General features: G+C 42.8%; 5 protein-coding genes and 1 long non-coding RNA gene across 6 annotated transcripts; 4 read left to right on the top strand and 2 right to left on the bottom strand.

Annotated features, from left to right (window-relative positions):
- The first annotated feature begins 10,355 nt into the window (after window positions 1–10,355).
- LOC309372596 (uncharacterized protein C6orf132) lies at window positions 10,356–48,598 on the top strand. The gene is made up of 5 exons (XM_081916301.1): window positions 10,356–10,658; window positions 26,505–26,620; window positions 39,957–40,032; window positions 43,548–46,554; window positions 47,640–48,598. Exons 1-5 carry the CDS (start codon window positions 10,511–10,513, stop codon window positions 47,743–47,745), a joined length of 3,453 nt encoding a protein of 1,150 aa, XP_081772427.1. The 5' UTR covers window positions 10,356–10,510; the 3' UTR covers window positions 47,746–48,598.
- Window positions 48,599–48,842: 244 nt separating this feature from the next.
- On the top strand, window positions 48,843–51,110 carry LOC309372680. The gene is made up of 2 exons (XR_014169606.1): window positions 48,843–50,220; window positions 50,600–51,110. It is a non-coding gene; the product is annotated as an uncharacterized lncRNA (long non-coding RNA).
- A 7,147-nt stretch (window positions 51,111–58,257) lies between these two features.
- WDR77 (WD repeat domain 77) lies at window positions 58,258–66,032 on the bottom strand. Its single transcript, XM_081916250.1, has 10 exons — window positions 65,805–66,032; window positions 64,621–64,806; window positions 63,668–63,809; window positions 63,534–63,583; window positions 62,256–62,326; window positions 61,947–62,001; window positions 61,181–61,252; window positions 60,980–61,088; window positions 60,672–60,740; window positions 58,258–59,630 (listed from the first exon to the last, which is right to left on the bottom strand). Exons 1-10 carry the CDS (start codon window positions 65,941–65,943, stop codon window positions 59,471–59,473), a joined length of 1,053 nt encoding a protein of 350 aa, XP_081772376.1. The 5' UTR covers window positions 65,944–66,032; the 3' UTR covers window positions 58,258–59,470.
- A 1,074-nt stretch (window positions 66,033–67,106) lies between these two features.
- Window positions 67,107–75,251, top strand: ATP5PB (ATP synthase peripheral stalk-membrane subunit b). Its single transcript, XM_081916454.1, has 7 exons — window positions 67,107–67,257; window positions 67,347–67,392; window positions 70,020–70,165; window positions 70,866–71,029; window positions 72,196–72,321; window positions 74,208–74,387; window positions 75,118–75,251. The coding sequence occupies exons 1-7, from the start codon at window positions 67,227–67,229 to the stop codon at window positions 75,187–75,189; spliced, it is 765 nt and encodes a 254-aa protein (XP_081772580.1). The 5' UTR covers window positions 67,107–67,226; the 3' UTR covers window positions 75,190–75,251.
- Window positions 75,252–76,318: 1,067 nt separating this feature from the next.
- Window positions 76,319–83,433, bottom strand: LOC309372647 (adenosine receptor A3-like). Its single transcript, XM_081916449.1, has 3 exons — window positions 82,948–83,433; window positions 77,054–79,236; window positions 76,319–76,811 (listed from the first exon to the last, which is right to left on the bottom strand). Exons 1-2 carry the CDS (start codon window positions 83,274–83,276, stop codon window positions 78,636–78,638), a joined length of 930 nt encoding a protein of 309 aa, XP_081772575.1. The 5' UTR covers window positions 83,277–83,433; the 3' UTR covers window positions 76,319–76,811; window positions 77,054–78,635.
- An 8,160-nt stretch (window positions 83,434–91,593) lies between these two features.
- On the top strand, window positions 91,594–93,365 carry ADORA3 (adenosine A3 receptor). Its single transcript, XM_081916447.1, has 2 exons — window positions 91,594–92,225; window positions 92,441–93,365. Exons 1-2 carry the CDS (start codon window positions 91,897–91,899, stop codon window positions 93,063–93,065), a joined length of 954 nt encoding a protein of 317 aa, XP_081772573.1. The 5' UTR covers window positions 91,594–91,896; the 3' UTR covers window positions 93,066–93,365.
- The last annotated feature ends 28,531 nt before the right edge of the window (window positions 93,366–121,896 follow it).

Genomic DNA, 121,896 nt, shown 5'->3' with positions numbered 1-121,896 from the left:
TCTCCACTGAGCCTCATTCCGAAAGGAAACATGAACCCTGGGCAAGCAGCTGGAACTCCTGCAATCTCACACTGCTTGGTGTGCAATACTATTTTTCGTTAACCCAAATTTGGCTGACTTTTGGTTGTGTCAGGCACAACCGAAGAGTTGGTTAGATTTGGCTTGAACAAAGTTTCCATCAGGGGTTAATGTCAATTTGAAACCAGGTAATATGTATTGGGCCTGTGCAGTCGGTGTTGGAGACCTTTGGAGATCTGTATCAGAATGGTATGTTTTAAAATGAGAAAATTACCTACTTCAATTTACCTTAGTTCAAACCTGAGTGGTTTTATTTATCCATTAGATTTATATCCCACCCTTCATCCAAGGATCTCAGTGTTAAACGCCTGGCTTTATCCTCACATCAACCCCATGAAGTAGGTTAGTTTAAGAAAGAGTTACTTGCCCCAGGTTCACCTGTGAATTTCACCCAGTGAGTACCCACGCTTCCCATGGCCCTACAGGCTCATGCAGTTTGGTGAAGCATTATGTCCCATTGTTAATGTCTAAAAGGAAAAGTACACTGGCATTCCAGCATGTTTGGAAACTGCACCATCTGATATGGAAGCTCTGTTTCTAAACCCATGTGTGGAAAGGGATATAAAAATACTTTCTGTGTGTGCTCAGATGAACAGTTATCAAAATCACCTCTTCATGAGTTTGGGGGCTGAGCCTTAGCTTAAAAACAAAGCAACATGATCTAAGCACTGGAAAGTCCTGGCTAATATTATTAAATCTTTTTGGAAACTGCTGACCATGGTCATATATTGTTATATGTATCTTGCTTCTTAGTTGTAAGTTGCCTTGGTTCAAAGGTTCATCCCTGCAGGGCAGGGTTGAACCTGGTTGCACAAATATATACATGTACCAAGCTGGCCTCCATGGATGAGATGCAAATAACCACAAAGCATCACATTTGATATATTTGTCTGCACACTTCTGGAATGTTCACCAGATATTTAAATACAGAGGGAGCGAGAAGACCTAAAAAAAAACACAAACCAATAGAAGCTAAATTGAGTTCATTTATCTTTGGGGGTGTCCCAGTCTTAACATAATCAAACATGCTGAAATCTACAATGTGCTTTTAAGGGCATGTTACAAAGCAGATTTCATGTACCTGGCTGCGTTTGCCCAGCTGGAATGTGGCAAAATATCACTTGAACATGCAAGTTGTGTCACTCACGATATGCCCATGCACCAAGCGCTGGAAGCAAGAAGGGCTGACTGCATAGTGTATGCCATGGTGGAAAATTGGTGGGGGACCATTGTAGGTGAAAGCTTCTACTGGATCTGGGCTCTGAGCATTGGTGGGATTTGGAAGCAATTTATGAGTGCTTAAGTCCTTTTCATAAGTGCCAGGCACAAACACATCCCCTACTCAGAGATCTAGCTGGCGGAGATGGTAGTATAGTACTACTACTGTGATTCCCATGCAGTGAGCCAATATCATTTGAGAGCTGAAAATAGTGCAGTTCTCTTTATATAGTTCTCTTTAAATAAATAGTGATGTTACTTATTAACTATGTTTCGTCATTTCAGATAGATAGCATAATCACATAACATAGCTACAGTATGCAAGGCACATGCACAGACACATGGAAATAATATAATAAAAGTGATTCTTACCAGGTCAGTTTCTTTCTCTTTGTTTAACTTTTTTACTTTCTTTTTTAATTGCAGACAGTACATTAAAACAAACAAATATAAAACGATCAAAGCATTTCAAAGATCACGATGAAAGAGAAAAAGTGCAAGTGAATCATGCGTCTTCATTACACATTTTGGAAAAAATGTATCTACAAATGCCAAATATATAGCATATTTTACAATAGCAGATTTGCAAAGTTAACAACAACCACCTTTAAACCTTAGAGAGAGCCGGTGATGTGATACCTAAATGAAAAATTTATCTCTGATTATGTTGCCTCTGACTACTCTGCAATGTTGTGTTAGTTGGTCTGCAAGCATAACCTTTCAAAACATATCATACCAGTTTTGCATAGTTAACAAATGATCACTTCTCCGTAAGAATGCAATCTCTGTCCAGGCTGCTACCAGGAAATCGGGTCCTCCCTTAAAGAGGGCACGTATTGTGGTGAGACCTGAAAACTGACACCCTGTGTTGTGGGTGGGTATGATTGGTCAGCCACAACACCCGATTGGTAGGTCCCTAGTAGCTGGGTGCAATCTGGCCAATGGGATGCAGTCCAAATGGTTCGAGGGACCTATTAATGCCCATGCACGTGACCCAGAGCTTCCTCTTTCGGCATGTGCATTTGGAACACCCGCCCACCTCTCCCTACTTTTAGGGCTTTGCGCTTGACCTTGCTATGCCTCTGTGTGTCGTCTGTCGTTGGGACGGGCATGGCAGGAATTTTCCCCACTTGGCTGACTGGCTGTTGCCATTTGGGTTTCATCTGCCACGTATTAAATTGTCACAACTTGTAAGGTTGCGGATAGGCTCTGGTTCAGGTGATAGGGGTGGGAGAATGCTCTCGCCATCCCTATGCGAAGGCTATTTCGTTAAAGGAATCCAGGGCCTCGATGGTTTGGTCAACCCCTGAGAGGGGGTTGTGTCCGTGCCTGAGTCCAGGGAGACATTTGGGTGGCAGAGATAGCCTGTTCCTGGCTTTCCACTTATCCAGGTGCTCACCCTTGGCTGACCTATGCTGGAACCCTGGGTCAGCACCACCTGCAACGGTTCAGGGAGCTAGTTGAACCAGAGCCTCTTGAATCAATAAAGTTGTGGCCTAAATTCTGCCACAAACCAAAACCAAAATTTGAGTCAAGTGTGAATTTATTTAGGGGGGAGGTTTCTGGATCTGAACATGCAAATAGTTTATTAATGGCTTAAAGAAAATATATCCATTTGCTCCTCAAAATAACAATAGCAAGGCCAGACCTGGGTCTTTAACCACTGTACTCTTCAGAATTGTAGAAATCATGTGGAACAAAACATCCCCTAAACTTGCTTACAGCCTGACATTCCCACCATAAGTGAATAGAAGTCCCATTAGCAGAGCACCCCCACCAAGAACAAGAGGAAATCAAGCCACAAATACAATGTCAGCACACTGGCTAATTTAAGTGCAAATATTCAGAAACCTCCAGTTTCTGAAAGCACCTGCAAAGATACCCACTTAAGGTATGTCCTATTTAAGGATGTTTGTAGGTTTCATGTTAGCAAAGACTAGTTATCCCGGGTCCAAACACCAGTACAGTGGTATCTCGGGTTAAGTACTTACCTCGTTCCGGAGGTCTGTTCTTAACCTGAAACTGTTCTTAATCTGAAACACCACTTTAGCTAATGGGGCCTCCTGTTGCCGCCACGCCGCCAGAGCCCGATTTCTGTTCTTATCCTGAAACAAAGTTCTTAACCTAAAGCATTATTTCTGGGTTAGCGGAGTGTGTAACCTGAAGCGTATGTAACCTGAAGCGTATGTAACCCAAGGTACAACTGAATTTCAGACTCTTCGACTGCAGATGAATAGTATGTGTTCTTCCACTATTCCCACAAAGCATTTGTACAATAATTTCCCCATTGTGACTTTTGAACAATGGTCAAAATGTGTCATGTAAATGGACTGCTGGGCCCTATGTGATTGTGTGTAAATATATAACTATAGTTCATTGTATCACCTGATTTAGATTAACAAGAAAGGGCCCACAATTATGCTCACCTGGAAGTATAAGTCATTAATGCGGAAGTGGTAAAAATTAACTTCTATTGATTTGAATGTCGTCGCAATGTTCATGCATGGTTGACTGCAGAGAAAAATGGCCACAAATCATATGCTGAGGAGTACCAAGATGATATTGTACATAAACAGTGTACTAAGAAGTTTAGAAAACCAGTATACATATAAAGGGTTTTCCAAGGAAAACAAAGATAAAAGACATTCATATTCTACAACTTCCTAGCACAGCCAAAAATGGGATGGAAAGAGAAATGGCTTTTTGTTTGTTTGGGTGCTTGCATGCAGAACGGTCCCCTCTCCAAACTTGGGGGTTCTTATTTGGTGCACCCAAGACAGGCAAGCCGGAGAAAGCACACACCAAACATTTGGGTTCTGTGCATGTTGGAATGACAGAATCTTGCTTTGGAAGTGCAGCCTACAGTATATAGGAAAGCCCATTGGTGGCCACTAAGTATGATGGTTGCATATTACTTTCAGTATCTTTTCCCTCCCCACTTTATTGTATGATGTATTGATCTACACTTTGGATGGAAGTGGATAGTTGAAGATGTTTAGTTATTTTATTGCTGGGTTTTACGGATCTGTATTACAGATGAGTTGAGAGACATTTTTGTCTAAAAAGTGGCCCAAAAGTCAAATGAAAAGTCAAAGAAAAGTCACAAAGGCACCTCTGCCAGCCACATCTTATTTTTAATGGGATAATCTTATCATAACTGAAAGGAACCATAGTTAGATCTTTTGGAAAATGCAAACAGAGCTAAGACTGGCTGGGCTGGCATCCATTCTTTGGATGATTAATGAGCAAATGATATTCACTTGTATTTGGTATGAAAATTGGTTCAGGGGATCAATTGGAAAATTACAACTTTATGTTTATTGCTAGTTTGGGCTGGCTGTAACCCAGGGGCTTTCTACAATGACACACTCATTGCTCAGTGAAACCAAATAACGCACACTGTCTCTGGGCATGTACAGAATTCCAGATGAACTGAGCTACTCTGTAACAATTCTCATTTTAAATACTCTTTCAGATGGAAGGGTTTGCAAGTGCAGCGAGATTCTGTGACACAGCAGCTATGGTGAACAGTCAACCAAAACAGTGCCACCCCCATAAGGTTAATTTTCACCTTTCCCCCTTTACTTTCCTGTTTTGGTAGCATAGCTACAGTGGAAGCTGCCATCTGAAAGCACCCTGATTTGCTTATCAGTTTTCCTTGGCATGCGGGAGGATCAACCAGGGACAGTGTGGGTGCTTGCAAAAGGCCCACAACAGACTCTCCCCGAAACCTTCCTGATGAAAGCCTTGCAGATTATGATCAGCTGAACTGAACTGAATTTCCGAAATGATGGAGAGAGCTTAACCACAAGCCCAGGTCCAGATGTCACACTAAGCCAAAACTTGGTTTAGCTCAGCATGGTTTGGGAGTAAAAATAACCAAGGAGAAGGAAAGCAGCAACAGTGATTGCTGACACTGTCCACTTGCTTCCAGTAAGACATAGTTTGGCTTAGTATGTCATGTGAACCAGGCCTCTCTCTCTCTTTCATCTTTGTCTTATTTGCTCAAATGTGCAAATATTTGCTTAGAACTCTCATAAATATCAGTGGAATTTGCTTCCAAATAACTGATACGGATCACTGCCTGAGGTACCCAGATGTACCCTGTGGTGCCCTCTTGTTATTTCCTCAGTCTTGCTGGAAGGTTGTGATCAGCTTGTAGCAGGTGATAAAATGTGTCATGAACTTTCTGTGTTGGATCAGACCAGGACTGATTTGAGATAGTGTGAACGTGCTGTAAAACAATGGGTGGGGAGAAGGTGGATTGAGATCTGCTGTTGGAACTTCAGGAGTTTCTGTTTCCCAGGAAGTCCTGAGTTCAAATCTATTTTTGACACAGCCACAAACACATTTAAGAAGCATTAGATAAGACCAGTGCCTCATTTATGTATAAGCTAAACAAGCTATAGCTTAGGGCCCCACTCTCTTGAGGACCCCCCAAAAATATACTTCTTCTTAATTATATTTCAGTTCAACAATTACTTTGATAAAATAAGTATTCTGTTATGTGCAAATGGCTTTAGATACCTATTAGGTCCATAAATTACCATATAGCATATATTCAACATAAAAAACAGTGACAACTTGTTATTGACAAAGGACAACTGGAGACATAAAGGGCTCCATTACCTTCAGGAGCTTAGGGCCTCATCAAACCTAAATCCAGCCCTGGATAAGACACCATTCTCCCTGCCACTGACACTCATCTGTAACTTGGGGATAATGATTCGAGACTACCTTACAGGGCTGTTGTAAGGATTACTGTGATAATGTATGGGAAAGCCTGCAGCATGCAGTAGAAATGTTAGTGGTATTAGTGTTGCATTGAGGTTGTTTTTTTAAAATAATTTTTATTGGTTTTTTTTAAAAAACAATATCTGTAATCATTACATTACATTCGAATTTCAATTTCCCCCTTCCCCACTGACTTCCCTCAACTTCCATCCCTGGTTTATTACATCTCATGTTACATTCTGTTGTTTATATATACTTCTATATTGTCCTACTATTAGCTTTCTTATTTTTTATAAGTAAAATTGCAAATGTTTATTTAAGTCCTACCAATGACTCTATATTTTTTTGTTGTTTCTGCAAATACGATGTAAAAGGTTCCCATTCTTTTTCAAAATCACTATTGTCTTTTTCACACAGTTTATCTGTTAACTTTGCCAACTCTGCATAGTTCATCAACTTCTCTTGCCATTGTTCCTTTGATGGTATATCTCCAGTCTTCCAGTTCTGTGCTATCAGAATTCTTGCCGCTGTCATTGCATACATAAATAATGTCTGTTTTTCTTTAGGCAGTTGACCTAAAATTCCTATCAAAAAAGCTTCTGGTTTTTTAATAAATGTCATTTAAAATATTTTTTTTCAATTAATTATATATCATTTCCCAAAAGATTTGAATATTTTTACACTTCCACCACATATGGTAAAAGGTACCTTCCCCTTCTTTATATCTCCAACAATTCCTTTGTTCTGTTTTATACATTCTTGCCAATTTTGTTGGTGTAACATACCACCTGTACATCATCTTCATATAATTCTCTTTTAACAATATACAATCCATAAACTTCAAGTCCACTTTCCAAAGTTTTGTCCAAACATCAATTGTATATTATGCCCAATATCCTGTGCCCATTTAATCATTACTGATTTAACTTCCTCATCTTTAATTTCTCATTCCAGAAGTATGCCATATGCCTTTTTAACAGTTTAGAGTTATCATCTATAACAGGGGTCTGCAACCTTTAAGACAAAAAGAGCCACTTGGACCCGTTTCCGAAGGAAAAAAAAACTGGGAGCTGCAAAACTCGTCATTATAAAAATAACTTTTTTATCACTTTTTTATTATTTCTTTGTTTGACCCCTCAGAATTACTCCTCCTCATAGAAATAAACATTAAATTAACAAGTTACCTTTTTTTGTGTGTGTGTTCTTCACTCCCCTTCAAAACAGTGACCAGCGTACATGCCCCCTTTCAATGCAGTGACCAGCGTACATGCCCCTTACAATGTAGCGGGCGGGAAGGTGATGTCGGGACGGTGCGTGACTAATGCATGCACTGCCCCCATGCGACGTCACAGCCAGTACAGCGCCCGCCACAGTGGGGAGTGTCGGGGCGCACAATGCGACTCCTCCCCTCGCTAGTATCCGCCCCGGAGCCGCGGCAAAGGTGTAAAAGAGCCACATGCGGCTCCGGAGCCGCGGGTTGCTGACCCCTGATCTATAACATCCCTTTTAAATCTGGAAACTGTATAGGCAAAACATTTTTTATTGTCCTCTTTAAAAATTTCATTCAATTGCCTATGGTGCAACCAACTCTGTAGATATTCCTTTATTTTGTCATGCTCTTTCAATTTTAATTTTCCTTCCTGTTCAATTAATAGTTCTCTATATGTTGGCCATATTCCTTTCTTTGAGGACATTTTGAGTGACAATGCTTCAACAGGTGATATCCACCACGGAGATTTAGGTTCCAGTAACTCTTTATATTTTTCCCAGACCTTTAATAGGGACCTTCTTATTATGTGATTGTGGAATCTTTTATGTACCTTGCTGAAATTGCACTTGCTGGCCAATAGCCTACCAATGGAGCGCTATCTGTCCACCCCTGGATTAAGAGACAGAAATATAGTGTTAAAGTTAGCAGTGGCGTAGCGTGGGTTGTCAGCACCCGGGGCAAAGCAAGTAATTTGCACCCCCTAACCCGTGGATTTGCGCCCCCTAACCCTAACCCCCAGATTTTGTGCCCGGTGCGGCCGGCCCCCACTGTACCCCCCACGCTACGCCACTGAAAGTTAGGGGGTTCTTATGGTAAAAGCTGCCTCATTGCCATAATATTTTCTTCAGTCTGTATTCCTTCACGAGCTTGTGGATTGTTGGGTTTCTCAAATTTACAAAAAGTGAATCGGAATTTTGAAATAATAAGGAAGAAAAAGCCTTTTGCTTGTTCTAAATGCGATGAGTTCAAATGTGAAAAGATTCCCACATGTATTCTCATCTTTTTAATTTGGCCCAGTTGACACAATTAATAACATCTGGTACCTGAGGTGGAACTGTGGAAAAGATGTTAACATGTTTAGCTGAACTCGTCAGTAGAATTTTTTAGAACAGGGCCAAAATTTATCCAAATATTTTTTTCTGAGGAAAACTTTATTTTTCTCACTCTCAACTCTTATAAAAAAAAGGTTGCTTTGCCAAACATTTCCTGAATATTCATTACCATTTTTTTGTGGTGGTCACAATTCCTCACCACCATCACAATGTCCTGGAATGATCCCAGGTCCAGCTCACTGTGAAGAGAACATAACGGTGGCCAGGCTGCCAGTGCAGTTACCACAACAGCAGCAAAACAAACCTTAGAAAAAAGGAGGAAAGAAACTGTGCTACTGCCACCACAAAGATCAAACGTCACCCACAAAGAAAGTGGAAAATTCCTCCTCCTCTGACAGAATATTTGGTGAAGTGATTCCCACCATCGCACACAATTTTGACACTGGCAAATGAGGTGGAGAATTTCAGGACAGCCTTTCCACTCTGCTTTATAATTTTTCTGCTGAAGTAAGTGAATATGCACAAAAATGTGAGTTTCAGGATTAAAAATTAGAGTTTGAAATTCAAATGAAGAAACTGGATTCCAAACACTGCAATGCAGATTGTGCTCTACTTCTGCTTTTTAAATGTGAATTTGCAGATTCACAGTGCTCAGTACTAACAATCTGGAGACTTTGTAGAGACATAAAAAGGTAAAGGACCCCTGACAGTTAAGTCCAGTCATGAACAACTCTGGGGTTGTGGCGCTCATCTCACTTTACTGGCCAACGGAGCCAATGTTTGTCCACAGACAGTTTTTCCGGGTCATGTGGCTAGCATGACAAAACTGCTTCTGGTGAAACCAGAGCAGTGCACAGAAACACCGTTTACCTTCCCACCGGAGTGGTACCTATTTATCTACTTGCACTTTGACATGCTTTCGAACAGCTAGGTTGGCAGAAGCTGGGACCGAGCAACGGGAGCTCACCCCATCACAGGGATTCGAAACGATCCACAAGCCCTAGACTCAGTGGTTTAGACCACTGCGCCACCCGCCATGCTTTGTAGAGACACAGAAGCTCCCAAATGGAGTGACCACACTAATACACATTTCAGAAGCCACAGGAGATCTTCTGATTTACTTCCCCCAAACACCTCCTGTTGGTTACTTGTCTCTGATGCCATAATTTAATGTACAGTAAACATGCCCTTCATAATTTCATGGGGGCACATCACAGCACACTTCCTGGGGGAGGCTCATGTAGACTGGGAAATGGCCATGTGATGAGGAAATAGCAGGTGTTGACATGTGTTAAACATGATGGAGGGGATGAAGATGAGTCTTCGTGAAGAGAGCATTTCCGTAGACCTCTTTCACCTCTCTCTTTGGGAAAGCAACCTTTTCGTTGTTCCCTCTGAAAGTCAATTTTAAAAAAGAAAAAGATATTTTGCAAGGAGAGAATTTTCCTAGTCTTGGGGAGGTTGACCAAAGCCTTAGCTCAAGCTTCTATAGAGTTTACAAAAGGAGAAATGCAGTGACTGTGGATGAGTAGGAAGTTCTTACAGTTGTATCTTTGTTTAAAAATAATATTTATCTGACTGTAGCTATAGATCACACACACACACAGAGAGAGAGGGAGAGAGAGAGAGAGAGAGCGCTTTAGAAACGTAACTTTTTCTGAGACTTACCAAACAGGAAAGGTGATAATCCTAAATCAATATTGGTGTGGTCAGTCGGAGAATTCATGTGTTTGAGACCAATGCTTTTTATTTATTTGGCTTTGTTTCTAAAAACCTGGGAGGCATTCTGGATTTTGCTGCGTTTTGTTTTTTAAACCAGGAAACATCGTAAACCTTTCAGTCCCCGTTGGACATGGCAATGCCTTAGGGAAGACCTCTGCGAGCTCCCAGGCTTAAGAGCTGCCTTGGGTGTAACAATGGCTTATTGTAGCAGTACGGAAAGAATGTGAGCAAAGGAGCTGCTACGGGGTGTGGCCAGGTGAGAGCAGCCAGCCCTCTCTACCTGCTCAGGTGGCTTAGCTTTTAAAGAAGCTGAAAAGTTAGCTCAGCAGACGAGCACCTACTGGAGCTCTGTGTGCTGGGTGGTAGCTGAGCAAAGTGGAAATATGTTTTGCTAGAGGGAGCGTTTGTAGACACGCCGGAGAAGGCAGCAGTCAGGATGAAGAAGAATCACTCTGTGCAGGGGACTATTAGCAGGCTCTTCGGGAAAAAACATGCCAGCAACAATTCCACCACTTCCCTCTACGTCACCAACCCCCCTTGGATCTTCACTCAGGAGGTCACCACTGACAACCTGGCGAGAACTGGTCAGTATGGCTTGTCTTTCGTTTTGAGCTTTCAGGGAGAGGACTCAGAGGAGCCTGTTTGCCCTTCCACTATCCACCCCACCCCCAAATCAGGCTTCAGCTTTTAGGATGTTCAACTGTGGGGGGCTACCGGTACACTCAGAGGTGGGGTGCACAGTTTTGATGTTGCTCTGGATACTTCCATCGGGGCCTTGAGAAAGCTTTATTAATAAGCCGTGCCGTCGGAAAACAACAGCCTTTGGTAGGAATGACTGGATTAAAGAGAAACTTGTTGGAACCTGCAAAACTAAATTAGCAGCCTGTGATCCACTCTCTTTAAAAAAAACAACAACCCAAGAAGAATGTGCAGATTTCAGCAAGTCTCCTGTAGAGCAGGAATATGGGTGTAATGGAGCGTAAGACAAGTAGCAGACCCACCAGACAGTTGTAAATAAATCTCTGACATATTTTTATGTGGGAGATTAGAGTTAGCACTGACTGAAACCCAAAGGCAGCTTTTACAGGGATATCTGGTAGGTCTCTCTGGTGTTGACAGCAGCAGATGTGTTTATTTTGCATATTGTAATTGTGGAACAGCAAACTGGAGGCTCAGATGGGTGGGTGCCAACTCTGAATAGTGTCTGAACAGGCTGAGTGTCAGAAATCCCACACAAGAGCTGTTGGAACAAATGGAGGGTGTGCAGCCGAGTTCTTCATAGATGGCGCCTTTGGAGGCCACCAGTGTTGCGAAACTTGTAGCTGTGTGTGGTTCACGCTAGGCAGTGGCACTGACTTTGTCGCAGTGTCCGGGACTGTGACATTTCAGATGAAAGGGAGACCTAAGTAATAATAAGGGAAAATCAAATTCTCTGGGATGAAATGAAATGTGAAGCTTTGCCCTTTGGCTTGCTTCTAGTTCAAAGAATGAGTCACTTCTTTGCTGTGGGGGAAAAAAAGTTACACAGTGTTTAATTAATAAGTTGTGCTCCATGTCTGAGGCAGTATCAGCCAATACTGAAGCTCTTCTAGGTGCTAAAGTTAGGAATAAGCTTCTTTCTGGTATCTGATCTTATAGGACGCTTTGCAGAATCTCAGAGCTCTGTGTCCAGGAATTCCCATGTGGTGGGCAAAGACTGAATAATAATGATAATATTGCACCCTCAGGATTTATCTGTTGCTCTTCTTCCTGTTCTCAGCTGCTGTTCTTGTTTCCCGTCCATGCACGCTTCCTTTTTCTGGGCTGTGGGTGTCCTTTGGGTTACGTAATAAACATGCAGAAACCTAAATATTGTTGAATCAAGATAGGTCTTCTTACACAAGGCAATGAGAAGCTGCCATTTCAGACAGCAGATTCCAGTGGGGTGCAGCATTTTCCCAAGTTCCATCTGTGTGACAAATGTCATTCTAAAATAAGTTCTAGGATTGAGAGGGGGGTGGACCAGTTGGCCCAACAATAACTGCAAAAAACAAGAAGTGTGGTGTGGTTCTGTCTCTATTGGATCAAGAAGCCTCAGTTAGGGTATACAATGTCAATCCTGAAAGAAAGAAAACCATGTGAGTAGGTTAAAAACTGTGTACATTCAGCATTAGTTTAAAAGCAAAAGCAATGAAGTAGGAGCAATTTTGGGGAAGGGCTGCAGTTCAGTGATAGAGCATTGGCTTTGTAAGAAGAAGATCCAAAGTTCAATCTCCAGAGAGGGCTGGGAATGTCCCCTCTCTTAAATGCTGGAGAGCCACTGCCAGTCCGTGCAGACAGTATTGAGCCAGATGAATCTCACTCAGGAGAAGACACCTTCCTATGCTCCTATGACAGTTGTTTTAAATTGTTTTTAATATTGTGTTTTAAAGTTGTAACCTGCCCTGGGACCTTAGAGTGAAGGGCAGGAAACAAACAAACAAACAAAACATTGGGCCCCCTTAGTAAATGGCTTAGAAGGCATTATTTTAGCTCACTTGATTTTGGATGGTCTAAGTTCACCTTCCTCATCCTGCTGCCATTCATGTGTTTTGGACTCCAGGCAATGCAAGGCAGCATGGCCAAGGATGTGGTATAATGGGAAATGTAGTCAAAAATCTTCTGAAGGCCACCAGGTGAGGGCAGTCTGCCCTGAGAGTTATCTTTGTGTTGTCCTCCATGGCCTTGGAGAACGTGTTGGTAAGCTTGCCATATGGTCAGTTCAAATAAGAAATGTGGCTTTCTCCCACCTTCCCTGGAGTCCATCTCATGAAGAACATTGTACAAAAAATATTTGCTCCAGATGGACTGTGTGTGGACACATTCTGCAGTGGCCAACAGTCTCCCCACCACCATCCCGCCATCTCAACAGCTGCCAAAAGTTTCTACCACCCTGCCATTATGAAAATGGCTGCTAGTCACAATGGACTATATCAATGCAGTTTGATATGCAAGATTGCGTTGGGGGAATAAACTGTCAGAACCCGTTTGTATCAACCAGATGTTTGTATCAACATCCCCAAATCCAATCAGCAACATAGTCAAAGCCAAGCAGTCAACTGCTGGGATATTAACAAATGGTCCCACTCTGTGCCAACAGACTCACTCTGTGGCTTTTGAGTAACTTAACACCTTTCGCCCCCACTCTCAAACAAATCTGTGCTCTCACTCCAAGTGGTTTGAATGGTTGCCAACACCCACCCAGAGCAAGAAACCCCCACCCCTTATCCAGTCAAAACAGAGGAAAACATGCACATAAAAAGGAGGGGGGTGTCAGTGAGGATGGCTCTGGCCAGCGGCCACCTGTGATTTGCTATGGACCACTGTGGGAAAATTATGCAGAGCTGTCCCAAGTCTGCAGTGGCGTAGCGTGGGGGGTGCAGGGGGGGGGCTGGCTGCACCGGGCGCAACATCTGGGTGTTAGGGGCGCAAATCCACGGGTTAGGGGGCGCAAATTACTTGCTTTGCCCCGGGTGCTGACAACCCACGCTACGCCACTGCAAGTCTGTACTGACTTCTACTGAGATACCTTGAAGAAGCTCCCAATTTGAGGAGCACCAGTGGGTCAAGATAGCAGTGAGGTTACCCTAGGCCTGTGTTATACAACCACCTTAAATGTTTGCTGCATGCTTTTCATGCTGCATGGGCTAAAAGAGATTGAATGCTTTAATCCCCACCTTAGTTTGTGTCTGATGAGTTGCAAAGTAAACACAGGTTACCCAACCAGAGATGGGTGTGGGCTTGTGTGTGTCACTGACTCAGAGATTCCTGAATCTAGTCCCTGGCCCCGCCCTCTCTGCTACACCTCCCTTAAAGCTATGGATGCAATTGGCATAAAGAGAAAGCTACACCTCACATGAGCAATGCAGCAAATCATAGAGTTGGAAGGGTCATATAGCCCAGTGTTCTGCAACACAGGAATCTTTTGCCCAACATGGGGCTCAACTCCACAACCCTGAGATTAAGAGTGTCATGTTCTACCAACTAAGCTATACTGACACAACATAGATGTGTCTTAGAAATAGTTCCAAACAACTATATATATATAAAATTATCTGAGAGGGTCAAGTTCAGGTAGAGGATTCTATTGAACTGGATTATGCCCCTTGGGCAAATGTAACCAGAAAACTAGAAACTTATCCATTATTTCACCATTTTTTCTTTATATCCTCAACAAGCATAACTGTTTGTTACCTCCTCTCTCCAAGTAACAAATTGGGCATTGTGGATGTTTATTGCTGAGGATGCTGCTCAAATGTTCCTTTTAGGGCCCAAAACATTTACTCTTTCATTTTTAACCAGGACTGTATGGGGAAGGGCAATTTTAGAGTTTTCAGAATGACTAGAAGCACACTTGGGGGGGGGGATCAGGCATTTAGGTAATAGTGACAGTTCAGTGGCTTTGTGTGGACACTGAGTGGGGGGGGGCGAATGCAGGACTGAGGAGAACCCAATACACAATAAACAGCTGTTTGCAAACAAAATAGGAAATAGTGAAAGAGTAGATGTGAATCCCACTTTCCTAACAAGGTCGATTAGCATTTTCTACTGGTGCTGTGCAACTTCTCTGGCTGGATCACAAACCAATTCGGGCTGATTTGAGTTGACCCAAGATTTGGTCAGAGTGGATTGAAGAAGCTCTGGGTTGGATCCTTTCTGTCATGAAAAAGCTAAAGCATTGTATCAGCTTTTGCAGCTGTGAAAGGAATGGACTGATACATCTGAGCTTCAGCCACTTCCTTCTCCCCCACTCAACTACATATTTAATTGGTTGGAAAATGTGCCAGGCCCCCTATCTAGCTCAGGACCCAGATCTGGGTTGGGCCTGGACCATCCCAAATCAGATCAGGTCCCAAATAGGATCAGAGGGCCATGCACAGCCCTACCCTCTTAGTTTCAATAATTTTGAAATAATTTTGGCAATGACAGTGTGGGGTAAAAATAACTTGTTTTTTCTTGCTTCAGAGGGTAGGACTAGAATGAGTGGAATGGAAAAGAAAAGGGACTAGATTTTGGGTGCACTTCAGGAGAAACAGCACACACACACACACACACACACACACACAGAAACAGCCATGTAAAAATATGTAATAACCAGTATTTTCATTGGAGTTTCTTCCCGCTAAATAGTGCCATTTACCACTCCTATAGATACTATTGATAAAAACTCAGCCACCCTTGCAGTTATTTCCAGGTTAATGTCAGACAGATAGAATGTGATATTTTCTTTGTGCCGTGATGTTAGACTACCCAAAAAAGGGGATAGCACATGTTTGCGTAGCTGGTTGTACAATAGACCATAAAAAAGAATATGTTCTACTGTGGCCGGCGCATTCAAAGAACATCCGCAATATCTATAATTTCTGGAGATGTTTAAATATCTGATGTTGGGCTGTCCTGTGTTGCACATATTTAAGCAAAGGCTGATTGGCTATCAGTCAGGGATGCTATCGTGGCAAGATTCCTACACAGGCAAGCGGTTGGACAGGATGACTTCCAAGGTCCCTACTCTAAAAAAAATAATTCCATGATTCTAAATAAATGTGTCCTGTCCTCTGTGTTCAGGGTTTATGCATAAAACTGGAATGTGAGGAATAGTAAGTGAAATAGGGTCCTACCAAATGGTCATACTAATGAACCGAGAGCACAATGCACATTCACTTATTTATTTATATCTGAAAGAGATATGCCCACACTTTTAATGACAATCACCATTCCTAGTGAAACTATCAAAGTCATTGTGGCAGGGGGTGGGGCTAAGGATACTCAAACAGCTAGCAAAGGTGCAGGTCCTCCCTGACCCTTCAACAGACTCTATTTTCGATTTATTTTATTGAACCAGGAAATAGTAGACATGTACTGCATGTATTTACCAGTATGTGGATTGAGTCAACTGAAGACCATTTTTCCTTTTTGGGGGCTGTTTACACTCTTCTCTGAGAGCATTCACTGATCTCATGCCCCGAACCCCCTCTTTGTTTGACTTCTCCTATGATGAGATATGAAACTAAAGTGACAGCAGTTGCCCATTGTTCCTGACAGTTTTCTTTGTCAGTCTCCGGAAGGCTTTGTCGTGTTTTCCTGATTCAAGGTGGCTTAGTTTGCAAAGCCTAGTGTTAACTGAGGTTGTTTCCAGACAACCTGTTTACTTAGTGCTCATTCTGATCTGTTTATGGGGAGATTAGACAATATTGGTCGTTTATTGAGCATTAATTATGATTTGTTTACGGGGAGACTAGACAACATTGCATCAAGGAAATGTTATCGCACACTTTCCAGAGCATTTATTTTACCATCCTTTCTCTTACTGCAAAAAGGCAGGTTTCCGAGGCAAGTTTTTTGTGCAAGAGTTCCAAATCAATTTTAACCACACAACCAGAATTTGCCAGTATTTGATTGAATCCCACCTGAAAATAGGGACAATGTGGAAGTGCCCCGAGGTTGTATGGCTCTGCATTAAGTGGAACTGGACAAATGCAAGCCACAGTGATGTTCTTCTGTACTGGCTCTTGCACAGCTTATTTTTATTTCTCTGCATCTTGCACAAGAGACTTTTTACTTTAAAAACCAGCAAAAGATTCTTGTGGTATCTTTTAAAGACTAACAGCCCATTTCGGCAGTTGCAGCTCCTTGTTGATTCTGCTTTCAGTAGAGTTTGGGCCTTTTTATTTCTAAAGGGATTGTCATCATCATAGTTTATTTGTATGCCACTTTTCCATGATAAATCGTGCTCAAAGCAGCTAATAACACCAACAACATTATAATAAAGAATGCACTAACAAGTACAGTTATATGAATAACAGACTAAGGAAAACTTCTCCAATCAATCTACTATAAAATTAAACAATCCACTGATCATTCATAGTAAAGGTAAAGGTACCCCTGCCCGTACGGGCCAGTCTTGCCAGACTCTAGGGTTGTGCGCTCATCTCACTCTATAGGCCAGGAGCCAGCGCTGTCCGCAGACACTTCCGGGTCACGTGGCCAGCGTGACAAGCTGCATCTGGCGAGCCAGCGCAGCACACGGAACGCCGTTTACCTTCCCACTGGTAAGCGGTCCCTATTTATCTACTTGCACCCAGGGGTGCTTTCGAACTGCTAGGTTGGCAGTTCATCATAAGGTCTACCAATAAAAATACAAGAGCGTAATGCAGATAACAGCAAAAATAATACATCTCTGAAGCTAAATCTTGACCCCAACAATAACCCCTAAATAATACCCCTGTCGGGGTCTGCACACGCCATACATTTGGAGCACATTCCTCACCCCAAGAACCCTGGAAACTAGTTCACTCCTCCCAGGTAACTCCTAACAATTCCCGGCATCCTTAACAAACTACAGTTCCCAGGATTCTTTTTTGTAAGGGCTGCTTTAAATTTATGGTGTGTATGGAACCCAAATCTCTAAGCACCAGGAGCAACAGAGGCAGCCTTCAGTGCTGAACTTGGTCAGGGCTCTCCCTTCCTGGATCAGATGGAAAAGGTCCAACTTAAGAGCAGGGATCAGTTCTTTCAGGACTTCTAGGGAGATGGTCTTTGTATCTGGAGTCAGCCAGGACCCCAGCTTCCTGTATAAGACTGAAGCCAGTTCTGTGGTGCCCTTGTATCAAGTGGACAAACCTGCTGGAATCTGAAATTTGAGGTTGCACTAGCAGAGCAAAGATTGACAGGGACTCTTGCTTCTTTTCAGTCCCTGCAGGACTTTGGCAGTTCTTACTGCCTTGAGCAGGGATGGCGTGAGGATCTGTGGACTGTCAACGATCTTGGAGGCGTAGACCTTGGCCAAATATACCAAAACCTGGAGAAAGCCAGCTGAGTTCTGTCATGTTATTCAAGTTGGTTTTTGCAGCTGACTCACATGCTGAACAGACATGCCCATACGGGTGTCAGTATGGGTATCATAGCTTTTGGTTCACAGGAGTGCTCTGTCTCTCCAATGTTCAGCCTCCTTCTCATTCCAGGCCAGATGCTTGGCACAGGTCTTGCTCATGAGGATTTGTCCAGAGAGCTTAACGCTGTAAATGATTTAAAGGAAAGGGTGCATTTAGCCTAGCAAAGGGAATAGGGGTAGAGAGACTCCCAAAGAGTTCTTCGGAGTTCAGTTCCTCTCCAATATGGGAGTCATTTTCTTCCACCTATTTTCCTCCCCACCTCCAGTTTCAAATGCATTTTTGTCTCCTTTTTAACCCCTTGGTGGAAGACGCTGGAGGAGATTTCAAGTCAAAAAATGATGGGAGGTGAAAGGGTTAATCATATAGGGTTGCCATATTTCAAAAAGTAGAATTCCTGACACCCACAAATCCGCGTATGGCAAGCCTAGTTAAGCATTCACTACCAGCTTAGGGCTGCCATATTTCAAAAAGTGAAGATCTGGACACAAAAGTTGTTGAGCCTTTTTTGGCCAAAGTTATTCTGGCTCTGTCTGGGAAGTTCAAGACGAATGGCAACCCTATACTAACTGTTTCACAAAGTGAGTTGCATGTATTTAGTCCTTAAAACCACCTTAATTCTGTACTTATCTCTTTGTTGTTATTTTACTGGCCATTTCTTAAGTACCAGATGAGCTGAAGCAAGTGACATGTTTGCTGTGCATTCAACCCCATTTGTTTGCAGAGAGATTAAATGATTTTGGCTATTTAATGAACATTCCTTTCCTTGATTGCAGGGAGGTTGCATGATGTTGCATCAAAGCAAGTGGTATCCCACACCTTTGAGTGCATTTTCCCATTGCTTTTCTTATTACAAAAAGTCCGATCTTCTGGGAAAGTGAGTTTGTTGTGCAAGACCTCCCAATCCATTATTAATGCACAACTTGAATTTGCCAGTATGTGATTGAATAGTGGCAGTCTGGAAGCACCCTTGCTGTTTGCATAGGGACATTTTCTGCACAGGGACATTTCTGCACCAGATCATTTCTGGGCATCTTGGTTTTTTGTTTTTGAAAGGTTTGTATAGATGCAGTTTTTTCAGCAAACAACTTTTTACTAGAAGGATATAGATGCAATTCATCTCACACACCCTTAAAATCTGGATACAACGCTGCATCAAAGTTTCTTAAGGCACCTGGTCTCCAGGTGAGGGCCTTGAATGAAAGATGCGGACAGGTTGGTGGATACTGCAGCTGCCTGGTTTTCCCACGGCACCCTAAACCTGCCTTTGGCAAGCTGTTGCAACATAGGAAAGGCAGACGAGCCACCTGAATAGAGTGTGTGGGCAGAGACTACACTGCTGTATAGGTAAAGAGAGCAGCTCACAGAGAACCTTTTTGTGAGTTTGTGAAAACCTTGGAGCCTCCAGATTGCACAGGCATGAGATAAGAAACACGGGCTGTACATGGTACATATAATTCTCATGCATTATGATACAAGGCCAGTGCAATTTAGTAAGCAAAGAATGAAACTGATTTAGAAGATGTAGACTGTACAGCAGACTATTCCTAGGTAAGTGTGCAAAGGATTCTAACCATGTGGCACAATCTTATTCATGGTTACTCAGTCATAAATGCCATTCCATTCAATGGTCCTTACCCCCTAATAAGCATTTTAAGAATTTGATTAATAACATGAACATAACACTTGGGGAATATATGGGACAGGTTCTCATGTAGTGACCAACACAACAGGAATTAAACTAGTCATGTGACTGGTGCAATATTACCTCATATGTACCATTTGGTGTACCTTGGATGTGATCCAACTGCGACAAACAGACATCCAAATTATAATTTGCCACCTTTTCAGAAAAGGTTCTAAAAATGGATGGAAGAAGTGATGAGCTGCAGTTTGGAGATGCGTTGAAAACATCACGCCAACTGGTTTATTGCCAGTTACAGATAGGTAGCCGTGTTGGTCTGCCATAGTCAAAACAAAAAAAAATTCCTTCCAGTAGCACCTTAAAGACCAACTAAGTTAGTTCTTGGTATGAGCTTTCGTGTGCATGCACACTTCTTCAGATACGTATCTGAAGAAGTGTGCATGCACATGAAAGCTCATACCAAGAACTAACTTAGTTGGTCTTTAAGGTGCTACTGGAAGGAATTTTTTTTGTTTTGGTTTATTGCCATCAGCTTGGGTTGACATCCTTCTCTCATGCAGTCGATTTAGAGGAAACCTTCTTTATGAAGATGTGTTGAATCAATGTTATGATGAGGTTATTTGTAGCAGGCAGGAACCTCACCCAGACTGTTAACTTCAAGGTTAACCTGATTATCTGTTCCCTTTTTAAAGCTTAATTTGGCCATCTAGAAAGGAAGCCAGGCAAAAGAGTCATAGACTTTGGGTGTCAGTAACCTCTAATATCATGACACCCCAGACAACCAGGTATCTAAAGAATTTCAGCTTCAAGCAAGTGAGTAAGGCAAAAATAAATAGAAACAGGTATCACCTTGAGAAGCATATGCCCAGTTTTTCTTCTTGCAATAGCGAGAAATGTGTGCTGCAATTTCTACACAAATGTCCATTGCTAGGAAAAGTGGCTAGAAGCTGTCTCAGCCTTTGGTTAAACACTGTGTGTATGTATACCTTTGCTGACTTAATCCTTTCTTGGAGGAGTAGGGAACTATTATATTCATCCACACTTATGTTATCCCCGCTCTTCCTGAGTGCTTTTGCCTGGCTGTCCTTGAACAGTGATAAGGCCTCTTGTTTGTCTGCCTGGAGAAGTGTGTTTGTGTGGAAAGCTGTGACTTCTGCATGGTTGAAGTGTTTCTTGTTGTATAATCACATCTATTGTGCTTTGCCTCTCACCCAGTGCCAAATTTACATATAAGCTAAACAAGCTATAGCTTAGGGCCCCACTCTCTTGGGGGCCCCCAAAAAATTTAACGAGAAAAAAACCTGGATGTACATTTCCAAAATATAAGATAAAAAACAAATAAAATAAAACCTACACAGCAACAGTGTTTTGTGTTCTGTAGGCTCCTATGATGTAAGTAATGGGCCTCGCTTGCTAGCCCGCTCCCTAAAATATCACTGGTTTCCTCACTTCTGTATGTAGGGTGCCTACATTCTGCATGTGCAAATGGCTTTAGATACCTATTAGGTCCATAAATTACCATATATTCAACACAAAAACAGCAACAATTTGTTGTTGACCAAGGACAACTGGACATATAAAGGGTCCCATTACCTTCAGTAGCTTAGGGCCTCATCAAGCCTAAATCCGGCCCTGCTTCTTGCTCTCACCCTGTCTACTGCTGCCATGTGGCCCCAGGGAATGTGGCACTCTGGCTGATAATGAAATTATCTTTCCACTCTCCCTCTCTGTCTTTCTAAGGCTGAATCAGCAATGAAATGTAATTGATAGGGTTGGGTGTGGGCCTTTCTCTCCATGTGGCAATCCATCCTGCTTTGTGGCTGATGGTGCATATTCTGCACGTTGCACCTTCCTCTCTGCTTTACTTTAACACATTCACTTTCTCGGTAGCAAAGTGCTGCAGAGCAGCCCTTTAAGCAGAGGTGGGGTTTATAGAAGCGGAGTGTCGCTGCTGATCATACCTGTTAATTCATAATTTTCAGCCGAGAACCTTATTAAAGTAAATTACAGGTTGTGGTGCTCATTACTAGAAAGAACAGCTCAGAGAGGTGTGGTCCCAAGGCAAGCGCTTAAGGATGGAAGCTAGGAAGTCCCCAAGTTCTATTCTCAGCTCTGACACCAATTCCGTCATCAGGTTTCCTCCCCTGTCAGCTTTACAAGGGGAATAGTTACAATTAACATAATGTTTAGGAAGGATGTCTGTGCCCACAGAAGAGATCAGATACTTGAAATAGTTTCTCTTTCCAACAGGACTGGCTCCAGCGGCTATTACCATCAGGTATTTGCTAAGACTTAAGGACTCCAGAAATGCTTTTGTTTAAACATGACAGGGACCTCACAATAAACATTGCATATATACTCTGTTTCCTCCAGATTGGGGGTATACCAAAACCTTGGAGTCATGGGCATTCAAATCATCATCATAAAATTCATAACCACTTAATTGTCAGAAGCCCCAGTTTACAAAATATTAAGGAGAAAATTATAAATATTATAATTGTTATTTTTTTCAGTATGTATCCTGCCTTTCATCCCAAAGGATCACAAAAACCTTTTAATGAAACATGATTCTTTATTATTTCCTCTCTTTTTTTAAAGGCTGGATGTTTCAGTGATTTTGTAAATGCAACATGACAGCAGCAATAGCGCTGACAGTACCAAACACTGCACATTCTTTATTTTGTTGACTTCATTATTTGTTAATTCTGTGGTTTTATTTCTTTTCTATTTAGTGATCATTTGCTCATGTGGTGTTTTTGTAACCCACCTTAGGCTCATTTGGTGAAGGGCAGACTATAAATTGTTTATCTCTGTTAGGAAGTGACGTTTTGGTGGACTGCAGTTCCCATAATACAGCTGCATGCACAAAAATTAAGTAAACATCAGATCAGGAAGCTAGTCGGCGGGCAGACTAGAGGTAGCAAAGGCCCTTCCTACAAAGGAATAAAAGGAAAGTGTTTTGTGTTCAGATTGCATTTCTTAACTGGTCTTCAGCAAAAGATTCTAGGGCAACGCACAAAAAGTATTCATGCAACAGATGAATACAATTTCCAAAAAGAAGATAAAGGCAAACTAAAAATGTAAAACGGGAACAGAGAAGGTAGTTCTAACTGAAATATAATCCAGAGCCCCATTGACTTAAAATAGGACTTGCAGTGCAACTCTATACATCTCTATTCAGAATTAAGTCCTGTTAAGCTCAGTGAAGTGTATACAGAATTGCAACTTTGCTTATTTTTGAGTAGACATGTATAGGACTGTGCTCTTAATATGTTATACAGGTTTGATTAAGTTTGCCTTCACACCTACCCTGTATGGTTAGTCACTATTACTATAGTTGGAAAATGGAAACTGAGAGGGAGAATGTAGTTGACCTGAACTGTGGTTCATGAGCTATTTAAAATGATATATGTGTCTTGTTTGGAAAGGACATGGATTTAGGAAATAGCATACCATCTTGTGTCAATCAGTGATGGCTACATGAACATCTATTGCACAGCACATACTACAGAGGTGTAATTGGAAGGTCTCAAAAGTTGTGGCTACGCAGTAACATGGTCCCAAACAATGACACAAGAGACCTATATTGCCCTCAGCACCCATCATGCCTTTTCCTATGTGAAATGCTTCCATGAAATTAATGTGTAATGGTTGAAGCAGTCCTCAATGTATTCAACCACTGAATTACACTGTTAGCAGTATGTTGGGAGGATATATTATATAAGAATTTAATATATTAGATAACCAAGTAAAGGCTCCTCCACATCCCAGTGGTAATTTGCTGTCCCTTCAGAACTATTTTGGGTTGGGAATGGCAACTTGGAGCTTCAAGTGGCAACTATATTTTGTGGTGGTCCCCTGTCTTTGGAATGCTGTTTCTTAAGAGGCCAATCTTATAAGCCTTTTTTAAAGGGGGTGCAGGCTATTTGGAAGCTGTGTGGTGCATTGACTGAGTTTACTTGAAGGTTGACTTGACTTTAGCCTGCTGCCACCACTGTTATCAAGGAATTTGATGTTGCTGGCTTTAAAGTGTATTGTTCCAATGTCTTTTAATAGAAGTGCAGTTTTGAATCAATTAATCTTTCAACTTGTTTATTTGGAAGTTCTGCAGATTTTGATGGGATTTATTCCTGAATATGTGTGCGTAGCCTTAAAAAAATATAATGGATTAAAACTATACCCCAATTAATCTGGCAGCATTTAAAAAAAAGGAGTACTCTTAGTAAATATTATTGGGAAAACTTAATATTGAAAGTGGAATTTTGTGTTCACTTTCACAGATGAGGGAATCCATTCTGCTCATATGTGGCAATCATCCACAAACATAAAGTATGATTCTTGTTTTAGACGTTTTTTTACATGCAAATATTTGGAGGGAAATCAACTGATTTAATCAACTAAGTGGCTAAAACTCATACCAATCCAATTGCTTAAAATCTCATAGCTCTTTTATCTGTTTCCATATCTCTTGTGATATTAGCCAATGTCCCAGCTGGGACCCATAAGTCAGATAATAAAATGCAAAAGCAAACACCTTTCTAGCACTAACAGAGCAATAATGTGATAGTTTGATGTACCTGAATGGAGGAGCCAAGTTGTGCCCTAGGGCTGTCCCTACATTTAGGCACAGAAGAGTGACCTGCCTTGAGGACCAGATTTGGGGTAACATTAAAAGACAGCCATTTGTCAATGACTGCTACCTTGTTTATTATCTTCTTGCCACCCTCTCAGTTTTCTGCCCCAGGCACCAAAACGTTTCAACCATCTGCATTCTGCACTCTCTGAATTGTTTCCTGTTCCTGACTTTATCCCTCTCTTACCTTGCCTGCTGCCACAGTGGCATGAGGAAGAGCCACTGCAGCTATTTGTCTTGTCTAACCTGGGGCTGGTGCCCAGTGGATGATGCTCTGTTTGCCCAACGAGTGGGCTGTGCAGGAACATTTCTACTGGTAATTATGAAGGGCGCAGGTGTCACCACGTGCATAGTTTCCTAATTCTTTCCATTCCGCATTGCCGTTCTTAGGAAAGAATGAAGCAGCCAGGCAAAGAAAAACCCAACAGTTTCATGCAAAGCCTCACCCTGTACCTCCTACTGTGTACTCTATTAAATTCACTGAATGGAGAATTCACTTGTCTGAGAAGAATTCACTTCCTGTGCTTGGTGTTTGTTGCAAAGGCACCAGACAAAAGGCACTGCGGGTGCTGGCTGCAAAGCTGAAAGCAGTGATATTCTCAAGCAACACTGGGGACTTATTGTCCCTCTGTGGCCTGTGCCTGAATGATAAAGTAACCCAAGGTGCTTGTGTATTGAAAACAGACTCCCTGCCCATGGGGGTGTGCAGCAGCAGGGATGGTGTGGCTACACATTGCTTGCACTCTGGCACCACAGTCCCATCCCTTCTCCTGCCAAAGCCTGTCAGCCAAAGGCCACCATTTGAGGCCCACTGAGAGCAGAACCTGGCCCATCTGCTAAATCAGCCCTCTGCTTTATATGCTAGAACTTGAATGGGGGAAATCAATGAGAAAGTATTTTTTACCAGATTTTCAGTAGAGTCCTTGTTCTCATACTTAAAAAAGAGAAGAAGAAAAAGTGGGGTGTTCTGGAGCTTGGCTCTCAGGACTCCTTTTTCTGTCACTTTTTGTGCATACATGAGACCCAGCACAGAATATAGTAAACAAGAGTATTTTATTTCAACAGAAGGTACCTTGGTGAGAATCCTCATTCACAAAGTTGTGTGTGTATGAATGTGAATGAACCTGTGACTCTAAATATTGTTGAGCTGGAACTCCCATCATCCATGACTATTCCGCATGCTGGTTGAGGCAGATGGGAGTTGGAGTCCTACAACATCCAGAGGTCCACAGATCCCTGCACTAAGTGACCTTGAGGAAGCCACTACCTCTCATCCTAACCTCTCTCACAAGAGTTGCTCAATGAGTTAACTTAAGCTGCTTCAAGGAAAAGGTAAATGCTAACATGATACCTGAGAACAGCAACAACATATGAAAACAGCACCATTTATGAATGATAGAAGTCATACATGCATATTTAGAGATTGTGGCTACCTTCAGTAATATACATGGGTGGACTGCCAATAGTATGCAACCATTAGTCACAATTTATACCAGTGCAAGCCATTCATAGGTGACTGTTGAATTTGAACCAATATATGTTTTAGGAATGTAGTTGAGAATATGCTTTTTAAAGCGTATTTTTAAAGATGACATTTTTAAAATGTCATTTTTTATTTGCATAGCACTTTTATTACCTTACTGTATGTATTCTTGCTGGCATAGATATGCCAGCAACACATTTGCAGGCACATGTAATCTATCTATCTATTCTATGGAGAGCTCAGTTGATGGCAGCTCTAGGTTTACATTTAGTAGCAAACTCCTATTTGCTTCTGTATAGTGTGTCAAATGGCCCTTAGGTCTTCTACAAAAACCTGTGAAGAGACCCTCGGCTCCAAGGGATTCTGTAAATCTCAGGTGCTTCTGAATTGTTGTTGCCCTGGTGTGCCTGTTATTCTAACTGTCAGTTCATCTGAGATACTTGCTTTCCATGCAAGCAAACCCTGAACATCCTTGGGCATTCTGACAAACATAACAAGCAGGATCCGTTTGCAGGGGCCAAACAAAAGTGGCTCCAATATGGAGCAATACAGAAGAAATTACAGGCTTGACCAACTTAAATTGTCGTCTTGATAGCTATCTGATCCAAGATACCCATTTAAGCAGTGACTCATGGATTTTTACATAAACTCAGGGAGTTCTGCCCATTACCCTCAAGGTGATGGGGTTCGCGGCCACGCCTTCAAAACAATGTGTGGTTTGTTTGCCTTTTGTTGCTAACTTGCTTCTCTTTCTTGTTTCAGGTGAAGTGGATGGCATCTATTATGGGGATAATCGCTTTGCTTCAGTGACAGATTCTGGAACAGCAACACTTAAGCCTCGTCCAAGAGTCCGACCTTTGTTGACTTTCTTACCTCTTGTGAGTATTTGCTATGTGTAGCAGGTTGGTTTGGCTTTAGTTTGTATGGTATATATGGAACGCAGATGCCATTTTGCTTCTATAAAATGAGACACAATGTAAGACAGAGGCGGGCAGAAGGTAGTTTGGGGTCCATTGCTAGTTTGGGGGTGACTTTCAGTAGATCTTCTGATGGGGCACTTTGAGTGGTGCCCTGTGCCCCTGAGGTTTGGTCAGCAGGCCCACACTAAAATGGAGAGGGGACAGCCATGTACAACACCTTGAGCTCCTTGGCTGTGTGGTAAACATTTTTGAGTAGGATGCAGTCAGCCAGCTTACTAGGTGCTTACATGTACACTGTGGAAAAGTTACCACTTATTAAATGATTGCTGTGTCTACTTATGCTCACCAGCACACTGATCCAGTAAAAGCTGTTACTTAATGTTCTTCTTCAGATGGTAGGACATGGGCTTAAAAGGCTATCATGAGTGGAGAAATTTAAGCCACTGCAAACGACGTAGTATCCATACTTTCCCAACTTATCTCGCAAAAGAGAGAGAGAAAAAAAAACACAAATGAAAAGTAGAACTGATGGAGAACTTCCTGGTGATGGTGCCCAAGGCAGAAAAGGCTTAGATGAGGTACAGGGAACATTCTCAGCATACATTCAACTGGTTCTCAACTTGGTTGACTGGATCTGCACCTTTCATGCAAATGCAATGGAAATCATTTTGGGCCTTGTGCTTTGTATGCATGTTGAAGTTTTCCCTGTTGGTTGTGTCACAGCCTGGTAATCTTGACTTCAGTGACGCCTCAAATTAATCAAATGAATGACTAATAGAAGTGGGGTCGGGGGAGAAGGAAAAAGCATAGAAGAAGGAGGAAGTGTGAGCAGGGATGCTAATTCTGTAGCTGAAATGGCAAAATGAACATGAACACTGTAGCCCTGTTCAGGTTTTCTTATGCTGGACCTGTGGAGACAGTATGGGGCCATGAGTGCCAGTCCCACCACCCCTTCAACTTTGACGGTCTCGCATTGAGTGGGAAGGTCTGAAGAAGTATGTATGTATGTTCTGCTGAACACCATTACAATCCTCCACGACTCCATGAATACAATTTAAGAACTGTAGTCATCCCTCAATTTGAGTAATGATCATGCAGTGCATACTGTATGCTGAATGTTTCCTAAGGAGTAAGAGTGCTACTCTCTGAAGTTTACTTTTATCCAAGTGTGGAATGGAGAAACTTTATGGACTATATGGATTCTATGATTCTTCTTCAGTACAAAAAGTAAATTCAGAACTTGGCACTGGGTACAGAATTTGGTGTGCTTTCCCTTTTGAAACCCTCCCCCCAATTTTTTCTTAATTTTCATAATTTATACAGGTCTTGACATTATAGTTCCTTTATGCTGAATTCTATATTTTTAAAATATGCAAACTGCACAGCCTATGTGATTAATTGGCTGTTCCACTTCATTTGCTCTTTTTAACAATACTTTGGGGAACACAATCCCAGGGGTTCCTTGGTTTGTATTGTACTCATTTAATTTGTGTTGGGCACCAGCATTAGATTTGCTGCTTCTGGAACCATGACAACAAGAAGCAGCTGGAAATAGCATACAGTATCTTATTTCAGAGACAAATATTTAAGATAAATCAAGCAGAAATGCTGTTTGGTACTACGTTTGCTATAGTTAAGTTGGCTGTTGGAGGGAGCAGACCAACAAATGCATTTTCCTAGTGAAATTTTAGTCTCATTTCCCTCTTTAGCTAACCAACCAGACAGACGTGGGTATCAGAACGGGTTAGTTAGTGCTGGAGACCATTTAATTGTTGAGTGACTTATGCCTCTGAGACCCATTAATTCCACTTGTCTTCAAAGATCACATTAATACCACACTTTAAAGCACTATGATACTGTTTTAAACATTCATGGCTTCACCCAAAGAATTCTAGGAGCTGTAGTTTAAGGGTGTTGAGAACTGTTAGGAGGCCCCTATTCTCCTCCCAGAGCTACAATTCCCAGAGCTCCCTAGGAAGGGTGAAACCATTCTGTGAACTGTAGCTCTGTGAGAGGTGTAGGGTCTAACAACTCTCAGCACCCTTAAGAAACCACAGCTTCCAGAATTCTTTGGGGGGAACCCTGACTAATTAATTTGGTATCATAGTGCTTTAAATGCATGGTGAGAATGTGGCCTAAGATGAGACCCATTAATTCCCCTTGCCCCTCTAAGATGAGACCCGTTAACTGTTGACATTCTAAAAGCTCAGAGACAGCAAGAGAGTTTCCATCTGCTGGAAAGCCTCCTGTCCTTTTGCTCAAGCAGTCTCTTCTCCAAGTGGCGTAGCATGGGGGGTGCAGGGGGGGCGGCCGCACCGGGCGCAACATCTGGGGGTTAGGGTTAGGGGGTGCAAATCCATGAGTTAGGGGGCGCAAATTACTTGCCTTGCCCCGGGTGCTGACAACCCACGCTACGCCACTGTCTTCTCCCACCCTTCTCTTCAGTTCTGCTGACTACAGCAAGTACAAGAGAAGAGGCTGGGAAAGCACCACTTCTGCATATTATCCCGATAACACCAGGTTTTAAAACTGGTAGGCAAATAGCATGTTTATGATAAGAAAGTTTGTGCCTGTGTGGCTTTGCAGTAATAGACAGAAGGCCAAGATGGGTCAGATAATTTTGTGTGTGCATGTGTGTATCAGATTTATCAACTGTTTCCCAGCCAGAAGCTGTCGATAAAATAAAATGGGAAAAGTACCAATGATTCAGACTCGAAAAATAAGATTAAACACAAAAATACAGACTCTAAGACTGAGCAAATCTTGGAAATAGTTTTATTGTTTTCTAACTATTTCTAAGATTTGCTGAATTAATATTCCATAAATGACTAGGTAAAGGAAAACCAGCATAAACTCCTTCGGTAGTTGGCTAAATACCAAGATACTAGCTGCCTGTATAATTTCTTCTAGAGGAGATTCCCATGATTTTGGAAAAGTTCATGTCCGGGGGGAAATGTATCGTAACTAAATTGGGGTGGCTTCACATGCAGTTTTGAATTTCTTATGCTCTTTGCAGTGCTTATCTCCATGCAGAGAGGCACACATACTAAGCAGAATTCCACACCTCTTTTTCATTATGTGATTTGCCAGTGTCATCTTCAGCTGTGCTCTGCTAAAAACAAACTTGATATCCTGCATCACATATGTGCCTCTTGAAGTAGTGGGAACAGCATTTCTCTGGAACGGTTATTAAGAATTGCTCTTAATCCCGTTCAAAGGCAATCTCTACTAAGGGCTGGTGGATCCCAAATGCATGTCCATCACTTGATAACTGCAGCATGTGTGAAAGTCCTGGCAAAGATCAAACGCCCCCAAGTTGGACAGCCATAATGCTTTTCCATGAAGTCAGTTTGCACATCCAGCTGCAAGTCAAGTGGTGCATTTCGTGATATGAAGACAGGATGCCTTGAATGTTCACTTCCAGTTCCTAATGCCTACCAGACAGACATGTGTTTAGCTGGCTTCTGTTACTTCTTGTGTTTCTTTAACTGAATTGTCCATTGAATAACTGCAATACCAAGAAGTGGTGCTGACTAGAGAAAGGGCATGGGAAGGCATTATTAGAAGTCAGTGACATTGAACAGATGGCTCCAAAGGCATCATTAAGTGGGAGGGAATATCATGGCTCAGGTGTCATTTAGGAAATAAATGAATGAACTCTGAGGATGCCTCACATAATGCTGCTGAATGAAATGGAAATATTTCAGCATACATTTTGGGGTGAATTCATGCATGCATTTCACTTGGGGACTGCCCACATGTTTACACTGTTGTGGAGAGAAACCACAACTGTTTCCCTTGTCATGAAATAGATCCATGTTGCTACATCAGAACTTACACTAAAGTGTAAGGGTAAAGTGATAAAGAAATTATGAGACCCTTTTTTTTTTTGGTAGAAGAGCACTGGATTTTGAATCACATAGATTTGACTAATTGTTTTGATTGGGGGGGCAGTCCCTGAGCTTTAAACTGCATCAACACAATTCCTTTCCCGCTTCCTGCAGTCTTTAGCTAGTTGGGTGGGAAGCTTCAGGGTCACACATCAATGCAAAGGTGGGAACAACAAGAACCATTTGCTCTTTCTGGGCTTCCTGTGGAACCCTGAAAAGGTGGTATGCATCTTCCCCCAATAGTGAAATCTGCAGGCAAGTGCATATAACAAATCTTCATTTTAAAAAAGCAAAGAAAAACAGCCTGGGGATGATCCAGTTTTGCCTACAGGAGTGGCAGAGGGAAGGAGTGCTTAACTCCTGTCCTGCTGTCCATTTTTCTACCCAGAAGCTCCCTGCCCAACTATACTGCTCCCCACTACCTGGGAGGGATCTAGATCTGTTTCGATAAAGGTAGAAAAGCAAATGGGGGATTCTGAACAGGAAGATGAGTGGTAGGAAGCAGCTAAGGTTGCTGTTACTTTACTCAAATGGTTTCCCCAGGCTACTTTCCACTTTCAAAATAAAAATGCTGGGACTTCATTATGTATATTTTAATATAGTGTTGTTGTTTGCCCTTGAAGCTCAATTTATCTCACTCTGGGAAAGTTGTGAGCTGCGAATGTTTCTGACCTATTCACCCTGGTGTGGAACAAAATAGCAGCCTCCTCCCATTGGGCCCAGAGATATGGGAGTGATGAGAAACACTCCAGCAGCTCCCATGCTGCTGAGGTAACATAAAATTATCCAAGTGTGGTTGCTTGAAGGCAAAGAGGACATCATCCTCAATTAACTAGGAAGCTTATGTGCACGCCCAGCGTAATTTGAAAACACTTTTCCACCACCGTTGCCAGAAGACAAGGTGGCCAACCAAGTGTTTCGGTGACGTGGACAAGTGTGGCAGGCATGAGACTATTCATCCTGGGCAGCAGAAAAGACTAAGACTGGCTTTGCTCAGGGAAAATGACAATCCCTCCCTTTCTCCATATGCCAAACCCTGCATTTTATCATTGCAACAATCTTGTGGGATAGGTTAGGGTGAAAGAGGGTGACTGTTCTAGGGGAACTGTAGTGCAATTCTATGCATGTTTACTCAAAAGTCACTGTGTTCAGTCACTGGAAAGTGTGTTTAGGATTGCAGCTGTAGTAAATAAGCTACACAAATAAATAAGACCTGTGCCCCACTGATTTTCCTTGGAAAACCCACTCTTTAGCAATAAATTGGACCAAATCAATGGAAAACATGATTGCCATTTGTTCCAATTTGGTGCTAAAGAGCGGGTTTCTGTGAGGGAAAGTGACAATGAAAGAATGGATAAGCTGTAAGCAGATGGTGCCGTCAGGTAGTGCCACCACCTGGATTGGCTGAAAGCAAGAAGGCCGGCAAGTGAGCGCTGGCTGAGGGCAAACTGAGGTTGGTGGAGCAGTGCCCCATTCACTCTCATGGACCAGTCCGCACTGGTTTCAAGCAGATGCTATTCTTGTGAGCATGTATCTGGAACTCCACAGAGATTAAAAGGAAGAGAAAATCCCACAGAGACATTTTTGATGCATCTGTCCTCATACTCACCCTTCCAGAAAATGCTTTTCTTTACAAAGAATGGCCACGTAGCTTCATTTCATGCATTTTTATGTAATGTGCAGTTAGGCTCTTCAGCACTGGGTTAAAGGGATAAATGAGCTTAAAAAATGAAGTACGTGAGCCCAAGCCCATGTCTTCAGCCATGTATAAATCTGAAACTTTCAAAACCCCGAGCCCTTCCTTTAGACAGACATTGAGAGCTGTGCAATTCTGTCTCAGAAAGGAATGAGGGTTTGTCCAGCTGCCATGAATGTAGGTATGAGTCAATATTTGAACTGGCTTAAGAACTGTGTACATCCAGCATTGGATAGAAGCCCATCCATATTCCTTTGCTTTGAAAATAACCCCCTGTAAAACTAAAACTTCCTTGCCACGCCCTGTATTGAACTTGGCATGTGTCTCGCGCATGCCAAGTCTCTCACCTGTCTCACACATGCAGAGCGAAGCGTCCAGGAAGCTTGTTTTCATATTTTTGTGAGAAATGAATTGTGTTCTAAGCAATGTTTGCTGGAGCATGTCTTAGCCAGCATCCGTAGCTGCAGATTTGCACAGGGCCAGTCTGCTTCTCTTGGGTTCCCTTGTGCATATCACTTTGACTCATCTGTGCTCTGCTATCTCTTATGCCTGTCCCATCCCCCAGAGCCCCGACCTCTGCTCTGTAAATCAGATGAGGTGAAACCTGCTGACACATTGATTATTATTATTATTTAAATCTGCGCTCTCTCTCTTTTTTTAGAAGCAACAGCAACATCCTGCTAGTCATTTGAAAATTTACTTGTGGCTTTTCACTGTCACTTTTGTGCCCTTTTAATATTGTTTTTAATAAAGCTTGAAAATGGGACTGTTTTTATAATTTCATTTTAAACTTTTTTGCCTTTGAGCCTTTCTGTTGAAGAGTACCCTAGGTATAAATAAGTAACAAAATTAAGAATAACACCTTGCCCCACTTTCTGCAGATCCAGAGTTTCCCCTTCTACCGCTTTGCTCCAGTTGAAGGAGGAAGAGTATATGTAGGAGGAAGCAATGATATAAAAACTAAATCGGAACTTGCCAGATTCTTTTTCCAAAAAGAAATAAGAGAAGGTAGTTACTTGCATTACAATTAAGTAAGCTAAGGTGGGAAGACTGATGCAGCAATAGGCCTATGCCGTAAAACGTTTAAAAACATTAAAAACAATGGAGCTAAACCCATAAAAACTTAACTAAAAGCTGGAGGGTTTGATTAATGCTGCCATCTTGGTTCTCCTCCCAGTTACTTGCATTAAGAATCTGGAAAAAGGGGACCTCATAGGTCTGCCTAGTTCAGTATTGCCTTCCATGACTAGCAGTTCTGTGTTTCAGGGAGGGAACATTCCTAGCTCTAGCTGAGTGAGGTTTTATGCATGCAGGGCATGTGTTCTACCACTCCAGATAATTTGGTTCTTCCCCTTTAGGGTAGTGATGACCAAACAGCAGAACCAGCCAAAAAGATGGGTTTCAATGGCACCAGTGAAACTATGTGTGATCCAAGAATTGTGGCCTAGCATCCTTGAGTGCATGCCTTGGGTTGTATGCCACAGTCACATGGAACAGCAAGATGTCTTTAGGCCCATCTTGACACTTACGTTTGTGGACCACATGCTGATTTCTGTCTCATTTTCCTTTACAAAATGGCCTAAAGCAGCTGTGAATATTGCCTCTGAAACCTCATTCAGCAGGGAAAGTTACACTCTCTCAATAATAGTAAAACAAGACATCCAGTTCAAAAGACATCCCAAAGACACAGTGGAATATCACTGCCCACCAAAATGGCAGAAGGAGATGGAGCCAGGCAGGCAACATTTGGACAGGGGGAAGATTCTGCTGTCTTGGTCCATGACAGAATGGTCCCTGTCTCTTTTACACAGCCACCATACTTCCTCGGAAAGAGGGGGTGCAGAGAATGCCTCTGATGGTTCATATGTGACAATGAGGGTCTTGCCTTATCCCGGTCCAAAGTGTATTCTACTCCCGAACATCCATCACATAGCTTTTCAGTATTGCTATTAGACTTGTCCCACAGAGGATGGTTGATGCATTGAATTGCTCATGATTTACATTCTCCAAGCTTGAAAAGCTGGTTTTAAGTCGCCCTGTGTTGTGAAAGTGACCCTTGATGAGTCAGATAAATGTACGGGTAAGGCTGCTCCTGCTACTACTGCTGACTCTTTATTCCACAGCACTCTCTAAAATATGAAGGTGACAAAGGGCTTACAAGACATATCCATGAGGAAATGACCAAGTGATGAAGGAGGTGTATTTCTCAGTGGTCCCTAGAGAGCAGCTCAGTGCCAGGGATCATACTTTTCAGCTGAATTACCTAAAACCCAATTATTATTTTTTAAGCTTCTCATGGTGATCACTTGCTCTGTTGTTGCTGGGTGGCTCTTTCTTTCTTTCTTTCTTTCTTTCTTTCTTTCTTTCTTTGGCACTTCCAGACTGTTGAGATTGAGTTTCATCATGGAAGAAAGGTGGACTAAATTAATAAAACAAATAAAAAAGCACTCTATATGCAGTGAACAGCCTTCCTTGGCACAGCCCACAGTGTTTTAATGGAGCCAAGTTTAACTGTTCCCATTGCTAGATGGGGGGTGGGGACCCATCAAACAAATCTCAACCTTGGCCTGGAATAATGCTTGTTAAATATTAGCAGAATCTCTTAAGGTTAGCTTGAGAATTTGAAGTATTTGTGTGTTCAAATGTGTGTGCGTGTGCCACACTTGGAATTGTGTAATCAAGGGTCATATTTCACTGTACAATCAATAACCTTTTGTATGGGACTTCAGGTTATTTTTCAGCAAACTTTTATTTATTGTACTGTTGCAAACTTGTGGTTTGTATCATAACTTTCCTGTACTTTGGAGTGAAAAGAAGCTTAATTCCTGAGTAGCCAGAGTTTCTTTCTTTTTAAAGAGAAATCCAAGGAATATTTCAGAGCTATGGTGGTTTGGATTAAAGTGACATCCATGGTTTACAATAACAACATTAGTTCTTGCAGCATCTTAAGGACTAACAAATATATTGAAGCATAAACATTCATGGGCCAGACGCCACTTCATCAGGGGCATGTTGGTCTCTATAATGTTGGATAGAGACAATGTGATGTTCTGTGCTTAATCCAAACAGCTTTGTCATGTTTCTAGTCCTTGTGGTTGCTGAAATTAGAAATGTGGTAGAATTATACACGTGCAAAGCAACAATTCCCAAATACAGGCATAATTTTACAGCATAAAAAGGAATCCAAATAGAAGGTCCTAGTGTAATAATAGATAACAAAAGAGAAGAGACCAAAGCATGGATGCCAGCAGAATTTTTTTCAGTTCAACACTATAAACGATCATTCATAACTAGCACCACAGCATGTCTACTATTTCTGGTAGATCTGGTGACTGAACAGCGTTGAGACCTGGGTAGACCTGGCCTCTGAGAAACATGTTTTTCAGGTCTATCATCTTTCTTGTTTCTCAACAGTTAGACATGCTGTCCATCTATGAGTCTATCTGACATCCAGATGATGCCTTTCCATTCACAGCTGAAACTCTCAGTGCTTTTCCTCCTTCCCTTCAGCCCTTCCAGCCCTTAATTAATTGTCCAGTTAATACAACTGCACTACATTACCCTTTAAAAAAAAAGCACACCAGAATTTAAAATAACAATACTCGTTTACACTTCAGGGCTTTTACACACTGCTCTTCTCTCTCCTCTCCTTCAAGCAGAATGAGTATAATAACACTGGGTTACATTGCAAGGCTGGCACATTCTCTCTGACACAGCTCCACCTTCTGTAATATGGGTAAAATAATCATGGATTTTGAAGTGGTTTGCCCATCGTTGTAAGCCAGAGTTATGCTGGCATGTTATGCTGGCTCCTGCAAAGGAGCTCACACTCACCTAGCTCCTCACCAGGCTAAAAAGCACACGAGAGCAGCAGCTATGTCAAGATCTGGCTTAGTGGGCCATCTGAACCCAGGATCATCATCAAGGTCTCTTTTCTTTAACAACAACCTGCAACCATAAGACAGATTTGTGTGTTTGTGCTTGGTCATGGTTTGGCTAATCATTGTATGTATCTGTATTGGTAAAATAGGTTTTTTTTAAAAAAAATTACAAACTCAGTGATGGGAAACCTCTCTCTCTTTTTTACATTTCATTTGGCATGAAATAAGACTTAGATTAGAAATATTGTGCCTTTCCTGCTACCTTCTGCTTTGGAACAGAAACACAACCTTCCAATCACAGCTTCTTTTATCATTTTCAATTCATTATTCTTATTCTTATTAAAATCTATACCTCATCTTTTTCCTCTAAGGTGCTCAAGGTGGCAACATGGTTCTCCTTCTCCCCTTTTTATCCTTACAAAATCCCTGTAAGGTAGGACTTGAACTCTGGTCACCCAGGCCCTAGTGGCTTATGCTAACCACTACACCACATTGATTCTCTTCAATGAGGAAGCACTTCAATCCATAAGGTGCCAGCTAGAGTAAAGGGCTGGCTGATGCTTTACTTCTTAATTTCAGTGGTGCCACACTCACCACACTGAACGTGTGTGTGTGTGTGTGTGTGTGTGTGTGTGTATTAGCACTGCAGCAGCCAGCATAATAGAGATCAGCATCCCCATATCTGAAGAAGTGTGCATGCACACAAAAGCTCATACCAATAACAAACTTAGTTGGCCTCTAAGGTGCTACTGGAAGGATTTTTTTTATTTTGTTTCGACTACAGCAGACCAACACCTGTAACTAGCATCCCCATGTCGGTGTGAGATGTTCCGATTTGGTGTGTCTGACACTTGCAAACAACTTTACATGAGAATTGACTGATTGGGGCCACTGGAAAGGAAAAGGCAATTGAAACCAGAAGCAGGACTTTCTATGATGGGCGCAAGTGTCTCCAAGAGGGAAAGGCACCTGCATTCTCCAGGCACACTTCCGGCATTTTCAGCTGTGTAATTGTGCTGAACTTGGTGCACTGGAAGCTACATTACATATACAGTGGTACCTCGGGTTACATACGCTTGAGGTTACATACGCTTGAGGTTACAGACTCCGCTAACCCAGAAATAGTGCTTCAGGTTAAGAACTTTGATTTAGGATGAGAACAGAAATTGTGCTCCAGCGGCGTGGCAGCAGCAGGAGGCCCCATTAGCTAAAGTGGTGCTTCAGGTTAAGAACAGTTTCAGGTTAAGTACGGACCTCCGGAATGAATTAAATACTTAACCCGAGGTACCACTGTATGTCTTAAAAATAATGTGGGTGCTTAAAGATTTTCCAGATTATGTTTGCACCTGGAACTGCTTCATTTCTGATATGATGTTTTTAGCTGTGCCTATGTAGTAAAATGAAGACTCTTGCCTTGATCAACTCATGTTTGCAAACATTGTGGAGTATGTTGCCCCATGACTAGTAGTGGGGCAACTATAATACAGGAGTAGGGAACTCATGTCAGGGAAGTGAGTGGCGCTGTGGTCTAAACCACAGAGCCTCTTGGGCTTGCCAATCAGAAGGTCGGCAGTTCGAATCCCCGCAACGGGGTGAGCTCCCGTTGCTCGGTCCCAGCTCCTGCCAACGTAGCAGTTCAAAAGCATGCCAAAAAGTGCAAGTAGATAAATAGGTACTGCTCTGGTGGGAAGGTAAATGGCGTTTCTGTCTGCTGCTCTGGTTTTGGTGTTCCATTGCGCCAGAAGCAGCTTAGTCATGCTGGCCACCTGACCCGGAAAAACTGTCTGCGGACAAAGGCCAGCTCCCTAGGCCTGAAAAGCAAGATGAGCGTCGCAACCCCAAAGTCGTCTGCGACTGGACTTAACTGTCAGGGGTCCTTTACCTTCACCTTTACCTTTAGGGAACCCATGGTCCTCTAGATGTTGTCATACTGCAGCCCCCATCATCAGTGATTGTTGGCCATTCTGGCTGTGGGTGATGGGAGTGGGAATCCAACAACATCTGCAGGATCCCAATTTCATATGTGAATTAAACCGCTGAAGGAATGGTGTTGATGCAGGTTCATTGCACTTGGGTGGGGCAGAAACTCAGTGCTACTAAATAAATCACTGTCCCCAAAAGAAGGAAGCATGACTTCAACTCCCGACACTGACCTCCCTGTAATTTAGATGCATTAGTGTAGGCTCAGAGTAGCAGAAGCATTAAATGCCTTTTTTTGTGGAATGATGGCAATAGTGAATCACCAGTGGAGAGGCGAGTTGAGTCCAATTCCATGGGGCTGGATTCCAGCAGAATCCCTTGTTCAGTATTCTGGACTGCTAAGATGGTTTCCAGGGAAAGAGCAGAGGAAGGTGGGTGTCCAGTATAGCCCAATATTATTTTCACATTTTCACAAGCATTGCAGGTGATCAGGCTTAGCATCCTGAGCCAAGCCACATCTGCTGTGCAGGAAGGTTCACCTGACACCTTCATTATATGCCTTTAGGCACCGGGCAATAATGTTCCACTTTGGCTGGTTGACATTCAATGTCCTTTTAAAATGTGTTGGGACAGGGGTTATTGGATTGTTTTTGTTTTTATTTTAATTATATATTTTGTGTTTTTATCCTGTGAATGGCCCTGAGACCTGCAGGTATACGGCAGTAAATTTATTATTATTATTCATAGTCATAAAGAGCAGAGGGGAAAACCCAGGCCAACTGCGAACTCTGCTTTGAGCTTTGCAAGGGAGCAGCCTGCAAAGAAGGAACATGGCCAGGGGTATTTGCACTATCATGAAAACCATTTTGTAAAAGGTCCCCCTTTTGACTTGTGAACAGAGCACATCTGGGAACCAACTTAGCATATTTCAGATCAATATATGAATCTGTTCATTTTGGACTAGTGCTGGAGAACCTGTGGGTTAGGGTTAGGGTTAGGGTTAGGGTTAGGGTTAGGGTTAGGGTTAGGGTCAGGCCTGCCAACCAGGGGTCAGCAAACTTTTTCAGCAGGGGGCTGGCCCACTGTCCCTCAGACCTTGTGGGGGGCCGGAATATATTTTGAAGGGGGGGAATGAACGAATTCCTATGCCCCACAAATAACCCAGAGATGCATTTTAAATAAAAGCACATATTCTACTCATGTAAAAACACGCTGATTCCCAGACCGTCCGCTGGCCAGATTTAGAAGGCGATTGGGCCGGATCTGGCCCCTGTGCCTTAGTTTGCCTAGCCATGCCTTATAGCACACCAGTCCCAGACCTGAATTTCCTTTTTCTCTGATGGGAAACTTGAAAAGACTTCCTGAGATTAGAGCAGGGGAATTCAAAAGGCTTTGCTCCCAGCTGGGAAATTGGGAGACAGATTGCTTCCTGTACCCATGTGCTGTATGTATGTAGCTGGGCTGAGCGTGTGAGCCATATGTATGTCTGCATGAGCATATATGTACTGTGTGCCGTGAGAGGCATTCGGCCCTCTGAGGGATGTCTATCCTGCAATGTGGTCCTTCTGCTGAGAAAGTTTAGCCACCCCTCCTTCAGGTCCTTTTCTTCAGAATTTTGCCATGTTGCTTGATGCTTAGCAATACACCAATAAGCAATTTACAAATATTTGCAGTGCAAAATCAATAAATAACAAATGCCAAATAAATAACGAATTGCCAAAAGCCAGAGAACCATACATCAATGGAATTGACTCTTGTAATGCCAGGAGATGATAGATATAGATAGATTCTGGTTTGCTTTGAAACTGAAGCCTGTTGTTTGCCATGTGCTTAAATCTCTGAATGTTTCTGCCTTCCACCAATTGTTGTTTATGGTCTTTGAAGTCAGTTTTCCCAACGTTTTTCAGAATGCTCAAGAGCCTCATGGAGTGGCTGTGCCAACGCCATCAGTACCAGAAGGCTTTGAGGAAAAACCAGCTCTAGGTAAGATGACAGTTGTTAAGATGACAGTTGTTAAATCAACAACTCCTGCTTTGCACATGTACACCATTCAATTCAGCTTGTCCCAGACCTTTGTACTGATGATCTTTTGACATCACTATTGACTTCCTTGCAACGGCAGCACAATGACACACACTTTGGTACCGCACAGTCATAGGGACACAGAAGCTGGAGTCAGGTGATTGGTCCACCTACCTCAGTTTTCCCAGTAGTGATGTATGGAAGTGAGAGCTGGACCATAAAGAAGGCTGATCACCGAAGAATTGATGCTTTTGAATTATGGTGCTGGAGGAGGCTCTTGAGAGTCCCATGGACTGCAAGAAAAACAAACCTATCCATTCTGAAGGAAATCAGCCCTGAGTGCTCACTGGAAGGACAGATCCTGAAGCTGAGGCTCCAGTACTTTGGCCACCTCATGAGAAGAGAAGACTCCCTGGAAAAGACCCTGATGTTGGGAAAGATGGAGGGCACAAAGAGACGACAGAGGACGAGATGGTTGGACAGTGTTCTCGAAGCTACAAACATGAGTTTGACCAAGCTGCGGGAGGCAGTGGAAGACAGGAGTGCCTGGCGTGCTCTGGTCCATGGGGTTACGAAGAGTCGGACACGACTAAACGACTAAACAACAAACAACCTCAGTGTTATTGTCAACAAAGACTTGCAGTGACTTTGCAGGATTTCAAGCAGGGTTCTCTCTCAGCCCTACCTGGAGATGCTGGGGATTGAACCTGCAAAGCAAATGAGATACCAAAGCAATAATGAGCATTTTAATGTGGCATCCTGTTATTTTTTATAGCAGGACATTTTTAATGATCAATGAAAAACAAACCAGAAAACACTTTACATTTATTTTAAAATATTCACCATTAGTTCAGTAGTTTCTGTTAGAACATGTTCCAGCTTGAGAACATGTCTGAGAACTTCTAGAAATCTATGCTGAACCTAAGTCCGACTCAGAGTAGACTCGCTGAAAACAATGGACTTGAGTTACTCATGATGACTAACTTTTGTCCATTTGTTTCCATAGGCCTACCTGGAGTATCACTTGGTTGGATATCACCCAAAATATTTAGTGTTGCTAACAGGAAGACAGCTTGGCACCGAGTTAAGGGCAGCTATCATAAAGCTGAATCAACCTCTTCAAGAGCACGTTCAGCTAGTTTCTGCAGTCAGGCAGCCATGGCAATTATCAGACATATTTAAAAATATAAAGTTACTTCCCTGTTAATAAGTCAGTCTTGTTTGCTACAGTGCATATTCACTAGGAAACGGGAAAGTATTCGTCCTGCTTGTTTTGATTTCAGCCCAGGAAAAGGCTGCCAGTCTTGCAGGCTCCAGTATCTGTTCCTGCATTGGGAGGAACATTTCCTGGACACCAGCTATGTGGAGTGCTGAATGTAGTTTCACAGAGCAGCTATTAGAAAAAACCATTAGATTCCCATCGAGATTGCTTTGCTGGTTGTTCTAGAAAATCCAAATGTAGCTGTTACAGTGGTAGATGAATGTTTCTGTTGGGTCACCACCCAGCCTACATGAATGGTATGTTGGGGGCTGTTTAAACCAGAGCATTGACAGATAGGTGCCAGAAAAGGAGCTAACCCCTCACCTGTGCCAGTCACCCTAAAATTAAAGCAGTGATGTTTCAAATCGGAAGGTGATCCAGCACCGGCAGCAAAAGAGCTAGGAAGAAGCAGTTTCAGGAGAAAACTGGCCATTCAAATGACTCCTGTGTTTCCATAATGTGTGGTTTTGCTCTGTAGCTCTAAACTAGATGTGACTTGCTCAGTGCATATTTGCATTTACTGTGCAGGTTTTTTAAAACTGCAGATAGCACTAGCCGGGGAAGGGTACTCGAAAGCAAACAGCATATTCAGTGGAATGATCTTCCCCAAAACTGCAGCAGGGGACGATAGACTTCAACTCCCACTCCTCACCTTTTGCGGTCCCAATAATCAGCTCCCACCCCCTACAGCTGATCTTGTTTTCATTGTAAAAACCTGCTCAATTAGATGTAAATGTCCATTTAATGAACTACATCTTGTTTGGCCCTTACTCTGCCTCAGCAAAAGAAACAAGGCAGTTATCTAATCATCTGGGAGGTTGCATAGCTCAGTTGGTTACAGTGTGGTGCTTATAACACTATGGCTGCAGGTTTAACCCTCATATGGGGCAGCTGCATATTTCTGCATTGCAAGGGGTTGGACTAGATGATCCTCAGGGTCCCTTCCAACTCTATGATTCTATGATTTTTTTGATCCAGATGATTGAGCTCCCTCCAATTACCTGCATAGACCTCCTTCGCATGCACAGGAGATTCTGAACCACATGTGAGCACACATGGTTCTCTGGAATGAGACATGGATGCCATGTTACTGATAAAGTTTCCCTTTTGCATCTCCAATTTGTATCAGTTTCAGAATCTGAAAGAGTTTCTGAAAAGTGATAAAAGCTATTTAGTTAGAAAAAACTGTCAAGGACCAAAGCAGTCTTCTCAGTTTCATGGAATTCCAAAACTTATCCAGTGCCCTCCATCAGCACAAAAATTATCACTTGCATAACAGAACTCAGCCCCCGCTCCTCTCCCTGCATTAGGGGTGCCAACTTGAATAAAATATTGTGGGGGCCCAGGTAAACCCCACCCCACATAATCAATCACATGACGTAGTGTACACACACCATTTGAATGGGAATGCCCATCAACTTTGTGGGTGCTTGGCCCCCTCATATATTTTATTGTGGAGGCCAAAGCCTCCAGGGCCCCTAGGAGTTGACTCCTATACACTGCACCTTCCCCAAATTTGCTCTGAAGGGTTGGGAGGAACCCCCGCCCCCCAGGGGTGGGGGAAGGAAGATCCAGTACGCAATTGCCAATCCTTGTGCTGACAGAATGAACGCTCACTCCTCCGATTGTGAGTGCCCTTTGCAGGACCGCGCGCAGCACCCCCAAGCCACGTGAGACTTGCCAGCTGGTTGTGCTGGCCCTCCCCCCTGATGTCGCAGTTGTTGGGGGTTCCCACCAAACCCCAGTTCAAATAATCCAATCAGAGGCTTTGATAGAGGTGGGTCCAGCCAAGCGGACCGCGAGTGAGCAGGCTTCACTCTGGTCTGCTCAAGGTGAATAAAAGGGGGGCAAACAGAATGTGTTACTTAGAATGGAAGGATGGAAGGAAACCAAAAGTAGAAACTATTATGAATGGACTTGTATGACTTTATGTCTGTTTCTTCTCTTTTCAGGGAAAGGGGGCCATGTTTAGGGAAGCTTTTAATGTTTAATAGGTTATTGTATTTTAGTGTTTTATTGGAAGCCGCCCAGAGTGGCTGGGTATAATTATTATGATGATGATGATTATATGATTATTTTATTATTATTTATTATTATCCCCGCCTGCCCATCTTATTAAAGAGTTTCTCAGCATTGCCTAACAGAAAAAATGCCTTAATGTTGACTAAAATGAGAGGCCACCTTAACACCACTGTATGTGTTGTTGTCTCCCCAGGACTAGCTTCTCAGATCAATGGCAATTACAGAAAGTACAATTCGGTTCTTGATCTGAGACCCAAGGCATTTGAAGAGAACTACTTGGATGATGAATACATTCCACCACCACCACCTGTTCCCCCTCCTCCACCACCACCACCAACGGTTGACATACCACCACCTCCGATGGAAGTTCCACCTCCACCTCCCATGGAAGCTCCACCTCCACCTTCTGTGGAACCCCCACCCCCACCAATGGTGCCTCCACCCCCACCACCTCTTCCAGGAATGCCAGCGCCATCTCCTCCATCCCTGGCTCCACCTTCATTCTCATATTCCAATTTGTCTTCCCCCAGTACTCCATCCCCACCAGACTTCATTCCTCCTACTCCTCCGCCTCTGGCTTTTAGGGATGGCAAAGCCCCTCGTATGCCTCCCATTTCACCGGCGCTTCACACCCCACCATTCTCCAATGGTGTGTCCAAATGGAAATCTGAGACTGTTCTGAACCTGAGGCAGCCCGAAACCATTTCCCCCAATCCAAACCTTGCTTCTCCAAGCACTCCCACCCATAAGGTGTCACTATTGCCACAATCCAGCCCAGAGCCTCACCTTACCTTTCCGAGGTCATTAAAAGTACCTCCCCCGACTCCCGTGAGAACATCCTCTATATCCTCGGCAGAAAAAGAATCCAGTCCAAGAGATGAGCAGCTCCCCAAGTTGACTCCTCATAGCCGACCTGCCCTGCCATCTAACTTTACTGTACGAAGTGCAGCCACGGTTCACCCAGAGGGAGAAGTCGCAGGGAAAGCCGCAGTGGAAAAGCCTTCCATGTTAACCACAGAGGCTGGAAGTTCAAAACGGACATCAGATTCTAATGGCTCCTCTGCCTCCCTCCTGAAGCATGAGGCACCCCCAGGTAAAGAAACAGATTCTTCGGACTGGGCGTCCTCTGATGATGAAGACTGGAAGGAACGCAGCAACCTGGACAAGCTAAAGAATGAATTGTCTGCCCTGCTGTCCTCTTCGTGCAGAAAGGAAGACAGGCCACTAGACAGAACTGTATCTCCCAAGACTAAAGCCAACGTTACCAATAGCAACCAAGTTGTTCCAGATGAACCAAAACAAGCTAGGCCTGCCGTGACAAGCCCAAAATCACCAGCGGTTACAGAAAGCGAAAGGAAAGGAATCAGGCCTGCTAATACACCTTCCATGGGCAAAGCATCCCCCAGTGATGCTGCCTCAACACTAGACAACAAATCCACCTCTGTGCAAGCAAACAGTGTTTTGAAATTCAAAGATGAACTGGAAGCCTTGTTGTCACCAACCAAGGACGGGGGGCCACCTTTGGCTTTTGCAAACCTAAGACATACTCCAGAACCAAAGAAGCAAGTTACCCTTCAGTTTGGTGGCAGCCAGACCAATAGTGGTGAGCCTGGGCTTCCAAAACCCACAGCAAGTCCGAATACACCAAAGACGGAAGTGACAGAGAAAGAGCCTAAGATTCCTAGCACCTCTGCTGGCCACTCGGCACCTGACAACACTTGTAAACCCCCAGCCTCTCCTCTGAAACCAAAGAATGAACTCTTGGTTCCATCTGCACCTTCACCAGCCTCTTCTGGCACGGCCTCACCTCTACCAAATGCATCTCCTAACATGGATTTCTCTCTTTTCCAATACAAGATGCATAGGACGAGGTTCGGTTCCATTGACAGCCTGGCTTCTGCAAGTTCTTCCCAAACGACAGAAGACGGAACCACCAGCACAAATCATAATGAAAACCAAAGAGACTCAGCTGAGCGCAGGCCCTCAGAGACATCCACATCCTCTTGGAAGACAGAGAAAATGAATAGTGAAGTTTTGGTTCACCCTGTTACAGGAGAAAAAGTAGAGAGGGGATCCCCAATGGCTCTCCTCTTAGCTGCACAACAGAGGGCCCAAAGAGGTAGATCTTCTGCCTCTGCTTCCCGACAGAACAGCTACTTGTCAGAGAGGCCCCAGTTCAAGTTATCAGAGAAGTTGCACAGCAACAGCCAGTCAGAGACTGGGTCACCCACTATTTACTACAGTGACTCCAAGCCCAACTCTGTCACGATTGTACCAAAGTCTCCTCAAAAGGAATCCTTTGCAGCCTCTGAAAACAAGCAGCGTAATGGAGCAGGAATACCTGACAGCAGCACCTTGGGCTTGTCAGAGGGGCAGAGGGATCAGAAGCCTCAGACATTTTCCAGTGCCTCAGAACAATGTGGGAATGCGCAGAAGGTCAAGGAGATGAATGTCTCCCAGAATCTTCCCTCATCAAACAGGCATGGGACTTCCATGTTAGTTCAAGGCCTCCTAAGTCACAGCAGGCAGGAAGCTCCCTTGCACTCTCTCACAGCACCCCAAAACCATGCTAAAGACCACAACGATGAGGTGGAAGAGGGTTTTGATTATGAGATCATTCCCCCTCCTCCCGAGTTCAGCAACGATGCCGAAGAGGTCCCAGACGATTCTTCAAAAGGGGAGGAGAACCACAAAGCCCTCAATATCCCAGGTGGCAACCAGGCCTCAAATAAGCAACTTAATTCCAACCCTTCAAGTTATAACTACAGTAACAGTTATTCCCTGACATCCAAATCAATTCTGGAAAACAGCATGAGGCCCAGTGGATACAGTCACCATTACCCAGGTGGGAGCTACTCCTCCAGCTACCTCAGTTCCTATGACAACAGCCGTCCTCTGATCAAGAAGCGCCTCTATGTGACAGAGACGGATAGGTCGTATAACCGACCCACCATGTCTTCTCGCAGCATGAGCACACCCACCTCCTCCTATGGCCACAGTACAATGTCATACAACTCTCAGGCTGCGGAAGGGATGCGCCGGGCCAACTCCACTCACAGGAATGGTCCAAACAGTGCACAAGGGCGAAGGGTGTCCCTGGAATTACCTGGGAAGATGGTGACTTACAGTAATGCTGCCAGTGAAGCCATGTATAAAGGCCAGAACGGAGAGTACACTAGCAACACAGCAGCCGCTGGCAGGTATGTTCCACTTGCCATAAATGCAGGAATTGTAATGTGATCTGGGAGCTTCAAGGAAAGTGCTGCTGGCAAGGTGTAGGCATGCAGGCGACAACTATAAAATCCTCCAGTACGCACTGTCTAGTGTGGGGGTGGGGAAACCCTTTTCAAGCCAGGGGCTTCATATGCTTGCGGTGGGCAACCTTCCAGGGACCGTCTGCCAGTAGTGGGTGGGGGCAAGGGATTATGACTCCTATGTTTGTAAAGTTGGCTCCACTCCAGCCATGCAAAACTTAGAAGTGCTTATATATGGCTCTGTGGACCCAATGCTCTCCACCCCCGACCTAGTAGATCCAGTCCTTTCCCCCTCTCTAGAGAAGAGTAGAAAATCCCTGACGGGCCATTTTTTATCACATTATTCTCAGTACCCCACACAAGACATAACTGACTGTACTTTTGAATAAATACGGTATACTATCCATTGTTTCAAATTGTAGATTTCAACAGAAGTCTCATAAAGTTCAATGAAAAAAGCAGAAGACCCAGTGAATCAGTTCATTCTATATTCCATTCATGCATCAGGTCCATACATGTATAAGTGTCTATTCCACCTGTCAGTTCCTAGAGTCCAATAATCCACATGAAGGGTTGTTACAGTTCCACAGAGTCTAAGACAAGGACTTCTGGAATATTAGCCTTGTTTCATCAGCTGACTCATGCAGAAGTGCCCACTCAACCTCTTTTCTGAGCTTGGCGGTGGCAGCACTGGAGGGGGGAAACGGGACATTCTGGGATCAAAGTAATTCTGGGATGTCCCAGGAAAATCAGAACTCTTGAAGGGTATGTAGTCACAATACCAGATTTAGGTGAAGAGCTATGGAAACTGCACATGTGAAGAAGCACTTTTCCTCTTAAAATCAGCATGTTTGTTTGGCAAGGTTATTGACTGCATAGAAAACATTCAAAACACATTGAGCTGGGGCTGAGAAAAATCATTTTCTTACTTTCCCACCCCATATTGCTTCTCAGGACTTTGTATTATATTGTATAATTAATTATTTCCGTTCATGTGGTGACATTTTTGTTTTTCTCCCTCCCCTCTTCAGATCCTCTCATGGAAATCAACAATATAGTGGAACTGCAAATACATTTACCGTCAGGCCTGGAGCACGACAACCCATTTCTTATTCATACCAAGGAGGTCTTCGATAAGGCATGTACGAGGAAGCTGTATCGCCTTGCACCAGCTTTGGCCAAGTTATAGGCCTCGTCCTCTCTGCTTTGTTCTGGCTCTTCCTTTGATAGCTGTAAAATGAGGCACAAGAGCCTGTCCTTGACTGAAAGTAGTCCAAGCATCCGCTTGTAAATAGACTGTTTGTAAGTTATTAGGGACAAGGTAAGAATGAGTTCTAAGGGCTTCTGTGCAAAATGGATAAGGGGGCAAATTATGCCACATAGTCACTCAGCAACCTTTGCTTAAAGCATTTAAGTAATTACATAGACTTCCTAGTGACTAGTGCCAGCTTGGCCTGTAGAAGATTATATCTAGACTATCAGTTTATGGAAGAAATTTTCAGCACCATCTTCCTTCTTGAATGTGCATCTGACACTTTGAAGCAGCAAAGAAAGGATGGATGCCTTCATCCTAGTGGGAGGCAAGGAACAGAAGAGGAATCTAGGTGCAGAAAAGGAGAGCAGGAGCCAAGGTTAAGTGGGAGAGTTAAATGGCAGTGGCCCCAATAGGTATGTGGGGCCAAGAATTGAAATTTGAAGAGCCTAGTGGTTGGAAGAAGATGGCATAGTAGTAGGGAAGGGGACGAAGGGTTTAGAGGGATAAAGCAGAAGAAAGCAAATAGATGAGAGGGACTAAGGTTGCTTACTTTTTCTGGTAGCTGTGGCTTTAACACAGGAATGGAGAACCTGTGGTCCTCCTGGTCATGTTGGACTTCAGTTTCCATCATCTCTTACCATTGTAGCCGAAGTTGATGGGAGTTGGAAGTCAACAACCTCTGGAAGGCGATTAGTTCTCGGTCCCTGCTTTAATAACTCCACAAAAAGAGAAAAATTAAGCTGCTAGGATTTTTTTTTTCATCACTGCATCTCCATGTCAGAAAATGCCAAAATTACTGGATTTCAATTTGTCATGCAAGTACAAAAAACACAGGAACCTTGAGAGACGTCTATTGGAAATAATTGAGATTGCACCTTCAGACAATTCTACAGGTCAATTTTTAGACTAGGGAGTTTAGCGTTTTGTATGACTCACCTCTAGAGACGAGAATGAGACTTCACAGCATTCACAGCACAGTATTACTGTCACTTTAAAATGCAACTTGTTAATTGAATTTTGGGGAGAGGTTTTAATTAAGAAACTGCACCAGGATAAAATGAATCGAAATGCCATATTTGCCAGGATGCAGTCTGGAGATCCTGTTTGTCTCTGTGACCCCTGACCTGTGCCTCCATTGGTCCTTTCACCTTTGCCTTGCCTACTGTGGTGGAAAACTAATCACAGCAAGCAACAGGATATGGGCAGAAGGACAGAATGGGAGGCGTAAAAGGCTGTATCTTTCTTCTGCTGTCCTGGAATTTTTTTAAGGAGATTGGACCCATCTCCTTTGCAGTCTGAACATCTTACATACAAAGTGACAAAAGATGTCAAAGTGGGCACCAAACAGTTTGGTTTTAAGGTGTATGTGTTTTAACATTATGGGGCATTAAAAACTTTAGGTGCTGGCACCTATAAAAATTAAAGCCAAGTTATGTGTTGATGTATATCAAGGAAGCAATGCAGGTTTAAAGTTCAGCTCTGTAAATGTGAGCCTTGTAGCCTGATCCTTTGAGTAAGTTTTATTGAGTCAATGAGATTTACTTCCAAAAAGCTAAGTATGAGATTGGATTAATCCACCTTGGCTTGTTTGCCCATTTATGAGAGCTGTTCATTCTGTGTGTTGAATTTGTTGGTCTGGTCTCTGTTTAACGGCTGACAAGTGTCATGTTTTTGTCAGTGATTACATGATAAACCTGGATATCTTATTCCTAAATTAGTCCCATGTTGACACATGCAGCAGCAGCGACTTTCAAGACTGCAAAAACCCCCAAAAAAACCACCTCGCAAAAAAAAAAGTGGATTGTGCAAGAAAACTATTACATACCCAATTATTATTATTTATTGAAGTTACATCTCACCCTTCCTCTTGAATAGCTTTTCACACTTGTAGATAATACTGTAAACAATAAAATGTGCAGGCTGGCTAACTTAAGACTATTGAATTCTGTGGCTCTATTCAAAGTCTGACTTAGCTGGATACCACTCATATAAATCTTGCTGATTTGGCCTGAAAACAAACACTCTTTCCTCAATTAGTCTTGGCTCTTGTCCATTTATTTTGTTGTTGTTGATGACATCCGTCTGTCTCAGGAGACAATAGAAGAGTGCTCCTTTGGGAACGAAGTCAAACTGTTAGAGAGTTACAGCACCTGCTGTGGCTGTAGAAACCAATGCAGGAGAGACATGTTTTGTTGCAGCTGGGGCAGATGAAGACATCCAGTTGTGCTGCTGCAGATGCACCATGGTATTTCTTCTCTCTGTATTCCTCCTAGCAGCCATTCCTCCTCTGGTCACTTCAGTTTATTTAGGTGGCTGGTATTACTCTGTTCCCTAGGACGGCTTCATACATACACCGGGTGGTGCTGTGGGTTAACCACAGAGCCTAGGACTTGCTGATCAGAAGGTCGGCGGTTCGAATCCCCACGATGGGGTGAGCTCCCGTTGCTCGGTCCCTGCTCCTGCCAACCTAGCAGTTCAAAAGCACGTCAAGTGCAAGTAGATAAATAGGTATGGCTCTGGTGGGAAGGTAAACGGCATTTCCGTGTCCTGCTCTGGTTTGCCAGAAGCGGCTTAGTCATGCTGGCCACATGACCCGGAAGCTGTACGCCGGCTCCCTTGGCCAATAAAGTGAGATGAGCTCCGCAGCCCCAGAGTCGGTCATGACTGGACCTAATGGTCAGGGGTCCCTTTACCTTTATTACTCTGTTCCCTAGGACTGCTTCATACATACAGTAGCCAAGTACCACACAGGAAAGGGTTCCTGTACCTTTGAGCCCTGTATTTTAGCTTGCCATGTCATGGTGCTACAGTTGCCTTTTTCATGCATTACTGCCCTGCCCTGCACCACCTCTCACACGTTTTCTGCACATGAACCCATAGACTTGGATCGTAACGTAACTTAGCTTAAAATATGTTAACAGAAGGAATGTTTCCCATCCTGTCCTTCCGCATGGTGTCCTATGCACTCACACATACCCAAATCCTCTCTGGAGGGTTGTTGGGGGCCCTCCTCAACAATATGGGATGAGTTGTGGGTAGAAAGGAAGGGATGGGAAACTTTATTTCCATGAGCTTCCTTAAGTTAACTTATTTCAAGACCTGAACCATTATGTTTAGAAGCTGCAAAACTCTCTCCATTATGCACACAAGTCCCTCGAATGTTTTCCAAACATTATAGCCCCCCCCCCCTGCACAATGTACAGCAGTGTTGGGGAAATGTAACATGAAACAGTCTCAATGCCTTATACTTGCATGCATGGTTTGCCTCTATTATTGATTTGGAGGCTGCTTTTTCCAGACATGCAATGTTCTAAATTACCGTATTTTTCGCTCTATAAGACGCACCAGACCACAAGACGCACCTAGTTTTTGGAGGAGGAAAACAAGAAAAAAAATATTCTGAATCTCAGAAGCCAGAACAACAGGAGGGATCGCTGCGCAGTGAAAGCAGCAATCCCTCTTGCTGTCCTGGCTTCTGGGATAGCTGCACAGCCTGCATTTGCTCCATAAGATGCACACACATTTCCCCTTACTTTTGAGGAGGGGAAAAGTGAGTCTTATAGAGCAAAAAATACGGTAGTTGCTGCTAAGCGAATATCCGTATGAGATAGGGGAACAAGCGACTTGTATTCTCAGCCCTTGTCGAGGATTTTTCAATTCATTTCAGATTGCAAATACTTGTAAAAGATCACCATATTTTAAAAAGTTATAAAGCTGAAACAAGCTTGTGTAGTAGTTTGCCATCATAAGGCAATGTAAAGAACTGTAAAATAGATGTAAAACATGTAGAGAATAAATTGTATTGTGGAAAAATAAAGCACTTTGAGACAAGCATAGGGTTGCCATACTTCTGGAATTTCCCAGACATATCCAGAATACTGCAGTTGGCAGCTGTCCATGCGGAAATCGGGTAAGCGTCCAGGAAACACCCCCTCCAAACTCAACAACTTTGCCAAAAAGAGCTCAACAACTTTTCTTTCCAGAATTTCACTGTTTGGAATATGGCAACCCTGGATAAGCATATTGAATGCACTTTTTAATTTTCCTCCATATGCAGCATCTCTTCTTTAGTTCACTCACAGTGCAATCCTATACATGTTTACTCTGAAGTAAGTCTTGTGCGAGTTCAGTGGGGCTTGATCCCAGGGAAGTGTGTATGGAATTGCATCCATACACTTTTCCAGATAATGTGTGTACATGTGTGGAAATATGTATATGTAAATTTCACTCAATATTCTTGTGCCTTAAAGTTAAGAATGATTCTCGACAATAGTCACTTAAAAAACAACTTTACAATAAGTGTGTGTACTTGTAGAAGCCATAGTGTGTTTAATTGCCATATATTATATGAACAATCAAAAATAACTGGCTTTCTTTTTTCGATAGTGATAATATTCGATAAAAATACAATAAATTCCAAACTACTTTTCTGCTCTGAGTAAAACGAGAATGCAAATATTACTGTTAGTGGCTTTAATCCACAGTGAGTTGTGCATGAACAACAATGCAGAGTACTAAACAAGCTGCAATACTGGCAGCCGTCACATCTATGTTGGACGCATTAATCCATGAAGGTGCATGATTCTGCGCATCATTATGCATGCTTCTTGTGTGATAGTGTGAAAAGAGCACAACATGATACATATAGTTCACTGAAGAGCTTTGCACAGAAATTGTGAGCAATACCAATGCAAAATTAATACTCCCAACACTGAATATATTGCCGCCCCTCCTTCAAATTGTGTCGGTGTTCTATGAACCACAGAAATCAGGATCAAAGCCTGACCGTTCCGTGGCATCCTATTGTTAACAGCACATGTCATCAGTAAACCCCGTTTTCAGAAGGTCTCCCTCTTAGATAAGACAGCATAGGATTCTAATCCACATATCCATATATTAAACATTTAAGTAGTACTGCCAAAGATTGGTACCCAATGTAACTGCTGTAGCAAAGAATATATTATATTTTTAAACATTAATGAACACCAAAGGAATCAGTAACTTACCACTTGTAAATTATTGACAAAGCCTGCGAAGGGCTTCTGGTTTGCAGTACCTGGCATATGAGAAATATTGGAAGCTTCATTTGTGGAAGAACAAAAGTAATTTTGACTGCAGTTGCGTAAAATGTCTGCTCTGACAAAAGTCCCATTGACAAGAGGCGATTTTGAAATTATTGGTTTTCTTTCATCCTGTGAGGCAACAAATTGAAATAAAAAGTTGAACTCCAAAGCTTAATTTTAAAAGTCAAGCTCCCTGGAGCTAAAGGAGAAATTGGATTTCTTCCAGAAGCTGATGTCAGATGCCCCTGGCTCCATTGCTGTGGAATTTTTTGTGGTCAAGGCCCTTTTCGGTACAGCCAAAAAACCGATGCACTGGGGATGGTTTGCCGCTGCATTCAGTTCCACCCCCGGCTCCTCTTGATGTCCTGGCATTGCACGTATGACTTCAACTCCCCCAAATCACCCTTGCAAGCTGGCACATCTGGTCTCGGAGTGACTAGGATCAAAATATTGGCTCCCAAAGGATCCAACTCCTTCCTGGGTGCCTAACAGCCCCCCCAAATACATAACAAATTTAAGCCAGCACAGGAGATTGTTTCAAATGGGAAGGAAAATACTTTCCTTGGGCAGGGACACTGATAAAGAAAGAGGGAAGATTCCAGGAGCGCTCCTCCAACCTCATTTCCAACCCTGCTTGGACAGGCGCTACTGCCTTTGGTCACCACCACACCCTACCATAGGATTGTACAGTAACTGTTCAACTAATAAATAATAATAAAAGGTTGTCTTCAATTGGAACACCCAAAACCAAAGCAATGTTTTAAACCAAATTCAGCGAAACCATATCCATTGTTTCACTGCAGGTACTTCTTTGTATGCTGCAACATTACCAAGCCTTTGGATTAGAAGAAAATGCAACATAACCTTGTAGGTTTTTGTTTTTTTAAAATATATGCATGGAATAAGGTGGCTTTTGTCAATGGTTTTTTTGCCAGAGCTTATTGGACTCAGACTTTGGGTGCATAAGCTTTGCTTCAAAGAATTTGGCTTACAGCTCTAGCCTGCAGCCCTCCTCGTTTTCATTCCAGAGAGCAGCCAAAAATCTCCACATCATGCAGTGCAAGTACAGTACATGAAATGTATGTATAGCCTTGAAGTATTGCTTTCTGTTTTTTAAAAAAGTAAAGCTATAATCCTTGCAGCTGTGCAGACATGCTTGTGGGAGAAGAATCATAAACTGGGAAGGGGAGGGGCACATAAAACTCTCATATTTTAAGCAGCCTGGTCTATGAGCTGTGCTGGATCAGGCCAATCTAGCCCAGCATCCTGTTCTCACACTGGCCAATTAGATGCCTTTGGGAACCTTGCAAATAGATGAGGACAAGAGCACAGCACTCTCCCTACTAGTGCTCCCCAGTAGCTCGTGTTCAGAGGCATACTACTGCCATGCCAAGTTTGTTGCCATGCAGGTTGAACAAAAAAAGCCATTAGGTTCAAAAGATGATTAATTTCAGCTGCCTTCTTTTGCAAACGACTCAAACGTTCCTGCCACAAACATCTTATGAAGTCAGACATGGGAAAGGGGTGTGCAGTTTACCCTGAACAGGCCTAATTAGGCCCGCAAATGAATGCTTCCTATCACTGCTTTAGATACCATCTCATTCTGGTAGTGTACACAAAATCTGCTTTTGTAGGCAACTGGGGATAGGTTTTTGGCTTCCAGGTAGATGATCCATATTAATCCAGCCTCCACCTCCTTTGCTGTTGTCTTTAATATCAAGACCAGATGAGTCATCTTAAGTAGAGATGCACATCTGATGGGGCAACATGAGCAGAAAAGCTTGTTCTGCTGCTTACGAAGACTCCAGCTATAAATAGAAAACACATGTCTTCAAAGCTGCCCATACTTTCAGCAAGCCCTAACAGGAGAGTCTTTTGAAATGGCGAGTACTTGCATTAATCCTCTCAGAGGCACAAAGCAAAACTCTCTGAAACTTAAAAAACACAACCATCCTTGATTTTGTATAATGGGCATCTTAAGTGTACAAGTGTGTTCATGTCATTTTAAAATGGCGGCAAAAGCACCGTAAGATCCCAGGAAGTTAGCAAAGAAAAGAAGCAGAGTTGTTTGGGAAGCAACTTTTGGGATACTAAGCCGAGACCCAAACCTGACTCTCATCTGAAGCCTTGTGCCCAGAACACTATTGGATTCCACGCTCTGCTGAAAACTGTCTATTTAAAAATCTTTGAAATCAACATTTCCCTTCTTCTGCGCACAGCCAGGGAGCGTATTCCTAACTGCTGAAAGAATTACTGAAAAAATTATTAGTAAAAACAATTAAAAGCAACTATTTAAAAGTTTTTTAAAAAAATTAAAAAAAACAGCTATAGACCATAAATAAATTAAAACACATGCCAACATTTTGCATATGTAGGTAAGTTTATCTAAACAAGAATGTGCTTAGCAGGTGCTGAAAAGTACAAAAAAAAGCCCCTGCCCAGGGTCATAGGCAGGGAGATCCACATTAAAATACCCATTTCTTACAAATGCAGAATGATTATTATGGGGTGTAAGTTTCGCAGACTGAAGTGACTGACTGGGCAAATACAGGGCAAGGTTATATTGCAAGCAGACTGGTCCCAAGCTGTTAAGGGCTATATATAGCAAAAGTAACACTTTTTGAGCTTGGCCTGATAGCAAATCAGAGCAGTTTTCTGCTCACAGATGTTATATGGTGACAAGGTCTTGGTCCATTCTGCGCTAAGTGCAGCTTCCAGATCAAACTTAAGGGAAGTCCCACACATTGTAGGTTCATCTGACAATCTTGCCAAAAGGCAAGTGAGCAGCTGGGCAGGTCATAAACTACCCAATTAGACTACTAACCTGCAGTTCAAAAGATAAGGATGCAGCTGAAAGGTTAAACCTTTTCTACAAAGGACTGATCTTTGCTGTGTAATTTTCCACACTTTCAGAAAGCTGCAACATTACCATTCAAGCTAATTCTATCAACTAGCTCATACAGCAAACCCAACAAAGAATCTTGTGACACTATAAAGGATGGGCAGCCCACCTGATACCCTCCAGGTATTTTGGGCTACAGCTCTCACCATCCCTGACCAGGGGTCAAGCTGGCTGAGACTAATGGGAGTTGTAGTCCAACAATTTCTGGAAGGCATTAGGTTGGCTTCCCCTGCCCTAAAGACTAACAAGGTTTATTGTGGTTTGTAGATTGAGTCGGCTTCCTCAGATCTAGCAGTCTTTCAGGCACCTGTTGCAGTTTCTTTGGCAGGATTCATCAGAATGGAAGAGACAATGTGAGATAAAGTCACACATCAATATAATTTTCCTCACCAAACTTTTCAGGTTATCCTTACATGGGAATCTCACATTCAGCAAGGGAAACCTTTGACCATTTTAGACTAAGAAATAAGCAACAGCTGCCACCTTGTGGTACAGAGAAAAACCCAGTATAGAAAAATGTACAAAGCTATGAAGGCAGAGTTCAGATACTAGGCAGGCACAGCAGTGCTGTTTTGAGGTGCAGGATTCGATACAACCCCTCCGCCACACTGAAGTGACATCGGAGATATATGTGGAGGCTCACATTTGCAAGACCTTTTTTCCTTCCCATTTTTTTAAAGGGAAAATTGTGATGAAACACAAGTGGAACATGTGCACCACCTACCAGTGACTCATTACTCACACTGCAGTTTGTGTAGGTCGAAGGCCTGCCCTAATTTCTTGCTGAAAACTACCCATTCCACATGGACATAGGCCCTGAGGTTGATAGAAGCCCAGGTCATTTCCAGCTTTTGAAGCCTCTAACCATAATAAGAACAAAACATTACAACACCTGAACACAACATAAGGCACCAAAAGCAGAGCAGGGCACATTCAGCTAATGCTTTTCTAGCCGAGAAGGTGCGTCACATTTTGGCCTGGTGGGCATAAAAAAAGCTTGTGAATCGTGTCTCCCAAATTAACAAATGTCTAAATTTGAGACCCACTTTGAGATTCAGCCCCTGGACCAAGTGGGTATCCTGCCCCACCCCCTGAATTGGCCCTGGTGAGAGGACAATATGGATTGAGGACCTGCTGTTTATTTCCTTAAAAAGTGGTCCTTAGATACATAGAGGAGAAACACAGCTCAACAGACTGCAGTCATGGCCAGTCAATGTCTGAAACTGCCCCAGAATTAAAATGGAAAGAGCGTGGTAAGAGAAATTTAGGACAAGTGTTAACCTGAAATTAAAAAATGTTTGGTTTAGTGCTCCTCTCAGACTTAATAAGGTTTGTAATTTTTTTTAAAAAAAAGGTAAAATTGTTTTCTCACAGGTTTTTCCTCCAGAATATCTGGAAAATGTATTTTTCTTTCGCAAGAAAATACCATATAAGCTTCCGTTTAGAACATGAGGGAGGCCAGAAGAGCCCAGGCACATTCAGAAGACACTGTGGGGCAATTCGTGGTCTTTATGTTGACATGTGGCCTTTATGTTGACCATAATTCACAGGAAATAGTACATCTTGTGAATGCATACAACAGCTTAAGGATATACTTGCTTGACCTTGTGGGTGGGGTTTTTAAAGCTGTGCTTTGAGACTCAAGTCCAGTCATCCTGAGTGACAAGGTGCTACTATAGGGTTATGGGGAGCTGAGGAATAGGACACAAGATTACTATGCATGCCTTCTAGCCAACAGGCAACTTCAGGGTTACCTAAGAAAGCAATGGCTGAGCAATGGTCCAGGTCAAGAGGCCACTGAAATGAAAAGGAATCATTTCCCCTCCATGTCACTCTGGATGAATTGCAACTAAGTGTGCATCTGAAGCCACTTAATATTTAATTATTTGAGTTCAGTGATGTTTTTAGGGAGGAAAGCTTTACAATTGCGCAAAAACAGGATCTGAAGTTTTATGGCCACATAAGTGAACACTTGAGGGATGCGGGTGGCGCTGTGGGTTAAACCACAGAGCCTAGGGTTTGCTGATCAGAAGGTCGGCGGTTCGAATCCCTGCGACGGGGTGAGCTCCCATTGCTTGGTCCCTGCTCCTGCCAACCTAGCAGTTCAAAAGCACATCAAAATGCAAGTAGATAAATAGGTACCGCTCCGGCGGGAAGGTAAATGGCGTTTCCATGCGCTGCTCTGGTTCGCCAGAAGCGGCTTAGTCATGCTGGCCACATGACCCGGAAGCTGTACGCCGGCTCCCTCGGCCAATAAAGCGAGATGAGCACCGCAACCCCAGAGTCGGTCACGACTGGACCCTTAACCTTAAAGTGAGCACTTGACATCTTGAAATATCACTGCAAAGAGTGCAAAGTTCCATTTAGAAGAGGATTCGAAATAAGAGGCATAATGAGGACACTGTCAAATAAAACAGAAAATCGGCTCATTTAAAAATGAAAAGGGATTTATTTCAAAAACTGCCTTCCCTTTTGCGTGCGATCATCTCTATCCATTTCATGTCACAATCGTCCTGGAGTAGTGCTTGCTGCCGACATCAAATAAGCAGTTTGTCTTCCTTTGCTCCAGAACATCACGGAAGACAAGGGGATGCCTCCCAGCAGTTCTCCCATTACAAAACCATGATGTGTCACATCAGCATGCGCACCTTACATCTTCTACTCCACCATGGGACATGGGTGTGAATACATTAAACAAAACAAAATGTACAACAGATAAGCCTTCCTGCTTGGACACTGGCTGTAGACGCACAACAACAGTTGGGATTTCACATAACAACTACATAGATTTGCAAACACCAACGTTGTCAGTTTCTAATTCTGAGGGGGGGAAATGGCTTCCTATCAGCTTATCTGCTTTGCTCTACGTAATGTAACCTGAGAGCTGGGATTAAGTAGTTCCGCAGGCTTCAAGAGCTGCAGAGCGGTGTGATACCCACCCCACCCCAATCGTGCACACAATTCTCTGAAGCTCAGTTCAAAACCAATGTTCTACAAGAATGCTTTGTTGTCCCCGCTTCCAAGGACACAACCTAAAAACTAAGCCTTAGTTCAAACTCTCCACTGATGGGGCTCATGAGTTCAATCTCACACACTGCCTGGCTACACGTATGGCATGCTTTCATGTCTATATCTACATAACTTTATCCCAGATGAGATTCCATATCACAATACACTGCATCCTCAAGATGGGACAATTTAGACCACTTTTGGCAGGATTACCTCACAGTCTCTCAAAGTCATAATTAAAACCGTAATGCAAGGCTGCCCCCCAAAAAGCCCAGAAATTCCTGCAAGATTGTATTAATTCCCCATTCAAAAAAGGGCTACACACACACACACACTTCTCTACAACTTTGGAGGTTCTAAAAAAATAGAACTAAAACAAAATGAACCCAATTCTCTATGATTTTGTACTGCGCTGTCACCATCAATCAGACTTCTGATGCTCAAAGAATCTCATTGGCTGCAACAGTGGTTGAAATGAGCTAGTGCTCACCTAACATGAAATTGCTACAGGACTTTTCTTCATCGCTGCAAAGGCCATATTCATCCCCAGGACTCGACCAAAACAAAAAAAAAAAACCGAAAGCAAAAAAGATGCTATTCCAGGGAGAATGACCCCAAATGGAACACACAGATCTATGAAGTTATGTTGTTTTTTCCAGGAGGATGGTTATTCTGCGTCGGGACTGTATGATGTAGAACCTGATGGTCCCATCCAACCGTCGTCAGTGAGACTTTGTTTAATGGTGACCACGATAAGCCTTTCACAAAGTCTCGATGGGACCGGTTTCTAAAACTGGAAAAGATATAAAACATTAGTGGTGCTACCCCAGACACATATCACTACAGCTCCAAATAATGAACAAACCTCCCTGAGCTGGCATTGTTTCTTGCAATTTATTAGAAATAGAAAATAATTGGACTCAAATGCTAATGCAAAATGAGATTGCAGATTCTAAGGGCTTACAAAAAATAGAAATAAACAAAATAACTGCTCTAACAGCAGGATTGGGGCGAGGAATCTGTGACCCTCCAGATGTTGTTGGACTTCACCTTCCATCAGTCCCAAGCTAGCACAGCCCACAATCAGGAATGATGGGAGTCCAGCATCATCTAGTAGTTCCCTAGTCAAGCTGGAACATCATTATCTCCAGGCTGTAGGTGCAAGAAACAATGCTCCGTAAGCGCCAATTCCTGGTTTCCATCTCTCCCTGGCTACAGTGTGGCTGATAAGAGAGGAAAGCCAATGTACACAAACAGCAAAGTAGGTACTGAACATAGTCCCCAACACCCATGGTGGGAGACAATTTGCAAGGTAGCAAGATGGGCAGTGTTACTGCCTCACCCTTTTGCCTCAATTTAGTCTGTCTCTGCTAAACAAAGATGTACCAAGCTCAGTAAACCCAATCCCTACTCCCCTTCTTTGCCTGACACTGCTGACCTGGGGGACGAGACGAAAAGAGTGAGGAAGCCCTCATTTCACTTCAACTCCTCAACCACCTTCCAAGCAACTACCTCCACAGGGTAAGTAGGGATGGGGGTTGGGCCTGGTTTACCATGCCCATACCATCCCTCCTCCTCAGCCAGCGATGACAGCTTTGGTGGCCTTTGGCACTGACCAATGACTTCAGACATATTGCTAGTTGTACATTTGTAATGGACCAAACGGATGCAGGAATTCATTTATGGTGCCTTTTGGATTTGTCCAAGTGCATGCAGCTGCCACACCAGGTGTTTCGCAGGATTGTGGCCAGTTTGTTAAAAATGTAACTGAGCCCAGGAGGAGGATACTGAGAGGAGAGCAGGGCAGGGATTGATGGGACGGTCTTGTACTCACACTTCTGAGAAGCTCGAGTCAAGAACAACTACTGAGCAGTCTTCACTGATGGACGCCAACAGGGGTGAGCTAGAGGAGAAATGAAAAGTTTATGTTTACACATTTATTTTTTTTAGCTCCAATATGCCAAGCAAAATAAAAATGCATTCACTAGGAAAATTTGACCTTTCCCTAAGTCCTGCAGATGTGAACAAGCATTTCAGGAATTTACAGAGCTGCCAATCAAGAAACAATAATGTCTATTCAGTTCCCTGCCTCTGGCCAGGAAACCAATGCATGTATCTAGAAACTGATATTGCAGATCATACCTATGTGCAGAAAAAGCAAATCCAGTGACGCTTCGGGAGTGCACAGGTGAGCTTAGGGCAGAGTCTGTGTTCTTTGTGTCCACAAGGACAACAGTCCCACTTTCGTCACCTTCAAAACAGTAACAGAGAGCAGCATTATTAGAGAGACACAAACATTTTCTTGCCCCGTCGGGAAAACCAGCATTGATAAATACTCCTTACCCAATACAAAAGTGTCCGTTCTATGTGGATGCCACACCAGAGAGGTAGGGAGGTTACTAAAGGCACTGCAGGCTACACAGGGAAGGAAAAAAAGGGAAATTCTGGTCATTCTTAAAGTTCTCTAAAATAGCTGAGACTGTAAGGGTTGGACTTTAAAGGGTGGGGATAGAAAGGAAAAACAGAAACTGCTCAATATTTATGGAATTATGTAATAGATGTATGTCTGCAAACCATGATTTTGAGCTCTGGCAGTATTCAACCATATAATTCTGCTTGCATAAAAAGTACCACAAGCACAATGAGACTTCCACAACTGTGTCATCCCCAAATCTGCTCAGAGAGTTGGGGGGGGGGGAATCCCAGAACAGACTTAGGGGGCATGCAGAGGGAGAGGGGGACCATTCCAAAGAACTAGAAGAAATCTTTGCAGTGACTAAACCATTTGCTTAGTGCTACACTGAATACAACTCTTAGTCCTAACTATAGTTAGTGTAAACTGGGGATAAAGGGAACTGTGAAAGGAGTGTGAAAACTCTGAGAACATGCCTCAGAAATTAATGGATTTCACTAAGTCAAGTTGTTTTTTTTAAAATTTAAGTAGGTCTATTCTGAGGAAAACTTAGTTGAATGCCACTCAATAAAATTATTATTATTAGAATATTCCTTAATTCACACTTAACTTTCTTCTGGGCAATAAGAACTCTAAATAAAGTATTATTCTTAAACCACAGGAAATGCAGACATAATCTAACGCCCCAAAACATACCAATCCGAGTTGCTGGTTTTGGTGATCTGGTATCCCAGAGTAAAATCCTGCCATCCTAAAAAAGAATGAGATAAAATAAGCCTTAAAAGCAGAATTATCATTGTAGAGGGAAAGTATGGACCACCGTTTCCAACTTAAAAAGGAACTTTTTCAGTTTTGTCAGGCATCTCTCTCTCTCTCTCTCTCTCTCAATACTGTGTAATTCCATTAGCTTTGTGCTCATATTGACAATATCAAAGATATCCAAATCATTTCACCTATAGGCTAAATTTGAATCTACAAAGTTCTAGAAACAAAAGTTGGTTTTACCTCTGCACAGGACAGGAACACGGTGTCTTTTCCAGGGCAGGAGGCCACACATGTCACTGGACTGGAATGAGCTGGCCAAAATTAAACAAAAAGCACACAATATACTACATTAATATGGGATTGTCTAGGTGGTGATTCAAGGCTGGATGCATTGTGAGTAGAAGGCATTACTGCACATGAATGGAAGAGAAAGAGCCATTCGCCCACAGGCAGCATGTTAAAACTGACAACTTTGCTTGAAGGGGGGCGGAAATAAGGCAGGACTAATGGCTAGTGTGTGAACCAAAGAGTCACAATTAGCATCACATGGCTCCCAAAGTAACATCTCAAGAGGCCTTCAGGAGGTTAGAAGGCTAACTTGGAATAATAGACCGCATGAAAAGTGCTAGTGTGTAGCACTCAAGTGCAAAGCCAGTTCCAAAAAATGGGGTTCTGGCTGCTTAGTTGCTGTTGCAAATTTTACTGTGAAACTCTTAGATATATTCTGCTGGAATCACTGGGTTAATTTAGGTGTGGGTTTGTGTTCCTGCAAGAGCAATGACTATATTATACAAATCTCTAGAGAGATCACCTTGCTGCTCCTCCCCAAATTACACTGCCCAAGATTTAAGCTCTGGGAATATGAACTTCTTTAGCCAATTTGATTCACCCTAAAAAAGGCAAAGGAACTAAGTAGTATTAAATGACTCTCCTTCGGTTATCTGTAGAATGGAAAGTGGTCCCGCAAAGATCAATGACTAAACAGCATCAAATCATCCCACACAAGAGGGAGCAAAGTCGTGCCATTTTTTTTTATCAAATACTACCTGCTGAGAAATTGTTTCCAATGACTGTGTTGTTAATCAGATAAGATTATAAGCCTGTCTCTTACATCCTCCCCCCTCCTGCTGTTTTGCTCTCATCTAGCATTCAGCAGTATTGTGATAATTTGGGACACTAACAGCTTGAAAACATACCCATGGAAGCTCTACACTGCATTTGGTCTCTTGAAGCATGTTGGAGAGAACATGCAACATGGATAAGACACACAGAAGCCAAAGTGTTTCCTTCAACACTGTGGAAGGCGGTTGCGGGGGTGTTGAAGAGATTCAGATTGTTCTCTGCTGCTCAGTCATAAAGCTCATTATGTCAGCCACAGGGCTACCCACATTCTCATGCAGCCTGACACCTCGTGGCTATAAAACTGGGGGAATGGTTGGATCACATACAAGAGCTGCTCGGGAGGAAGGGCAGGATAAAGTAATAAAAGTAAAGAAATAAATCAAGCTTAGCACTCACCTCTATAGGTGTTGAGTACTGTTTGTTGAGGGATGTCCCAGATCTTCACACTAGACATAAAATCCCGAGCAGGTTAAAAACTAGAATGGATACTTTTACAGTAAAGCAGAAAAGCAGCACCACAAAGAGATCACCTGAAGTCTTTGCTGCCGCTGACGGCCTGTGTGTTGTTGGCAAGGACACTCACTGTTGTCACAATGTCGTCGTGCTCGTACTTACAGAATTTGTTCACGATCAGAGTTTCATTCTCATCTAGTTCCCAAAGTTCCACGGCACCTAAACAAAATGGGAATCAAAGTCAGTAGCAGAATACCTAATGAAAGCCCTACATACTTAGTAGGTAAGTGGTGGGCTCCATTACTTAACGTTATTGGTAAACCAAAGACGACTTTTTCTACACCAGAAACAAAATCACACCCACTACCAAACTACTTTAGTAGCCCCAACGCAGGGAACTCTGCTTTAAAATGACAGGGTTGGATCCAGGAGTGTCCTTTCAGGCACAAGAAGCAGAAACTTCCATTCATGGGAAAAGAAGAGAAGCAATATTGAGTGCTTTCCATTCCCCCCCACCAGCTCCTCCTATGTTATTCCATTAGTAGATGATTTGCAGGGGGGAAATCAGCAAAAGAGACTCTTCTTCTTCCACTACCAGGCATCAGGAATGGCTGTTCCATGAGTTAATGCTACTCACAAGACCTTAGGATCCAACCCACATATTTTATAGCAATTTGCAATGCACTTTTTATCCTGCAATGACAGTGCTTGTTCCAGGCTTCAGTCTCTTCAAAGATCTCATGTCAAATTATTTGATTGCTACAAAAGAGTGATTGTAGAAAATCCAGGATTTCCAGATGAATGTTCTTTAATGTTCTTGGAAGCAGCCAACCAAGTTACCATGATAAGAATTACAGTCCAAAAGAACTGGAAGACAGTCATAAAGAGACATGTCACTTTTTGGTTTAAAAATTCTCTTTAGCATTGAGAACCACTTCAGAAAGGAAGCATAGCTTCATCCTTATGCGATCTTGGCTGTAATTTATAAGCCACTAAGAGGTTCCAGGAGACACACTTCCCTGATGCTCACCTGAATCCGAAGCTACCAAGATGCCTTTATCAGCAACCCATTTCAGATCTGCTATTCCTGCTTCAGTCTGAACTCCCGCAGAGCAAAAGCCTTCATTAGGAGCTTTAGATGGGTCCTTGAACACCCAAATAGAACCCACCCAGCAACGTCCACTCAAACTGGAAGCTCCCAGGAGCAAAGAACCATCTGGAAAATAAACAGAGTTAAGCTACAATGATATATTGGCAGTATGTGGATCACCTAAATTTAGCATAAAGAGAAATGCTACCACTGATTAATTATTAAATGCCAAAGTTGATCTCGTTGCTATTCAAAACTCCTACATAACACAATCCCTTTGCAAAGGAATCACAATTCACCAGAAAAACAGGCAAGGCCTAACACAACCGAAGATCAAGCTCTGCTCAGAGCCCGTCCTAGAATCTAGACTGTTATGGAAAAACATCTTGACAAAAAAAATCCTATTGACAACATCCAAAAATGTCACTTAATAAACAGCTGAAACAAAGCCTTACCTATTTCTTTTTTAAAAAAAACTGTAACTGAATCTACTAGGGTTTTGGAGGACAGCAGCTGGAACAAATCTGGCATGGTGGAGTAGTGTGAGGTTTCTTCTAGAGTGCACTGAATTGTCATTGAACATCAGTGAACAGGTAAAGCAACAGATAGAAATCCAGATAAAGCTCATTGTACTAAGCTCCTGAACCTGATTTTTCAATAACAGAGCTCAATCCCCTTAAAGAAATGCTCCTCTCAACCTAGAAAGTGTAGCTACTGCTAACACTGACATCGCATCGACGTATAAAGGAAAGAGCCATGCTTCACAGCTCGAGCATAAGCAATGTTCCACTTTCGAAGTGACCCACTGTCTGTAGGTGAGCGTTTTGGGACACAGTTGTAGGAAGACTTTGCAATAAAATACATTTGATGTTGCAGCCTTGCAAAGTCGCATCACTTTCCACCCTGGGTCCACTGCAGACTAGGCACAAAAGGGTTTTAACCGGGGAGGCGTCCCGAACTCCACGCGGGGCCACGAGCGGGGAAAGGAGCCCACAAGGGATGCCCGGCTCCCGCCCAGTGGGGGCCCCGGCTGACGCGGCAACAACGGGGCGGGCGCCGAGCTCAGGGTGCCTGGAGGGCGCGGGTCCCCGGCGCGGCGGGGGCAGCTCGCGACTGGCGCCTACCTGCCCGGTAGTGGGCCCCGTCCAGGTGCCGCTCCATGCAGGCGGGCGCGTTGGCCGGGATGCTCCACTCGGACCCGGCTTCTCCGTCGGCCGGCTGAGCCGGAGCCGCCTTAGCCGGAGCCGCCTTCGCTCCCTCCATGGCCGCAGAGACCCGCGCGGACAAACTTGGAGCGCAACCCACGTGCTCCCAGGACACCCCGTTCCGCCCCCCGCCCCGACAGCTCTCGGCGCCGCTGCTCTCGCGAGAACGCCCGAAGCTTCGTTTCTCCACTCTCTCTCTGTTTCTTCTCCTCCTCCCCAATTTCCGGGTTATGAATGGGTCTCGGACACCTCTGCTGCTCTCGCGATATTTTCTAAGCGGTTCGCCCCGGGAAACCCACAGAGATAGAAAGGGAAGAGTTAACACCCCAGAATTGACCTTTAATTCACCTTCAGCAACTCCGCGGTACCAAAGGGAGAGCACGGCGCGCCACATGTTTCTAAGAACGCTGAAGCTACTCTGCTTCAACGCATAAGAACGCATAAGCTACTCTGCTTCAACACCTGGCGCCTTCCATTTTGAGCTGTTAACGGTAGCTGCACTAGCACGGCGCCGCACCAATCCACTTGCTTTTAAACCCTTCTCGCTTTCTGTAATGTCGGGATAGCAACAGCGAAGAGCCGTCTTCGGCCACGCTCTCAACTGCAATCCTGAAATGTAGGCGGTGGGTAGGTGTGTGTGTCGGGGTGGGGGTGGTAATAGCCAGCGCCTTCCCACCTTCATCTGGTACACAGCGCCAGCTTGGGTGGCATTTATTGATTTGCATGGCTACTCCACTTTTCTTGTGAGGAGATAACGGTGGCGCACATGGCTGTCCCCTTTTTTCCCTGGTTATCCTCACAGCGATCATGCGAGGCTGCCTCAAGGTCAACCCAGTGAGCTTCCTGGCTGAGCGGGTCTCGAATCCGACACTGACCACACACCACAACTGAGCAGAAGTTTGTGTCTGTGTATAATATTTATATTTAAAATATATATCTTTCAGAAAAACAAAAAGAAGCTTTGCATTCGTAAGGTGAGCTGCTGCATTAGCCCCGCCACAGGCAATGCTGCAAATGCGGATTGTCCACCGCTTCCTATCGTTGCCCGTGGGAGGCAATACCCGGAAGTTCAGCCCCTGCAGCAACTTTATACGTCTTAGCTCTAGCGCTCACTCCCTCTCTACCGCCCCCTCCTTTTTGTTCTCGCGCGATTCTCCGCCCCGTCTCCGCGGTGACGCTCGCCGCATTGGTCCTCTCGGCCCAGCTGTTTCGATAGGTCCAGAAAACCACGCGAAAAAGGCGAGACCTCTCGCGAGACCTCCTCCACGGAGGCTGCCATCTTGAGTTCCCTTCGCCGGGAGGGTCACAGGGACGGAAAGGGCGGCGGCAGCAGCAGCCGCGATGTTGTCTCGTTTGGCCGTGCGCGCCCTGGGTAAAGCGGGGGCTGCAGGGCGGGCGGGCGGCCGGGCTGTTGGGTTTCGGGGGGCTGTGCTTTGACTCTCTTGTTCTTGCCTCCCGCAGCCCCGGCTGGTGGCCTGAAGAGCTTGGCGCCCGCTCTGTCCGTGGGGTGAGTTCATGCAGGTGGTGAGGAGGGTGGCCTTGGAATAGGAAGAAGAGGGGGAGGAAGCCGCTGCTTTTCTCCGGGAAAAGCACCGGGAATAAAGAGGAGTTTAGGCTTCTACAGGAGGCCGCAGCGACGCAGGTCGTCGGAAAAACTCGCAGGGATTATGCAGGGTGGGAACGGGAATCCAGGCCATAAGAAGCGGAAAGGTGCAATTCAATGATACTGGTATAACGCAGTGGTGGCGAACCTTTTAGAGACCGACTGCCCATACTGCAAGTTGTGGGCATGTCCCTTAGTGTGTGCGCGCTCTTGCCCAGACACCTGTCGCTTCCCTGCTCCCCTCCATACCTTCCGTGCCACCTGATTGGCGTCCGCAGTGGCATGGGAGGGGGGAATGGCCGCCCACTTCGCCAACCCCCAGCAACGGCCCTATTTTGGTGCTGAGTGCCGCCTTTTGCACGTGTGTCAAAGGTTCGCTAGCACTGGTATAATGTACAATGGATGCTTGGGTTGCGAATGTGATCCCTGCGGGAGGTGTGTTCGCAACCCGCAGCGCCGCATCTGCGAACTCACAGTTCGTGATTTGGTCTTCTGGTTTTGTTTTTTTTAAATAATTTTTTATTAGTTTTCCAACACAAATTAAAAACAAAACAACACACACACATAAATAAACAAAAACATATAAACATGTATAATTTCAAAACCTCTTTTTCATAAACCTTGCTTCTCGGACTTCCCCTTACCTCCCCTTTTCTGCATCCCTGTTTTAAAATTTCTTCAACAACTCTTCATACCAATTAATTAATTACTTATTTTCTTTTTAAGCTTCTTCTCATACTTAATCAATTACAGCTGTAATTCTATATTTTCCTTTCCCTTGATTTGGTGCTTCTGCACATGCACAAAGCGCAATTTAGCACTTTTGCACTAGCGCCGAAACCCGGAAGTAATCCGTTCCAGTACTTCTGGGTTCGGCGCGGTGCACATCCCGAAAATGCACAACCTGAAGCGTCTGTAACCCAAGGTATGACTGTATTGACTCCGAAGGCTGTCATATAGCAAAGTACCTTCAAGGTCTGCAAGGCCCTGAGCACAACCGGGTTGCCATCTGACAAAACTGATAACCTTCTGTAGAGGGGGATTGTCGGTTCTCCAGTGCCAAGATAGAAGTAAGATCTGATTTCTTTTGGTCAGTTTAGGGGAAGCCTCCATCTCCTGAACTGGTAGATCATCCTGAAGTCTGTTGAGTTCTTCTAAAAACCTCGACTAATTAAAATGGAAAGTAATTGGGTTACGTTGCCTCTATAGCTGAAGGAGCTATAGCGTTCAGGCCAGAGTCTTGAGATCCAGCTCTGAGGGGCTTATGGTGGTTCCCTCATTTTGAGAAGTGAAGCTACAGGGAACCAAGCAGTGGGTCTCCTTGGTAGTGGCGCCTGCCCTGTGGAGTGCCCTCCCATCAGATGTCAAGGAATAAACATCTATCTGACTTTCTGACATCTATCTGAAGACATCTAAAAGAAGCACTGTACATCCTTTCATTGTCCTTAATGATTATAGCAATAGTTTATATGTATATATCGTTTTGTTGTGTTCTCATGGTTCTTTTGCAAATAAGCCTTCACATTTCAGCCTTCACTTGCTCACACACATTTCAACTTTTAATTTTATTTCTATAATTTCAGTTACAACACTACTATGAATTTATACATGCAATTCTCATTGACTGTATTTTTCTGCATTTCATTTCCCTTTGATCTCACTTTTTACATTCCCCCCACCCCCAAATAAATTTGTGTCTGTGCGTGCAACTGAGAATACAGTTAAAATGGACTGTAATCTGTGCTTTAAGGTTATAAAGGGCCCTTTAATTTTTTTATCACCAAGTTGCAGCTTGCTTCTACTGTGTAGCAAGCAACTTCTAAAATGAGGAGAATTTTTACAACATGTTATGATTCAGTGTGAGGCACACATAGTGCTCTCCCTTCACTGGGATACCAAACTTCAAGGGACTGTCTTGTTTAGGCACATTGGAAACATGCTTTTCTTGTTAAAAGTGGTTTGTTTTGGTGTTGCTATCTTTGTTCTTGAATTTTAGCCCTTCCCGTCTCTCTGATTGCTTTTTCTCCCCCACAATTTTTAGTCTGCTATTAAGTTATGCTTGCATAAGATGATAGCATAACTATAATAGGGAGATTAATTTTATGCATGATTTTGGAGAATTTGGAGCCTTTTCCAAGTGCTACAGCTTGCACGGTTTATGGATGTGACAGTGATGCTTTGGAATTCCTAGGGAGACATACATTGTCACTACTGTATATAACTTATAATGCCTGGTGAAGACCTGAATCCTTAAATATGCCTTTGGAGAAAGCTCAATTGAGAAATCTGTTTTGTTTACTGATTCTTTTATTATAATATTTGATAATGTTCTTTCACATTGGATTGATTTGTAACTCAAAGCTGCTAACAGCTTAGAGCTCCTTAATGAAGGTAAGATAGGATAGATTAAAAAAAATAAAAATAAAACAGATATTACTGAATATCCTGAAGCTATTGATTTCTATTTAGCCACAAGTATAACCTTTTTTGGGGAAGGATTTGGAAATATGGAATCATTTTCTTCATTGCAGGGCAGTGCAAATATTCAGACCACTTCACACAAGTCAGCAACACTTGGCTCCTGTGCCACCTCTTCCAGAGACAGGAGGAAAAGTCCGCCATGGAATATTCCCTGAAGAAATTTTCCAATTCTTATACCCTAAAACAGGAGTCACAGGTTAGCATGCCTGCATGAGTAAACTCTTTGTGAAAGCCAGCTCTTAGTAAGAAACGTATATTTAAAAAATATTATTTAATATATTTATATCCAATTTTTGAACTGAAGTCCACAAAGCACTTAACAGAGAAGGTGTCTCTGCTAATGATGAGGTTACACATTATCTTCTGAAGTATATTGTGTTGATAACAACTTACAGCCAGCATAAGGAAAAGTACCTCAGAATAGATGTGTGCCTTTAGAAATTTGCGTTGCATTTCCTATTTCAACTAAAATGGTCTGTGTTTATCACTCATTTTGTCTTTATTTTGAGCAATAAATGTAATCTCTGTTTAGAACAGTGGTTGTCACAGATATGGCTGACATTCCAAAAGGGAGCTGTAGTACAAGTTTATCTCTCCTTCCTTCCCTTATCTTTCTCTAAAAAAGGAGAGTGTGTGTTAAAAGGTGGTAATGCAAGTATCATAAATTTAAATTAGTTATTAGATTGTAATGTGGTTTTGAAAGAAGTAGCACCTCTGGTAACTTAGTTAGGGCTTTTGTTTTCTTGTTTGTGTGTCACAGTTCAAGGGCAACTGAGTTCTTTCCCCTGACAGATCTCATGTTCAGGGAGGGTAGCATATTCAATATTAAGGCAAATTTCTTTTATACTGAATGTCTCCATCGTCTTGTGTAATGGTATTGATTTGCTTGCTTTTAGGCCCCTATATGCTTGGGACTGGGCTTCTGCTCTATATGCTCTCTAAGGAACTTTACGTAGTTAACCATGAAACAATAGCTGGAGGTGTTATGGTGGGAATTCTCATCTACATAATTAAGAAGTACGGTCCAGATGTAGCAGCTATTGCTGACAAACTCAATGAGGTAAGACAGCACATTTATTGCTACTCAGTAAAAGAGTTCACATGTTAAAATTAATTTTTTAAAAAGGATACAGCTCAGCATTCTATATATAGGATGCTGTCAGTCAAAATGTGAGTCATGTCTTTTCCTTGTAAATAATGTGATCAACTAAGGAGTAGCTTCCAGTTCAGCACCCTACCATCCCTCCACCATGCAGTCCTATGCCTCTTTACTGAAAGGTAAGCCCTACTGATTTCCATGTGGCTTGCTCTCACTATGCATAGGAGTTCAGTTTTAGCCTCACCCCTGATGTGCTATGGTAATAACCACAATAATAATCATATGCAGTCTCAAGACATCCAGAGAGATTGAGTTTTCTAATGTTCAGTACAATGATAACTTGGTTCTCGAAATTAATCCGTTCTGGGAGTCTATTCAACTCCCGAAACTATTTGAAAACCAAGCTTCCTGCATTTAAGCGGAAGCCACACCGGACGTTCAGCTTCCAAAAAACGTTCGCAAACTGGAACACTTCTGGGTTTGCAGCATTCGGGAGCTGATTTGTTCAACAACTAAGCTGTTTAAGAACCAAGGTACCACTGTATAAGTACCTCCCAAATGAGTTAGCTAGTCGGTTTTCATGCTGTTACTAGGCATACTGTCCAAACTTAGCATTCAGTGATTACAAATTAACTGAATTAGAATGAGGTCATTTTAGAAGAGATTGGGCAGGTCTCAATGTATTATTTTTTTTTCCTATGCAAATGGGAAAGAGGGTATACTACACTTAAAAATACCTCTCTGGAGTAGAATTGCATGTGCTTGCTTATTTATTTATTTCATTTATGCCACACCTTTTTCTCCAAAGAGCTCCAGGTGGGATACATTTCATCCTCATTTCATGCCCACAACAATCCGTAAGGCACGTTAGGCTGAGAGGCAGTGAATGATTGGCCCAAAGTGAGCTTCAAGGCCAAGTGGGGATTTGAACCCTGGTCTCACAGGTCATAGTCCAGCACTCTAACCACTACACCCCGTCTTGTATCCTGCTAATATTCAGTATAATTGTTACTGTCATAACAATTACACAATGGCTTTTTTTCAACATCGCATCAAGGGAAAAGTGCATGATGTGAGTGCAAAACTGGATTTCTCTGAAGGTCAAACTAGCTTGTTTTTTATTTCAGGATGCTATAGCACAAGCAACAGCCGTGAAAAATGACATGATAGCTGAACACACTACGGCTATTGAAGAGGAGAAGAAAGAGCAGTGGAGGGTGGAGGGTCGTCACTATCTCTTTGATACCAAGCGGGTACAGTATTAAAATAAATACACAGTGTGCGAGATCCAGGGTACCATTGGCACAAGTCTGAGAGTTGACATTGTTGCACAAGTTTAGTTGTCCGTGAGGATGATGATGATAATAATAATAATAATAATAATAATAATAATAGAAAATTTGCCATGGATTACATCAGTCACTAATGCAAGCCATTCTTTGAATATGGCTGCTGCAGTATAGCAATAATTAGGCTCCTACTAGTGGCATGGGTGTTGTGTGTTGGTTGTCACCCATTGTTATTGAAGAAGTAGTTCCTGTACAATGTTTAAATGGCAAACTTTTAAAAAATGTAATAGCAGCTTTAACATGCCTCTGATGCTTTGCTTTGCTTCACTACTGTCAGTCATAGAATTGTAGAGTTGCAGGGGGACCCAAGGGTCATCAAGTCCAACCCCCTGCAATGCAGGAAAATCAGCTAAAGCATCCATGACAGGTCGCCACCCAACCTCTGCTTAAAAGCCCCCAAGGAAGGGGAGTCCACCACATTTTGTGGGAGTCTGTTCCACTGTCAAACAGCTGTTGCTGTCATCAAGTTCTTCCTGATGTTTAGTTGGAATCTCCTTTCTTGAAGCCATTGGTTTGGGTCCTACCCTCTGCAGCAGGAGAAAACTAGCTTGCTCCATCCTATGATAGCAGTTCTGGAGTTTTGAACAGAAATATTCTAAGTGCCTTTAAAATATATCTCTGCCTAATATGAAAAAGAGATGCCAATTGCGGTATCACTAGAAATTTGTAATAATTTGTTCAACTAAATTAGCTATAACATATGCTATTAACATCAGGATATCATGATGATGAGATTTATGATTAAAACATTTAGTGCTGTCAACAAAAAAATGGAATTTCAACCTTTGTGAATCAGGATCAGTGACTTGTGCTGGCAATCCTATGCACAATCATAAGGGAGCAAGTTCCATTGAATATAATGGGACTTACTTCTGTGTGGAGAAACCTGTCTCATTTAGTTAGTTAAAAACTACATATTTCAGTAGAAAACTAAGTGACTTAAATCTTCAAACAAAAAGGAATGTATGAAATCAAATATAAATTACACATTCATGTTTATAGGATAACACTCCAGTCAGAATTAAATTATTGTTTGAAAATGTATTAGAGAAAATTGATGGTGATGCACCTTTTAATCCCCTACCCTAAATCAGTATTTCCAGATACAACATGCTTTTTATTTTGCAATTTTAGGTAGCTTAGGGTTTCGAAGATGAAGTACTGTCCATGTACTGTGGTTAAGGAATAATTCAAAAATACCTATTTGGGGATTCATTGATAAGAAACATTATTAGTACAAAAAGCTGGAAAACATTTAAGACATGTATTTCCTTGCTGTTTGTGGAACTGGATCTTAAATAATGTCAGACAGTTGTGCTCTAAACTGAAGAATCATACAAAAATTCAAATATAAGTGGTACCAGACTCTATATATAACTAGAGGCTATTGGGGAAAATATATCACATAGAGTTAAAGGCATGCTGGTATAGTATATTCCACTTGGTCCTATTACCGTATAGTAACAGGCTGGCTATATGGTCTTGTGGGAAAAACTTTCTGTGGAACTTTCCTTGTGTTAAGTGTTAAAAAAATAAGTATTGTATGTTATAAACAAGATGGAAAAAGCTAGTGGTTAAGGTCTAAATTTACTAACTATATGTGTATTTGTAGGATGCAGATAAGAGGTATTTTCTAAACCGTTCTTCACGTATGTTTTTTGTTGATTTATATCTCTAAATTATTTAAATGGAAGAAATACAAGATTTTGTGCACATACCGCATGTTCATTTTGCAGATATACTGTAGTGTGCCCACAATTGAAAAGTGGTTTCATTTCTTCCTTTTCTAGAATAATGTTGCTATAATCCTTGAGACAAACTACAGAGAGAGGCTGTTTACTGTATACACAGAAGTGAAGAAGCGGCTGGATTATCATGTGGCAATACAGCATCTCAAGCGGAATATGGAACAAAATCACATGATCAACTGGGTTGAGCAAAACGTTAGGCAGAGTATTACAGCCCAACAGGTACTTGGAGCAGGCTTCTCTATAGGTTTCCCCTTGCAGTTACCTCCACAGTACAAAATAAGTTTGTGCCTAACTTACTGGAGGGTTTGTGTGTCCCTATGATATGATTAATGTTTAAGATGCTGCACATCTGTTTTTTCAGAGTTTCCATTGGAAGAGATTGCAAGAGCAGTGTCTTGGGGCACTGGTGTAGAGGAGCCGGGAATTTGTTGGAACTTAGCCAAATAATTGCCAAGCACTTGAATGGGAGATGTAAAGACTAATCTCAGTGTCTGCCTGTTCCCTAAAGGAAAGGGACAGAGGCGAATCTTGTTCCTCGATAACAGTCTATGTGAGACTTGTACCAATCATAGGATTGGTAGCTTTTTTGGACTAGGGAGGATTGGGTGTGCATTCAGATCTTGTCAAACATCGGGGTTGGTCCTTAATTTATTTTTTGCCTTTATGGGCCCTAAAGCATTATTTTAAAAACGTGTGGCTGTGCTCTCACCCTTTTTTGTGTGATATTATTTCTAGCCTAAGTAGGTGCCTGGGTCTCAAGCTTTTTATTCCTGCACAATTTTAATCTTGATTCTAAGGATGGACTAAATACTGAGTTATGAAATAATCAGTTAGGTATAGCATATCGTTTCAGTGTGGTATGATTTCAAATAAAATTGCTCATGTCATTCTCCATGAAGCTTTTTTCCTTCCCATTTTCTTACAGCATTCATTTGTTTCTGTATTGCAGGAGAAGGAGAGCATTGCTAAGTGCATCTTGGACCTGAAGGCATTGTCAAAGTCTGCACAGGCAACTGTTTAAACACAATTATGACCTCTCAAACCACATGATGGCAAATCTTAATTAAAGCATATATACCTTTTTGTTGGGCTTTCTCTCTGATAGCTTCGGAGTTAAATTTATTTAGGGTATTCCATTAACTCCAGTTTACTCTCACATAGAAATAATCAGGAAAGTGTATATAAATTGAGCAACTAATGGGAAGAGGTAGAATGAATGAAACTATGTTTTGCCTTGTGTCACTCTGCAACCCTTACTTGTTTTAAGTAGCAGGTAGAAAAAGACAAGCTGAACTTTTCATTTTGAATTAACAATGCAAACACTTTTTGATTTTTTAAAAAACAACCCTCTATTTCCTCCTCCCTTGCTCTTACAAGCATCTTCCCCATCCCTCGTATCTTCCCAACTTCTGTATCCCTCCCTATATTCCACCTATACTAGGGTTTCATATCTTGAAGAGCAAAAAAAGAGGACAGCCTGAGCTGCTGCCAGCCCAAGCCAGGGAAACAGGCCTGCGGGGCTGCCCCCACTCGCGCATGCCTCTTTCCGCAGCTTGGGCTGGCAGCAGCTGTGGCCTGCAGAGCTGCCCAAGCTGCCGCCCCCCCCCCCCCGAAAAAAACTCCATACCCAGACATCTCCTTTAAAATGTAGAAATCCACCCAGATGGGTATGTTGGCCCCCCAAAAGAGGACATGTCTGGGATTTCCTGGACATATGGCAACCCTAACCTATACCCAATTTCCCTTAGTGCAGCATTCATTTCTATGATTAGTGAAAAACCTGTATTTTCACTACCTATTGCCTTAAACGCATCTCATCTATGCACAACCCTCTGGTTATGATGGAGCAATGCAAACAATCTTGCACTTAAACATTGTTGTAGACTTATTCCACGCTGAATGTAGTTCTTCTGATTTGTGCTCTTCGAATGAACTTGCTAGTTTTAACATTAATTTCCTAAAGATCTCTTTATGTCCACGAAGAAGTGCCATGTGATTATTGGTAAAGAGGTCTTTATTCTATGAAGGCACAACAATGGCCTTTCTTACGTACAGGAGGACACCTGTGGGGTAAGGCTTACTCCGATAATCTTCTGTAGCTTGCAGTAGCTCATGCAGATGTTTCCTTGTTACCCCACTGAGAAGATCAACCACATTCTGAAGATTAACCACATTCTGATCTGCTCCCTTGTGAGCATCAGCATATTATCATGAAGCTGTAATCTGATAGCATCCCAATCAGTTTTATGTAAGTTTAGAACATGTATGCTGTCATCATCCCCTATGATAAACTTCTCAATTTTGCTCGTATGTTAGTACACATATGAAGGAAAGTGATTATGTAAACTGCTGTTGGTATTCTTCATGATTGCATAAAATATTTTCCTTTAGAAATCCTTAGAAGGTTCAGATTGGTGAGGATCACACCCAACATCAACATGTGCACACATTCTGCATCTAGGAAGAGTAGGCCCCTCTCAGATCTGCTATCTTGGTGGTCTGTGATCAGAACTACTTTTGCCCCAGGGTCTCAGTACATTCTCAATCAACTCAGTTACCTATAATTAAAGCCATTGGCTATGAGAAATTTGCTTGGACGGTCTTCCTTGTGGGGTGGAATTGTCTCAGATTTATGTTCTCTCCCTGTTGAAAGTGTTTGGGTGAAGTTTAATACGCATTTGGGTGAAGTTTATACAAATCATCAATCTTTATTAGGGTCCAGAGACCCAACAAATCGTTACAAAGCAATACACAATTCATACAGCCTACTTCCAGGTTAAACAAGCATTTTGTTCAGAATATAGGCATCATTGGTTCTTGCAACCACCGATAAAAACTTTGCCACTGCTAGTGTTCTAGCATTTTTCCGGTCTTCCAATAAGAACCTGACATAGTGAGCCTCTGATTTTCCCGGGGAAGGTACCAGCAAGTGTAGTATCAGTTCAGCTTGCTCATATTTTGCACAATGCAACAAAATACGTTTTATGGAATCAATGTCTTGAGCACACGGGCAAAGTCTGTCCTCGTAGTGATTGTGTCAGGTATTTCACTCAGAAAAGTGATCGTGTCAGGTATTTCACTCAGAAAATTTCTGCACATAGCAACATCTTCTGACACATCATGTACCACTAAGTTCACAGCACGTTTTAGACAGCCAACATACAGTACTCATGGCTGTGCCTACCTTTACAAAAGCCTGCTTTCCACTGAGACATTCAGCAACATTTGATGCTTCATCATAGCATTGGCTATGACGCCTGTCAATAGAGATCAAAGCAGCAGAGTACATCTTTCAAAACAGAAGAGTTTTAGCAGTGATGGTATCATTTTAATAAAATAAAAGAATTTTAAGGATTTAATCAGGAAAGTTCACATGGATACAATATTATTTGAATAAAGTATTTAAGACATAAGAAATGAGGGTTTGGGGAACAAATAACACAAACAGATTTGTTGGAATGTAATATTAAAGTGCTGTCCAAAATGTATAAGATACTATTGGATTGGACAACAGGATGAGCAAGTAAAATCTTCAATGATACATTGGGCAATAGATATTGGATACAATATATATGGAAATATGGGAATGATTGTGGAATACGGATATAAAATTTACAGCATGCTATGGTTTAAGAGAAAACTATGAAAATGTTATATAAAAAAGGTAAAGGGACCCCTGACCATTAGTTCCAGTCGAGGCCGACTCTGGGGCTGTGGCGCTCAATACCGAGTAAACTGGCAAAAATGTATAAATCAAAATCAAGTAAGTGTTGGAAATGTAAAGAGAAAGAAGGTACTTTCTAGCATATGTGGTGGTCTTTGCAGTAAGGTTAAAGTTTACTGGGAAATGATATGTAATGAATTGAAAAATACGTTTAAAATAACATTTGTGTAAAAAAAAAACCCAAAAGCTTTCCTCCTGGGAATTCTAGGGGTAGAACTACCTAAAGAATATAGGAATTTATTCATGTATGCGACTACAGTGGCAAGAATGTTATTTGCCCAAAATAAGAAGTCCCGACGAAAGAAGATTAGATACAAAAACTCATGGACTATGTAGAAATGGTGAAACCTACTGGAAAAATAAGAAATTAAGACAAACTTTATAAAAGATTGGAAATGGTTTATTGAATATGTACATTTGACACACTGTGTCAATACTGGCACATCTTTGATGGCTTCTTGTTCGGCCAAAATGTATATGTAGAACCAGAACACAGCAGATGTGGGTTGACAGAACCTCAGACTGCCAGCTGTTTTACTAGATGCTACAGCATTGAACAGCAGGCATTAACAAGGGGTAGAGTTTGTTTCTGAAAACTTCTCTTGACTGCTGCAGACCAAAACAACTGTTACATAAAGTCTTGGGAAGCAATAGATCCCCTGTCAGTAACTTTACAGTATTGTATCATAGGGCAGAAGACATAAAGCTAGACAAGGCCAATGGTCTTCATCTGCATGAGGCAGCTATGAGTGTTCAGATGTAGTTGCACTGGGCGATGTAGCATCTTCTGGATCCTTGTGCACGATATAGGTTCTTAAAATCTGGATGCAAGTTTCCCGGAACTTCTTTATTCTGAACGTGTAGACGATGGGATTCATGACCGAGTTGGAATGCGTGAGAAGGATGCCCATGTATGTGACATGCTGTGGGATCGATCTTTGGCCCAAGTGCTCGATGCAGTTCAGAATGCACAGTGGCAGCCAACAAACAGCAAATAAGAAGAGGACCAGGGCCAATGACTTGGCTGTTCTGAACTCCTGCCTATAAAATGACCTTTGCCCGTTGACATTCATTGAACAGGGCTGCAGCTTTGTGCGGATGAGGCAGAAGATCTTTGCATAAAGGATGCACATGACAATCAGTGGGATGAGGGTTCCGGCAGAGAAGCTCAAGTAGACCATGTATTCCATTTTTATCACATTTGTGAAGGTACAGTTAATGAAATCAGAGTTTTCTGGTCTTGGTTCTGCCCATCCAAACGGAACAAATCCCACCAGCAGCGACAAGAGCCAGATTGCTGCCAGAGCCCCACGGATTTTTTTCCGACTGCTTTGCATCCTATACCTGTTTTGAGGAGAGAAAAACAAACTCGCATCAAATGTGCAAGAGATTCTAATGTTGGTAGTCTTATTTCCTGATAGCGCCCCCCTTTTTGCTTTAATTGTGCCATTTTTCTTTTGTTTCCTTTTTATTGTTACTGGGGTTTTTTAAGGGCAAGCTGTACAAAATGTGAGACTATCTGGCTGAATTTATTGACAGCATTTTGCTGATCTGGAGCATTTTGCATATACTAACTTGGTTTTCAATAAATACCAATACAGTGGTACCTCCGGTTATGAACTTAATTCGTTCCAGAGGTCCTTTCTTAAACCAAAACCGTTCTTAACATGAGTCGCGCTTTCACCAATGAGGCCTCCCGCTGCTGCCACACCGCTGGCACGTGACTTCCACTCGCATTCTGGGGCAAAGTTCGCAACAAGGGGCATCTACTTCCAAGTTAGAGGAGCTCATTACCCAAAGCATTCGTGAGGAGGACGGTACATAACACCAGGTTCCACTGTACTTAACAACAGCAACAAAAATGCAACAGATACTTTAAAGTGGCTATGTTTAAACTGTGATATGGACTGTGGCTTTATCAGAGAGACCAATAGAAAGCCATTTTAGTGAAGAGGAGGATATTGATCTTGCATTGTGTCATCCCAAAGCAGAACTACAGTGGTACCTTTGTTCTCAAAATTAGTCGGTTCTGGAAGTCCGTTCCAAAACCAAGGCGGGCTTTCCCATAGAAAGTAATGCAAAATGGATTAATTCATTTCAGACTTTTAAAAACAACCCCTAAAACAGAATTTTAACATGAATTTTACTGTCTAACAAGACCATTGATCCATAAAATGAAAGCAATAAACAATGTTCTGCAGTCATACAATCAATCAGTAGCTGAACTGGGTTCCACAGAGTCAGTCTCTCTCTCTCTCTCTCTCTCTCTCTCTCTCTCTCTCTCTCTCACACACACACACACACACACACACACACACAGCTGCAAAAACAAAAACGCAAAATAAATAGCAAAAACAGACAGACCTCAGTGTAACACTCAAAACGGAGGTGTGGCACTCAAATCAGAAGCATAACACTCAAAACAGCATGTTTGGCTTCTGAAAAAAAGTCCAAGTTGTTGAGTACTAAGGTGTTTGAGAACCAAGGTACCACTGTATTGAGAGAAGATCTTAGCCATGGGAAGATTCCTTCCACACAGGAAGATTTCAGACCACTTTATTATTATTATTCTATTTTACTTGTTTATTAAATTTATATCCTCCCCTTCTGCCAAGGCGCCTTCTATTACTCAGGAGTGTCTTTTCTCTTCTGGCTCACTCACTGCTTTTACACAATGACAATGCCCGTTATAAACAATGAAGTGGTCTACTTCAGGGGTGGCAAAAAGAGGATGAGGAGGAGGAGGAGGCAAATAGGTAGGTGTGTGATAAAACCTAGGCACAGGTAGGAAGCTGCCCTACACTGAGTTAGACCATTGGTCCATCTAGCTCAGTATTTACAAGATTTGTAAAGGCACTGATGGTTGAAGTAGCATTCCCAATTCCATTACAGTGGTACCTTTGGTTACAAACAGAATCCGTTCCGGAGGTCCATACATAACCAGAAACCGCTCATAACATGAGGTGCCATTAGCTGCGTGCGCCTCCGGCATGCAATTTCCGCTCTCATCCCAGGACAAAGTTTGCAACTGGGAGCGGCTACTTCCAGGTTACTGGAGCTCATAACCCATGCCGTGCTCAACCAGAGGCGTTTGCAACCAGAGGTACCACTGTATAGGAATCTACCAGGATTCCTTCCAGCCTTGTAATAAAAAAAGCAGCTTGCTTCCTTCCTGCTCCTGGATATCTTAGGGGTCGAAGCAGACTAAACATTGAATACATTTCTAGGCGTAGGGCATCAAAACCATAGTGGTAACATGTCAATAGTCAAGTCAAATGCTGATTAATTTTTTTCTAAATATTTCTTTTCTGAATGAGGGTCTTCTCGGTAGTGGCGCCCACCCTGTGGAATGCCCTCCCATCAGATGTCATAGGAATAAATAACTCTGGCTTTTAGAAGACATCTGAAGGCAGCCTGGTTTAGGGAAGTTTTTAATATTTGATGAATTATTATATTTTAATATTTTTCTGGCCAGATGGGTAGGGTATAAATTATTATTATTATTATTATTATTATTATTATTATTATTATTATTATTAAAGAGCCAGGGGGAGCTGATCAGAGAATCTTACTGTTGGTTGCAGAAATTATTGAAAGGAACTAAGAGTGAATAACAGCTTAAAACAACTGACTGGCTTGAAGAGGACTGAAAAATATTGGCATTAATGGAAAAGCTGGCACAGAGAAGTTCTGGACCAAAGGGTTGTCGCTCAGTGGCAGGAAATCTGCATGCAGGGGTCTCAGGTTCAATCTGGCATCTCCAGAGAGAAAGAGGCCCACCTGAAAACCTGGACAGCTGCTGCCGGTCAGTGAAGACAGTGCTGAACTAGATAACCAATTGTCTGACTCAGTATAAAGCAACTTCCTCTGTTTCAAATGCTTTACCAGGAAATTGGATAAAGATTCTTTGGAATTATTACTTAAACTGGAAACTAACCAGAATCCTATCCTTTATAGAACTATTGGAATGCTGAATATATTTGTCTTCATATAAATAATTGTGGAGGGCTGTACATCTGAATGTAACCATTAATCTCTATTGGAAGTGATGGATTTTTTAAATATATTTTTAAACAACCCAAAGGAATTGCATATTCTGTCTGAGCACGACTGAGTTATTCCAATGCAGCCATGCATGCTATGCATCATATTTCTCATGCCTTCTTTATTTTTAGAAATTTTCTGAATGGTACAATTGCAAATGTTTGCATCACTGTTTGCTTAAACCCTCAGGCTACACTATGCTTTGCATGGTATATTAAACAAAATGCATAAGCTTTCTATCATATGGGGAACAGCAAAACAGAAATGAAAGTTATGGCACCCTTTTGAACAAGATTCTTATATCGGCAACAGTATTCATATTTAATTTAAAGCCAAGCTGAAGAGTTAAAAACTATGCTCCTTCAAAAGAGTTCTAAAATCACCTCTGTATGTTGATTTTAGAACTGTTTTGAAGGAGCATAGGGTCAAGAACTTAATTTGTTCTGGAGGTCTGTTTTTAACCTGAAACTGCTCTTAACCTGAAGCACCACTTTAGCTAATGGGGCCTCCTGCTGCCGCCGTGCCGCCGTCATGTGATTTCTGTTCTCATCCTGAAGTAAAGTTCTTAACCCGAAGTACTATTTCTGAGTTAGCGGAGTCTGTAACCTGAAGCGTCTGTAACCTGAAGCGTCTGTAACCGGAGGTACCACTGTATATATGTTTAACCCAGCTGAAAAATCAGCAGTCATCCATGAAAAGCAGGTGGAACACAAAAGGCAAACCAGGGGGAAGGCCAGCAGCTCAGTGGAAATGCTTCTACTTTCCACACACCAGGTGCCAGATTCGATACACAGCATCTTCAAGTTGGGCTGGCAGAGAACCCAAGTCTGAAACTCTGGTGAGCCACGGCCAGTCAGTGCAAGCAATACTGAGACCAACAATCTGATTCAGTGTAAGGCAACTTCCATTAGTCCTTAAAATCTCTTGCTTCTATATCACCCAAGCATTTAAACAGTACAGTAATGTGCAAACCACTCCCAAGAAAAAAGTCGCTGACAAAGTAGAACTCACCGAGTAAGCAGCCGTAATCTCAGATATCTGTCGATCGCTATGGCGAGCAAGGACAGGATGGAGGCCTGAGTAAAAATCATGAGTTGACAACACATGAAAAGACAGGCATAATAGTGGATCTCGATTTTTAAACTGATTACGATGGCCAGTGGCATGACGAGCCCAACACCAATATCGGCCAAGGCCAGCGAGATAACAAAGTAGAAGGTGGTCTTCTGAAAGGCTGGGTTTAGCTTCACGACCCAAATGACCAGAACATTGCCCAGGATAGCCAGCACTGCAATCACAGCCTCGAAGGCAAAGTAAACTCCTTGCACAGCCTCAGGCATCTCGGGAACCAAGATGTTTTCCCCTCGAGGTGAAGAGAGTCCAGGATGAATAGGTGGGAGTCTTCTTCTGAAGCACAGCCAAAATAATTCCGACAGCTGGCTGCAGTTGCAGTTTCATGAGGGAGCAGCAGCAGAGCACCCCATAGCATTGTTTACTGTTAGAAATGACTCAAAACCACTTGCCACATTTGTCCGCAGATAAGCACTTTCTAATTCTTAGGAACTGAATCTTTGAAAAGGAAGTTACACTTTGCTTTCGGACTCCTATCTCCTCTGTGGTCTCGAAGGCTTGGCATGGCTAAAGGATGGCAGCGATGGCCTTATTTTATTCTGTTTTCCTCATATATTTTTTTAAATAACATAGAGATACAAATGTAAACATCAACATATAGAAACTTTCAAGCACACTGCATAGCAAAGGTCTCCACTGAACAGTGGCGGAGCGTGGGTTGTCAGCACCCGGGGCAAGGCAAGTAATTTGTGCCCCCCAACCCATGGATTTGCGCCCCCTAACCCGTGGATTTGTGCCCCCTAACCCTAACCCCCAGATGTTGCGCCCGGTGCGGCCGGCCCTGCCTGCACCCCCCACGCTACGCCACTGCCGCTGAAGCTCTAGTCAAACTTGCCAATCTCATTTCCGCCCTGGCTTACCTATGTTAGCTATGGAGGATGCAATGTCTGTTTCCTATTGCGTTTCCTCCATTACCTGTTGGGGCAGATACACCTGACACCAACTAGAAAGCTTAATGTAGTGCAGGTGTGGGAAAACTTTGGTCTACCAGAAGTTGCTGAACTACAACTCCTATTATTCCTGGCCACTGGTTATGCTTGCTGAGGCTGAGGGGATTTGAAATTCAGCAACACCTGGAGGGCCAGAGGTTCCTCACGACTGGTTTAGATTAATGAATTTCGCTGCAATCATTTACCCACATCCCTGTGAAATCAATGGCAGTTACTTGTTCCCTGAGACTGTGTTGTCAGTAAGGGCCTGTCCACCCTTAAGTATCGTGCCTAGAAAGCACACCCCAGGCAGGTTTCCCTTCCTCTACTCCTTTCCCAGGGATAAACCTGCTCTTAAACTCTAAATTGGCGCACCTGGATGTGGTGTTAGCTTCCACCCCATGACATCTGGTGAGAGGTGGCACCAGAGATGTTAATTTTATATGCATTTGAGCTTTGCATAGAAATATTGCAGACTGTACCTGTTGTGTTTTGTGGCTTCACATATTGTTTCTCTTCTTCTTCTTCTTCTTCTTCTTCTTCTTCTTCTTCTTCTTCTTCTTCTTCTTCTTCTGATAAAAATATTATTGGACACTCACAATTTCCTTGAGTGGTGAGACATTCCAAAGGTAGCCCTTCTAGTCACTTCTGAACGAGAGGGAGCACTGGAGATGGGTGGTGACTTTGTAATGCAGTCATATCTTGGAGGTCAAATGGAATCCGTTGAGGAAGTCTGTTTGACTTCAAAATGTTTGGAAACCAAGGAAGGTCCTGCAGTCAATTGGAAGCTGTGGAAGCTGCATCGGATGTTCAGGTTTCAAAGCATGTTCACAAACCAGAACAATCACTTCCGGGTTTGCGGTGTTTGGGAGCCAAAACATTTGAGTCGCAAGGCATTGGACTTCCGAGGTACGACTGTATATGAGGAGAGTGGTGGGCAACCTCAGGTCTTGAGGCCAAATCCAGCCCTGTAGGCTTCTCTTCCTGCCATCCGATAGAAGTTTTCCAAGGATTGCTTTTTCTCCAATTCAGTGGTAAAATACAGGTTTTATTGGGGAAAGTACTAGGACAAAAACAAAAAAAACCCTGCACGGACACAGGCCTGGAAAGCCAAGACCGGTGCCTAAAAAGTGTGGAGCAAAAGTAAGTGTGGATGAGGCCTTTGTCTGGATGGGAGACTGAGAGGGGTGCTTCAGTGTGTGCAGAAATTAGCCTACTCTTACAAAGATAAAATTCCATTCATGGCTCTGGCTACATTTGCATCTGGTTTTGACCTCAGAAGGTTGCCCCAAATAATGGCTTTTGGACTGAAAAAAGGTTCCCTATCCCTGAAGTGGAGCATAAATTGCAGGAAAGAGGCATTCCTACAAGGCCACAAATTTGCTACCCTACCAGGTCCTTAAAGAGAGACCCTGCACCCTCAAGGTGCCTTCAGTTAGCTCCCTCTCTGCCTCAGCATCTTCCAAACTGCGAAAGACTGTGCGCTCTCTCTCTCTCTCTCTCTCTCTCTCTCTCTCTCTCTCTCTCTCTCTCTCTCTCTCTCTCTCTCTCTCTCTCCCACACACCCACCCACACCACACACCCCCACACAAACACCCACACCTCTTCCCAATTTTCTAGCTGTCCTAACCACACACTCTTTCTTTTTCCACTTGCATTTCCTGTTCCTATAAATTACAGAGGCTTGTGGAGACATTTTGGTCAATATTCTGCTTTTTGATCAATCAGTTCTCTGCAAATTTCTGTGTGTAATGTGAATGTTACTATGGTTGAGTTTAATAAATAGTCTTATTTACAACAACATATTTCTTTACTATGTTGTGGAATGTAGTTGGAAATATAGATACATTAAAGAACACAAATTTGTCACTGCATCTTTCTGTTTGCTTAAAGAAGGTGGATTTCCAGGAGGATGCAGATTATTATTTTCTGAAAAGGGGGTAGTAGGCCAAATAAGTTTGGGAACCTCTGCTTCAGGGTGTCAAACAGTGTTGATAATATATTCTAGTTTAGGCTAAGTTAGACTTTGTTATTTTTGGTGTGTATGTAGTTTCCTAAATCTTCATCAATTCTAAATTGGTCTTCTTAGACCTTTTTGTTTTATTTGATAACAGGGTTCTTACTATGCTACTCTTTTAGTATTCTTAATAAAACATATATTTGTTACTTCTGTGTGGCTATTTGGTCAAAGCCTTGGTCTAAAGAACACCTCAGTTCTCTTTGGTCATAGTTGTTTATCTTGCTTCAGGAAGAAGAGAGTGGGAACTTTGGTTCTTGTTCCCTGGAATCATGGCGTCCTGTATACACTCAGGTTTCTCCTTGGCTGTTAACAGGAGTGACATTTAGCATTACCTTGGGGTGGGGCAGGGTATTGGTTGAAAACTGAAGCCCTATAACCTTGACATGGTAGCTTTGAGGAGGTTTTTTTCAGAGTTGTCTAGTATTCGTTTTGTGATCTTGCAAGAGAGTGCAAGCAGATAATCAAGCAACTGTAGACACAGAGGAAGACTGAAAGAACATCTAACCTCAACCTCTATAAATACACCCATTTACTAGAAGTATTTTAACCACTATCTAAGGAACCATGATTTTAAGATTAGAAAACACAATATAAATACTAGCAACCCTCATCAATGAGAATAGGGAAACCAGTACCTAATGATCTTTGCAGATGATAGCTGTGCACAAAATCAGGATTATGTGTTCTTCGGAAAACTTAAAATTAATAAATTCAGTTAACTTGGCAAAACCTGAATTTTAATAGTATTATTTTCTTTTCCTTAAATTTTTATTTAGTTCGCTAATATTTGTAACCATTGCATTCCTTGCTGATAGCTACCATGCCAAGAGAGGGAGACAGACTATATTATTTGTTCAAAGTAGCTGTTTGCATTGCAGGTGATTGTTTAAAATATTAATATATCATCTTCAGACACTGCATATTAATAATAAAACAAAATACGAGGCAGCCTGTTTCACCTGGCTAAAAGATTGGTGCATGTTGCAGGATCCAGACCTCCTGGACCTGGAAGGTTTTGACAACCGTTGGGGCTGGCACGCCTACCTAATATATGGAAAAGCGAAAATTCATAAAAATTTTACCAACCATATAATAAGAAAGTCACTCTTTGCTGTATGGGAAAAATATAAAGACCTGATGGAGCCTAAAGTCCCGTGGTGGACTTCTCCAGTAGAAGCCATAGCAGTAAAACGGAAAAATACTCAGGAAAGCTGGCCAACATATAAAATACTTCTAAAAAATGAAGATAACCAAATAAAATTAAAAAAAATTGAGGAAATAAGAGAACACATTTCAGACTGGTTCCAATACCATCAGTTATTTGAAAAATTTAAATCTGACAAACAAAAGGGGTTCTCAGTAGATATTTCCCGATTCGAATCTGATCTTGTAAATTCTAAAAGAAAAACTCTTTCCAAAACTTACCGACTCCTCCTTGACTGGACAATCAAGGAGGAGGAGGTAACAGTGGCAATGGTGAGGTGGTCCCAGGATTTTGGCCATTCAATAACCATGGCCCAATGGGAAAATTTATGGAAGATCAATTGGAAATTCACAAACTGTTACACGATTAGAGAGAACTTTCAAAAAATGCAACATCGATGGTATCTAACACCATGGAAACTTTCAAAAATGTATAAAAATGTGTCAAGTAATTGCTGGAGATGCGGAGACTCAGGAACATTCTATCATATGTGGTGGACATGTAGGAAAATACAGGTATTCTGGGAGAGTATACATGCAGAACTGCAAAAAATGCTAAAGATCTCTTTCAATAAAAAACCAGAGGCCTACCTCCTGGGAATAACAGATTTGGATATTCCACCAAAGAGGAAGGGTATCTTTTTATATGCGACGGCGGCAGCAAGAGTTTTGATTGCAGCAAAATGGAAGAGTAATGAAATCCCCTCTATACAAGATTGGATCCAAAAGCTGACAGAATATGCCGAATTAGATGGTTTATCAGAAAAAATAAAGAATAAATCAAAACAGGAATTTGTTTCTAAATGGGAGGTTTTCAAAGAATATCTGAAAAATAAATATAGTAGTTTAAATTCTGTTGCAGCATTCGAGGAACTTCAGTAATAGTTGCTAGGTAGATAGAAGAAACTAGATTTATTGAAAATAAGTTTAATTATGAAAAAAGTGTATTGGCAATAAGTAATATGAATTTGAAATATGGAACAGACGGGAAGTTGGGTCTTTAGTGTTAAGACCAATAGATGTTTTATTGTTTGCCAAGAAAATTATGTGTCTATGGTTATTTTTGTAATTTGTGTGTAATTTGGTATTTGAGTTTTTGTGTGTGTGTTTTTTGTGTGGTTTTTTTCTTTGTTGTATAAATAAATATTTTTTTTATTTAAAAACAAAATAATAATAATAATAAAACAAAATACAAGGGATTGTATGGAACTCATTTCATCAGCACAAGGATTTCTGCTTGTGCAACAGAACTTCCCCACTTCCTATCCCAGCATGCACCTCGTACCCTCCCCAAATCCACTCCAGAGAGTTGGAGAAATACCCAGAATAGATTTTGGGGGCTCACAGGGGGAAAGAATGTCAGGAAGTTCAAGCGTGCAAGCAGAAATCCTTGCACTGATGAAACGAGTTAGTTGGTTACCACCCAATATTATTGGAACCAAAAAATTACCAGTAGTCAGGCTTAAAACCATAGCAGGCATCATGAACCAGCAAAAGCCAAGTTAAACAAAAAAGTTTTTAGCATGCATTAAACTTAACAATGTAGTTGATACATGCCTTTTTTCTGGGTGGGGGATATTCCAGAGTATGGGAGCCACCACAGAGAAGGCTCTTTTCCTGGATGTTGACAGTTGCACACCTGCAAGTTGCAACAAACTGGGAGGGCCTCTGAAGATAATCACAGTGGTCATTTCTAAGCATTCATTTATTTTCTCTGGATTCATTTACAGTGGTACCTCGGTTGTCGAACGCAATCCATTCCGGAAGACAGTTCAACTTCTGAAATGTTCGACAACCGAGGCACAAAGGGCAGTCAGCAAAGTAAATGGAAAAAATACAACAACATGCAGCAGAAGCCGTTCAACTTCTGAGGTGCATTTGAAAACGGAAGCAATTACTTCTGGGTCTTCGGCATTCGGGTTCCGAATCGTTCAGCTTCCAAGATGCTTGAAAACCGAGGTACCACTGTACATTGATCAAAATTGTACTTGTCATGAGTTCCTTTGGATTCTTATTGCAATCAACATGCATTTGCATTTTAGGGAAGCATTTTAATCACATAAAAAATCCATCAGATTTGTATTTAAAAGGATTTGGAGTGACTAGAGGCTTGTGGGGTATGTGTGAAAGCAATGGGTAATATTCAACTAAATTTTATTCAGGGAAGACTAGTTGAAATTAATGGACCTAACTTAAGTCCATGTTGATTAATTTCAGAAGGTCTCCTCTGAGTAAAACTTAGTTGACCCTCACCTAATATGTTAGGTCCTCCTTTCTCTCAGAAAGGAGAATATGTTAGTGCTTCAGACCTCTTTAAATGGAAATACTAGACAAGCTGAGATGTGAGCCACCCCCATTTGCTAGGATGGAGGCTGAAACCTTTTTTATTATTGATCTTGAATGTAGGTGAGGGGAATCTCTGGCTTGTGAGTCTAATTACAGCCATTAGGGCTCCCTATTTGCCTCACAAGGCTGTTTTGGCCAAGTCACAAGCACCTGCCCTATACTTTACTTCATATATGCCAGCAGGTGTTGGGCAGGTAAAGACATGGTTTGGATGAAAGGGGGTGTGTAAACACCACCAAGCAGCTGATTGATGCTGCCTGCAAAGCCCCTTGCCCAGTGCTTCCCAAGTGCTGCCTATTGGCTTAGAGCCAGTGTTTGAGAAGCATGTACACAGGATTTCCCTAATGCCAGCAATCAGCTGATAGTCAACACTAGCAAAGTGCTGCAAAAATGGCCACTGGTGCCATCATGATGTCAGGTGGTTGACAGGTTGGTCAAACTTGGCCTATGTGGTTGAGTGGAGATATGGATCTTACTTGCTAGCCAGCTCTCCATGCATATATGACCTAGATTCCACATGTGGAAATGGAGAACAGAATAGCAGAAGTTTAGTGCTTGCTGGCAGAGATATGGTTTAGGATTTCCTGTTGCTATACTGATGTTGCATTGGGACCAGTAGTATCAGCCTTTGTGCATTGGTACCTTGGTTTAAGAACAGCTTAGTTTATGGACAACTGGATTAAGAATGCTGCAAACCCGGAAGTACAGTGATACCTTGGGTTACATACGCTTCAGGTTACATACGTTTCAGGTTACAGACTCCACTAACCCAGAAATAGTGCTTCAGGTTAAGAACTTTGCTTCAGGATAAGAACAGAAATCGGTGTTCGGCGGTGCGGCAGCAGCAGGAGGCCCCATTAGCTAAAGTGGTGCTTCAGGTTAAGAACAGTTTCAGGTTAAGAACGGACCTCCGGAACGAATTAAGTACTTAACCCGAGGTACCACTGTAGGTGATTTGGTTTGTGAACTTTGCCTTGGAAGCAGAACGTGTTCCTCTTCCTGTTGAGTGTGTTCCATTTGTAAATTGAGTCCCCCGCTGCTATGGGAAAGCACACCTTGGTTTAAGAATGCTTTGGTTTAAGAACGGACTTCCGAAATGAATTAAGTTTGGAAACCAAGGTACCACTAGTAGAACCTCTACTTACAGCTGCCTCAGGTTACAAATGCTTCAGGTTACAAACTCCGCTAGCCTGGAAGAGTTACCTCGAGTTGAGTACCATGCCCCAGGATGAGAACAGAAATCGTGTGCCAGCGGCGCAACGGCAGCAAGAGGCCCCATTAGTGAAAGCACGCCTTTAGTTAAGAACAGTTTCAGGTTAAGAACAGACCACCAGAATGAATTAAGTTTGTAACTAGAGGTGCCACTGTAACTGGGTGGCAGGAATGTCGAGTTGGAGACAGAAGCAAGGGGCCTTCTTTGGAATCTACTGCCCGTTGTTGCCGCTTTTATTTATTTTCATTTGTTAAATTTATATACCACCCTTCATCAAGAGACCGCAAGAAAGTTTATAACATAGAACACATAATAAAAAGGCAATAAGCTCACTTTAAAAGGCTATTGATTTACAGGTGAAGAGGAATTTTTTCACCAGGTGCCTCAATGTAAAGGGCACATTTATGTCCTGGCACTTAAATGTTTTAACTTCCTCTTAAATATTTCTTTCACATAAAAACCAAGTTTGTAACTTCCTGTCAGGTTGGATGTTACTACATTGTTTCCTAAAGTTACCTCACCCCTTTATTGCTGCATTTCATGGAAGTTGTTAAAATAAGATGTTTTTGAAAACTTCTTAGTAACCAACGTAACAGAGGGTGCCTAGGAACCTCTCATGAAAAGCGATCATAATGCCATCCTTATCAAGCATGAGATGCTATCAGAAGCTTCAGGAAACCTATTGATAAAGTTAAATGATTTCTTTATCTTACAGATTTTCATTTCCTGTATTATCTTTATTTAAAGTACAGACCTTCACACACACACACACACGGCTTGTGCCAGTGTTTTTTTGTTTTGTTCTTTTTATATGGTTTTTTTTGTTTTGTTTCATAGCAACTTGCCAAAGCAGGTTGGAATGTGTGAAGCATTAACAGGAACTATTTTACTTTGTGGGTTCCCGCATGAAAGCTACTCTTTGAGAGGCAGAGTACAAGAGAACAGCTTACTTAACTTCTGCAATTCTACAAGGTATCGGGAAGAGTTTTTTTTTTTTTTTTTAAAGACCAGTTAGCGCATGAGGGGAAGCCTTAGATTCCAGCTCTTCTACATTGGGCTCTTGCTCTGTGAGGGCGCCATAACTCCATAAGTTGAAGAGGACCGAGAGAAGTTTGTCCATGAATACTTTGCACATTGTCTACATCATCGTTGAGGTGCTGATAGCAGTAACTGCCACCTTGGGAAATGCTCTAGTGATCTGCGTGGTGAGACGGATCCCAGCCTACCAGAACACCACTTTTTACTTCATCGTGTCCTTGGCACTGGCTGATATTGCCGTTGGGATCCTTGTTGCCCCTCTGGCCGTTGTGCTGAGGCTGGAGGTTTTTCTCCACTTCTATGCTTGCCTTTTCATCTGCTGCATCTTGATGATCTTTTGTCACGCTTCCATCATGTCCCTGCTGGCCATTGCAACAGACCGATATCTGAGAGTGAAACTGGCCATACGGTGAGTACCACGAAGTCATGGCTGTGGATTTTCACTGGAAAAGTTACAATATATCCCATGCACCAAAATAATGTCATAGCACCTGTAATGCTCCTTATGCTTTCTCCCAGCCTGCCGAAAATGAAAAAGTCTGTGACAAATCATAGTATAAGGATGGTGCTGCAAGCAGAATCCCATCTGTAAAATATTTTAAACTAACCTGCTTTTTCAAATAGATACAAAGCAATGGTCACACGGAGAAGAATCTGGGCGGCTCTGAGTTTCTGCTGGATCACGTCTCTGTTGGTGGGGCTCATGCCCATGTTTGGATGGAACCTAAGGAAGCCTGAAAACCCCATCTACTTGAAGTGTTCTTACCCAACGGTGATGAGCATGGATTACGTGGTGTACTTCAGCTTCTTCTCCTGGATCCTTGTCCCACTGCTGATCATGTGTGCTCTCTACTCAGAGATCTTCAACATCCTCCAAACAAAGCTGAAACAAAATGCAACATGCATGAAAGGAACACGGATCCTTTATGGGAGGGAGTTCAAAATGATCAAATCTTTGGCTCTAGTTCTCTTCTTGTTCTTTGTGTGCTGGCTGCCTCTGCTCATTATCAACTCCGTCTCACATTTCTGCCAAACATGTCGTGTCCCCCTGCCGGTGTTAGATGTGGCCATTCTACTCTCCCATGCCAATTCTTCCTTAAATCCCATTGTGTATGCCTTGAGAATCAAAAGGTTCCGAAAAATGTATATCCTGATTTTGAAGACCCATGTCTTCTGCCTGAAGCAAGAACCAGACACATCTAAAATGGAGAACACGTCCTCGGATCAGGTGATAGAAGAAAGTATCTGAAAAACACTGGAAGAGTATTTCCTCACCAAAATTCCTTGTTTCCTTCCTTCCACAGTGTGAGTATTTAATATGACTGAATGAGAGACTCCAATATAGTTGGAACACTGTAAATTCCATGCCCTCCCACATTTGTTAGATAACATTTTATTTCATTACTTTAATACTATAAAAATGTAGGTCTGTTTGTTGCAGAATAAAGAAATCAATGAAAACAGGCCACTTTCATAGGTCTGGTGGCTAGTGTGGTCTATTAATTAATTTTTGAAACGTTAACTTTAAAGTTGGTATTGAAAATTACCAGCACAGGTTGGGGCCTGGTTGTCATAGGGACTGCATTCTCTTTCCTGTGTTCTCCATTCAACATCTGAGATCCTTTTCCATCTCATTCCCCAACTGAAGCATGACAGGTGACCAGAAGCAGCAGAGCCTTTCCAGTTGTGGCACCAACCTTATGGAATGTCCTTCTCAGGGCAGCCCACATGGCTCTCATCATTCAGCTTTTTTGTTTTTGTTTTGCTTAATTTGCTGGTCCAGCAGACTGCTTTGGGAAGCTGATTGCTGGCTTTTCCCTGTTCTTCATGCCACTGTGATGGAGCAATGCCTTTTTTAAAATGGATTTTTGTATCCCACTTAGATACTTTAAAATATTAAGTGGTTAAGAAATGCAAAGAAAGATTGGCAAGGAGAAGCCACATCTTCTGGTCTATCCAAATGGGCTTTCATGTTCCCTGTGAGCAATTTTAGGAACCTGGGCCTCTCAGTTTTTCTCATGCTCTGCCGTTCTCCTTCAGTTCCATTGGCATGTAACAAAGCTTATCATGAACTAACCAGTTTCCCAGAACAAACCCTGGCTTAATTCACCATCCTTTTCATTACTGGTTGAATTTTGCTTGCACTGATGACGTTTAGTCTCTTTGGGGACGTAGTTTCAAATGCATGTCACTTCCTGATGTGCACATTGCCCTGTGGCGACTCATTTGCTTCACCAGAATAGGCATCTCTAATAACCCTAATAACCCTTGTGGCGTTTGCCCTCCTAGGTGGGTCATAAGGAAAGGGTGACGTGATTAGCCAGTGGGAACCCAAGGAGAGGAGTTAGAGTTAGAGTTGGAGTTGTCGGGAAGTCAGTTGGGAGTTGGAGAAGGAAGAGGGAGGATACGTCTGTGGGTTGGTCTAGTTTTGATGTGTGAGAGTGAGAGAAACTGTTAGGAGGAGTCAGATAGACAGTTGGGATAATCAGTTAGAAGTTATTAGGAAGGTATAGGTCAGTAAAGAAACTAAGATTAAGAAACTGACAAGAAAAATGATCTGAAACCATAAACCATAACCTTGTTAATGCTTATAAAATAAACTTGCTTATTTGATTTAATATTAACAACTGTGGACTCCGTGTGTAGCTGAGTGAAACGGGTTGGTGGCAGCGGGGAAGCAATCACAGTGGTGGCACAGGGATCAATAGACCGTCAAACGTCCAGAGACCCTGTGTGATCGCCACAACCCTTATGACAGGGGTCTCATTCCCTTGTGAACAAGTTTCCAGGGTCCACATTCCAGCGGTGGGTGGGGCCAGAGGGAAAAGTGGGCGGAGCAATGGATTTAACTCTTTCCTATGTACAGTAGGTTACATTTCAGTCATGCAAAACCCTAGAGGGTTTTTACACACCCACATCCACCTGCTTTATGACAGTTCAAGGACTCATTCCAGCCAGGCAAAAGCAGTCTGGGAGTTTATGGAGCACAGTCAGTGAGGGGGGTGGCCTGGGGAGAAGGATTGTGTGGCCCAGAGACAGCCTTGGGTGAGTACTGAAGACCAGCTGGACAGACCTGAGATTCCTGACTCCCGACCATAGCAAAGTAGTGCTAATAACAGGCATTACAAATTCATTTGAAAGCAAAGGTCTGTTAATTTCAGAAAGAAAGAAGCATTTACAGCAAACCTTCCTCCAAGCCAAGTGTACAGTTTTATGAGGTGAAGAATGATGACTACAAGATTCACCTGTAAGGCTACAATACCTTGGAGAAATCCTCACTGGCCTCAGTGGGACGTATTTCTGAGCTGCCAGGCATAGACAGGATGATAGCGTAATTAACTCACTAAGGCTGCAGTACTAATCTGGAGCTTTGCAGAGTCTCAGAGCCACCAATGTATCTGCATCCTGGCTGCTCACAGTGATCAAAGCAGTTGATGGGGTGAGAGGAGGACAGGCCTGATCAGACTTGATCAGGATGGTATAGCCATTGGATCCAAATCAGGCTTGATGCCTTAAGTGACACAAACCACAAGAATATACTTTGTAAGGAGTATTCATGGGGTGCAACAACAATATTATGAAAATGTTGAATCTTGCAAGAAAGGTGGCTTTTTTATATATATAAAAGGACATCAGATGGGAGGAATAACAGAAAGCGAGAGTGTCACTTTGCAACCCTCTGAAAATCGACTGATGAACACCAAAGACATTTACAAAGGGTCAGACTGAAGTGGAAGGAAAAGTGAAGTCCGCAGATACTCAGAGGTTGCATGAGTTCATGGCTAGTCTATATTCTTTTCCTAAGGAAAACGGAAGTGACTACTTGCAACGTTTTAACTAAAGGTGATTGCCCCTTTGCACATGAATCTGCTGACATGTTAAGATCTGCATCAGGGATCTTGAAGATGGTGGTGTCAAGTACAAAGAAGTTCAGTGAGCATATCTATCAACATTAGGCTTTTAACCACAGCTAAGAGAGCTAAGAGGGACGTGAGTGGTGCTGTGGGTTAAACCACAGAGCCTAGGACTTGCCGATCAGAAGGTCGGCGGTTCGAATCCCCGTGACGGGGTGAGCTCCCGTTGCTCGGTCCCAGCTCCTGCCAACCTAGCAGTTTGAAAGCACATCAAAATGCAAGTAGATAAATAGGTACCGCTCCGGCGGGAAGGTAAACGGCATTTCCGTGCGCTGCTCTGGTTCGCCAGAAGCGGCTTAGTCATGCTGGCCACATGACCTGGAAGCTGTACGCTGGCTCCCTCGGCCAAAAAGTGAGATGAGCGCCGCAACCCCAGAGTCGGCCACGACTGTACCTAATGGTCAGGAGTCCCTTTACCCTTTACCTAAGAGAGCTAAACTTTGTTACTATCTCTACATTCAATGTTATTTTCCCTTTAGAGTTTAGCACTCTAACTTTCTTTAAGTTAGAAATGTGATTGTGTTAGAATATTGCTTTTTGTTTGCCCAGCGCTCTCTCTCTCTCTCTCTCTCCCCCTCCCTCTCCCCCCAGCTCTCGATTGATAGATGATGATAGATAGATAGATAGATAGATAGATAGATAGATAGATAGATAGATGATAGATAGATAGATGATAGATAGGTAGAAAGATAGGTAGGTAGGTAGGTAGATAGATAGATAGATAGATAGATAGATAGATAGATAGATAGACTGATAGATAGCATTCTATTGTTAAAACTAGCTTCATAATACATATCCTCATTTCCTCTACTCTTTGTGAGATTGGACATTTCTAGACTGGGAGGGTGCAGATGCACATTTCCTCTACTCTTTGTGAGATTGGACATTTCTAGACTGGGAGGGTGCACATGCACACAGTGTTCAGTTTGACCCAAACTAAGAATCCTCTTTGGGGGAGCATGTTTTTGGCGGGGAGCATAAGGGTCTCCAAATGCACATGTTCTCTCCACGTCTCCTTGTATGGGACCTAGCGTGGTTCATTTTTTCACTTCTTTTTGTTATGTTTCCAAGTGCTTTGTTGCACTTTTGTTTCTTCTTTGTAAGCCACGTGGGGCATTTAAAATAACAATGGAATAAAATTCCTCTCACAGAGCTACGATCCCCAACACCCTTAACAAATGACAGTTCCTAGGATTCTCTGGCGGAAGCAATTTGCTTTACAAAGGTATGGTGTGTATACGGCGTTCCATGATGGTTATCCTTCTGAAAATGTCAGCACGTTACGGTCGCAGAAGAACCTCCCTGGTGCATCTGCACTGGCGAAACCGGACGCCTTCCTTCATCTGCCGCGGCTGCAACAAACACGTCTCCCCTAAATTGGTCTGTACAGCCACAGCTGGTGTTGTAACTCTCCAACAGTTTGCCTTCACCCCCGATGGCAAACTCCAGAGACAAACGGATACCAACAACAGCCAAAAGGTGCTTGGAAATAAATGACCACAAGATGGCAGCAGTTTCCTGTGAGAAGCCCTGATCCCGCATGACTCCTCTGTTAAAAGTGTCTGTGCTGAACTCCACCAGTGGTGGTTGTTGGGTGGTTAGCTTCCATGAGAAGTGGTGAGTGTGCTGTCAGACTAACATCTTCCCACACCCACTTCCTGGTGGAAAGAAAACCCACATCCTCATTTAATCTGCTGTTTGTGCATACAGTGGTACCTCGGGTTAAGAACTTAATTCGTTCTGGAGGTCCGTTCTTAACCTGAAACTGTTCTTAACCCGAGGTACCACTTTAGCTAATGGAGCCTCCTGCTGCTGCCGTGCCACCGCTGCGCAATTTCTGTTTTCATCCTGAAGCAAAGTTCTTAACCCGAGGTCGGAGTCTGCAACCTGAAGCGTCTGTAACCTGAAGCGTCTGTAACCTGAGGTACCACTGTATTCTGGAATGCACACATTGGTTTGCTTCCTTTCTTATGTGTCATTAGTCCATAGGTCATCATCCCACAATATATGAAACCAGGAAAAGTACCATAGTGGATCCAATATGTTCTTACCTCTATGTACATTTGACCTCTGTGTACATGTCTTTCAGACCCCTGCTAGCCCTTGGATTTCATGGAGTTTTGGCTCCAATCTTTGTACATACGAACACACCCACCCCACACCAATCTAGCATCTTTCTTTGCCATACTGCTCAACAATAGCATTTCAAGCACCTGCTGAAGTCAGCTCTAGTCCTCAAAAAGCTTATGCCACAATAAACGTCTTCACATTGAAGGTACCACAAATCTCTTGTGTTGCTTTGACACCATCAAATTAACCTGGCAAGTCCTTTGGAGTGGATTCAAAGTTCTGGTTAGTCAGGTTCCACTGCAACCAAGTGTACCATCCATGAGTGAGTTGTTTTCAAATCCACACCAGAGCTCAACCAATAGCAGTTTCTCATCCGTTCCATTGAATTAATGGCCCTAGATTTTGAAGGGCATTCTGGTTATGGTTGTGGGAAGCAAGACATAAATTCAACAGACCTAGACCTATTTTGTGGCCTTAACAGCTGATTTCACTACTCTGCAAAGCATACATGTGCAACAGCAAAGCTCAGAGGATCCATTTCTGTGCTCCAGTCCAAAGGTCGTTAACCTATTTAGACCCAAACATCAGTTTGGGGGCCCACTTCTTCATTTTGGAACATATATTTGGATAGTGGGTTCACAAGTCCCACACCTTCCAGCTAGTATCAAAAGCATCTGGCCGGGATGTGGCCATGTTAGGGATCTCAGTCCAAGTGAAACAGTCCCACTGTCCGGCAAGCACATCACAAACTGCCTGTCATTTGTACAGATGTCTCCCAGCATAAGTTTCCTGCCTGAAGTCAAACAACCCAGACATTAGGTTTGTGTTATTCTAAAATGGTGCAGCAAAGAAGATCTTTTCCCCAACCCCCCTGCAGACATACTCTTCATCTGGTTTGGTTTTTTTTTTTTTGTTCTGTTTTTGTTTTGTTTTTTTTGCTTCTGGGAACTCCCCAAGACTGACAGCAAACCCGCTACCCAAGGCTGCTGAGGCAGACCTTCCCGTTCTGCAAGCTGCACACTTCCCATTTCAATTGGCACCCATCCCTTCCGTTTCTAAACCGCTTTTTAAAAAATAGTGTGCTCACAAAACGGGATTTTTATTTATTTATTTATTTATTAAAACCCTTCTTGAGGTGAAGCGAGCACAGATTTAACTGCTTTTGCAGGTTCCCTTCTGCAACATAAGCTTTGCGTGTTGAGGTCCCCAGGGCCACCCCAAATAACTCACACATCACACAGAAATTTTGTTTAGGGTTTTTGGCATAATTTTGGCCACAACTTTATTAAATACAAAAATGTGAGTGGTTGCTTAGGCATTGGTTGTGACTATCTGCCCCCCTGTGGGGGACAGACTGACATTCCGCACGCCTGTGAAAGTCAGAAAAGGGGAATACATTTGGGGGTAGCGATGGAGCAGGGAACCCGCCCTCAACCCTCCCCAAATGCAATCAGGGGCTCTTGCGTGGCCCTAGGCCCTTGACAGGGTTCGGACAAAAGCAATAGTGAGCCCCTGTATTCCTTTAATGGAATCCCTTGCAACAGCAGCACTAGAGGGGCAGGCACAGCCAATCCATGCCCCTCAACCAACCAAACCATAAACCAATGCCTAACCGCAACCTTACAAGTTGTAACGATTTGCTATGCAGTAGGCAAAAAAACCAACTGGCCCAGCCAATCTGCCAGATGAACAAAATTTGTACCGGGCCCCTGTCCCAAGAGCAGACGACCCCATGACAGGCATAGCAAGGTCAAAGCGAACAACACTAATTTTAGGGGGGGGGGACGGGCAATCCGATGCACGGGGCGAAAAGAGGAAGCTCTATGCTTCGTGCAGGGAGTTTTAGCATTTCTGGCTGTCAATCAACAAATGGCAACATTAACTTCTTCCCAACAACAAGGGAAGCCCAATCACAACGGTGGCCAACGATCACTTAGCCCACCCCACAACTTTGGAGTGTTCTGTTGGCCCCAACCGCAACATGTGCTCTCCATGAAGGAGAACACGCTTTTCTCTCCTTGTTAATTTAATCAATTGAGTCTTTAAAAATCAGCCAGACAGCTAGTAACAGACTCTGTCTCCATTACTAGGTTTCCGTTAACAACCCTTTAAGGACTGATGTATGTCTAGGTATGGCTAGGAGAGGCTCCCTTTCTGAAATCATACTGAGCTGTGCCCACTCAGCATAGACAGTACTGAGCGACATGGGACAAAGGTCTGAGTGAGTAGAAGGGAGCTTCATGCGTTTGATATGTAACAGCAAACTTCGTGAGAGCTGAAGTAACAGTTGTCCAGGAACGGCTTTGCCAAAGTAATAGGTTTCAAGGAAGAACTTAAGGCAAGAAAGGAAGGTAGCTAATTGGATGGAGAAGGAGAGGCTGTTCAAATTATTTGGTGCAAAGCGGCACGATGCATGACGGAGTGGAGAAATAAATAGAGACTTTTTACAGTCACATATCCAACATACAACATAAAAATAAGATTCCAGAGAATCTCCTGGACTTCCCTCCTCCCCTTTGTGGGTCCTATGCGGGAGGCAGTGGAGGACAGAGGTGCCTGGCGTTCTCTGGTCCATGGGGTCACGAAGAGTCGGACACGACTAAACGACTAAACAACAACAAAATTGTTAATCATTTCCTCCTGCATCTTTTATGATGATCCAATTTTTTACCTCTCCATTGTATCCAAAATTCACCATTAAACTGCAAGTGTTATTCCAATCCTACTAAGGATTTTAACTGGTTTTTACAATGGTTTTTAAGATAAATTATAAATTTTCCCAATTCCTTATTAAAATTTTGGTCTTCCTGATTCTTCCGGTCATTTTAGCCATTTTGGCATAGTCCATCAACTTTATCTGCCATTCTTCTCTGGTAGGGACTTTATCTTCTTTCCATCTCTGGATGGGAAAAAAAGCAGAGACTTTTTTTTAAGCTTAGATGAGCTTACATCACCACAGGGAGATAACTAGCCAATGGCTTTAACTCACCATCAGTTCTGGGCTGATTACTTAGTTCAGCTAATGTTTATCAACTCCCTAAGGCTCTTCAATTCCAGATACAAAGATTACAGCCCATACAATGAAGGGTGTGTGTGTGACTTCAAAAATACAAAAAAGGTCACCAGCAGTGTGTTCTTTGTTCTTAAATAATTTAAAGAAATTTTAAGACAAAATCAAAACAACTGTCACTTTACAATTTTGCAAATGTTGCAGATTACCGTAAGTTTCTAACAATCCAGAGGTCCCTGTGTTGATTTAGGTATTTCTCTGCAAGATGACGGACCCAGAACATTGTAAACTATGTCAGCACGGGGTTTCTTGCTCTGAATATAGATCTAAAGCTTGTTTCTGAGATTGCCTTGTGAGGCCAGGAGCAAAAATGGGCACAACAGTGAATGTAAAATTTGGGCTTGTTTCTTCACACACGCCTCTCTGTTGCCCAAGCAAGAGCCTTTATGACCATTCAAGGACCAAATCCAGCCAGGTAACCATACTAATGAAGGTTGCAAGAGCTGGGCTTGTGCAGGATGCGGTCTGCAGAGAAGAGGTGTGGCTGAAAAGGTTGTGTCACCTGAGAAGAGTTCCAGGGGGGTGGCGGACAGAGAGGCTTGGAGGCTGAATTAGGCCCTCGGGCCTTTGCCTCTCCACTCTTGCTCAACATCATGCATGTTCCTGCTGGAGTTATGCAAAGTACACTGTAGGCTTGTTTTGACAGAATGCAACTTACTTCTTGCTTATCAATGTGATACAAACTCCAGTGCAGGATCTGAAGCATTTTACATAACTACATCATGCAAAGTACCAGAAGATAAGATGAAGGGAGCCATCTATCTCCTGGACATCTGGGGATGCCTAGTATACGCCTCCATCTTCCAGTTCTTCCTACTCTCTAATCTGGGATTTCTAAGCCTTAGTTTACTTCTCAGTGGAATATCCTTATAGAAGTTGAGTCTCCTCATCACATTCAGAATTAGGAGGAGAAAACTGTAAGCATTTATAAGCTTCAAAAGTTGGTTGGACACGTGCAGTAATTTCATGGTCTGTGTACAGGGGAACCCTGGAATTCTGTAGCTATAACTTCTGGGATGGTTCAGGAATTCCGTCTTTGATCTACAAAATGGCCTGATCTACACTTCTCAGACTAATATGCAGATAGAGACTTAGTTACCTGGTGGATTTACTCTTCTCCATTTATGATGTGCTTCACTTTAAATTTATTAAAAATAATACATTTCTACAGTATTTTGAAAGGAAGCACCCACTTAAATAATACTTAGAGATTGTTTCCTTTGAAATCCTTAATTAATACTGGCGAAACATGCAAAAGTGACATAGACCAGGTTCATCTATCCCTAAATTATTGCAGAAACAAACAGCTTGTACCTATCAGGAGTCGTACAGTCAGTATTGTGGGCCAAATCCTGTGGAACTCCCTCCTGACCGAGAATAAACAAGCCACCTCCCTGATGAATTTCAAGTGCTTTCCTGTTTAAGCAGGCATTTTAAGACAGTTAAAATATATTCCTGAGAATTAAGATCTTCTGGGGCGCTATCGATTGTGCTCCACCTCTAAGAGCTATACGTTATGTGGAAGCACAGCAGAGTGCCTTTTCCTCCACGGTGCTTCAGTTATGCTTCAGCCTAGATAAAACCTTGCTTTTTACTCAGACATTTGGGCCATGTGGAGGGTATACACTCAGTATTTGACTGCTTATGCTGAATATTACTACAGTGGAACCTCAGTTGTCAAACGTACTGCATTTTTTCATGTCTAAGACAAGGTTTTTAAATTATATATCATTGTTAAAAATTGGGGGTCATCTTATACACGGATAGCGCAGAGGATGGTTGTGTGGTTGGTGGCAGCCGTGAGCAGGAGATTGTAATCGGCGATTGGGTGGGTGATCGGTGGCTGTGGCAAGGCCTGCTGGTGATTGGCTGCTGCTGCAGCAAGTGGGTGGATGATTGGTGGCTGCTGGCGGCGAATGGGCAGATGATTGGTGCCTTCGTTGGGGTATGTGATTGGCAGCAGCGGTCTGGCGGGTGAGCAACTGTCGGCAACACCCCCCCTAAAAAGCTCAACAACTCTAGGCAATTTCCCCCCATTTCCTAAATTTGGAGTTCCAAAAATTAGGGGTCAGGTTATACACGGGGGGGGGGGGGAGGTGTTATACACAGGAAAATATGGTAATCCGTAATTACGTTCGACAATCAAGGCACAATTGTTGGTCGGCAATGGAGAAACGTTTCTTGGAAGCTGTTCGATCTCTGAGGCATGTTCAGAAACAGAAGCATTCATTTCTGGGTTGTCGGCGTTCGAAAGCCGAAACATTCAACTTCCAAAGCGTTCGACAGCCGAGGTTCCATTTTATTATGGATTATTATAAGCTTGTTCACACAATACACTGAACACAGGTACAAGTTATCTGTATACATGGGGAAGTGTTTGTGTGAAAGAATTTACACATCTTGACTGGTGCAGCTCAACAATTGTATGCACAGGTACACATACTGTACACTCATTGAACGTTCCATAGGAATAGCTGAATGAGTGTGCAGATCAGCTATTTGTGTAGAGACAGATTGTACACTCACTGAATGTAGTGAGTGAACACTCAACCTCTTTTAAGGTTTCAGGTGTCACTTAACTGTTTTACTGTTGAGATTAACCAATATAGGGTAGGGTAGAAATATTTTAATAAATGGATAAATGAAAAAAAGAAAAGCTGAATCAGACAGAGACCGTAAGTCACCCGCCAACCATTTATTCATCCGAATTAAATTAGTGGCTTTAATGTTGGCATGTGCGGCTGGAGGTCTGCAGCTAAACTGATGTGTAATTCTTTGTAATTTAGCTCTCCCTTCTATAAATGAAACAGTAACAGCAGCAAATTAATTAAGCCAACAGTAATCTCTATAGAGCACAGTAATGAGAGAAGCTGGGAAATTTTTGCTGATGCCTCTGGATAAGAGAGGAAAACTTGATAGACTCTTTGCTTTCCCCACTACTGTGTCAGTCGGCACCTACAGGAAAGGAGATAAGATGTGCTGGCTGAGAGAATGCAATTTGTACCCAAAGCTCTGCTCAGCGACACACAGCTTTGTTTTTAGCAGAGACCCAGTGCTGCAGCTGGTGTCAGAGCGATCATAGCCTCATTGATTTCAATTACTGAGCTGCTCTCTTTTGACTTCCACTGGCTGGCAGCAGATTTACACCAGCCAAGCATCTGCCCCCTTTTTCTCTAAAGTGCCTGGCATGTGACGGTGTCTTTAAAGAGGCACACAATGCATATGAATGGAGCATGAGGTGACATGAATGCAGATCTAAGAATATGGAATACTGGAAAGAATGAAAGGGTCATAGCATAGACCAGGTGTCAGCAACCTTTTCCAGCCGTGGGCCAGTCCACAGACCCTCAGACTATTTTTTGCTCTATAATAATCCCTCCTAAAAAGTAAGGGGAAATGTGTGTGCTTCTTATGGAGCAAATGCAGGCTGCACAGCTATCCCAGAAGCCAGAACAGCAAGAGGGATTGCTGCTTTCACTGCGCAGCGATCCCTCTTGCTGTTCTGGCTTCTGAGATTCAGGATTTTTTTTTCTTGTTTTCCTCCTCCAAAAACTAGGTGTGTCTTGTGGTCTGGTGCATCTTATAGAGCGAAAAATACGGTATTTTGGAAAAAAATATGAACAAATTCCTATACCCCACAAATAACCCAGAGATGCATTTTAAATAAAAGCACACATTCTACTCATGGAAAAACACACTGATTCCCGGACTGTCCACAGGCCAGATTGAGATTGGGCCGCATCCAGCCCACGGGCCTTAGGTTGCCTACCCTTGGCTTAGAGCCTCAGAGCATCTGTTCTGCATGTCCCAGCTTTGATTCATCTCTAGGCAGGGCTGAGGCAAAACTGTCTCTGAAATCCTGGAAAGCCACAGTCCATCAATGTAGACAAGAGTGAGCTCGATGGACCAGGGGTCTGATTCAGTTTGAGGCATCTTCATATATGCCTAGCAGTGGGTTGCATCCAGATATAGTCCTGCTTAGAGTTGACCCCCACCCTGTGAAATCAATAGGACTTCAGTTGTCTCATTTATCTCAATGAGCCTGTTTTCAGCAGGTCTATGACTGGATTCCTGCAACCCAACATTTATATTCATGAGCCATTTGACATGTTCTGTGCTAATATTGGGCATGAAAGACAAACCCATTTTTCAAAATTCAAGCTGTCATTATGATATGAGGGTGCATTGGATCTGTTAGGCTAGCTACAGTCTCTGCAAAGGATGCTTGTTATGTTACCACTTTCAGTATTTATGTTTAAAATATATCCCACTGTGCCTTTGACAATGTATCCCCCCCCCCATACAAAAGAATTTTCATTCAGTTACTGGTCGAATGGTGAAATTGGCTCAATGCTGCTGACGTGGTAGGGATGGAGGAGACCTTCATTCAGCTCACATTTTTGAGCAAACTGACCTAATTCTCACCTCCTGATCTAATAGATTGAAATGTGATTATCTCTTTGATTTCACATTTCTTCAGATCTTACAGTGTGGTTCCTGGCTGAAAAAAGGTATCATAATATATTTTAAAATGGAATATTTTAGGTTAAAATATACTTAGAAATGTGTAAATTAAGGGGGGAAATGTACCATAATTTGTGATAAGATATGGGTTATATCCAATGCTAGTCCTATTCAGAGGAGGCCCATTGAAAGTAATACATATGACCTCCTCAGTGTTGTTAATTTCAATGGGCCTTAAGTTGGATGCAATGCTGTGGGAGGAATTCAACATTGTGCTCCATCATCACAAGCATTTTGGCTTGTCAGGTGGAATGATCCCTTTTTTCCTCACCCCACACGCTGCTCTGGGGGTTCTCAGGGAGTGCAAGGGCACACAGAGGGATGAGAGTGGGGAAAGCCCTTATTGTGCAAGTGGAAATTCTTGGGTGGGCTTCCTCTGATGGGGTTTGTTAGGTAAATCCCACCCTGTGTATAATAAATATCATAAATATTTAAAAACCAAACCCCAGATTAATGTGGAAATGGCACAGAACTGACATATGAATGAACACATGCAAAGCCGATGTGGGCCAGAAATGGCCTGAGCCGTCCATCCCACAACCCCAGGCAGAGTTCTAGTGAGCAATGATGAAAGTTGGTTTGATCATGATACAAGATGTTGGCATCGTTCTTCATCTGATTCTGAATAATACCTGAAAAACTGGACAATAAACTGGCCCCAAAGTCTGATCATCAGGAAAAGGGCACGTCTCCGAGTTAAAACCAGTTCCTCAGTTAAAGAGTTGTAAGAAACCTTTTGGTGTGGGCTCTGTGTGTATGTGTGTATAATAAATGATTCTTCCTGGCAAGTCTCCAGTTGGAGCCACATGTCAAGATAAGGTTCTTTGACACTGTGAAACTTTAGAGCATACCCTTCCCCTTTTAGCAAATACAAGAGTTTGCAGACTTGGCAAATATTGTCCCTCCCCGGAAAGATTTGACATTGTAAACAATGGCAGAGCCTCCTGCATCGCTCTCGGCTTGGGAGAGAGATTAATAGCACGGCAAGTTGACAGGTTTCAAAAACACAGATCCAACCTCTTGCGTGTGGATGTACAGCAGGCCTGCGGGGTGGGCAGAAAGGGAATGGGGGTGAGCAGAAGTTTTACAAGTGCTTTTGGGCAGAGAGCCTCCGGGAGATGGGCTGCCAGGTCTCCACTGCAAAGTTTGCTAAGCTCCTTGTAAGTACAGAGGACTTGCATGATATTTGTTGCTTCCATGTAGGGCGATGGTATTCTTTCGAGGGGAGAAGAGCAATCACACTCCTAATGGCTGGCTGTTAGAATTCTTTCAAAGAGGCTATGTGCAGATAGCCTCCTTCTCTCTTAAACAGATGAAAAACTCAGTCCTTGTGTGCTGTCAGTGGCAGCTGGGAGTCAGTACTATTTAGTTGTGCTATAAACTAAAGTGATGCAAAAGAAGGAAGGCATTCGAAACACCATTCTAGGGTCAGAAAGCCTTCATTTTACGGGAGAGTTAAGGTGATTGCAAAGTCACTTGTATGCAAACAACATAGAAATCACAGGTTATAAGTGTTTCTCTTAACTTCCATTCCATGCAAGACATATATACATTCCACAGTCTTCTATTATATCATTAATATTATTTCTAGGGATGGGCGATCTCTCCCCTGCACTCTGCCCTGGTCTCAGAAGCCCTGACTCGGAAGCAAGCCAGGTTATTCCCTCTGTCCCATTGCAAAATAGCTTGACTTCTTTCCAATTTACGCTCTTAGGTGGTAAACTACAGTTCTCAAGATTATTTGTGGGAGGTGCTTTAAATGAGCTTCAAAAGTACGGTGTGTATTCAGCCTTAATCTGAATCCACTTTACACTAACTTGGAAATATGACAAGCTATTTCCATAATTGGGGGGAGGGGAATTCCTCAGTTTATTTTTGAGCCAATCTGAGACAAGGGCAGAGAAAAGCCTATCCACTCCTGGAAATGATTACGACTCCTTGAGTTACCCACTTCCTTGTTTGTCCACTTTCATCTGCACTAGGAAGGCTCTCATCCAGACAAGGAAAGGTGATGCCAAGCCGTGTTTTCTCACCCAGCCACTTGTACTTGCTTCCAAGAACTTCCAAATGGCTTTGTATGCCATTGACCTACATCTCTGCAGGTAGCTAACACCCTTTCTGACTCCTCAGGCTACATTTTTTCCTTTTCCATTAGTGCAGGCTGATGTTTCGCATTGCGACACATTGCACAAAGATGAATTGGCCCTTGTCTCATTGCATTAGGTCACACCAACGAAATCAAGTGGAAAGCACAATGCTTCCTTAAGTTTCTCTTGAATGCCTTTGCTCCGTACCAGATGGAGAGCAGGTGTCGCTGGCGCCTGGAATGACTGAAATTCCATTGCAAAAACACAGATATAGGCAAACACATAACCTTTCTATCCTTATTAAAAGAATGCACTGTTGTTTTATGCTTACACCCCCCTCCCCAAAGGGTCTTTCCTCTGTTGCATTAATCTCACTATTTCTTATGACAAGACACCTTTTCATGTTTTGTAGCATTTTAAAAAGTTTTTATTTATACTTTTCAAGTTTATACATTTCATTAGTTTTACAATCAGTTTAATATTTCAAAGTTTGACTTGCTTCCCGCTCTTTCTGCAGTTCCTTAAATTTATTTTTTAATATCTTCTGCATATCCACATTCATTTAATCACCTGTAAGAAAGTTTTTACAGTGTTTTATTTTACTACATTTATATCCCACCTTATCTCCAAGGAGCTCAAGGTGATGGCATACTTCTCATCTTATTCCCACAGCAATCCTGTTAGGTAGGTTAGGCTGAGAGAGTGCACTTTAAATATATACTCTTATGAAACTGCAGGTTATTACAATAATCCTGCTCATGTTTTTATCTGTTTGCAATTTATCTGAAAATATTCAATAAACCATTTCCATTCTTTTATAAAAAGTTTGTTATCTTGATTTCTTATTATTCTAGTAAGTTTCGCCATTTCTGCATACAGTATTCCGTAAGTTTTTGTATCCATTTTTCCTTTACTGAAACTTCTGCTTCTTTCCATCATGTTTTGTAGCATGACCCAATTTAAAATCCCGTATTTTTCGTCCCATAGGACGCTCCGTCCCATAGGACGTACCTAGTTTTTTGGGGGGGAAATAAAGGAATTTCCCCCCCTTTATTTCCCCCCAAAAACCAGGTCGGGGAACAGCGGGATGGCGGCGCTGCGCCTCCCCACTGTCCCCCGAGCTGGTGGGGCTGGCCGATGTCTGCCCGAAGCGTGGGGCACTCTGCTTCAGGGCACCCTGCACTCCGTGCAGCAGTCTGCTATCCGCAGCGTGGGGAGCCCCGCGGGAGTTCCCGCGGGGCTCCCCATGCTGCGGATGTCTGCCCGGCGCGAGGGGCGCTCTGCTTCAGGGTGTTTCGCGTGCCGGGCGGCAGGCTGCTATCCACAGGGTGGGGAGCCCCGCGGGAGTTCCTGCAGAGCTCCCCACGCTGCGGATGTCTGCCCGGCGTGAGGGGTGCTCTGCTTCAGGGCGCTTCGTGAGCCAGGCAGCAGGCTGCTATCCGCAGCCTAGGGAGCCCCGGGGGAACTCCCGCGGGCTCCCCAGGCTTGCTGATAGCTTCCTGAAGCCAGGAGAGCGAGAGGGGTTGGTGCGCACCGACCCCTCTCGCTTTCCAAGCTTCAGCGAAAGCCTGTATTCACCCCATAGGTCGCACACAGATTTCCCTTCATTTTTGGAGGGGAAAAAGTGCGTCCTATAGGGCGAAAAATACGGTAAAATGTGAAAAGCTAAGATGTGCTACAAACAGTTTAGAAACATATGAGTTCCTTGAGCTCAGTAATGCTTGTAGCTCTCCAGGATTTCAGATGCACTTCTCCTCCAGCCATCCCTGGAGATACTAGGAATTGAATCTACAAAAACCCATTAAAAAGCCTACAGCTTCCAGGACAACTGAGGCTGAATGTTGCAAGAAGCCAGCAGGCTCCCAATGCAGCCCTGTGATGCGGCTGATTCTGGCTCAACTCCTCAGGATTATCCATTCAGTGTTCTCCTCCTGACCACCCGTGGAGTGAGCTGTTGTCTACAGAGTAGGAACCCTGACCATTTCCAACCCTTCCATGGCTTCAGCCTTTCTAAAACCATCCTTCTAATTTGTTGTTTCTTTGCTGTTTGGATGCTCATGGTATTTTCAGCCTTCAGAATATATCCTTTAATGTGAACATTGGGCTTGTCAACGTGGGTCCTACACACCTGATGTTCAAAAAGCCAAATCTGCTTGAAAGCTGGGGACATCCTGTCTAAAGAAAAAACACACTTCCATTTGTCAGAGATTTTTCTCTCTCTCTTGAAGATATGTGAACTGAACTATCTGCAGCTAATGAGCTATATTCTGTTTTCTGGAGGATGTGATACCTAGACAGCGAGAATGTTGTCTTTTGACTGTCATCTTTAATCAGCTGTGATTCTGTTTTAACTAGGGTTGCAAGCTTTAATCAATAGATTAATTATTTGAAGCTTTTGTTAGCGGAGCTGGGAGTTAAGGGCACACTTGTTTTGTACCTCCGAAGCTATCTTCTGTGCTACAATAGGGAACTAAAGGAAATATTAAATATGATCTTTCCTCATAACAAATAATGTTTGATTTCGCTGTTTAAATGAAAATCTTGGGGTTTTAGTAACACAGAATTTTAGCTGTGTTTTAGCTGTGTCATTTGTTGAAAAATATGACCCAGAGGCCCTTTTTGCTGCCAAAAGCCAACTACTACTACTACTACTACTACTAATAATAATAATAATTTATTATTTGTACCCCGCCCATCTGGCTGGGTTTCCCCAGCCACTCTGGGCGGCTTCCACAGAAACCAAAAATACAGTAAAATCACATTAAAAACTTCCCTGAACAGGGCTGCCTTAAGATGTCTTCTGAATGTCAGGTCGTTTATCGCTTTGACATCTGATGGGAGGGCATTCCACTGGGCGGGTGCCACTACCGAGAAGGCCCTCTGCCTGGTTCCCTGTAGCTTTGCTTCTCGCAATGAGGGAACCGCCAAAACTTAGCTGACACAATATTAACATGCAGCTCCATTATCCAATAACATGGATGCCATTGTTTTATCCAGATTTTCCAGTACTTTCCCCACCTTGAAATCACACAACAAGGAAGAGAATGTTTTGTAATGGCCGTTTTACCACAGAGAAGTAAAAACAATCTCTCTCTGAGATATTGGGATGTATTCAGGGATGTATTCAGTGTCCATCATATTGAGAGTAGACTTGTTGAATTCAATAGGCATGACTGAGGTCCATTGATTTCAATAGGTCTACTCTGTAAAGAATTTGTTAGATACCACCTTATGTTTTTGACAAGGAGCAGGAAGAGGCAGGAGATGTGGGGAGCAGCACAAGTGACTTGGAGCTTTGGATCCCTAAGTCCCCCTAAGTTAAACTATGGAATTTGCTACCTCAGCATGCGGTGATAGGCACCAACTTGAACAGCTTTCAAAGGGGATTAGACAAATTCAAGGAGGAGAAGGCTATCAATGTCGAGTAGCCGAGTAGCCATGACACCTGCATGCTACTTCCAGGATTAGAGGCTGCCTTCATCCGAATACCAACTGATAAGGAATAACTGAGGGAGAGATACATTGTCCTCATGTCCTGCTTGTGAACTTCCCATCTGACTGGCCACTGTGAGTGTCACCCTCTAGTCTTGACCTGGTACCAGGCAAGAAGTCCTCAAAGTACAAACCCGACATCCCACAAGTTGAAGAGGAACAAACAAGGCCTCCTGAACCCAATACTGATAATCCCTTTTAGGGGCCCTCTGGGTTGTTACCTCTAGAACTGTCAGAGGAGGAGGAGGAGCTGCCCCCCCATATCCTTGAGCACCCTGAAGGCAAAACCCTCAGGTCCACGCTGAAGACTTATGGCAAAGCATGCATCTACTCATGAGTAGAGGGGTATACTTGTGAGTAAGCAATCCTTGATACCCATTCACCACCAGCAGCTACGGTTAGGAAGAAAGTGAGGAGGCCAGAGTATATAAGCCCTCCTTATTTAGCCCTTCCAGTGTAGGTTATCTGGCTCCAGGTTTCCATGTGGTGCCTCTTGCGATGTTGACCATGGACTGTTGCCTGGCTTTGTCCCTGGGTCATGTTTGGGCCTAGACTGATTATCCATGCTTGACTTTGGTTTGTTTGTACTGTATCTGCAACCTTGTCTTCACTGGTGAGTACTTAGGTGATGGCTTATATCTCCTGTGACATGGACCTTAGCCCCTGAAGCATGACATTGAGCTGACCTAGATGGGCCTTGGGTCTGATCCAGTAGGGCTCTTCTTGCATTCAGCCTCCTTTTTGGACTCTGAAGTCTCAAAGCTAAATTCTGCTGTGCTGCAGGGATGACAGACAGTGTTGGCTGGGGCTGATGGGAGTTGGAATCCAACAATGTCTGTGGAAGCTACAGGTTTCCTTCTCCAAGAGCAATCAAGAGACCCAGAAGGAGATTCCAGTTCTTTTTTTTGCCTACTGCTTTCACTTTGGTATATAAAATCCAATGAGCTTTGCTCCCCCCTCTGAATTGCATATCCACCCAAATCCATCTGGCCTGATGATAAAATAAACATTGTTTTGAAGAAGCAAACAGAAGTTAAGAAATAGTTTTATTTTCTCCCCAAGTTCCTTTAAGAAAGCGCTTTGTTCCAGAGGGCTGATTCTCCTGCTTCCTCCTTAGACAGAGCCACGAAACGCATCAGAGTGATAATCGCTCTGCGAGCTTGTCTCCTACATAATGTTACAGGAAATTACTTCTCAATTTCTTTCCATTTACCTGCTATTATGCACCTGACAGGTGGTGGCAAACAAATGCTCCTTGGGGGCCCTGACAGGTGTCAATGAGAAGGGAAGACTCATTAAGCACACTGCTCCAGAGATGAAGAAGGCGCAGAAGAAAAATGTCTAGGAAGCTGAAGATGTGTTGCTGTTTTGAATTAGCTCATTTAAGAGCCCCCCTCAAAATCCCTGGCCAAAATCCCTGGCTCCCTCAATGTTGAGGGGGCGGAGGAGGCTCCCGGCGGTCAGATGTTGTGCCAGAGTGCCAAAGGTCCAGTGGCCCCTGGGGAACAACCGTGCCCTCCTTCCAGGGCAGCCTGAACAGATGTGATCAAGCATTCCATCGCGAGTGCTTCCTGATAACATGAGTGTCCCAAGCAGCCCAGAATGTGCCTGGAAATGACAGGAGCAGGAAGCCATAGCCTGCTATGGGGCCCAGTTCATAGCTATCGGCTGTGATGTGTAATTCCAGAGAGAGGAAAGGGTTCCAGGGCAAGATGACCAGGAGTGCCATAGGTGCTCCATATTCAGCTTCACTGCTGGTGGAAGCACCACTGGGAGCACCACTGCTGGAGTTGGGAAGAGTATTGGAGCAATACAGTTCAGACAAAACACAGTATTTGCAGGGGAAGATTTATTTTCAGAGGTTGCATTTTGTAGCATGCTTGCCCACTTCCCTTCTTTACTTCTGTGGGGTGCTCTGGCACCACTGTTTCTCAGAGTAGAGTTTGGTGTTTGAATCCTGAGGGATGCATTAAGGGCCCCTTGCGGGCTGGTGTCTTTTGTGAGTGTATTCTGCAACATGGTACTGATACAATAACAGTGCTGTAGTGGTTGATTCATACTGCACCATCCACACACCATTCTGCTTTATTACCTGTTCTGCAATGTTTTTCCCTCCCTGCTTTATTGCTGCCTGGAGGGGCACTCTTGCATTGGAATGCAACAAAAGCAGGACAAAAACTGACAAAACCCCTGGGACGTTTGTGGTATGGAAAGGTCCAGGACTTACAGGGAAGCTGCAGGACACACAGCTTGGTAATGAAGAAGTATGACACCAACAAAATATTTGCAGGCACAAGCGGTACTGAAAGTAGAATAGCATATATTGACCCCCACCTGAATACTGTAATTAGCACTAATAATAGTGAATGCAAGTATAAGGCATGTCTTTCAACCTAGAAATGTGCTCAAGTTTCGAAGAGTGTCATGAAGTCAGGCAAACTAAGTGAAATAATAATAATAATAATTAATAAATAAATTAATAAATAATTGTATGCCACCCATTTGATTGGGTTGCTTCAGCCAATCTGGGCATCTCCCAACAGAATATTAAAAACACGATAAAACATCAAACATTAAAAACTTCCCTAAACTTCCTTTCTCTACTGCTTCCCTTGGCACAGCCCCCCCCCCTTGTGAGCTCTAAGCCCATACATCATGTGACCAGAGAGATAAAACCCTATGCTACACTACCCTTGTCATCTGAGTTAAGCTCTCTGTGTAGGCTTTATGTCCTGGCCGGAGTGTGCTATGATTAGATACCGAGTTACACCATCTTCTGCTGTGCTGAGACAATAGTGGGGCTTCCAAGATTTTCTTAGCATGAGTCAAAGCTGTAGCAGTGAAGGACTGTGGGTAGTGAATTGCAGCATTGTAGCTGATTCAAATTGGGATGCTGTGGGAAGAAGCAGCGGAAACAACCAGTCACCATGATCATGAAGTGATCATGCGCTTCCTGTACTATAGGAGCCAAAGTAATCCCTCACCCCATGTTCTTTTCCTGCATAGGAAGTTCAGACAAGGGTGAAAGATTTGAAAATAGCCTCCTTCCTGCAACATTCTGCCAGTTGGCTCCACACATGGTAGAGCAAACCAAGACATTATCACTCAGGGGCCTTTTAATGATAAATATGGTTTGAAAAGGGTGCTGGGAATTGTTTAGGGAAGCTGGGAATTCTAGCTCTGTGGTGAGTAAACTATAGTTCCCACGATTCTTCGGGAGGAAGCTATGTGCTTTAAATGAGTGTAACAGTGTAAAAATCTGTGGATTAACCAGTAATGGGGAATCGATCCGCTGCCACCAGCACAGGCAGGCACTAGAATCATAGAGTTGGAGAAGCATAGAGTGGAGAGGCCCTTGCAGGCCAACTGGCCTAATGCAGGCAATCCAGAGCTAGAGCATCTCCAACATGCTCTGGATTTGTTCAGCTCCTACCTGACAACTTCCAGGGAGGAAGAGACACCTCCCACCTGGTAGCTACTTCCATTGCCAACCATTAAGATGTTTTTCCTAATGTTCAATTGAAACTTAAGCCCATTAAGTCCTGTACAGCAGCAGAGAACAATATTTTGCCCTCTTCTAGGTGACAGCCCTTTGGTTATTTGAAGAAGCTTATCATGTCGTCTCAGTCTTCCTTCCTCCAATCTAGCCACTTCCAGCTCTTTCTACTTTTCCTGGGTCTTCCTGGTGAAGCTCCATGTCCAGAACCAACCTAGAGCTCCATTCCAGTTGTAGTCTAGCTACACCTATAAAAGTTGCCTGTGGAGCAATCTCCAGTTCCAGGGCCCAACCTGGTCTGTCCCAGCCATTTTTTTCTGGCCCCCCAAGACCTCATCTATTTGGCAGTGAAAGGGAGGGGAAATTAATTCAACAATACTCTTTGGTAGGTGAGTCCAGTGCCCAGCAGGGGTTGTAGTTGGCCCCAGCACTGACATGAGATCCATCATTTGATGAGCCAAGAGAGGACAATGATCTCCTCAGTGGATCTGTGTGGGTATGTGGGGTGTGTGTGTGCAGAGTGCAGCCACCCACCACTGGAATGCAGTCTCTCAGAGAGCTGGCCAAGGGTGAATGGAGCCTTTGGGCCAAAAATAAGATTAACCAGCCCTTCTTTACACGATCCATCTCTTACATTTGCAGCATAGGCAACTGCAAGGTCTCTAGATGAGACTTCGCTCCCCAACAAAAGAGAAAAATATTGTGGGGGTCAGCCCTTAGGAATCCCCAGAGACAAGCTGTCCATTTCCTTTTAGGAAAGGTTTCAGGATGATGGTTCCTCTCTCACTAGAATATTTCAGCATAATAAGTTTGAAGAGAGCTTTGGAAAGGAAGCATATCTTATTTTAGATGCAACGTGTGTGTTTTGGAGTCTGTCTTTTTCCACAACAGAAGTTGAAGGTTTTGAGAGTGCCTTTGATCTGTAAATGGTTCAGTGGCAACTGTTTTTCTTCTGAATAATCAGAAATACAAATAGCCACCCCCTTCTTGTTTTTTAAAAAGTGTAACAACAGCATACACCCATGGGAGAATGTTACTGATTTGACCTTGTTTAATACATGAAAGCTAAGCACATTTGATGCATGTTTACTTGAAAGTAAGTCCCACCACTTTCAGCGGTGCTTGCTTCCTCCTTCTTTTTGGAACCTAATTCTTCCTTCTAGTGGCTCCAATGTCCTAGATTTTTCATAGGCATCACATACATTAACTTTTTGATGCTTAAAATAGCCCTGGCATTGTCATCATCAACCCCATTTTGCAGATATGGGGCTGGGACTGAAAGAATAACGGCTTGCTTTCGGCCACGTAGGCTTAATCCAATGAGAGTACAGATGGAAGGTCAGTCATTTTCTGTTCTCTCAAGTTCTCCTTTTTCCAGTTTTGAATTCAGCTTTCCACATTTTGCAGCAATTTGTGATTTTTTTATTAATCTTCCTGAAATTTGCATATTAGGACACCTTTCTCCTAATAAACACATTTTTATATGCAGCTTTGATTAATGTATTCATTTTTCCTAATACAATGCATTTTGTATGCAAATTTCATAAAAATTTCATTTTTATGCAGGCATGTGCGTTTTTGTAAACAGTTCGAGAACTGTGTCACAAGATTCAGACAAATTTCAAAGGATAGCTGTGTTTCAGACTGCATATTGTGTAGGAAAGTGGGAATGTGATATTCTGAATCAAATGAAATTGTGAAGCAAATTTCTCTTCCATTTCTACTTAGGAATAAAATTCTTCTGAACACAGTTGTTTACAAAGTATGGAATTGGCTGCTGTGAGGTTTGAACCAAGGATTTTTCAGTGCATATTCTTGGCACTACGCTATACTTGATCAGTTCCAGTGATGGTTCCTCCATCAGTTTCTTTTAAGCCATTTCACAGGCAAGTGCAAATTATAATGGGACTGACATGGACTGCTTGATCCACACAACAGGAGTTCTGTTGTGGGCCTGCAAAAACATTATACTGATTTGTTTTCCACACTTCTCCATTAGCACCCAGGTTCAAAATCAGCCAATGGAGGGCCCCGAGCTAGGATAGACACTTCAGTCTTCTCAGGATGGTGTGTACTAGGAACTTGTTAACTTAGGAAGCTATTATAGCAGGGAAACAAAGATTCTGCCCCTAGGTCATTCAGCTAATGGACCAAGATGACCAAAACTGTGCAACCTGCAAAAATTACGGCACATCAGGACAATACGTGTACAATTCAATCCTCTTATGGTAGTCATGGCAAGGAACAAAAGAGCTAGGACACTGTAATCCTACCATTGCCCACTGGGATCATGCTCAGCTTCTCTTCTTCCATCCCAGGTTCTAAGGATTCACTAGGGATTGACCATGCCCTTGCCAGTCTATCTGCACAGACCTGAGGACTAGAATTATTATTATTTTAATAAAAAGGACAAAAGAATGGGGACACCTGGAAGATGATGAATGGTGTGCTCTAGTGCTTATGCAGATCCTATAGAACAGTCATGTGGAGGACAGTAAACCTGCCTCATCCTACTCAAAGTGTTTAGTGTGATTGCATACGGTTTTATAGCTTCTCAGAAAGCCTGAGTGTGGGTGTGATCTGTAATCCCAGCGAGATCAAGCTGTTTCACCTTCCTCATCTCAGTTTTCCCATCTCTTGTAAGTCCTGCTCTTAAAAAGTTATCCAGTCCCCAAGCCTGCCCAATTTGCCCTGGCTGCCCCCGCTGGGATTGCCAACATTTCCTGGTGATTTGGCTTACAGCTAGATTTATAGCATCACTGTTTCCAAGACGAATGTGCTGTCATTCTTTGTGTTGCTGCTGTGATCTCAGAAACATCAGGGGAGTCTGCAACAGGAGTTTCTTTGAGCCCCAGCTGGGTGAGTGCTCTGAGCTTCGTTGCAATCTGCTTTGCTCAGTGAGAGGCTGGCTCCGGACAGAACATTCATTCTAAAGCAGGGGAGAAATTAATAGAGTTTATTGTTTGCCAAGTTATAATGTCATGATTTTGAGTAATGTAGGCAAACCATTGAGTGGCTATTTCATGCAGCCTGATAGCTCTTTGGAGGCTAGTTAAAAAGAAGAAGAATGCAGCATGATGGAAGATCTTGCAGGAGATGATGATGGAACGGCTGGGAAGATTTTGCTCAAGATGAAATATTGAGAATGGGGATCAGAGCACAGTAAGATAAGGCACCCACTCCTTTACATTTGTCTGTAGGATGGTGCTTAAAGACCCTAGGTAGGATAAAATTGGGGGGGATAGGAATACAACTTTGAGTGATTACCAGAGGAACTGAAGATGCAATAGGTTAATACATCTGGCTGTTAACCAGGGGATTGGTGGGTTGAGCCCACCCAGGGATGGCTGTGGGCAGAATACCTGCATTTTAGGGGGTTGGCCTAGATGACCCTTGGGATCTCTTCCAACCATAGCTGTCAACGTTTCCCCCTTTTTAAGGGAAATTCCCTTATTCTGAATAGGATTCCTCACAAGAAAAGGAAAAAGTTGACAGCTATGCTTCCAGTTATGATTCTATGGTTCGTTCAAAGGTATCAATAAAGCAGAACCTTGTTTGGGTGGTCCCTTAACTTATCTGAGTCTTATAAATAAGTGTGTGTGTGTGTGTGTGTGTGTGTGTGAGAGAGAGAGAGAGAGAGAGAGAGAGAGAGTTCAACTGTCACTTAAGTGCAGCTGTAGTTCAGATTATTTTAGTGCTGGATTGTAAGGTGTTGGCCATCTCCCAGCTGGCGTTTTACTGCATATGCATTCTGAAACATGTTATGGACACTGTAGTGGTGTATTATTGGTGGGGTTATTTTGCTTCACTTTGTTTTGTGGTGCTTCACCAGTGCTACCACATTTCTGCTGCCTGGAGAGGCTATTGTGCATTGAAAGTGGAAGATAAATAAACTAGACCATTTGTGATCCAGAAAACCCTATGAGATTACAGCGGGAAGTTGTAGGATATGAACTGGTTGGAAAGGAAGCAGTGTGACTGCCAGAGTTTTTGGAGGTATAAACAGTATTGAAAGCAGAATTGTGTGTGACTGCCACAATGGCATCGTGAGCACAAATCATCATTAAAGCACAATAAAAAGGACATCTGGAGGGCCCCCCAGGGAGAGATCTTCAGAAAAAATAGCAAACATAGCAAGAAGTTTCATGCAAGAACATTGCAGCCCACTCGGGCAAAGAAAGAACAGAATGAATGAAAAGTGGGAAAGCAGGATAAACAGACTGAATGTAGGCCATCTCTTACATCAGACAGATCTTTGATGCAGCCTGATCGTGTGAACATGGTTCTTTTCTGTGTTACATTGCCACATTCACTGGTAATTTTTGTGTTTTGTACTCTGCTTAAAATGCAACCTATGTGGAAGAAAATGTCTTAAATGTAATTTGCTGTGATGCATCTCTGTGCCTTTCTCTCTGCAGCTGTTTGCTAAACGCTGGCAAATATTTGGCTTTCTTATCTCGTGGAAGTCCAATTCATGGAGGAAATCCAGTTCCTCTGCCAGACTGGCATCAGGATGACCACATACGATATATGGCAATCATTACGGAAGCAAGTTAGATATGAGAGGCAGCACCGTAAGGGAATAATTCCCAGCACTTCAGGTTTCTAGGTGACCTAAAGCAAACTTTGTTTTAAATGGCTCCGAGAATAGCAGCATCACTATATCAAATGGGTAATTTGTAGGCAGTGGAAACTGGTCTTCAACAATACCATCTGGTAATTGTAAGCAGCCATTTTAGGCACCACCCTCCAGGATATTCTCTCTCTTAAGCTCACATCAAAGCTCTTGCACAGCTCCTGTTCATTTCAATGGAGCCTAAAGCAACACGATACCTTGCTATTTCTCACTATAAAATAAATGCACAGAGAATTTTTTTGGGGGGGGGGGGGAAGCTGGATAAGCAAAATCACCTGTTAGATGAATTTGTTTGCTTTTTTCTGTACACTTTTAATATTTGCATTTTTTAATTACCCTCGAGTGGAGAAAGAAAACCAAGCTTTCCCTTCTCCAGGGTAAGCCCAGCCCTATAATGTCAACACTTGTTCCCACAGGAGGCAGTGATGGCTTTAAAAGAGGACTGGGCAAATTCATGAAGGGTATCAATGGCTACTACCCATGAAGGTGCTGCCCCCCTCCATAGCTGGAAGCAATAATGATGCTGAATACCAGTTCTGAAAACCACAGGAGGGGAGAATGCTCTTGTGCTTGGGTCCTTCTTGGGAGTTTCCCACAGGCATATGGCTGGCCTTTGTGAGAACAGGATACTGGACTAGATGGGTCATTGGCCTGATCCAGACTCCTATGTTCTTATGTAAAAGACGTGATAAGCATTTGGAACCAAGGAGAGGGGTCTAATATAGCAGCAGAAAAGTGGGGTTTTTTCATTCTTTCCTGGAATTGTGCGCTTATGTTGGCTTGTTAAGAACAGAAAGAAATGCAAACAAGAAATTTAATGTTGAGTACCATATCCCATTCCTAGAGGAAATGTTCTGTTCCTATAATCTGACTGTGAGCTTTTTGGCTCCCTTTTCACCTTTCAGAATTGTCCTCCATCATCTTGTCCTTATGCTTAATTTTCCATTGCCTTTCTTCAAATATTGGTTTAGCCATAGTAAATTATTTTCTTTGTTGTGATGGCAGATATTCCCTGTTTAATTTACTGCTCACACGCTTTACAAAGAGAAAATGAACCACAGATTACCACAAGAGGGACCGCTTAAGCCCTTTGTTTTGCAGAGCTGGCCATGAGCATGCCTTGAATGCAAAATGTCTCCTGTTAGACATTTGTCAAGTGAAATAAATATAAATTCTTAAAGTGAACCAATCCCCCAAGACAATATCTAAGGGCTTATCCACACCTCCTTTTCACCCCTCTCTTTCCAGGCCCAGGTCCATGCTTTAAAGCTCTATGTCCAAACACTCCCCCCCTTTTTTTGTCCTCAAGCTTTCCCTGAACAAATGACAATTCAGATTATTCACGGATTTAAAAAGTGGGGTTTTGCAGGGAAAGGTCTAGACGGGGGGAAAGAGCACTTGGACAAAGAGCTTTAAAGTGCAGACTGTGCCTGGAAAGCATGGAAGAAAGGTAAGTGTGAATAAGCCCTAATAGTTGAGCAAAGTGTAAATTATCTATAATTTTAAAACAACAAAGGCTTCAATATTATTCACACACGCGAGAGCAAGTCACACTGAATTTGGTATGACGTACTCCTAAGCAAGCATGCATAGGATTGGATGTTCCCTTTTTGAACCAAAGTAGCTTACTCTCCTTCAGTAATGAAGTGTGTGTGTGTGTGTGTGTGTGTGTGTGTATGTGTGTATAAAAGATATCCAAGACATATCTGGAATACTGCAGTCAGAGGCAGTGTCCATGCAGGAATCGCTAAAATGTCTGGGAAAATCTGGCTGTATAGCAACCCATGTTGGCAGTGTCATTTTTGGGTGTTTTTCCTTTTAAAAAGGCTCAAAAACTTTTCTGTGCGGATTTTCACTGTTTGAAAACCAGTTTGAAAACCCTAGCCACTACTGATCAGTTATCTGCACTTATATAGGTAGGGCATATAATCAGGGCACCAACAGAGAACAACTGCCCACTGGGATTGTAATAAGGCTTTTTGTTGTTGCTGTTGTTTCACCCTGTATTTATTACATGCAGCACTGCTTCTTTTCTGCTGCAGTTTGTCTTCTGCAAAAAATAATACATTAGCCCCAGTGGGCAGCAGGATGAATAAATTACAGAATTTATATAATTTACTTTGAGGTGTGAAGTACATAAATATGTAAATTGTGTGTTAAGTTGTGTTGTCATTACAGTATTCCACCCCATTCATTTTAATGCAGAGAGAACACAATGTGCACGACCAAGAAAGATTTTGATTATAATCAATTATGTATTTTTGCAGACTGAAAGCAACAATAGTGAACACAGATCATATTCACTGAACTGACTTCCATTCTGAACATGGAACAAATAAGCAAACATCAGTGATTTCTGTTTTCGTTGGAATTCTCTGACATCCCTCCTGCCACAACTTCCCCCAGAGTCTTGTGACCCTGATTGCTAGTGGTACTTCAGAACAGCAACAGGGGAAGCTGCTTTGGCTCCCTCTACATGTCTTGGCCTCTCCCTCTGGTCAGTTTAGCAGATTGGGTTCAGAAGGACAAATTAAGCAAATGGGCAGCAGCCACAGGGGGAGTAGAAGTTTAGGCTATTCAAGGAGGGTGGCTCCCTGCAGGAATCTTCTCCAAGTGCGCCCCCAAGACATGGAGCCACCTCTGTTTAGAATACATTAGTAACTGTAGGGAAATGATAGGTTGACATATGAACAGGACTTGCTGTTCATGTGCACAATGTCTATTAAATCACTGTACCAAAGAGACTTCTGTGGTACTCTGATTTGAATAAATGATGTGGTTTTCTTGAACA

This window comes from Podarcis melisellensis (assembly GCF_964234715.1).
Source record: "Podarcis melisellensis genome assembly, chromosome: 6".
In the NCBI taxonomy this organism is placed as follows: Eukaryota; Metazoa; Chordata; class Lepidosauria; order Squamata; family Lacertidae; genus Podarcis; species Podarcis melisellensis.
This window is presented reverse-complemented; position numbering and strand designations above follow the sequence as displayed.

Excerpts from the sequence above, each read along its gene's own strand:
- LOC309372596 (XM_081916301.1), top strand. The coding sequence starts at position 10,511 with ATGAAGAAGAATCACTCTGTGCAGGGGACTATTAGCAGGCTCTTCGGG. Across the intron at positions 10,659-26,504 it reads TGACAACCTGGCGAGAACTG|GTGAAGTGGATGGCATCTAT; the intron begins GTCAGTATGGCT and ends TTCTTGTTTCAG. Across the intron at positions 26,621-39,956 it reads TGTTGACTTTCTTACCTCTT|AATGCTCAAGAGCCTCATGG; the intron begins GTGAGTATTTGC and ends AACGTTTTTCAG.
- WDR77 (XM_081916250.1), bottom strand. The coding sequence starts at position 65,943 with ATGGAGGGAGCGAAGGCGGCTCCGGCTAAGGCGGCTCCGGCTCAGCCG. Across the intron at positions 63,810-64,620 it reads CTTGGTAGCTTCGGATTCAG|GTGCCGTGGAACTTTGGGAA; the intron begins GTGAGCATCAGG and ends CATTTTGTTTAG. Across the intron at positions 62,327-63,533 it reads AGTACTCAACACCTATAGAG|CTCATTCCAGTCCAGTGACA; the intron begins GTGAGTGCTAAG and ends AATTTTGGCCAG.
- ATP5PB (XM_081916454.1), top strand. The coding sequence starts at position 67,227 with ATGTTGTCTCGTTTGGCCGTGCGCGCCCTGG. Across the intron at positions 67,393-70,019 it reads GCGCCCGCTCTGTCCGTGGG|GGCAGTGCAAATATTCAGAC; the intron begins GTGAGTTCATGC and ends TCTTCATTGCAG. Across the intron at positions 72,322-74,207 it reads ATCTCTTTGATACCAAGCGG|AATAATGTTGCTATAATCCT; the intron begins GTACAGTATTAA and ends TTCCTTTTCTAG.
- LOC309372647 (XM_081916449.1), bottom strand. The coding sequence starts at position 83,276 with ATGCCTGAGGCTGTGCAAGGAGTTTACTTTGCCTTCGAGGCTGTGATT. Across the intron at positions 79,237-82,947 it reads AGATTACGGCTGCTTACTCG|GTATAGGATGCAAAGCAGTC; the intron begins GTGAGTTCTACT and ends TCCTCAAAACAG.
- ADORA3 (XM_081916447.1), top strand. The coding sequence starts at position 91,897 with ATGAATACTTTGCACATTGTCTACATCATCGTTGAGGTGCTGATAGCA. Across the intron at positions 92,226-92,440 it reads AGAGTGAAACTGGCCATACG|ATACAAAGCAATGGTCACAC; the intron begins GTGAGTACCACG and ends TTTTTCAAATAG.